The 121,303-nt window shown below is 41.1% G+C and overlaps 1 protein-coding gene across 1 annotated transcript; it reads left to right on the top strand.

Moving 5' to 3' along the window:
- The first annotated feature begins 12,121 nt into the window (after nt 1–12,121).
- On the top strand, nt 12,122–67,034 carry afap1 (actin filament associated protein 1). Its single transcript, XM_073475268.1, has 17 exons — nt 12,122–12,165; nt 27,845–27,973; nt 28,870–28,952; nt 44,229–44,337; nt 44,622–44,833; nt 44,967–45,146; nt 51,593–51,679; nt 53,568–53,640; nt 57,446–57,598; nt 58,660–58,871; nt 59,453–59,598; nt 59,759–59,873; nt 64,065–64,194; nt 65,361–65,525; nt 65,703–65,893; nt 66,061–66,228; nt 66,651–67,034. Exons 1-17 carry the CDS (start codon nt 12,129–12,131, stop codon nt 66,675–66,677), a joined length of 2,217 nt encoding a protein of 738 aa, XP_073331369.1. The 5' UTR covers nt 12,122–12,128; the 3' UTR covers nt 66,678–67,034.
- Nucleotides 67,035–121,303: the final 54,269 nt, after the last annotated feature.

The raw sequence follows: 121,303 nt of genomic DNA, 5'->3' as shown, positions 1-121,303 counted from the left end.
TTTCCTCCAGTATGAACGATGCTACAAGCCTGTCCATCTCTGTTTTTGTTACCTGCTGTTCAAAATCAATCTTTGGCTGCTTGGATGGGGTCGACAAACACACTGGGTCATCACTCTGGCTCCGGGTCGGGGGGTCTTGGCATGCTGCCTTTGCAGGTACTTGGAGAAATTTGATGTTGTGTTCCCAGTGTTGGATAGGTATTTCTGGTCTGGGCATAGTTTGCACTTTACCGTCATATTCTTGTTATTTACTGCAACAAATTCAAAATAACGTGCATATCTCCACCCCTCAAAAGTTGTTGCCCGCTCTGCCATTTTTGTCCTCTTGTCTTCAAACTTGCGAAGTCATGACGAGAAGTCGGGCGATTGCTGCGCAACGATGAACTTACGTTGAAGGGGCAAGGCACGTTTCATTATTTTTTTTCTATCAGCCCATTGTGCAGACAATTGAAGAAGAGCTTATGTAATGCAGTAACGACCCTGTTAGAATAGTAACAATTACTTTGGGATTACTGAATTTGGAACAGTAATTTGTCACACTCCTTGTTACAGACAAGTGTAATGTGATTACAGTAATTCATTACTTTACACGCTGCTCTGGCTGAGAGTACAGCTGTAGTTCCTGAAGTAACACATTTCAAACAGAAACTGAACAACAGCAAAATAGTATCATTTGTGAAGTTGTCAGTTAATATTAAGGAAGAGGATAGTGAATGGCAGACAGAAGAGGATGATGATATTACATTTCCCTCATTTCAGCAGGCTGACATTCACCTTTCCTCACATCTCTATTCCCCGCTTGATCAGATCAGTGTTTTCAATGTAATTTAACCCTCAATACTTGACAGACAGACAGACTGTAGAGAGATAGTTGGCTCCTGACAGTGTCGCTGGATTTGTTGGAGCTTGTTAGCGTCTGTCTCTGGTATGAAGAGAGAACTTCATGCTAAGCCTTATTCAGTCAGTTCTGACACAGTTTGTGATTTTGTGACAGCTGTGCTGTGAATGCTAGTGTTGTGCCTTAATAATAAAATGTCATGGTGTTGAGTTGTGTTAGTACACCACAAAAGTGAAATACATGAGTACGTCTTGGTGAAACTGGTGGTACTAAAGGTTTGGTGAAGTAGGGACTACATTGCAAGGCTTGTTGGTGACCCACTATAGCTGGAGAGCTAACCGCTAGTATGCTAGCAGGCCAGAAAAATGCTTGCACTAGTCAATAGTTAACTGAGCTTGTTCTGCTTGTTCTGCTCACCTTGGACTTTTGATTTCAGGTTTGTAAATCATTAAATTCAGTCACAACTTATTTCAGAATGGGAAAAGGTTCTCCGAGTTAGCTTGCTTGGCCTCTAATTGGTCTCTAATGGGACAATGAGCATGCCATTGACTCCTGTCTGCAAACCATGTCTCTGTTTCTACAGTTATACAGTTAATCCTCAGGCAGAGGAGGGAACAACATAACTCATGAGATTCGACCAAATGCTGATGTCCTGGTGAGGTCTTCCCAAGCAGCAAATGCTCCCTATACTACATCTTTCCAATGTAACTTCCATTTCACTGTGCCAACATCTGCATGACGTATGAGTGCTATATGGCATTCCCTGGTGATGTGATTTCAGTCGGCCGTGGTTGAATCTGAAAACTACAAGTTTAAAAGTTATTCTGTCGGTGTGGAGTTGGAAAGAAATGGCATACCAGACCTCTGTAGTTCATTCCCCATTGCTGCTGCAGGCTAGAGGCTCCAGGCTAGTGGCAACGTTAGCATAACAAACCTGAACTTGTAGTCTACTCACTGTCTTTTTCCAGAACTTTCATCCTTTGACCTGACACGCCAGATGGTTTGTGAAACAGAACCATCGAGAAAAGAGCAGGTACTTTCAAAAAATACTTGGCTGGCGATTGGCCCATCTATCGAAGTGCTAACTTCAACAAATCAGATCAACAGTAGGGAGAGCACTACCAGTAGGAGTCAGTCAAGAGAAGAGTAGACATTTTTTCCATCAGGAAAAGCCTTCAGTTATGTTTTTCTCTTCTCTCAATGAAATGATGGAGTTTGCTCATTTCTCGTTGAACTGTAGCTCAGCAGGTAGAACGGGTCAACCAGGAATCGGAAGGTCGCTGGTTCGAATCCCTGGCTCCCCTAGCTGCATGTCGAAGTATCCTTGAGCAAGATACTGATCCCCAAATTGCCCCTGATGAGAAATTTGCACCTAGCATGGCATCCTCTGCCATCAGTGTATGAATGTGTGTGTGAATGGGTGAATGTGACAAGTGTTGTAAAGAGCTTTGAGCGGTCAGTGGACTGGAAACATGCTATAGAAATGCATTTCCATTCAGCTGTACCTGTTGACATGCATTCTCAGTATCTGCTATGATTTCTTCCATAGCACTTTCAGGACTTACCATACAGTAGAGAGTACAATATAATCAGAGATAGATTGTTTCAAGGATATAAATGGGTGATGGCAAGAGGGACATGATACCCTTAACTTACCTCCTTAGACTCAGACCAAACCCAGGACATTATTCCAACTTCCAAGTATTTGAATAAATGGAGAAGATGGCAGCTACAAAGGCCAGGAACTGTCTGAATAGAAAACCAAACAAATGGGGTGTAAAACTCTTTGTTTTGGCCCACCCCATTGATGGCTGCATTTCAGATTTCTCAATTTACTGGTATAAGTCAACATTTCCAGCTGGAACTGGACCTCATGGACAAAACAACTTTGTGGACATTGATTCCATCTGTTCTGGAGATGATTTTTACACCCAGCCCATGATTCAGAGACAACAAGGGTTTGGGGCCTGTGGCAAAACCCCAACTACATTTACAAGCAGCTAGAACAAATTAATTCAGAAAACACTCTCTAAATATTTACTATTCATCAATTAAAAATGCAGGAAATTATAGCTTATGGGATAAGTGACTGAAAAGATTGATATGTTATTGAAATCTTTTAATCAATGTATTGTTCTAGCTCTAGCCTGACAATAACTGGCAAACTTTTGTTCTTGCAGATACATCACAGGCATGCAAAAACACATATCAGAGATCAACAGGTAACAACATAGGAGTGAGAAGGGTCTCAAAGCAAACACTATGAGTGACACACACTCGCCCGAACTGCTAGATTTCTTTTCTTTTGCACTGTATAATGACCTGGTTTCATTCTTGACCTAATTTCCGTCAGCGGCCTGCCAGCATCTTATTCAGTTTGGATGGAGACCATGGCTCCATATGTTGCTGTACTCCGACAGAGAAGAGGAATCAAATTATGCAAAACCCCTTTCTTTCACAGAAGAAAAACTCAGACATTAGCAGTACAATGAAGCTGTCTTTAAAATCATTGATCCTCCATCTGTCTATATTTCAGAGTAGGAAGACGTGGCTGTTTACCAGACTGGGAAAGTCTAATAATAAATACTGTTGAGCTGCATTGTGAGAAATGTAGGCTCAAATGATTTTGGAGCCTGAACCATGCTAAAAATCAGGAAGTCTCACAGCCTGAGGAAAGAAGCTGCTCTGTAGTCTGGTAGTACGGCGGTGGATACTTCTGTAGCAGATGGCAGCAGGGTGAACAGACTATGGCTGGGGTAGGTGCTGTCTCTTTGGGCTCTGTGCATCTCACTTCACTGATATCACTCTGTAGATGGGTACCAAGGATGTTCTTGGTGGTTTTAATCACCCGCTGTACAGGTTCTGGGCCATGCACGAACCATGCCAGTTTGTTATGTTCTCAGTCAGGATGCTTTCTATTGCTCCTCTGTGAAAGAGCTTCACTATGGAATTTAGCCTTCTTAAGTCTCTATAAAAAGAAGAGCCTTTTCTGTGCTGTTTTTTTTTTTTTTTTAATCCACTGTGGTGATATCCTTTTTTAGTGTTTTTTTTCTGCAATGAATCATCATAAAATTACTGGTGTTTCCAAATAAAGACTCCCCCGGAATAGTTTGAACTTGCTACATCTCTGACAGAAGTTTTACTGCAGTACACAGGACCAGGGGACACACACATTATATATGGGCATGCACAGACAAACATACAAGGCCATATGGACATATAGCCATAACTGCAGGCACAGGCTTTTCAATCCCACACACACACATGCACACACACACACACACACACACACACACACACACAAATATTTCACTGACTCTGGTGAGGATGATGATGATAATGATGATGGGACTTCCAGACCTGGACATAAGAGCTGGCTCGCTTCTCAACTGTGACGCACTGTGACTTGAGATTTATAATAGCTTGACGTCAGCATCCCTCATAGGCTTCCCATTAAGAAAGGTGAGCCTGCAGCATCAGTGTGTATGTATGTGTGTGTGTGTGTGTGTGTGTGTGTGTGTGTGTGCGTGTCTGTGTGTCTATGAAATAGTACAGTTTACACTGCTGTCCCAGCAATTCGAAGCCCAGTTGAAACTGATTTCTCTGCATATCTCTCAGCTTTGTTTAGTTTCCAAGCAGTTCTGAGCCTTACAAAAGTTTTTCTCTTTACCCTGTGCATTGTATGGCACTAATTCAATGTGAAACATCTGGACATTGTATTGGCACTCTTTTACATATACATACTAATAAATGATACATATGTATGGTCAAATGGAAGTACATACACATTCTGCAAACAAACCAGCTGCAGAAAATCTACATTTCAATGTCAGTTCCAATATTTATCCTTCAGAGAGGAGGGTCAGACAGCCAAGCCCACATATTTACAGTATACCACATGGGTGCAGAGCACAATACTATACAGCCTAATGGAGAAGTGTAGCCGGTATGTCCTTATCCTGCTATCCTGCTAACTGGTATTACTGCATTGTGTTTGCCAATCCTGTACCATATGGAAAACAGACACAAGCCAGATTTAAAAACACACACACACATTACCAAGTGATTGTTCTTGCTACTGGATGTGTTAGGGAAGCAACACAGCATGTTCGATGGTGGTGTTGATATACTGCAGCGTGTTGTAACGCAGCCAGCTGGAGGTCTGGGGGCCAGAAGAATTCCTCCAGTCCTCACCCACATATCCAGCCTGATAGTTTTGAAATGGAAGAAAGTGAAGTATTCAGTGTGTGCAAACACTTTCACTTCTTTGTGATTTCATCGGGAGATAACAAAAATAGACATTTGCAACATCTTATTGACAAACTACAGATGCCAGATGGCAGCAGGGTGAGCAGACCGTGGCTGGGGTGGGTGTTGTCTTTTAATTTCCTTTCGGGCTCTGTGCAGACATCTCACTTCACCGATATCACTGATGCTCAGGAGATGGTTTAGAATGATGTGCTTTTTGTTTTAAACAACTGTGAGGAAAAACACAAGCGCAACTCATTACGTTCAGTGGCTGTCTGGTGTTAATAGGTTGTGCTTGTGTTTTTCTCATGGTTGTTTAAAAGATACAGTCTCCGTCGGAGCTGATGCAGCGGACTATGAGCTGTAGTTGCCCCAGCTGTTGCAGCTGCAGTGTCTCTGGACTCGTCTCAGTGGAGCGGACGGGCCGAGTAACAGAGCAGCGGCAGGGCAGCCTGTCCGCTCTACCTGAGAGGGTAACCAAAGGAGGTGCGTGTTCACCTGCAAAACTACTAATAATAATACAGTATTAAGTCTGTTTCTTTCTGCTGTTGTTTATTACATAGACCTGACATTAGCTATGTTAGCTGTCATTAGCTAATGTTAGCTGCGATAACTGACATTAGCTAACGTCAGATCTTGTTCCAGCAGAGCCGCCAGACGAGAATGACGTCAAATAAAAATGAACTTTAATCCAGCTCGGTTCTGTGTGGAAAAAGAAAGTTTCAGGCAAAATCGTGTGCTAGGTGTGTGCTCATGTCAGAACTACAACTGCAGGAGTTGAAGGAGTTTCCTCATTAGTATGCAGACATGCAAACCACACTCTCCTTGCCCCTCCCCTCACACCCCTACTCTCCACACCAGAACCATGAAAATTAGTGACAATGAAAAACTTCTGACGTCATAACAAATCGTAATTGAAAAGCACATCGAAATCCAAAAACAAAATATCCAAATGAAATGATGTCATTTTAAATGTCTGTGTTTTATTTTACTTAAATACAAATATTTCAATGCCCACGTTTCCTTTGTTAGTTCAGGTTTTGTTTTCAATAACACATTTTATTTTTGATGCCAAAATTCACTGTCACTGTTCTGGCTCCATCACTCACAGATTACCAAAGTGGCTGACAAGTCATTGACATATGGAGTTAATGTGGCTGCAGATGAAAAGAGTCTTGCTCTTTAATCCAGTTCCAGTTTGTATCTCTTTCTCTGGATGATGTGTGCGTGTGTTTTCTTGCCTCAACAGTCTGCACAATGAAGGAAACAGTCAGCCGTCTTTGATAAACACCACTGGACACCGAAGCTGCTCATGAATGCGCTTTACACCTGAACTTTCTTTTAACATGTATCTGTTTTGATTATAGTTTTTGTCCTATCATGTTTATAATGTGCACTTCAGGTAAAACACATCCTTAGAGTAAAGTTGAGTTCACTTGTGATAACAGCCTGGCACATTATATTACATCTACCACATAGTTGTGTTGTTGGACCTCCTGAGGAAACTGAGCTGTCAACAGGAGTTGCTGATGGAAAACATTCTTCATTCCAGTCGGTTTAAAAAGGACACATCAATTAAAAGGCTTTTCTCTTTGGGCCTTCCTCTAATGACCTTTGCACCCTGCGAGGTTGAAGTTAAAAAAAATGACAGCTCCTGAATGTGAACCAGACGGTTGTCAAGTTGGGTGAAAATGACCCCCTTTGTACCTTTTGGAAGCAACCTTTGAGACAGCCCGTCGTTCTCTCCTTCTTAAATTTTGGGGGTTGAAAGTAATAATGTTTGCCAGGTTGGGTTAACCTCTAACCCTCTGGGAGGAGCAGGCAGCAGTTTGCGTGCACACATAAGGGGAATGAGTTATACCAAATAAATGAAGGAATCGGTTGGGTTGCCAGGTTTGGGAGCGCGTGGCAAAGTTTGACCTTGCAGCACAGTGGCTTACCTTTTCAGACAGACACACTTTGCAAGAAAGCTCTCGCTTCAAAACCTCCTAAACAAGCTAGAATAACAAGAAGTCACACACACACACACATACACATCTGTGCTGCCATATTCACAAAAAAGTACACAATCAAATCCAGAACAGCCTTCCCTCATGAGTCTCTCCGCCCTGTTTGCTTGACAGAGAAGTGTGTGTGTGTGTGTGTGTGTGTGTGTGTGTGTTTGAGTGGGGAATCTGTCTTCATGCGTGCTGAGAGGTGTGCAGGTTGGCTGCTGTTTTGACAGGCGTGCCTTGAATACCAGCCTTTTTCTGGGAAGAGGGAAACACACAGAATCAAAACAGGCTGGCCAGAGCACACAGTCATGACTTTTCATCCCCTCTCTCTGCCGCTGCACAGGCAGGCACTGATGGCCTGGTGCAGGAAAGTTAGCCCACTGACACTGCCGAGGTTTAGGTGGTAGTGCTTTTAGGATATAAGATATCTATATCGCCTGTTATCTGGCCCATTGTTAGTGACAAACGAAGAAAAGTTCACCCAAAAAAGACAATTCAGTCTTTGTCTACTCACCCCCATGCAGATGGAAGTCAGGTCATGTTTTGTAGTCCACAAAACACACAAGTATACCTTCTGGAGGAATGTACACCTGAGTCACATCAGCCTCTGCTCTGATCCAGAGCCGTTTACTTTTGGGAAACTTTTGAGACTTAACTTTTGGGATTAAAAAGTGGATCTTCACTCCTGTTTGTCAACCTGACTGCAGTCATGATCCGTTGAGGTGTCCACCATTGTCCGGTGTTTATGTACTTTAATGATGACTGACTATTTAGTGAGAGATTAACCTTATTCAAACACAAGACAAACACACACCCTTGATGCGCGCTTTTGCTCGCTAACTTGACTAACTGACTAACTAACTGACTAACTTACAGTAAGGTAATCAGGCAGTTTGGCGCAAATAAACACTCAGTTAACAGGAATGAACACAAATGATCCCTGCGGCCAACCCTGTACCAGTAAAGTGAGAGGAAAATTTGCTTAGCTGATAAACACAACATTTAACAACCACATCACTGACAAAAATATATCTGCATGATTCAGAACAGACTAAGGGATGTTTTAGTTTTATTTATTTAATGTTCAGTCTCATTCACCAACTTCCTTCCTCACTCTCTGACTCTCTCCCTCCAGCGACCAAATGAAACACACCGTTAACATGAGGAAGCTTGTGGATTTCTCTGGGTTTGAATAATGTTTGAAATATTTGAGCTCAACAAAATATTTAACAAAGGTCTAGTCTTTTTTAGACATTTTAATTATTGCTGTCAAAAAAAAATCAAATTAATTACACGCTTTGTGCTTAATGAATCCAAATCAATCAACATACCAATATTTGCCATAAGCATTTAAAAATATTGAGGGATTCAATGAATAAATGGACATTTAAGGGATAGAAAAAGTTGCACTTAACGGTGCTCCTGCCAATATTTCCATCAGGGCGTTTCTTGAAACCCCACTCCAGTGTGTTTTGGTATCTATGATCTTTCCTGACAATGTTTTTAAATTTTTGACCATTAACTTTATCTTGTGCTTAAGCTTGAAAAAAATAAATAAGCTGGCGCTAAAATTGAATGAACTACTGTCGAATGTGCAACTTTTATGTCTTCCACCAATACAATACACAAAAAAAACAACAACTCATGTTTGAGTGACAGCTATCGCTATCACGGCAAATTTTAATGCAGAATCTTACACATTTGTTTTAAGGAAATGTTTTTACGTCATTGTATATTAAATATTAACAAGGACAAGGACTGGATGTCCCCAGTGGTAGCTAAGGCCAAGACGACAATGCCCCTTTGTCACGTACAGGATATAAAATGTATTAAAGCTTGGTGGATATTTTGAAGTATAAAACATAATGTGTTAACATGGATTACTCAGAAACAGGAAAATCTCACCAGGGGAAAGGTGTTATAAATTTAAATTAAATCCATGGATGTTTCACAGCCAGCTTTCGTCGGACCTTGAAAGTATGTATGTGTGTATGACCGAATATGTGTGTGTGTGTGTGTGTGTGTGTGTGTGTGCTCAGTGGGGTGACCGAATAACATGACAGTTTGATGGCTGACTGGGGCAGGGAAGGGTCCAAGTTATTACAGTATCTCAATCTCTATTAGATTTAATCTCATTCAGGGGGCCAAACACTGATGTCACTGTTGACTTTAATACATCGGAGCCAAGCCAACATCCATCCAGTATGAGATTTCACTGGGATCACAAACACACACACTTTTCTACAGTATGCTGCAATGTGTGTGTGCGTGTGTCATACATTTACTCAACACTTGAAAGCGGACTTGAATGAACAATATACTGAGTTACAACACACACTTTTTCCCTGTAATCTATCCATCCTTTCATCGTTCATCGTTTCAACACACACATGCTCACCACACACTCCCTCTCCATCATCATATCTCACCCTGATAAGAGTCTTGCAGCTTGAGCAGAAATCCTCCCGCTGGAGTCCTCCACTGCAATTAACTGGCTTCAGGGTCATCTGGCCGGCATGCTGCCTCGTGCTGCAGCACAATGAACAGAGCCGTGAGGAATGCCACCTTTTCTGCCCATAAAAACACCTCAATCCCGACTGGCTTCTTGTTTTTTAAGGTCAGCTGTGTTTTTCTGGCCTCCTTGCTTTCGGATCGGCAAAGTGAGGTTTAAATGAGATCAAATCTGGGGGGCTTTTGGGTTCAGATTAGCTGGCTGTTTATTTTGACAGGCCTTTCTGAAGCAATTGTCGCTCACCGCAATCTTTGTGTGTCTGTGTGGCCCTTTAGTGCCTGTTGCGCTAATCTCAAGGGGCCTTGTTAGTGAGGGGTCAGCAGTCTGTCACAGTGCTATCAGAAGCAAAATGACATAACATTTGGACGCTTGTAATTTGGTTCAATATGCTATTATTCCTTTTTTTTTTTTTGGTTCCTGAATTGCTTTTTATCTAACTAGCGCTTCATCTGTTCACTCGATGATAACACATAATGGGCTAACGTGCTAACGGAGAGCATAGAGCCAGACCTTCTGGAGCAATAAACACCCCGGAGTGACATCGGATTCTGCTCTGATCCGGAGCCATTTACTGACAGGAGGAAGACCAGAGATGACTTTTTAATTGATTCAAAAGTGGATTTATCATCACTCTTGATCAACCCGTCTGCAGCAGCGATCCACAGAAGTGACCTCCATTGTAGGGGGCTCATGTACTGTAATGTTAACTGATGACTGCAGCTGGAGGGGAAATGTACTTTACTTCATGAGCCGTACGTTATAGAGAACCTCGATTCAGTTTGAACATTGTTGGAAACATTTGGGATAATGTAAGTACGCAATTAAGCCAAAATATATTACAAACTTGGTTTTACACATTTTAATGCATAATTGTTATTATATCGTCAATATCTCTTTATTTCAGGCAATTGAACACATTTTTCTACCAAGAGGATGACAATCAGAGGAAGTTGGTGTTAGATTCATACTTAAAGGTGCAATTTGTAAGACGGTTGATTATTGTGTCTCATTCCCAATTCGTCAAATACTGACACTTTGGGTTGCCAGTCGGGCCGACCAACAACCCACAGCATCAGTATATGTCAGGAGTTAGGAATGAGACTCAATAATCAACTGTTTTACAAATTGGACCTTTAATATACACTTATCAATCCTCAGTGAGACTTGTACATGAGGATGATGCAGTCTCAATGACCTGCAACACACCACAAAAAATGCATATCGAATACATTACACGGCAAGCGGAATGTCATCAACTAAAATAAAGTCGCTGTATATTATTCACTGCTGAACACGACACACACACATTCCCTAAAGGGCCTAGGTCAATTACAGCAGCATTATGGTGATTATCCTTTAGGGAGATACTCTTTAACAACCACAGCTATTCCGCGGTTCTCCCTGAACTGGTGGAACTGAAAGGTGAGCCGGGACATTATTCTTCCTCTCCACACTGTTCCCTCCCTCGGTCTCATGTTCCTCACTGAAAAAGTGCAGCCCTGAAGGAAAAAAAAAAGGAAAAAAAAAAGGAAAAACACAGCATTGGGTAGCCTCAATCTGACTCCCCGGTCTTCCTCCTCCTTCTCCTCCCCTGGTGGCAGATGGGATATTGAACTCAGACTAGCTCTTGCCCCTGGGGATGAGGGGGGGGAATCAGCAGCTTATGGTAATGGTGGTGCAATTAGGAAAGCTAGCCTCGTTCTCTCTTTTATCGTTTCCATCCTTCTCTCCTGTATGTGGCAAATTGTGACTACAGTTGGTTGAGACCAATATGAAGGAGTTTGGAGGTTACAGAGTTTGAATTCATCTTGATAGACCAAATTGAAGGGCAGGAGGTTCACAGAAAACTTTGAATGTACATGATTTTCTCCAGGAGACGAGAGGAAGATTGGGATTTATGCGTTGATAGTTGAAAAGATGAGGAAGAACAAATGCAATTCAGGCAATATCAGATTATTTTTCACAGTTCATTTTATTAATTCTAAACTATTAGGCTTACTGTAATTATTTTAATATTAATTTATATCATACTGTACACATACAGTGATGTGTTACACATGCATTACACTGTCTTTAAACGGGCGTGCATACTTTTTTGACGGAGTCGGCTTGATGTAGTTAAAGATGAGTAAAATATTAACTTTCAAAGAACATATTTTTTAACTGGAATAGTCTGACCCAAGCCAAGGTGCTCAAACTGTAATCTGGGCAAGGGGGATTGCTTTATTTCCGATGGTCTTTAAACGCAGCAGAAGTATCCATGCAGGCAGTTTGCGGGACAGAGAGGCAGCTGAAGAAGAGGGGAGGAGGAAAGGAGGGAAGGAAGGAGGAGGGGTGGAAAGATCCGGAGGAAAAAGTTTGAAAGAAGTAGAGAGACGTCTCAGTGGCATACGTACCCGCTTGGAAAAGGAATAAGTGGAGGTTGAAGGTTGCGTTTGAGTGTCATTTCGTGTGGATTTTACCGCTGCCGGGGAGCCGCCGGGCCCGCGCCTGCTCCTGTGTGTCGTTGGGCGGATTAGATGAGTTTGACTTCACGATGAGGAGCGACCCTGTTCTGTTCACTTCCAGCAGGGGTGAGTGGCTCAACCTGGGGCTTTTTTTCTCTGACTTACTGCACCGTGTCAGGGCTTTACCGTGACCGTTACCCACACAGCACCTCCCTAATATCCACGACACACATACAAAAGGCTGTTTGTCGTGAGCTGCTAGCATCTCATCCCAGAGACCACTTGTAGGCTACTTTCTTATTCCCACCTCGTTTGCTAGCATTTGGTTTGGCATTCATGTTGTCATTTATAATGTTTCTGTGCAGTACTGTAGAATAGTCTTTCCTTTAGGCTAAACGTCTTATTCAAAAGTGATGAATTGAATACAAAACTTCATTACAAAATTGCTAGTTTTTAGATGAAACATCCACTCCCAGATGATATTTTGTCAACGCTGCGTTCACTGAACACACCTTTTTTTGTTCAGAAATGTGAAGAGCCAGTGGTAAATAAATAAATGAATAAATAACCCATAAAAGCATAGTGTTTATATAAGGTAGGCTGGCTTCTCCAACAGAGGGAGGAGAAGTGGAGAGACACTTGGCTCCTGACAGTGTCATCAGGGTTGTGGTTGGTTGTCAACTGTCTCTGCAGTATGAACTTCATGCCAAACTCCATTCAATCATCTAGCAATTTAATGTGGCTTTGCTTTAGGCAGAGAAATGCATGTGAAGCGGGTTAAGACCGTAAACTATACATTCCATGCAGCATTCAATTTGATCCAATTGAAACTTTTTTGGCTCAGTTAAGGCTGCTCATTGCTGCTGCTTACCATAGTGGAATTGGTGGAATGGTCACAGGATTAACAGGAGAACTCCATAAAGTAGATGCTTTGTTGGATAGCACCCAAGACAGATTTCAGCTTGGGGTTTCACTGCAACTAAAACAACAGAAATAGCAGCATCTTATGTGTTGATGGCACATACAATAGAGCAAAATTCCCCCATACGTTCACTGACTCCTGGTGTTAAAAGTAATGTTTTCTCAAAATTTTAGCTTCTACTGTTAGGTAACTTTGTTTTCTAACATTGTGACCTTAAATCAAGTCTGTATTTCATTACCTCATCGTTGCTAGACAACGGACCTGAATACATCAACAACACATATTATCTTGTAGGTTTCAGTGGAACAAAAAATAAGGGATCAGGGAAGTTCTTGTAGCTACTGTCAATAATGCTAAGAAAGTCTGCTGTTAGCTGGAGCTACACCCCAAGACCTGTAGGGTATAAACATAGGGGTTCTGTCCTTGTCCCCACATGGCTGTAGTTCAAAATGATACAAACTTTAATTTTCTAGGCTTCCTAGTACCCACAAACAGGAGAAGGGTAGATCTACCTCAGTCAGTCTCACTCAGTCTGACCCCCTCTTTGGTTTTGGGAAACTAAAACTGCTAGTGCCCAGTCTAGTGCTCTGCACAGTTCAGGTCAACATTGGGGTAACTCCTCACTGCAGCCAGAGGTTTCCTAACATGATCCTGGAATGACACCAGTGCACCATATCTCTAATGTCTCCCTACGTGTAGCAGTGAATGGAGTGGATCATGTTTTGCATTTGGATTTGGACGAGGGTTTAACCAATATTAGTTTAAAACAACCAGTATGCAAGTATGTATTATATGGTAAATTGGCTAATTTATTGTTCTGATTCTTTGATAAATGTAAGAAAATATGTTTGCCAAAAGAGTTGGGAAACAGAGTATTTAGCTCTCTTTTAGTTTATATTGGTCATAGTTTGCCTAATAATAATAAGTAATAATAAGTAATAATTGAGGCATTAAAGTAAGCTATAGTTTAAGGCAGCCTTGTACTCAGTGAATATTATTGCTCTGGCCAATGTTTTAAAATAATTAACAGCTAATTACAACATAGTTTTACCTTTAACCATTTAATGCCCAAAAATATCCCCTGTGTGCCCATAAATGCCTTTATTACTGGCTAGAAAAAGCTTTAAAGGCCCCGACACACCAAACTGTCACCAGAGAACTAGCAGCATAAAAGCTCAACTGATGTGTGCCTCACATTGTCTGTGTCTTGGCCAAAAAGCTGCACTTGAACACATCATAAAGACTAAAGTTGATGGCCAGCTAGCTCATATGTTCTGCGCCTGCATGAGAGGAAATAACACTCAGTACCCTAGGTGGTAGTATCTATATTTGTCATTCACAAAAGGAAACCAGAAGGCTCAGGAGTGCGGATCTTCAAACCATTCTTAGGAAAACACAGCCTTTTTTGACACCACTCTTGCTAACATAGCTGCTTCTAATCAACAAGGCTAAGTGGATGAAATTGTATGCTATACTCGCATAGCTGAAAGGCGAGCTCCAAGGCCAATTCTTTATGCTTAATAGGCTGGAAAGCCACTAACACTGCTAGTGCCAATGGTGTGATATCGGTATCGATATCATACCGATATCGGGGCCCTACCAGAATTACATATGGGACACATCTGAACACAAGGAACTACTGATAATGGTTTGCCCTGAGCCAATCAGAATATCAGTACCTTGTCCATCATATATGATCAGTCAGTATGAACAGTAGGGGTGGGCGATATATATCGTTTGCTATAATATCGTCATTGTTGTTTTGACGATGTGCAAATTTCCATTATCGAGTATTTAAATTACTTTGCCAAAAATATTGAAATGCACGTGGAAACTCCTCACATCCACTTAATACACGGTGCAGCAACGCTGCACGCTCTTCTTCTCCATTTTTGGTGAATTTCAAGCGCCACCTATAGGCCTGAAATATGAACTACAGCGTTTTCAGTCGTTTTCAGTGGATCGGTCTGGACGCAAATATTCTTGAAACGATGCCGAGGAAGACGGAGGAAAAAAAGATTGTTTTCTTCAGTGTGGACGGGGCCTCAGTCACACGACTAGTGGGCCTACGTGATCACATGACGTGATCGCATGACCTCTCGCTAGCATCCTCCTTGCAACAGTTTAGCAACGCGTGGTGATGGTAGAAAGAAAATGCAGGCACCTCCAGTCCCTGAAGCTACCGGTTCTTCAGATGATTTAGAACATCTTTAGAACAACGCATGATGATTTTAAATGAGTTTTTGAGAACTCTCAGCGCTAAAAACTCGTTTGGTGGACACAAGCCCTGACTCAGACAATTCCAATCACATTTTAAAGGATATCGACTGATTATCGTTATCTCCAAAATCCCAAAAAATATCAAGATATTATTTTTTGCCCATATCGCCCACCCCTAATCAACAGTCAAAAAAGAGTCAGTCAAAAAGTGGATGGGGGTTTTACCCGTGACGCTCTTGGTGGTTCCGTTGAAATGAACTAGTTGCAGTCCAAAAGTTTGAGCTCAATTTATGGACTGGTCTAGCGGAACCCGACATGCTTCTCTCTCCATGTTGACTCAAGCTGGTGGTGGAAACACAGCAAGCTACTTTGGCGAGTCAAAAATGCCTTTCAGCAAGTCCTTGCTCAAGACCTCTCCAACTTATGGGGTGCCATGTTTTGGGGGCAAAAATGCACAAGTGTTTAAGTGTTTATTACCAGTTATTATTACAGCTTTCCTCACGGAAACCCTGAGTTGACGAGCAATTAATTGGGGTGTGTGTGATGTGGGCAGAAGGGGTACATGGTGTCACTGTTCTGGCCCACTTGGCCCATTTGGTTCTGCTTTAGAGTTGGGGGTCGCTTTCCCTCTCTGCCTCTCTCTGAAAGCCCATTTGCCCCGATGATGATTAAACTTTAAAAGCTTTCATGTGTCAGACGTGCACCCCTCCTTTTTGGTGGTGGTGGTGGTGGTGGGGGATGAAGGATCCCAGAAGTGGAGAGGAGAGATGAGGAGAAATGAGTTTGTAATCTCTCCCTCCTTCCTTCCAAAGCCAGCCTGTCAGTAAGCTGGCATGCGGGAACAGAGACTTTAATTTCGGGCCGACTAATCATAGCCCTCGCAGCCTTCCCCCTGTGTCAATATCCATCTGGAAAAACACAAGGAGAAGGATGGAGAACTCAGCCCAAGCTCGAGCACAATTCAGAAGACCCCGATGCATGCCAAGTAGGACAGTTTCATATGGTTCAAATGCAACTGGCAACTTGCCTACTGATTTAACATCATCAACCAAGCATTTACATTTGGTCTCCGGCCTCAGAATGTAAAACCAGCAGTTGAAATAGTCCAATTTAGTCTTGGCATTGATGGTAATTTGGGTCTATTAAGATAAGCTCTTTTTGAAGACCCTCACCAGGCGTCTTTAATAGTCTTATTGTTGTTATAGGATGAGCCTGTTGGCTTGTTAGGCTGTCTGTCTTGGTTTTAGGATTAAAAGACCAAAGCTGCATGGACAGAGTGAGTTGCCCTTTAGGGGGTCCCGGGGCATGCTCCCTCAGAAGACAATTTTAGCACATTTTAAAGTTAAATGTATCAATGTGGTGCAAATTAAGAGGCAATATTAATTAGTAATATGATATCAAATGTAGAAAATAATAAAAAATAATAATGAGCTTTGGTCCGTGGAAAATACACTATACTTTACAGCTTTGCAGTTCATAAACTCACAGAACAGCGCTGGAAGTGTCTGGTAAATACAAGAGACCAAGAGCAGCGTTGGCCAGCTAGGTTAGCAAGACAGACAGATAGTCCAGAGAGAAATTGACTACAAGCTAGCACATCAATTTCACGTTACTGTTATTTGAGACCACAAGCTGAAGCAACAGTGCAAAACAACGTTTGAGATCCTTAAAGGTCCTATTTATAAGAAAAGTGGATTTTTGAGTCTCATTCGCAACTCATTCCCAACTTTAGGACAGGTCAGCTACCATCCCAGTGCGTCAGTACTGAACAAGTTGGGAAAATCAAGGTGTCAGTAGGAAACAAGTTGGGAATGAGACTTGAAGGTGAAATTTTCTTACAAATAGGACCTTTGATACTTTTATGAGAAATGAACAATATTTTTTGGAGGCTGTGGCGGGGAAAATTGCACTTTTGCAAGATGCCAGAGTCTAGTTAATTTATTGGAAACACTGGCATAGGTCTGTCAGATTAAGGGCTTCCCGTAGAGACAACAACAACAAACAAAGTAAGGGATGAGGAGTATGTTTGGCCAAATGGACACACTTGTGATAATTTAACATGTTTGCATGTGTAATTTCCTTGTGTTTACGTGGTGTTCTGACTTCTGTTTGGAGCTGTCAGTCACTGTCAGGACTCTTTGAGCGTCTAAAGATAAGATGCTACTGGCAGAAGAACAGAAGAAAAAGTGTTAAGCCAGTTCTATTTGGTCTCTGCTAAGACTCACTTGTCCCTGCATATCTCAGGTTTTTCATGAGTGCAATACAGTGTGTTTGCAAAGACAGGGGAGACATGAGTTGGATTAAGATGATGATGTGGCGGAGGATAAACTCACCAAAATCCAGTTTACAATGTTTTTAATCATTTTAATTAGATAGAAAATTTGATATTTGATTTTTGTTTATATTGGTTATGTGATGCAGTGTTCCCAATGAAGCACCAGTTCTTGGTCAGACAACTTTTAATATTTGTTCGAATTCAAAATGACAAGAAGACCACAAAAGCAGTAGATTATCAAAACTTTTGATTCATTTTCCGTCGATTGACTAAGTTTTAATCGACTAACAGTGCTTCACAGAAGGGTTAAAAGAGACATAAAATAGAAGTGAAAGATCACTGTATGGGACCATGTACAATATTAAATATAAATGTTGCCATGTGATGCATTGTACCAGAGTTATTTTAGAGCTAATTTACTTCTGCAGTCCCAGATTAAGGGTTCAGTACCTTTCCCACGGATACTCCGGGGACTTAACCACCAACCTTCCGATTAGTGGATAACCCGCTACATCTCCTGAGCCTGAGCGTATTGTTTCTAGGGGATCAGATGAATGCATCCATAGTTATAATAACTCTAGTGCTGTGCTTTTTTCTGGGTTGATTTGTTATGCCTTCATTGGTTAAATGAATGATTCCATGATGGCTTTGCAACCTCCATAACTTCACTTACGAAAAAGTTGCACAGTATGACACTCGTTTCTCACACCCACGCTGCTACCATTGTCAGTCCAATCAAGGAAACCACATGTCCTCTGTTCCCACTAGAAGATAGATCCCAAAGCTTGAACACTCCCTCCCTTCTCCCTTTCCTTGGCCTGTGTTTTTTTTCAGCTGAGTAGCCTGTAATTATCATTTTAAAAGAGATACCAAAGGGAGCATCATCGCTCTCCTCAAACACTATCTGTCTTTAGCTTGCTATTGGACCTTCCCTCCTCTCTCATATCTTCAGTAAACCTCCGTCAGCACTGCCCTATCCTCCCATCTCTAACCCTTTCTTCTCCCCATGCCTTCAGATCAGGGTTTAGCAGATGTATATTTGTGGTCAGGGAAACATCTGCTCGTACGGTAAACCACCTGTACAGTTCGATAGCAATCAGCCTCGCTCTGTGATGTTCACTTGGCACGTCCAATGGAATGAAGAAAACACACAAACCTCATAATTACAGACCTGAGAAATGGGGAGAGAGCGAGACAGCTTGTCTTTCATCATAAACTAATGCAGCATCACCCGTCCTCTGATCTGTTCATAACTCTCCCTCTCTCTTGGTTCTCCACGTCAAGGCTTTACAAACCCTTCATGAGACATTTATGACTGGTAATGTTGCACAAGTTTCACAGCTTTTCACCAGGAGTGCAGACCTAATATACCAATATATAAGGCTTTTCTTTCCACTATGGCAATAGAATAACAAAAAGAAACATATATTTCTGTCTTTGTGCGAACACAGTTTTAATCAAGAATCTACACACAGTATTATGTATTTGGCCCCAGGTCTGCTCATACAACGAACATTCGGAGAACCAATGGTTAACAGCTTGGACCAGGGAATTTTCTACACCATTGGCAGATGCCAACTCTCCAGTTAGCTATGTTTGTAACTTCACTGATCTAAAAAAAAAAAAATGCATTCTTGGGTCAATGCGATTGATTCAGTGAGAGCAGCTCAGAATTCTCTAAATTGGTGCTTAGCTATAGTTACTGTAATCTTGTAAATTATACGGCTACTAACGCTAGCTAGCTAACGTCACTTACTTGTCAGATAAGTTGGGTTGCCCCTGGCAGATGCTGCAGAATGTTAACTTTACCTGTTCCTCTCCATCCTAATTGTCTCTACAGCTGTTGATGAATTTTTGTTTGCATTTTGACTCTTAAGGTGCAGTTATAGGGCTGAGAAAGCTGCTGTTCTACAGCTCTCAATCATATCTCAGTATCTTCATCATTCTGAGAGCTTTAAGGACTAGTTCTTCTTGTGGTTTATTCATCAGCAAAGATATTCAGTATATTGGTGCACAAACAGAAACCAATAAATCTTGACATTTGAGAAGCTGGAACTAATTGATGTTAGATTTTTGCTCCTGTAAACAACTTAAACAATACATTTATTACAACAATTGTTGCTGATTAATTATCTGTGGATCGACTTGTCAATTAATCGACTAATTGTTTCAGGAAAAGATATGATCTTTGCTGGAATAGTTAAAGTGGAATAGTTTAACAGCCACTGCTATGTTGTGTAGAGTGGTCATATTGGTCAGTGTTGGAATCTTAGGAATATTTTTTCACTGATAAACCTTTGTGTGTGTGTAGGTGTATGAAACCATGTGTCTGCTGTGTTTAGTCGTCTCACTTGAGGCAGTAACCATGACAGCCCCAGACCATAAACCAAAATCAATTAACAAAAACCACCATCTTACTGTAACACTCAACCCACAATGCAATTAAGTTTCCCAGAACCACAGAAAGTGCTCACTGAAGATGATTGGGTGGTTGGCTCATTAAGTGGTTAGGGCATCTCATGCATCTGTTAGCTGCGTCAGCAGTTTGTTACACCTGGGGGAAGCATCCATCATCTGAAACAGAGAAGCACACCAGGTGCCACAGCTTAGGCATGGAAAAAGTATTAGTACTGCTATTTTAGTTCCCCAAACACATTTAAGGTCAGTCTTTAATTGTATCTGGCATGGCGTGCAACACAGATGACATGCCATCTACTGATCCGTCTGTAGATGTGGATTTGAGGATGTCCTCTAATTATATTATAAAAATAGCCATCTGAACAGGTCATTTAGTGGATTCTTATTCTTGTTTGTATGAAAACAGGGAAGGAGAACTTGATAAATATAGATTATTTCTTGTATTTGTTGCCATTATCACACTGACTTAGTGTTATTGTTGCTCTTTTAACCTTTTTGGTTCACCTTGAACCTGTTATTGCACAGGTTTTACTCCCTTTCTGCTAATTAATTAAATTATTATTTGGAAGTATGCATAATCTTGTGTAGTTTGGATGGATAGAGCAGAGTGAAGCATGTTGATGGACCATTACCTTTCGTGATGTATTTTTGGGCTCTATTTTGTATGTATTGCATATAGTTTGTGCCTTTGTAACCAGGGGTCACACCATTCTTTGGGTGATTAGCACGTGTTGTCTCTGTGGAGTCAGTCAAATGTGCTGTAGGTGTGGACGACATGTGAGACATTTTTTCTCATTTATCTTTGTTTACATTTTGGATAATTTGCACCATTAAGCTAGTGCTGCTCATATCATTGTCTGTTTGCACTTGAACAATACATGAATAGACAATAATCAGTAAGATTACTTTTTTTACTGAAGAAATAGTCTAAATTGGATGATTATGAGGCAAGATCTGAATTTTAAAAAGGGCTACTTTAAGATTTGTCAGTGTATATGTAAGGGATAATGCCCAACAGGGTGTCAGTAATCAGGCATTAATAGACTCTGAGGTGCTGTGGATAGTTCTGGCCTCCACGTTGCCATTGATTCCTGATTGTGGACACCTTGAAGGGCATTATCCCACTTATACCATAGTCAATTGCCAAAAAAAGAAAATGTGACCATTAATTTGTTTTCATGCCTTTTGTGAAGTCTAAAGTTTTTCACAAGCAATAACTCAGTTTCACTGGCAACACCTGAGAATTTGAGTAATTGTTTGGAACAATCATCACCATAATGTTCTTATGCCGTGGAAACGTTGTTCACTACTCCAGTAAACAGGACAAACCTTAGGGCGCACTCACACTTGGCCCAGTTGCTGAAACATGATTGTTGATATTTTGATTGATAATTTAAAATCTTCTCAAAAGCACTTCATTAAACTGGACTTCGGGGTCAGACGTGCTTGGGCACAGTATGGATTGCCTAGTGTGAGTGCGCCCTTAGAAACAACCTTAGATTAGCGATGGTAGATTATAATTTGAAGTCATGTTTTACAATCTCGAGCATTATGAGTATAATCTCTCTATGTTCCAGCTTTGCTGAGTGATGACACTGACAAAAATTGGTACAATTTGTGATTCAAATTGCGCCAATCCAGTCCTACAAAAACATTGTTTTTTTCATTAAGAATATGAGAATTGATGCTAGTTCACTTATTGGCTTTGTGAGTATTCATTCCTAACAGAATTAATTACAGACATTCATAATGTTTGTTAACCCTCACTTATGACTGTTGTAAATTCACTAAGCGCCCATGATGATAGATGATGAGTGGCGTGGCTTTATGACGAAGATGACTCGTAATTAGCAGGACACATTTTCTCTAGGGAAAACCCAGTGTGTTAAATCATTGAGAGAAACTGGATTTACTTTAATGACGAGTGCACGGCTGTTGAACCACAGATATTTGAGTCTTCAATTATGACGCAGTCTTTTAGGCCTTGTGTTTGTGTGTGTGTGTGTTTGTGTGTGTTTGTGTGTGTGTGTGTGTGTCTGTGGAGGCAGATTCAGACCTGAAAGCTTGTCAAATGCCTAGACTAAACACATCCCAAAGTGTTAAAGATGGATGCTGTTGGTAACAAGAAACACACATACACACACACACACACACACACACACCCACACACTCACACAGTGGGATAACATCTGTCAGTGTGGTGTCAATCACAACAGCTGTATTCTGGGAAGAGAACAGAAAACCCTCCTCCCTCTATCCTGGCTAAGCACTTTTGCACCGACGACAACAACGGAGCCTCAGGGTCTCAAGTTCTCCCCGAGACCTACACATGACCCTGTTGCCTCGCACAAACACACACACACACACACACCTCACCCAGGAAAACCCCCTTTGTTCTGAGCTCCGGGAAGTGTGAATACCTCACAGTGAAAACATCTCTCTGACATGTCTAGGTGTTTTTAGTGGGTTTGTGTGTGTGTGTTTGCGTGTGTGTGTGTGTGTGGGAGGGGATTAATTGCTTTTGTTTGAAAGAGCTCCCATCATTTGCCAAGCCTAGTGTTGACACTGCAAATGTGGTCGGAGGTAGATTATACTGCAGAATGCATCTCATGCAAAATAATTGAAAGTGTGACACGTGTTTTGAAATGTCAGACAGCTGACCAAAACAAAAAGACAAAAAACTTTTGCACCGTCTAAAGTGTGTAACAAATGCACAAATACATGTACAGTAGTCAATGTGGTGGAGTGGAATTGAAGTCAGGCTTGAGTGAGGCAGTGAGGGAAAGAATAAATGTAACAGAAGTGAAGGGGGGAGTTGAAAGTCTGACAGAAAGGGAGAAAGACAGGAGTGATTTTTAGAAGAAAGGGCGTGGGTGGTTTGTTTGCATGACAAGGTTCTTTTCTGCCGCCCTCGGGCCTTGTTTGAGGGTGGTCCTCCTCGCTCCGTGCCACTTCATTTTCCCTCGCCGTCTTAGGAGATCTCGAGAGCTTGCTTTAGGTTTTAATGATACACACACACACACGCACATGTACACACTCTGACCACCCCAGTAGAGGTAAAGTACTGCACAGGTTGCACAAAGCTCTATGAAACAGTAAATGGAGCAGTAAAGATCGCTTGGCTGTTCTCAGTGTAGTATAAAAACAGGCATGGTGAAAGTGATCTAGGGTGCATGTGTGTGTGTGTGTGTGTTGCATTACAGTGTGAGTGTTAGTGTGGCTTTGTTTTGGGGAATTTTTCTCTTTTATATAGAGACGAACAGACTGGTTGCCATCATTGGTGATGCTTCCATCTGACAGTGAGGTGGAGTTTAAAGAGGCCTCCAAAGCCTTGTGAAGGTTATGCCGTGAGCGCCCCCCGCTCTTACTGCTAGTAGAGGCGGTAGAGTTCATTGGACAAAGATTACTTAATGACCTTTTAAGGTTCCAGTGTGTAAGACTGCGGATTGCAACTAACTTAAAACTCCTCATCTCACCCTCCCCACAGTGGCCGTTAAAAACACAAAAAACGTGCAAGGGGCCCTCTTAAGAGCCAGTGTTTGGTTGGTCCTTCCTGGGCTATTGGGATACTTTCAACTGTTTGAAAGGATAGGCCACACTACCTTATCTCTAGTAGGTCATTTTCTGATTCAGCATTTTATTATACTTAATTCTCCACCTTATTTTAGTGTTTACTCACAGACTGCCTTGTTTTTCCCCTCAGCTCTCTTTCCACCTCTTTAACCTCGTCTTTTTATGCGCACACCGGCCGACTTCCCCACCTTGCGTCTCTTTCATCTCTCCGTCACATTCACACACATTCAGGGTGTGTGCTCCGTGGACTTCTTTTGTCAGCAGTGTCATAAGCTTTATAAAGTTGGCCAAATAACACAACTTGTGTTTTGGATTTTTTTATCTGCAGTTCCGTTTTCACATCAGCAGGTGAGCAGCGTGTGGAGGAGGCTTGTTGTTAATGATGCACCCTATCCAAATGATCTAAACCGATGTGGTACCGAACCAGGTGCACTTACAAGCTTTTAAAAGCTTTTTTGTATCACAATCGGTGAGCATTAATAGGAGGGGCGTCGCACCAGGTCTGATAACGGAGAACGTCTCTCCCTCACTGTGTGTGCTTCTCTGTAGAGCAGGTGCAGGTACAGCAGGAGGAGATTGTCCACCGGTCAGGCGATCGCGGATGGCATCGTTCTCTCAGACTTATAAAAAAATAAATAAATCTGTTGCAGTCTGTATGTACTTTTTGTGACATAATAACAGCTATTTTGAAGTTTGCCTTTATTGATAGTCTATATTTAGCAAAAAAACAACCACAAAATATCCGAATCCCAAAATTAAAAACAGAACGAACTCAACGAACGAAAATCCGAATAGTCACATTTTGTTTTAATACTTTATCCACTCAATCATTATATCCACATTATTGATGATTATTAATCAGAAATCTCATAGGGTTCATATTTTGTGGAAGTACCAAAAATCATCCCTACAACATTGTTGCAGTATGGATATCAAGGTATTTGGCCAATTTCAAGATTGGAGATTTCAAAATATCAAGACATACATCGTCTATCGTGATATAGCCTTAACACAATCTCTGTATTATTTGAAGGCAATACCACCAAGCCCTAGCCTGATGGTATGCCTTTAATTGGTAGGTATCAGTTTGCCTTGGTCTTATTTTGTGTCTACATCTTTCACTTACTCCATCACTCTTTCTGTCTGTGTTTTTATCTCACACAGCTCAACACTACCTTCTCTCCCCTGACTGGTTTACCTCTCACACTCCCTCTCTTTTTTCCTCCTTATTGGACTCTCCCACCACTCCCTCCATACCTCCCTCTTTCTCTCCTGTAGGATAATGAGATTATGTGAGGAATGTGTGAAAGCGGCTGTGTGTCCGGCCTCAGAGCGGCTGTCCAACAGCCAAACCTCTCCTGCCGCCATGAATATGAATTATGGTTGCATTGGAAAAGTGCATATAAAATTCTCTGGGAGAATTCCTTGTCATAACACTGAGATACTCTGATGAAAAGGTTTGGGATGAATCTTCTCCATCATGTGCCAGCTAGCAGCAGTCTCACCTGTTGCTGGTTAAGCGTAGATACCTGTGTGGTAGGGGGAGTGAATTGTGATCAGATCTGGTATTTGGACATGTTTTGATGGAGAAATAAAAGCTTTGTTGCATAATCATACCTGGTACTGCCAAAAGAGACAAACTGGTGTGTTCTAATCCCCAACCTCAGTCCAGGTTAGTTTTAGGATGCTGGGACATTTAGCACTTGGGTCCACTAAGTACCTCCTGTGATTCTAGCCCAAATGTTGACTGAGCTGATTTTGTATGGTTATGCAAAGACCATGAACACATCATGGTTGACTTCGCGAGAGGTGAAGGCTTCTCTTCTCTCTTCTTCCGTGGAACTTCAGTGAGGAACGAACCTCAATTTATGACTACATATTAAAACTGCACATTCTTCCATAATAAAAAGAGCTTCATGACTATTTGACTCTGAAATAAGATCAAAGATTTTCTCTCCTAACTTAAGGTCACACAGCAGTTTACATATTAAACAAAAGGCCTCTTTGGATCATATGCCACTAGTGTGTGCTGCCTTTAAGGAACCAAGTTTTGGATTTTTGATACCATAATCGTAACCACGGGGAAAAAGTTGCCACAAAATTGCATAAAATTTCATTTTTTAATTAAAACGTGAATATAATGAAGCTTGTGTACTGTCTGTTAAGTACAGCAACATCTAAGTTCATTTTAATGTGGAGGAGGTGGAGCTATGTGGGCACTAGAGTGGTGCATGTGTCAAGTTGCTGTCAGAGAGGAGAGCGATAAAACACAGCTAGCACTGGAGCATCGATACTGCAGAAAATTAGCATCGAAACAGTTTCAAATATTCAGTATCGATATGTATTGACATTTCGATACTTTTGACAACACTACTTGACAGAATGTGACCCATTTTTCAGCTGGAGCACTGTGTTAGCCACAAAATACCACAGCAACACTAAGAAGTGTGATGCAGGTTATACCTAAAAAAGAGTTCACAGAGGATAAATAATACATAGATAGATGTCATAGATAGACATAGATAATACATCAAAATGAATGTATCATCATCATTAACTCCACCTGGCCCCTTCAATCTGCAGCTGATGTTGTCACCTTCGATACGATCACATGTTGACAGCAAGCATGAATTCCACCTAAACAGTCCAGGACCCTCAGTGTGATAGAGGTGCTTGTTATCTGAGTGCCTTTGCATTGTTGTGCAGAGCATGGCAGCTCCGTGTCACGCTCCTGAACTCAACGCAATGCCATCCATATCACAACAAGCCCTCACATATGAGTTTGTGGACATGGAATATGGAAAATACTGCACACAAATACCTCGACTTCTCGCTAGATTTGGTTTCCCCAACGATTGTTTTGCTCTGTATGGGGAGGCCAGGGTGTACTTTCCACCAGCAGCTATAATTCTGCAGCAGCGTGTCAGTCACTTGGGTTGCCAGGTCTGACAATGCCGAGCAACTATCAGCCTGCTGGGTCTCTACGCTAGAATGAGGCTCAGGTTTGCTTTATGATTGATTGACTGACTGAAAGCTCTGTTTTCCATCACTACCTGGCTGCCCACTTATCTGTTGCATAACTGTGTTTTGCTTTTGTTCCGTTTCTGTTTAATGTTGGACTACAGTCCAAAAAGGAAACTGCTTTAACTCAAACATACAGTGCATTAGGATTGATTAATGAACATTATTTCTGTGTTTTACCAGAGGATTGATGTACCTAATATACTAGCACCTTGTTCTCAGCTCTTGTTATATACTGGTTGTTAACACAGATCTAAAGAATAATTCTGGTTTATTACAACCATAAATATTAACATGGAACTTAGTATCAATATTAGATCATTATTAGATGTGAGCATGTATATCTTCTTGGATTTTGGATATGATTCTATCATGATTGAGGCTAAAGTGTGGTCTTTTCCTGGTTTTAAAGGCTGCATTACGGTAAAATGATGTCATTTTCTGAACTTACCAGACTGTTCTACTTGTTCTAATACTCGCCTTTACCCAATTAGTCATTATATCCATGATACTGATGACTGTTAATCAATTATTTCTTATCTATATGTTATCTATATCTACATCATCTATATATTATTATCGCAATATTGATAGCAAGGTATTCGGTCAAAAATATTGTGATATTTGATTTTGTCGCCCAGTCCTAACATTTATTTCATAATGTCAAGATATAGCACAAGATGTCTCACCACAGCGCAAACAATGGAACGTTTAGCTAGCTACTTAGCTACTGAGACATAAGCAAACTAGTAGCAATTGTTTTTTTCATGATTGTTATCAAGAAAAGGACTATAATACATTGTAACAACAGCCAGTTCTCATTACCCTCAGTTTAAAGTGTGCCTCTGAAATAACTCAGATCGGAGGACCATGGAACCTCACCCAGTCTCACAGTTTACAGACTGACTTCCTGGTACAACTTCAACCTAGAATACAGATGTGTTGACTCAAGGCTTTCAATTTAATAACTTTGGACTTAGTCAGGCACACAACTTGACTTTTAGTGACTTAACTCCGACTTGAGCCTCTTTACTTGGAATGACTTGATATCCTCCTCAGGGCTAACGATGAAAAGTTCTGTTCTAAAATGATGAACAGAGATTAAAATGTTCCTTTTCCTAAAACTGAAATACTGACAGCAGCCAGTCAAGTTTATTTTACTGCAATAAGGGTATGTTTGTCAGTGCCAATTGGCAGACAGAGGGATTATTATCTACCTATAATCTATGTAGCCTGTTGGTTTGTTCCCAGTCTGTCTGATCGTGCCCCGTCTCCTGCTGTTCATAAGTTCTCTGTCGCTGTTGTGTTTATGGTGACAGATGTAATAAAGTGTCTGTACTCATAATGACACGACCATGTGTGTGTTTGTGCTGCAGCCATGGAGGAGCTGGTGTGTGAGCTTCGTCTGTTCCTTGACCTGCTGGACAGGGAGTATCTGAGCGCCGGGGTTCGAGAGAGGAAGATGCACATCTCCAACATCCTTCACAGGGTCCTCTCAGATAAAGGTGAGATTAAAGTCACACTGCACCATAAACCTCTTAAGAACACTTTGGAGTTATCTGGAGCTGTGAAGTCCATGATAAGACACCTGGCATGACCTGTGTGCAGTGATATTTTGCAGCCCTTGACTGGTCGATTCAGAACTCTCACATACAGACAAAGTAGAGCAGTTTGAATAGATGAGATCTCACTGTTAGTGTAGATAATACTTACAAAACTTCAGCTAAAAAATATATAGTTCCATTATAAAAACTGAACGCAGCATTAATTGTCGACCATCTTGAGGTGGAGGTGGAGGCAAAATCTAAGAGAACATATCTCAACACCCAGGCAGTTATTACTCTAACAATTAGTTTGTTACTATTACTATTTTGATAATTGATTAATCGTTTCAGTCACTTGTTTGAGCTTGTTCAGTGTGATGATTTGCTACCCTTGATACTTTTTCATATGTGAAAGAAATAGGAATATATTTGGTTTTTGGAATGATAGTCGGCTAGAACAAGGAATATGAAGACAATGTTTTCTGACATATACAAAATGAATTAATCAAGCAAACAATCAGCATATTAATCTATAATTGTAATAGTCATGTAGGTTACAGCCCAAAAATTATTCGCATTGAAATAAATCAGTGAATTAATGAAACCGATTTGATTTGTATATTTTTTTATACACAAGAGAAAAGTCCTCATTGGGACCTCCTGATGGTGAAGATAGCAGTTCCCTTTTTAATGTCAAGAAGCCAAAGTGGAGCCAAAATTGAAGCTTTTTTTTCCAGTCATAGTCACTGAAATTTTAAATATGTAATACTTCAAAGCTCCTCCTCATCATGCCCACTGTATATGCGTAGTATAGTCAAGAACTTTCTTTCATTTTCTGTTATTGTTGTCCTTTCTAGAACCTTCATTCAAGTCAGAGATCCACAGTGGTCTGCCGGCCCCGCCTCAGATGCCCCTCCCTGAGATCCCTCACCCCTGGCTGGTAAGACTTCACAGTGACTACTACCAAAGCTGAAGAGTTACATTCAACACAGGCAACATTTTGTCCAAACAGGGAACTGTGAAAATCTGCAAAACTTTCTTTATCCCTGGACTAAGAGAAAAATACAGTTCTCAAATATAGCTTCACCAAACTGACGTTTTCTTCCCCAGTACCAATACTGGTACTTAAACTCAGTGTATCTGACAATAGTGAGTACTGATCTGATACCAGTGCCATGATCAGAACGACTCCTCAGCTGCTTGAAACCTGTAAAAGATAGGGGTATTTTACAAGAACAGTTTATCTTTATCCTGGTGACTTTTTGCAGGTTTGAATTGGAAGTATTCACCAAAGCAGTAAAAGCACCCTTCAGTGATTCAACAATAAACAGCAAAAGATAGAAATTCACTTAGTTACAAAGTTTGGTTTTTCAAACCTCTTACCAAACAAATCAATAAAGGATATCTGGCAATGTCATCAGCTCTTTTCAGTTCAGTTCTTCTGCCATGACCTTCTCCTCAAAGAAATGAATAAAGGATCTCTGAAACACCTCCGACAATGTCAGAGTTACCTCTGGTACCAGTCAACTGATCATCTTTGATACACACAGGATAGGTGTCTGGAAGTGCAGCCTCAGGCTACTGGTAAGTTAGCTGTGTGCTCTTTGATGTGTTTTCTTAGTCCTTCGGGCTCACTCTGGATGCACACAAGCCAGCGCACACTGGGGGTATCGTCAATACTGCCTTTGAGTGTGATGATTGAAACTGAATGCAATTTTTGAGCGTTTTTTTTTTTTTAATCCAAACTCTGACACCCTGTCCATGCAATGTTTAGAAATAACTGTTCAACAAAAGTGCAGTGTCCAAAAGTGAAAACAAAAAAAAAAGAGCTATTGAGTCAACTTTTAATAATGTTCCAAATTCACAGTAAAGGCCTACAACTGTCTTCCCATTTATCATGAAGGTGGTGTGATATTATGATTGGCATCAAGAAGTTAATGCATCAAAATAATCTTACTGCAGCAAATCAGTGGAGCAGAAAATACTTGATTATATATCAGTGTAGATCGGTCACTTCTAGCTGGTCCTCAGTCTGACTCATAATTTTATTCATTCATATAACATGTTGATGCGAAAAATGTATCAATCAATACCAAAACATTTGCAACACTGAGCCCTGGACTAAAGTAGTACATTTCTAAAAATGAACTACTTCAGGTTTTATAAAACAAGTTCAAATTAAAACACATCTCAGAGCTTTTTAGTTTCATGCATGTCAGATTTAGTATTGCACTGTGACACTGATGCCATGTGTGATTGGTGTGAGGGTGTTTTTACAGCCTCTTGTTAAGCAGTAGGAAGGCTCCTCATTTACAGTATGTCATATATGGTTTCAGTGTGTGTGTAAGTGATATAATGGGACTGATATGAGGAGCATGCTTGTATAAAGAGACCCAGCATGAGGAATAATGACGAGTGTGTGTGTGTGTGTGTGTGTGTGTGTGTGTGTGTGTGTGTGTGTGTGTGTGTGTGTGTGTGTGTGTGTCGTTAGTGTCGGAGCAGATGCCTGTGATGGAAAGCAGGTGGCTATGGTGGCTCGCAAAGCCCTCTCACCATAACAATAAGCCACAACACCTTGTTCTACATCCTCTCATACACACACGCACACACATGAGAACACACTGAGGCACGGGGCCTTGCAGTGCAGTTTGTAATTAGAACCAGTCCACAGCCTCAGCCTCCTCCAGTGACCCCAGTGTGTGTCTGGAAATCACAGCCGAGGTTTTCCCGGAAAACTAGAGAGAGGAGGAGTGATGCCTCTGCCTCTGTTCCTGTCTTTGTAGCAACTTTGGTAGTGTTTTGGACTTGTGGATGACATAATTGCTACTGTCACTGGTGCATTCAGATCATTTTTCACATTCTTACTTCCCACTTATATGCAGTTTAATGCCTGTCTGATATCCCTGTGTTGGTGTTGTTCCACAACCATCATTGCAATTGACCAATCATGCTGTTGTGAAGTCATACTTTGCAATGTTATTTCTGGAACATCATATTTAATGTTGCTCCAGGACCATGATTTAAAGTTACAAAACAGCAACAAATTCCACACAAGGGGCAAGCTGTCCTGACTGACTGGTTAAAGCGTAGGACTCACATTGGAGTGGATGGAGATGGGGGTTCTGATCCCGATTGGAATAAAAGTATTTTATTGTTCACTTATTATTTTTACCTTAAGTTCACTTATAATATTTACTTTTTAGTTTCTTTTTTAGTTTACTGTCGCTGTTTGATTAGGCTTAGGGAACAAAAAGACTTAGTTAGGTTAAGGCAAGAAATATTCTTGGTTAGGTTTGGGAAAACATGGTTTGGGTTTAAATAGACCTTTCATAATATCAAGGATAACTTCTCCCATGTGCATATTTTTCCGCTCTTTTTCCCTGAGTCGTAAAGCTATGGCTTTACAAAAACATGATTGGTCAGTTTCAATGATGCCAGTCAGTCAGTCATTGACTTCTGAGCCCTGTAGCACCAGTACACAGGGTAGAGAATTAGAAAAACAAAAACGATTCATTGCAGAAGACACACTCTAAACCTGTTTAGTTAGGTTTCAATGCATCAAATGCAGTTAATTTGCAGAATAGGATTTTTTTTATTAAGCATTAGTTGGGAGTGACTGTTGATGAGTGAGTGCAATAAATAGACAAGAGAGATCTGTTGGAAGAATGGAGAGTATGGAGGAGGAAGAGACGGCCTTGGCCACGGTCTGTCTGTGACCCATCAAGGCTCAGCGCCGAGCCAAACCAACACTCTGCAAGACTGAGAGCCTGCGGCTTTCGAAAGCTACATCAATGCTCTGTCAACCCCAAAGCCTTTGGCAGCCATTTTGATTACTCACTGTTATATAAGGAATAATTAGTCAGAGTAGTCTTGTGGATTTACAATGCAATTGTAATTGTTTGGTGTTGTGACAGCTGTACGGCTTGTGTATTAAACACAAAAGAGGAAGTAATCAAATCATACGGACCTCCGTGATGTGTTAATGTGGAATTATACATTTTGTCACACAAACAGAGCTTCACCTCGTGACAAACCTTTAAATGTATGGTGCACTATATTAAAAGGGCATTAGCTGTTGCAGTGAATGCTACACCTAAACTGTGAGGTGAACTTGTCTGAATGTCTGCACTGCTAAAAAATAAGCAAACACACGTGTCATACTTTACAATCTATTTAGAAAACAGCTAAAATCGTATAACTTAGTATGGATTTTGGCTAACATCACTGTTAACCAATTCAAAATTGGTGGCAATACAACAAATTCTAGTAGCCTACTGCTTAACTAACATAAACAATAATGAATAGATAATTGTAACATGGATCTGCCTGGTCCGCTTAAACAAATGGTTATACCCAGCTTCTGTTTTCATATCCAACTTTTTTGCTAAATTAATTCTTATAAATGAAAATATGTGGTTTAGTGTCATTTAATCACTAAGGTAGCTGAAAAAAAGCAATTAATGCTCTAATTAACCACTTTTGCCTTTGTGTATTAGCTCCTTTAAGCTAATACAGCTGAGCCTGTTGTTTCAGCATTTACATTATTGCAAAACATCCATTGTATTCTTTGTCAGTGTCCCTCAGAACAGTCAGTGTATCTAATAGTGCATGATAGTCACATGTGTGACACTCATTAGACTCAGCTTTAGCAAAAAATAGATAGAAAGATGATGTGTTTCAACTTTGTTGCTCAGACTTGTTTCCCAAGGGCAGACTTGTTATTGACTCTATTGATCTCTCTCTCTCTGTGTTTCTCTCTCTCTCTCACACACACACACACACACATACACACACACACTATGAAGTGGAAGGCCACAGGGTGGTTCAAAGCAGACCAGTTTGTGCTTGATAAAATAGGGCCCTTTGGCTGTCTATTTGATTAGTGGATATCCTGCTGGGTCTCCTGATCCCTAATGACATTAGTATTTTTGTGTGTGTGTGTGTTTGAGGGTCATTAAGAAGTCACTGCAAAGCAAAATTGAAGTTATGACTAAAAACAAAAAAAATGTTAACATATACTCGGTAGTAAAGATGCAATTTGCCCCGGTTAAGAAACAGCCCTTTGTTCTGTTTTTCAGTCCAGCACATTGTCCTGTAAGGTGCTTCAAGTCGTCAGTTTTTGGACCACGAAAACTCAATTTTGGGCCAGGCGTTGCGTTCTGTGACACTACCTTTCTTGGCCGCTTGAGTATTTTTATGTGTTACCATTTCTTTATAGAGAAACACTTCTATTTTGTAAGGAATGTATTTCCTTCATTGCAGAAAACACAGGACAGCAGAGTGTTGTATTATTATTTTCATTATTGATGAAGCTGTTAATTAATCGGACACTCATACTGTACACATGCACAGAGAAGCAAGATCTTTTCAAGTCAGTTTGATCCTCTCCACATCCCGCACCTCATAAATCACTTGAGTGATCTAAGGAAGAAGATCTCTGCACCATTTTACAGTTTGTTACATGCCACACACACACACACACACACACACACACACACACACACAAGGCCTGGCTCCAATTAGATCATAATTATCACTAAGTTTCACAAAATCTTACTTAAGTCTTGTTGGACTAGAAGAATTTCTTTCTCTTTCTGTCTCTTTTGATACCAGAAATTTATGCAACACTAATATTTATCTTTATCTTTGGCATGAAATACATTCCTGTCATCAACAGGCTTACTTAAATGTAAATTATGTGTGTTTCCATTAAGCTGCATTGAAGCAAAACAATCAACATCCAGATGGATAATGGAACTGCGTCACTTAAGAATTTTTTTGTTTTTTACAAATCCTTGGGTGATGCCTGCCTCTATTAAGACATGCTTTTTGAACTACCTTTGAGTGTAGAAGACCTAAAAACACTTTTGCCTTACAAAGTAATTGGACTACACTTCATAAGAAGTAGTTTACTTCAACTTTTGCCATGGTCTTAACCTGCTTTATACTTTGGTGGAAGGAAACTGGACCAAGCATTTGCCGTCCAGTTTCCTGGATTCTCGATCTCCAGTTGGTGAAAGAGCATGCAATGTTTCAGTATTATTCTTATAATTCATTAATTGTTTGGTCTTTGAAATGAAACATAGTGACAACTAGTCTATTAGACGTTCTGCCCACCTAAAGTCTTCAAATTGTTTGTTTTGTCTGGTCAATAGTCCTGAAAAGAAGCAAATCCTCGCATTTAAGAGGCTGCAACCAGCAAATGTTTGGAATTAATGCTATTTGCTTTAGCGCTAATGGTTTCCACAACAGTTGCATTTAAGTAAGTATTTAAGTCACATGATCTGTTGCATCCTATGGGCTGTGCATGGTGTAACGGCGGCTCTGCTAGAGGAGAATGTGGACAGGTCCTCTTGTTGAGACACAAATGATTTCCATCTGTGTTGATGTTGGAGAGTGTGCCACCCCCCAACCCTCTCCCCTGCCCCTCTTCCTCCCCTCCTTCCTCGTCTTTCCCCAGGCAGGCTCTCCCTCGCTATGCAAGTTTACCAGCGTTCAGAGGCATGTTCATGTGATGGATACACTGTATACACACTAGCCGGGTGCTTTATCCATAGCAGTCTGGGTCCCATTTGGAATTAATTTCCTCCCGTTCTCATTTTGAATGAGGCAACCTCCTCCTCCTCTGCATTTTGAAGATAAATATGTGTCTCAGCCCAAACTGTGAATTCAAACATAACCAGTACTGTACATTCAAAGACTAAATGCACTCCTGTGTACTGTATTACTTGTGGTTTGGAGTCATCTTTCTTCTTTGAACACACCATCTTCTTATTTCTCAGCCACGGCAAGTCATTGCCATGTTGGTGGCCGTAGACCAGCAGCTTTGTATTTGGAATAAACGTGGGCCTGCTGTATTTTGCCAAACCAAATGTTTTCTAGCCTGAAGGGGAAACACATTGTAGCAAGTAAATATGTCACTGCAATGTATCAAGCTAGGGATTACAGGCACAGCCAGAGCTGGTTCTCAATCACACAGTTTCAGTGTAATCAGCCCTGTATTTGTAGTCTTTAGAAATGACTTGCCTTTGGAAGTTCGTCGCATGACATGGTCTCCATTTGGTGCCGATGGATCTGTTTTCATATTTTACTTAATTCCTCAGTGGGGTTCCCCTACTTTGTGGCTTGGTCCACCACAGCAAAGCATTCAGTGACATCAGCTGTATTGCGTCATTGAACTGAGACAGGAAATAAAGTTGTTAAACAGATGATATTGAAAGGCGTCACACTTTGTCACTGGGGTAATCAAACAAGTGGCAAATTGGAGATTGATTAAGTTTTAACTGCAATGAGCAGTGAGCAGTAGAACTTAACTAAGTGATACATGCCCACAGCATGGTTAATCCTGAAGTCCAGAACTGTTTCAGCCTACTTATAACACTCCGGAAAAAGTCCCCGCTGAGAAACTGGGCCACGAATGGAAAACCTATTTCACAACTTTTTTCCTCCACTCAAGTGCTTTTGAAGGCGCTTTACAATGCCAGGATTTCTTTTTTTCTTGATACATCATGTGATCAAAGTGACTTAATAAAAGCACTGAGGGAAAACTCAACTGAACTGAAATACAGTTTACTGTTCAACCAAATGAAATCTAGAGGTGGTTGATAGACAAAATAAATTGACCTTTTGGTGACAGTTTGACATTCTTAGCCCATTTTAGCTCATCGCCATGTAATTAGCTAAATAATCTATACAAAAATAAGTACCGAAGACAAGACGGTCACAGTGAAACAAACCTGAATGTAATTCAAACTTTCTACTTAAGATTGGTGAGCAAGCAGTGTGTCCCTGAGAAAGCTGTGCAATGGTGGCTCAACCCTTTTCCCACTCTGTGCCCAGCACAAACTAAAGAGAACATATGTTTGGTTTTCTCTTACTGCCTGTTGGGATGATAGGATGCAAATCACCAATGATTATTCAAGCAAGAGACTGTAGAACAAAGAGATGTACCATCCATCCAAATCTGGATACACTGCTTGCTGCTTATACCGGAAACCAGAACAATCCAAACAGGGTGAAAGGGCTGGAACTGTCTGTTCATTATTGTTATAATGAATGTTAAAATGTTACAGCTTGTTAGTTAGTTGCATTGTGGGTAATGAAAGAAGATGAAGACTTCATGGAATAACTAGAATGGCACTCAGTAGAGCACATACCTCCACCAAGGACCAGCAGTCCCCTTTGATTCAATCAAATTATTGCAGTTATACAGAACTTGTTTGTATTCAATGCTGACTGGTAAAACAGCAAAGCCTGTCACCAATGTCGTCATTGGCGTAAATGTTGACCCATAAGTAACAAGTAGTATAATAGACTGGTTCTATTCCAGATATGGACCTACTTTATAACACAGGGCTTCTTTCCAGGGAAAACAGGGCCACCCCACCTTTGCAACGCTTTTCCAAAGTGGTGGACCACCAGCTTCTGCGGGCTCCCACCAACTCCTGCTGACCCACATTTACACCTCATTGTGAGGTGAGAGAAATGCAGGAAACACCCAACCCAATCTCACTCTCCAGTTATTTTTTCAGTGCAGCCGGCAAGCTGGCACATCCGCCAGTAACAGCACTCTGGTGAATGCACCTGTCCCGCAAAATTCACACTTAACACGCCAGCCTGAGGCAGGAAGGAGGCGAAGTAATTGAGGGGAAGTGAGGAATGAAGTTTAAAATGGGAGTTGTGTGAAAGTTTTTGTTTTGTCGGAGGTAACACTAGCATGGGCGTTTCATGTATAAACAGAGAGGTGGAACACTTAGATGAGTATCGCAGAGGTTGGCAAGTCTTGAGCTTGGACAAGGCCTTGAGTCCTGCAGAGACAAGATGTTTAGAGAGATTGTATGTACAGTATTTGTGTGTTAGCCTATCTTAGTCTAGCTTGTCTTTTTTTTTTTTTCGTTCCTTCCCATTCTAATACTTTCTATGTTGCCCAATGCTTTTGAATGTATACTAATGTGTCAGTGTGTGCAGTGTAAAATGAGGCTTTTATGAAAAGATAGTGTTTGTTGACTGATCAGCTGACATCAGCATGTTCCTCTCCAATACAATGAGGCTTTCAGTAGTGCTGCTGGACAGATGCCACTGTTTCAACCACTATACAATGTTTACTGCAGTTTGTTGTCACAGTATTCATACATAACCCAGATTTATGCACACAGTGTGACACAGAGTGTCCTTGTATGTCTAAATGTTTGTGTATGAATAGCCAACAACATGCAATTGATTTATCCCATTATATGCTTCATCAGAGCTTTTTACAAAGACGGTGCACCCTAACTTGGACTAACACAGTGCATCGATATTATTATAAAGTAAGACCCAAGGAAGCTCAGTGTCAAATTTAGTGTAATTTCGACATTGAGCATGTTCTATATGAATAAATATTGAATGCACAGCGAACAGCACTCTGTGCAGCAGATGTAAACAAAATGGAGATTAGTGTGGTGCAACAACTTGCTGTAGTTACGCGTTGCAGAAGGTTAAGTCTGAGTACGTGAGGGGATGTATTGAACAGACGGTGCACTACTTTAAAATTAATGAAATAAACTAAAGTGGTTACAATATACCATGAAAACATACTGTTAAGTATAAATACTGTCGCTCTAAAATTTCCCTTCTTCCATTGGAGAGCCATTAAAAGCTGAAATATGTCATTATTACTCCATGTTGTACAATCTAGCTCTCTCAAGGTTATCCCGGGACAAAGTCGGGACGCGTTGGGTCAACCCTGTGGCTGATGGGTAGCTAGCGCCACAGCATTTAGCTTTCTGTGCTTTCATCTTCTCTTGCAGTCTGGCATCAATTTATAACTCATTGCCTGAGTTTGACCTCATGCTTCGGCTTTGAAGAATGTATGGGGGAAGGTAGGGGTGTGCACATGGGTATCTGTCCACATTTCGTCCCATCTGGCTTTTTATGCCTTTCTGTGTTACTGCAGGTTTCTAAAAGTTTGACAAGGATCATACAAAATGTTTTTAAGAAGTGCACACCCAAACAAGTCAAACAATAGATGCTGGACAGAGGCAGAAGTAACGAGTACAAAAACTGAGTCTGCACACTATATAAAAAATTTCGTTAACATTTATTACCTCCATTTGGACATTTCGGGCTCGAGCCATTCTTCAGATAAGAAGGGTTAGGGTTTGAATAACCGTATGATATCTCTCATCTTAGATAGTGTGCAGATTTTTGTATGAAATACCATATGTATAATACCAAAGGTTTCACTTTGGTTAATGCTCATTGACACGAGACAAGAATGAAAACACACATGCATGAATAAATATGGGTGGCAGTAACTGGTAATGAGAGAAGCAGCCAGGACCAGCTGCAAAAATCTGTTCAAGAAAAGTGAAGGAGTAACACTCACCCCTTCCTCAAATAACTCTAGGTGACCTTGAGCATGGCACTTAACCTCCAGTTGTACAAGTAGAGTGGCGAGCAAAGGCCAACAGTAGAAGGCTGTGGTTGCACTTTGCAGCTCCCAGATGTGGACATGTATAACTTTGACGCAGGGTGGTGCTGGAAAAGAGCGTAGGCCTCAGCAAAACCCTCCTCAGGATAAAAAAGCTTTAAGCAAAGGTCTTTCACTGATGAAGATACTAGTAATACTTAAAGCTAGCGTATGATTATCAGTTTTAAATGTTGTAACTTTTGGATACAATACCCATGTGGCACAAAGCAGAGCTGTAGCAATTATAAACACCTCACCATAGTTGATGAATTATTCCAAAACTGAACAAGAATCCAAAAGTAAAGTTAGAGTTAAACAAGTGTATTGTGGAGTTTCTAATTGGGCTTCTGCTCCCAATTAGCCAAGCACACAACCTAATTTTAAACTTGTATTTGTTTTTTTTGGAGCGACTGATTTTGAAGCCATCACTTTCATCTCCATGGAGTAAAATCCCATGGGCTATGAATGCGCGTTTTCAGCGGTGCAACTGGTAAACTGAGCATGCTTGTTGTCAAAGAAATAAATCCAAAGTTTGGAATGTTCATTGCTGCTTTGGCAATATATGTTGCTTTCCCTTCAACAGATAAAATAGGCTATTACTATTACGTGTAACCAATCAGACAACATTGAGCACGACCCTGGAGACAGAGAGAGGTGGGTACATCAGAGCCAAACTCTAACCCAAACCTTTTTTTTGGCTGATCTGAATAATGATCTGATCCATGACTGAAACTGTGATACAATCTGAATGGTGAGTTTTGTGATCAGTTGCAACCCTACAGTCATCTTTTATCTTGATGATTCAAACAAGACATTTTCAGGCCTTGGAAGTGCTCAAACTACCAGTCACCTAACATTGTCTATGACCCTTAAACACCAAATAATAAAAAATGCAGCTTTAGTGAGGTGTTTGCACCCTTTTAGGTACATTCTATGTCATTTGCTGACGTCAATATAACAAATAAAACAGCATTTTAAAAAAATCTTTTCCATATGTAAAGTCCCCTTAGTGACATGATCATTCACCAGTCTGTCACCTCTTATGCTGCAGATATTCACTGTGAAATAAATTAAAGCTCTCTTGGTGCCAGCTGCAACCATATGTGCTTGTTCATAGGGTAATTTGCCAAGAATCACTGGAAATGCAGTTTTCCTTTTCCAAAGGGAGTGGCTTTCCTGTGTCCACTCAGTTTACCCATTCCAACGTCCCATTGGCACCATGGCAGAAACATTTATTCAGGTCCAGTCCTCCTACGCAGGGCAAAAACTGATACTTGGCATAAATGTTTGGATGTGAGTTTCAAGCCAGGGCCGAAGGAGCAGACAAACCTCCCACTCAAAGTATCCAAACCAAGGTCAGGACTCCTTAACCGCCACCTAATTATACATTATGACTGTGGAATTCTGACATTTCTGATATGCATCCATGCACATGACCTGTACATGCTGCTTTTCTCATGGTTGCAGCAATGTTTCCTGAAATGTATTTTTGTCAGGGAGGAACACCATTTAGACCATGACAGGACATAAAAACCTCATTGAAGCTCTGAATGTCATTGTTTCAGGAGGGTTAAGAGTTTCATAAAGTACGGAATGTAATATGGATTCACAATGTTAAGTGCATTTTTCTTACACTTTTTATTTGATGGTAAATTCTTCCTAGTCTGAATTTAAGTCAATTGGCAATATGTGAGGGAAAAACTGGTATGTGGGCCTTGAGTTCCTTTTGTATTTTTCTTTTGGGTCATAATATCCTGTTATGTTCAGGATTGTCTTCATATTTTGGCCATGGTTCCCCAGCATAATTACACTTGTATCTAATCTAATCTAATTTGAAGTGGATGAAGAAAACTGAATTAGAAGATTAACCAGTGAGCCCGGAGAGGATTCTGCCATAAGAAAATAGTGAGTTTCTGTTTTGGAGTCTGGACTGCAAAGAAATACAGCCCTCAGTGTGGTGGGGTTTATGCAGTGTGTGTTTATGGTCAGCAGTGGGTCGGTATGTATTGTGACTGTAAGTCACTCCTGTAAGTTTAAGTGTGACGCAGTGTAATTGATCTTCAGATCACTTGTGTGATATGGCCAAGCTGTTGTTTCGGGGGGAAATGAAAGCCAAGGAAAAGTTGAATTGTGTGTTGCTCAAATGCGTGTCTGTATACAAGTGTGTTTGTATGCAGTGTTTGAAAACACACTCTCCTGACCCAAGCGCCTCTAAGCTTTGAGTCACCACATAGCAGAGCAATGGGATCACAATCTCTGGAGTGTAATGTAATGTATTCTGCTGCGCTCAGGGAAAAATGCTTACCCAAACAGTCGGCCTCCGCTTGATTATTAATGATATTGTTGCCTAAAATTCCTGGAAAGGAAGTCATTGTGATGTGAGATATAAAGCTGCAGACCTCATTTCAACATTCTCTAACAATACAAACAAGTCTGTTTTCACATCCACTTCTCAACTCTGATATTTCGCCTTATTGTTTGACCATCGAGGCTGAGTGCCTTTGTTCTTTTTGCTTCCCTGCCTTTCTTTCCTTCTGTCTTCCCCTCCAGGGGATTTTTTTTTCTTTCTAGGGCTGGGGTAGGGAGGAGATCGCTGGCTGCACTGGAGTTTAGCAGGGCAGCGTATCCCTGCCAAGAAATGAGTTCACCGAACCGCTGTTTCCCCCAAAGGAGATGTGATAAGGTTTCTGCTAGAGGCTTGAAAAAAGAGAAACGGGCACGAAGAGCATGAAGAGAAGGATTACGGAGGGGAGGGGATGTATTTACTGAGAGAAAAGACAAAAGAAGAAGAAAGTTAACTTTGCATTGTGCACAGTGAACAAAGAATGCCTTGGATGACAGTTTTGTTTAGTTAATTATGCAGTCTTTAAATGCTTTCTTAAAAATCCCAAGGTGAAGGATGGGTTCTAAGTAACTCGTTCAGATGGATCTTTTTGAGCACCACTGAAACAGGCCAGATAAAGAGGGAGGAAAGGAAGACTATGACATCTGGTGTAAGAAAGAATATGAATGGGAAAGTGGAAGAGAACAGAAAGAGAAAAAAGCCAGGTCATGGAGTTTTAAACTTTTTTAATGGACTCTTGGATAGATAATGTCTTAGGTCTGGTATTTATCAGTATTTCTCTTTCATCTACAGAAAGTGTCCTTTTTAGGGCTCGACTCCAACTTCTCACTAAATGGTGAAGAATTGGCTCAAATATTAACAAATGACCCAGTACATCATGTTTTCAATGATTACCAGATCTAGGATTCGCATCAGATGGTACTCCCTAATAGATACCAGCCACCTAAATAGGCCAGCATTATTCCCTGAGAAATAAATGAAAAAACTAAACGCCCTATCTGTCACTGTTAAAAAAAGTGATAAGAACTTCCTGGATCTGTCTCTTTATCTGAATCCACAGCAAAAGTTAATGTGGTCTATTCTGGGTCGAGGCCCATTCTCTAAACCAGGTTTCATGGAAATCTGTTCAGTAGTTTTTGTGTAATCCTGCTGACAAACCAACAGACAGACATGGGCGAACACATAACCTCCTTGGCGGAGTTGAAAAATAACAACTCTAACACTCAGTAAAGCCAAAAGGTATGTACTAAGAAAGAAAATAACTGTACACGTCTACTTTGTAAAAATGAAAGTCTGATCTCATAGATTAGCCTTTCTCTCCATCCTATTTTTATTCTGTGATATGACGGTTCAAACTAAATTCAGCGGTCTTTTTTATTACAGCAGCGCCATAATTATGGCAGAATGACTGTACTGTTGGACTGTCCACTGTCACAGCACAGTGACACATACTTTCTGCACTTTGAAGAAGTTAGCCATCGAAGCTGCGTGTCAGCCAAATCGTTTTATGAATGTTCCACGTTGCTACAGCTATGGGTGCTGACACCACTGCAGAGCTGACGCCTGATTGGGTCAGCTGTAGCTAATGGCCCATAGCACATAGAGTTTCATAACAGTCATGGAGTTTCTCCCCATTATAACCAGCGGAAAATTGGTGCTGCCACCAGTAAATAAAATAGAAAGAGAAAATCAAAGGGATTTTCCGTAAGAGGAAAATATTCTGCAGCCCTCGCAGCTTGGTCATGGTCTTTGTAAAAGGGCTTTCAGTATGTGGCCTTATAAGGTTTTTACAGTTTGACAACATTTCATGCACTTTGAGGTTGTTTGGTACTGCCCTGTACTTTTAAGAACGAGGCTCCAGATGACACATTGCTTTTAACGGTCCATGCTACAGTGTTTGAATGAGATTTTAAATCACTTTTTATCGAGGAGCATACACTGCTAACTAGCTACAACTAGTCAAAATTGCGCATGTAAAGCGAGGTTAAAAATCACTCACTCGCTCATTCAATTTACATTTACTTGTTCAAGAAAAGCATGACTTAAAAACTATGTGACTCCCGGTTCTACAGTGGTGAAAGGTCGGGCTTAGCACATAGAAACACGTTTCTCATTCTCTGCCAGTTTATCAGATTTGATGTTTATAGCCACACTTGTGTTGTTTTTAAGAGCTGAACGTCAGAGTAACGGTGCACAATACTGGCCAAGATGAATCACGTCAGGCTGTGCAGTTGATCCACCCTCTAACAACTGGATTTGTTGGACTGTGTGGTGCCAGAGAGAAGGTGTCTCATTTCTTTCCATCTTCTCCCCTCCTGAGTCCTATCATGAGCTCTGCAGTATGGAATATCATAAATCCATCCATTCTAATTCATTGTGTAGTGACATCAACACCTTTGATAATCGTCTTTATGATTTTTTTTTTTTTTTTCTCAGCGTTGCTTCTTTTAAGGGTTATCAAATCACCCTTAAATTCTGTTCCATCTGTTGTTAAATGGATATAACAAGACTTCGGGTTAGGTTTCTTTAACCAACAACTCTTTTGGCCACCCACTTGTTTTCTCTGGTTCAGACTCCTTTAAAATTATTGTCTTCTCTTCCTTATAAGCATTTTTTGTTTCTCAGTCTCCTCTGTTCTCTTGTCATATTTTTTTCTGTCTTACAGTGAAAATGCTTCTAATGTCTATGCACACTTGAAAGGCTTATTATGAGTGCTGCCCTGATGAAAGTATAAATAACTTCTCTTATGTTCAAACAATGGCAGTTTGAAGCAGCTCCTGTTCAGTTATCTGAGGCGGGAGGCTTGTGGGAACATTCTGATGGATATGTTTACAAAAGGAAAAGTTCACCCAGCAGTGAAAATTCAGTCACAGCAAAACAGTTTTGCAGCATTTTCTGCATAAACAACCGAAGTAGATGGGGACTTGTTTTAAAATGTAAAAAAAAAAAAAAAAAAACTGTCATAAAATGTCTCCATACAGCTTGTCTATTGTAATCACATGCTCTGGAAGCCCTGAGATCCCAAATTGATTTGAGCAGACATTTACAGCCTCTACGAGCAGTCAAGCTTGTGCAACCACTTCAACCACTGTGTGCATGTTAACACTTTTAGCTTTTTAGCTACAGTGAAGATTCCAACCTAAAAATGGTATAAATAACGTCTTCAAGCTGTCTTAAAATACTTTGAAGGTTAAAAACACTACAACACTAAACTGAAATGGTAAAGCACACCATCACTTGGCAAAGATAGCAACAAGATAAAGGTTGGCACTAAGATGTGCCTGAATTGAAATGCAAGAATTGCAGGAAGTGAACGATAATCACTGAAAGCAGTGAAAGTGCTGTTTAAAGCTAGTGATGGAAATAGTGGTGATACTTCATAATCTAACTCCTCAATAATCAATGGAATCTTCTCTCTGCAGCCTCCAAACAGCGGTCCTCCTCCACTGCCCAGTTCCTCTCTACCAGAAGGCTACTACGAGGAAGCGGTTCCTTTAAGTCCTGGAAAGGCTCCTGAATACATCACCTCCAGTGAGTGACAGACTGATTTACAGTTCAGTGAAATAATGCACTACATACAGTACATGCAGCAGTAAAGTAGAGGAAATTGTGGCACCCCGGTAGCTCAGTTGGTAGAGCATGTGCCACAGTGGCCCAGGGTTCGAATCCAACATGTGGCCCTTTGCTGAAAGAGTAAATTATTAGCTTTTTTCAAATGTTCATGTTTACTTGTAATTTAATGACTAGGAAATAAAAGTTAGTATTGAAAAAATACAATAGACCATTTCCTTCTGCCATCTGCACCTTCCTCTCAGACTATGACTCGGATGCCATGAGCAGCTCCTATGAGTCGTATGACGAGGAAGAGGAGGATGGGAAGGGCCAGAAGATGCGTCACCAGTGGCCATCTGAAGAGGCTTCCATGGATCTGGTGAAGGACGCTCGGATCTGTGCATTCCTGCTGCGCAAGAAGCGCTTCGGCCAGTGGACCAAACTCCTCTGTGTCATCAAGGACAACAAACTGCTGGTGAGGGACACTACTGTGTATGCATTCATGTGTGCAAATACTGACATAACACTTCTTAGTCCCATGATGATTATGACAGCAGCATCATGTGTAGTACCTCCAGTTTGAACTTGCCCCTTTTCTCTCCCTCTAGTGTTACAAATCCTCCAAAGACCACACCCCCCAGATGGAACTAACCCTGTCAGGGTGCAGCATCACTCACATCCCCAAAGACGGCAAGAAGAAGAAGCACGAACTAAAGATCGTCCACCAGGGGGCGGATGCCCTGGTGCTGGCTGTGCAAAGCAAAGAACAGGCTGAGGAGTGGCTTAAGGTAACACAATGAACCCCATAGCCACTGTTACATACTTGACATATTTCCACCATGTTGCATTCATGATGAAAAGAGCAGTTTGAGCAGAGTTGTGGTTCCATGCTGCAAGATAGAAATCAAATAGTTGAGCTAGAGAGTTCCTTGTTGAACTTGGAAACAGCAATTGACAAAACTATCCAATTGCTACATGAAACTGCTCACAACAAGCTCTGATGATTATCTCGAGTGACTCGGGTCATGTTTCCTGGAAAGAGACATAGATGTTGAGCTTTTTAAATAATTTTATTGGCGCACCACAAGCAGGGTGCCATCTAGTTCCAGTATTAGAGAGAAGGCCGATATCTCCAAAACTCGACAACTCACACCAAAATAATCGAGATAGATAAGGAGAACTACTGGTAAAAGCAAAAATATGTATTTTGATTTTGGGGTGAACTGTCCTTTTAATATTTATATTATTTCTTTTCTAAAGCAGCCCTTTTTGGAAGTATGTCACAGGCACGATTGCTTAACAAGGAGGAGACTCATCTAAAATGACTTAAACCACAGCCTCAGGTGGCTCAGTGAAGGCTGCTGTACACCAGCAGTCCTCATTAAAGATCATTGTAGCACACTAAAGATTGGTTTGAAGTTGTGGGATTGGCCTGAAAGTGTTAATTCTGATGCACTGTAACTTTCGCCTCACTGCTTGTATAGTATAAAGAATACAGGGTGTAGTGCTCAGTATATGAATAATTTGGCTTTTGTTCTTCAAGATAGACCTTTTCCTGCTATTGTATGAGCGGTTTGTTATGAACAGGTGGTGGTTTCACTCCGATGTTTGGTTTGTAGTCCTCTGATCCCTCGTCTCTCTGTCTCTCACACATTCCTTCTCTGCCTCTGTCATCCCCCTGTCTTCTCTTTCACCCTCTGATCTTGCCGTCTGGCCGCTCGACAAGTCTGCAAAACAAACCCACCCTGCAGACATCAAATAGGCTCCGGTACTTTCTGCTTTTCAACCCCTGCGTACGTTTGTTGTTAGTGCGCTGCCAGCACCTCCGGGCTCTTTCTATTTCAATCACAGGAGGAAAGACGTGTCTCATCTGGTCTTTGGATTTAAAAGAAACCTCCTCACCTCTGGTCTCCTTTGCTCTCACAAGAATCTCCTGGAACCCCTTATTTGTGCTTGACGACGTATTGTGCACTATTTTAAGATCCCTCCATGTCCATTTGTGCAATGGTATTTTTGTAATCATTTTTGCCTGATAGAATCTGCCAATTGAATTCCCCGTTGCTACAGTTTTACCAACAGGCTTTTGGACCCCTTCTTTTCATTACTCACCGAAGGTCTTGTTAAAACTGGAGCTAGTTTGCCCGGCAGACCATTGATGGAAACACCAGTCTTATTATTTGCAGTGTTTCTTTTTCTATTGCATGTTTATGGCTGTCCGGAAACAAAGATCAAAACAGTTTTTGTGCTTTCCTTCTTGATTCAATTACCCGTTCTGCGTGGCAATTAATCGTTGTTTATTGATTGGCTGAGGCAGGTTACCTCGTTGGGGCTGAGGTATCTCTGCAGGCGATCGCAGCCAGACCTGTGAAAATACACAAATCTTTGCACCACTCAAACTTTGGTAAGGACTGCTCTAATTGTTGCTTGGAGAGACTGTTTCTCTCCGCATATTTAGTCAGGTGGCTGAGTATTGGAAACATATTGAGCTGATAACACTGTGGCTGCAATCAGCAGTCATTACATCGAGTTGGCTGTGGCTCTGCGTTCACACCCTTCTCTGCAAAACTGGATTTTAAGTCCATATGCTGTATTCGTGTCATCAGCAGCAGGGTTCGACTCCCTTGCCTGCTCTGTGCTCCCTCCAGCCTCAGGGTGTGTAGAAGCGGCGTCCAGCCAGAAAGATTAGCCTGTCTTTGTGTCTGTGTTTGGATATTGTGTTGCTAGGACCACTGGGTATTTAGCAGTCACTCATTTATTCATAATTCCCCCCCACTTTTTCTTGTGTCTCTTGACCTCTTTTTCTTCAGCTTTCCTATTTTTGTCCACCCCTCTGGAACTCGTCTTTTACCCAAAGACATAAAACTTCAATAACAGTCATTCTTGCATTTCAAATTACCGATTTGTATAATGGAAACAAAGATTTCTTACGACATTTCCCACCCATGTTGAACCAGCCGGCCAACAGTGTGTCCTACTGACAAAAGTGTAGGCATGTAAAATCATATTTAGCAAATGGAGATGAGGGACAGAAAGAAGAGGCAAAGAAAAGGAAGGGAAGAGGAAGCAATGTGTGATGAGGAACGAAGAGGAATAAGAAGGAGAAAGAAAGTAATAAAAGCACAAGAAGAAGAAATGGGGAAGGGATAGCGAGGAGTACCCGTGGGTTTCCAAAGTCTGCTAGTTACAGTAATGATTCTCCCAGACGTTGTCTGCTAACGATGTGTTTATGGAACACACATGTCCATATTGTGTCCTTACTTCATTCTCCTAAACCTTTCCAGTCCTTTTTTTTTTAAATAAATGCATTTCTCCCCCTTTGCCCCCTCTCTGTCTTCTTTTGCCTCACCCCCCTTTTGCCTCCTGCTACAGAATGACCTGATTTTCTCTAAGTGATGTAATATCTTACCTCCTAACTTTTCTCTAACTCTTTGTTGGTTTTCTGCACTAACTTTGGGGAAAGTAAGTTGTATGTTTACTGTATTCACAGCTTATCTGCTTAAGTGTGCTTTCAAACGCTACCTTGACAGTCCAACCCCTGGTGCATTATTGCTGCAAACTGCAAACTGTTAAACAGTGCATGGCCTTAATGTCTATGTCACCATAATCATATTTGTTTATTTAATGTTCATTGTTATCGGCAGGTACACCTGTCAGACACAACATTAAAACCACTGATAGCTGAAGTAAAAAACATTTATTTATTTCACTGCTGTTGGTATTCTTGGATCCTGGCATTTATGTGGATGCCACTTGAAATTAATCACCTACCCAAACACTGTTGCACACAAAGTGCTATCCCTTATGGCAACTGCACTCCCTGGGGAAAAGGCCCCTCCACCGAGGTGGAACATTCTTCCCCGACTAGGGCTGGGATATGGCCTATAAATAATATCGGGATATTTTAAAGCTATATCGCGATACATGAGATATATCTCGATATTTTGAAATCTCCTCTAAATCACTGTATAAATGTTAAATTCAACCCTTTGATTGGAACCCTATTGGAAAGATTTGCCTGCAAAAAGGGGAAAATCACAATCAAGTTAAAGTTAGCAAACTTTTTATTTTGAACCAGGCAGCTGCACTCATAAGCTTTTAACAAATTAAAGTAAATAATGGCGTGGTAGGCCTTCCTACTGTGGCCTAGTTCTCAAATCATGAAATTATATTATTAGTCCTGTTATCTGTGGTGATGCACACTTGACGAGTCTCTGACAAGTTTCATGACATAAGAACATCTTGTAGCCCTTATGCAATGAGCTGTCCTGTATGATCATCAGGAAAAAAGCTTGTTTGGAGGCATGAATTTTTCAACTCCCAGTTGTTGGGGGACATGTGCTGTCTGCTGTGAGAGGGCATTAGAAGAGAGTGAGATAGGCGAAACTCCAAAGCGAATAACATGCCCATGCTGCACGTCACAGTTTTTGAACTCGCGTATAGGTTAAATTTATTCCCAATTCCGCAGCACGAGTGGCGCAGCTGCACTGCTTGTCATCTTGCTCCAGTAACTTGCGCACAGAGCCCTGCTCCCCAGGCAGTCTGCTGGCATTTCTTTGCGCTGGTCAGTTCTGCTCCTCCTCGAAAACCACAGATTTTGCCCAACCCTAGTGGCAGGGCGCATTGTCCTGTTGTGGGGTCACTGCCATCAGGGAGTGCTGTTACCATGAGGGGGTGTACTTGGTCTTGGTTCCCCTTAGTGGCAACCACATGAATGCCAGGACCCAAAGTTTTCCAGTAGAACATTTGCTTGCAAAGATGATCGATGTCACCTGTAAGTGGTTTTAATGTCATGGATTATCATTGTATAAATCAATAATCAATGCCATATATCAAAGCATTTATAGCCTAAGCCAATTCACAATCGATGTCACCTGTAAGTGGTTTTAATGTCATGGATTATCGTTGTATAAATCAATAATCAATGCCATATATCAAAGCATTTATAGCCTAAGCCAATTCACAATGCCTCTCCCTTGATGGGCCTTTGAAATACACAAAAACTCAGCAAGGAAATACATAAAGCTCAGCACAAACACAAATAATGTACTAAAACCAAACAATGTCACCTTAGAATTACTAAAAAATAACTCAATGAGAAACACCAGATTAGTTGTGACCATATCTGTGGTCTCTCTTTAAATCATTTTTACTTTACCATTTAACTTTTAACATTAGAGTTACACATATTGACCCCCTGTCCAAGTGAAGATTTATAAAAGGGGATTCTCCATTACTCAGACAGAAACCCTGAGAGACATCACTGTGTCACTGAGCACTGTGGAAGCCTGATTATTCAGGTTAATTTAGGATTTTTTTATTTTTTTTGGACATGATGGACTTGGGTCACTGTCTGTTGGTAGTGCTCACTTGAAGAGGCAGTGGAATAATTGTATAATCACAGGGACAGGACACCCTGATGCCTTAGAAGTTATGTTCCAACCACAAACCATTTCAGATTTGCATCTGGCTGGGGACATATTTTACGCGGCATTCCCCATCTCAGTCCCCCCTTATTTTCATCATCCTCATCTGGACTGTTGGCTAACTAATAAAGGAATAAAATGCCCCAAAATAGAATAATAAAAATCCAACAATACCCATTCATCCCCAAAAGAAAGACAATAGCTAAAAACATTCAATCTTCAGTTTAATTTTCCTTTGAACATTATAATAAATAGTGCCGCTATTCTGCAGTTCTTTAGCATTCTGCAGCACAAACCACATAAACATGTACCCAAAATTCACGAGGAATGGAACAAATAAAGACAAAATTACAATAATTTCAAAAAGACCCTCAGCTTTCATGCATCAGTGGTGTATGCGGAGTGCAGCCAAAGGCAAATGGTTTGAGTATAGAGCATGGAGCCTGAATTTAGATCATTTCCATAAGAATGATGGTGACCTCCAGGAACAAGCCCCGTTACATGCTGTCACATGACAGAAGTTCTCAATATTGGTCGATTATAAAGACTGAATCTGAATTTTTTTGATGTTTTGCCAAACATAAGTGAATAAAGGGATAAAATGCTTTTTAAACTACACAGATTTGCTGAAAAATCAGTGTATGTTGGATTCAAGTTAATTTTATAGCATGCAAGATGAGAAATGTGCAGTCCAGGGATGTGAATATGTATAAAGACCCCTTCAGGAACTGAACCATGCAGTAGCAGCTTGTCAATCACCAGCCTGTTCCCTTATTGAAAATGTTTCATCACCCAAAACTACCGCACACAGTCCCACTTTAAGTTTGATTTGTAGTACATCATCAGACCTACGTAACACCCCAGTCTGGCAACATCGCTCACCATTGGAAGATAGACATGATGCTGCTGTCTGCCCCACTCTGCGGCCTCTGAGCTGCTCTTTGAGCCAAACCCATGGAGCCACAGTCTGTCATTTCCCCCGCAAAACCCAATTATGCTCCCTCCGAGCCAAAACCAATGACCTGAGGAGTTCTGCACGGCCAGAGATGGTTCAGAATGCTTGTGGAGAAGACGGGGGTGTGGGGTGGGGGTGGGTGGGTGCAGTCAGAGAGTGCATTATCCATCCTGCACACACAGTGGTTCGAAATGAATTCTCATTTCCAACTGCCCATCGCTCATCTACACACACCCCTGTCACCACCGCATGCCTAGGATTGCCAGATCTGACGGTAGGTTGCCAGGTCTGAAGTCCAACAAGGTCACGGTAATGCACACTGGCGCCCCGTCCAGAGCCCTGCAGATCTCATTCACCCCTTCTGGACCTTATTGCATAATGATTCCATGGACGTAGTAAAACTGTTTGGTGTCTAATGTGTGTAGCAGACACCCCACCTCTACTCCAACTCCTACCACACATGCATGCATGCTCTCTACCCCCTGTAGTTTCTCCACTGCATGGGCTGTATTGCCTTATGATCCCTTGGCTGCCTTTCAGTAGCATGATGGGATATGAGAGAGGAGGGAGTTCACTGTACATGTGGCCTGCATTACCCCAGGCATGCTTTCTAGGCTGAAAGAATGAGCTGTTTAATTATGTGGCAATGGTGTGAGGAAATATTTTTAAAAAGGGATCCACCCATGTGTTATGATCACGGTTAGGACCTAACATTCCACCGGCCCAGTCAGACACGGCAGGGTATGGATTGAACTCCCTTGGCGGTGATAGGGATGTGTGTCAGTGTGGACTTTCCATTTGTTTAATGTGAACTGCAGCCTCATTAGCTAATGCTTTACTTCCTTATGTTTTCCAGGTGATGAGAGAGGTGTGTGTGAATGGGAGTGTAGACTTCGATGGAGCCGGATCTGGATCCCCAGTGCACAAAACGGAACTGGAAAAGGTAAACACCTGCACCTCAGGTAGAATCGCAATTGTTTTTCTCCCAAATTTTGGTGCTTATTAAATTGATATTTTAAGCTCGTAAGCTTAAAAGTTCTGAATCAAAACTTTTTATTTGGAGCAATAATTTGAGCAAAAGTAATAAGTTACACCTGTTAATTTATGCTTTCTGTCTCCACCCTTTTTATGAGTATCATCTGAGTAAAATGTGTCAATATCCGTACTTGTGATGAAAGAAAATCCTCATTGGATAGCTGACTGAAGAAAGAAAAAATATTGTTCTGTAAAACTTTCTCTTGTGATCAAAAACATTGATTCTGTTGATTCTTCTGTTAACCCAAATCAACTGTTGCTCAGCTCCACCCACTTCCTTTTTAAGCACCATGTCGTCTGGTTTAAGCCCCGTCTGTTCCACAGATACAGATCATTTAGTTGATTGCTCAGATGCAGAGAATGGTGAAGTTGGTGTTTCACCATCATAAGGCCAATATTCACTCTCTTTTAGCTCTGTTTTGGCCTCCACCAACTTGAGAAACATCCGTCTCTTTAGCTGTTAAATGCTCCACTATGTCTACCAGCTAATCACTGTCTTTGTCTGCCTGCTGACTCTTGGCAAGTAGCGTACAGTGGGCTTATTAAAACTTTGCTTGCTGCTGCTGAAAAAGGGTTGATGAGAGTGAGACTGCAGCAAAAACCAAAATAATGAGCTGAAAGACACTAAAATGCTCAAAAGAGTTGTGGGGAACAACAGAGTTGGTGATATTTCTCAGTGGGTTTATCAATATGAGTGACAACTTTCACATTATACATAGCCATTTAATCAATTGTTAATATGAAAATACTACTAAGTGCAGTTTTAATCAAACCTCAACTCACAAATGTTGAAGCAAAACCCAAAATAGATCCAATAAGTGATTAAAAAGAATAGATTTGATAAGCGAAAGTGATGCTAGTTTCAGATTTAAAGTAATGCCATCATATCCCAACCCAATTTTGTACTAAAAGTAGAGAGTGGACACTCATACTCATACTCAGTTTGTATATGCAAGTGCAGTATCTGTCATTAACTATAACTGGTGTATGATATGAGTCTTCAGTGGGTTGGGAGGTACTGGGTGCTGAGGTGTTGTGCAGTCTGATGTCTAATGGTATGAACAAGCCCCCCGAGCACTTTGAGGCACGTGGCTGGATGGGTCTGTGGCTGAACGTGCTGCTGAGCCACCTCAGTTCGGCATTATTCCTCACTAGTAAAGTATTGTTAACTCTTGTGAATAGAGGCAATAGAGGGTGTTTACTTTTTGTCTCCCTCATATGCCAGTGATGGCTTGGTTGAACCTAATTGTCCTGGGTTGAACTAGCTGTAATGGACAAACACTTGCAAATATACCTCCAGTCCATAAGGGCCTCTCTTCTTGGCATAATCAGAAACAATCACACTGGGTAGTAAACGCTGTTTGCCACACTTAATTCCATTTGGCATTGAAGGTAGCATGGCAGCTGAAATGAAAAAACTCACTTACTGGTTTTCATTGGGAAAAGCAGGTATAATCGCAGTTAACGCTGCATTTTACTGAACCCAGCACATATGTGTGTGCTTGTATATATCCATGTGTGTGTGTAGTGGTGGAAAATGAGCTACATCAGAGACTCTTTAATGACAAACCGCTCCCAGCTTGGCACAGCAGACACAAGCTCAGCCTAATTATTCATCTATAACATGTTGCAGATGCTCCTTAGGGTTTTTTACAATGTACAATGCAATAAGACAGCTGTGTTTGTGCATTAATGTCTTTGTCAATCTGTCTTTTTTAAGAAAGTGCAGTTTTGTTCACATGTACCTTCCTGAGCATCCTTTCTTCCTTTTGTGTGTCTTCCTGCCTGGCCAGAAGTCTTCATGTGACAGGCCGAGCTCCGACGGTGAGGCACCTCATGAGAACGGACACAGCGACTGCAAGGACCAAGGTAAGAGTCCACAGCAGCAAACAAATCTGTTGCTTGCAGAAGTCATTTACATCGAAAATAATGAGATTTTTTCAGGTTTTAGTGTAAACACACATGTCTGGAAGGAGATTCATGGGAAAGTCCCTCACTATTGCATCGGAAATTATGGTTTAGTTAACTGGAATCAAAAGTAGACCTGGGTTAGAATGAAGATTTTTTGTGTGTGTGTGTGTGTCTGCCATGTGTGGTTTTGTTTTCTTTTGTAAAGCATTTTGTAACTCTGTTAATAAAAGTGCTATATAAATAAAGTTTCCCACAGAGGCATTCTGCCTTGCGTGAAATTAAGACTGCCTGTCATGCCACCAGGAAAGTTTTATGGGATAAATTGAGTGCAAAAACGACAGAGGCGTTAAATAAGAGACAGTAACAGCCACATTATATTTGAGTGACGTTCTGTTAACCCTTACACTTAAAAATCCAAGGAGATTTATAGTCTCAAATTAAGACAATGATATAATATCCATTTATTGCTCTCCCACGTTTTGAATAATATAAGTAATTAAAATAATGTCCTTGAGCTCAGTTCTATCTAAACACTAAATCAGAGCTTTCCCAACAATCAAGCTCATTTGTGGCCCATGTGGGGCCACTGTGGCCTGAATATTGGGCCCAATTTTAGCAGCCTATAAGCAGCCATATCTAGAACCAAACAATGGGGACATGTTTATCCTACACTATGGAACTCTATTGGGGCAGTCTGCAAAGTGCAGGTTTAATGTGGACCTACCCATAACATACAGTTTACCACTTGAGCCAAAAGCTGGGCTCACGATGAGCCTACAGCAAGCCTCCTTGGGGCCGTAACATGGAGCCCATTGGTCCAGGGTGGGTGCGCCCAGCACCTGATCTTCAACAGTGAAGTAATCCCACTCGAGGTCCACTTACCAGTTTCTTCTGCTTTCAGCGGCTTTATTGGCAAAAGGTGCTGTGAATAAAATCAGAACAGATACTTGGCATATCGTCAAATCCATCTTCGAGACAAATCACCAAACAAGTGAATGATGAAGCTGGTATAATACACTTGACAAAGCTATTAAGTGAACCTTGAGTTGAGATTGTTCTGTCAAATTTGTGTGATGTTTCAACATCTGTGAATAGTTAAGTGTTTAATTTATAATATAATTTGTTTTAATAGAGTGAAATCTCCATCATAAAACACTGACATCACTCAGTATAGCGTTTTATACCATTAATTGTAGCCCTAAAGTAATAGTTAAATTTAATGAGGGGTAGGGCATTATGAATATTGTTGTTTCTTGAAATCAACAACGACTTGTTCTCAGCTTGTCTGCCCTGTCTTTTCCCCTATTAATCCGTTTCATGATTCAGAGGGGAATCTCTGCAAGCTCTGAAAAGGTCAGCCTTTAATAATAATGCCTGAGGCATGAAGAATGAGCATTTATATTTATTTAAAATGGCTTTTACATGGGGATGGTCTTCCCCTGCTCAACTAGATGCCAAAACAAAGAGATATGGATGAAATAGTCTCTGATTATTTACCGTTTGTTTGCTCAGCAGGCAAAATTCCTTGGGGAGAGACATTTCATTTTACTTGTCAGCTCAGTTATTTGGATTGTCAACTCAAATTTAACACTTTTGTTTTTTTCCTCTCTAAGATCGGTTAATTTTTCCAACATTATGTTGGAAACAGATTTCCCATCAGCCGTTAATTTCAAATCTTCAATCCAGTTGGGTTTTTTCTGGAGTCAGCACAGAGCCGTGATTCATGGACTTGATTGTGTAAGTCATGTTTATGTTTTCATTGCTGTGAAATCATGGGGGAATGTAGAAATGGGTTCAGCAATCATCTCCCAGATGAGCTTTCTGCAGTCATATAACATTTTTGATTACTTCTCTTGGGAGGTAGGCCTTAACCCTTCTGGCCTTTTACATTGTGGAAATGTATGGAACCATCATTCAGTGTGTAGCAGTCGTCGTCCTCACCCTGCCAGCATCCCGGATGGGGACAGAAATTAAAAAGCTCCACTAGCTGAGTAGTAAACTGTGACACCAAATATGACTTTCACTATTGATCTACAGCGGTACATTTTCTGATACAGCTACACATTTTGAACACTGTTAATCTGATGTAGAAAATGCTGGCAGCATTTGGCATGGGCATCTTCAGACATGGATTTTTGGCAGATTTCACACTGAATTTTGTTCAGATCTGTGGTTGTATATCGGTGTAGCTCTATCTAAGATCTCTAATCTTTACACTTATAGTAACACTGATTAGACAACTTCACATCTGTCACATGATGTAAATCTAAATCAGAACACTTTCAGCCACATCCCAGCAAAGTCTGCTATACTTGTAACTTTTCCTATGGGAGCCCATTTTCAAATCACTTTCTTTCCAAATTAGACACCTCAGCTACTTATTTTGTTATCTAGTAAAAAACAATAGATTTATTGGTGAAATAAACATTATAGACTCCACACTGAGCTCTTGGTCTTACATCACCTCCTTGTGCTTCAGTCATTCTCTCATTTAGTCCTGAAACCCTTTTTTTTTTTTTTTTTTTTTTTAGCTTAATCAGCCACATTCTTTCCATGTCTGGTAACAAAAAGAGCTGATTTACTGGGATCAAATTTACCTGATCAGAGTTTTCCTCCTCATCGTCTCCTGAAGGGAAAAATAATAATAATTCCTCCTTTTTTAAAAGGTTTCGAATCGCTTTCACATTCGTGTGTCTGCTTTCCACCTCCGGCCTGCATTGTGTGCGACTTGTGTTTGTATTCTTTACGCATTACGGGAAAACCGTGCGACAGAAATTGTGTGCAGACGGCTTCCTATTTAATTAAGGCAGTCGCCATGGTAGTTGTCACATCATATCCGGGAGGAAAAAAGCAATGTGGAAAAAACTCTGAAACAGAAGCTTGTCAGTGCCAAAAACAGTTGAATATAAAGAGTTCCTGTCACCGTATCATTCATTAGCTTTCAACAGCTCCATGCCAGCACTGTGTGTCTGGTGATTATGTACAGTACATTACGGTGTGTGTGTGTCTAGAATAACTCCAGACTTTCTGCGTTAGTTGTCTCGCCATGATGACATCATTGAAGGGGAATTCTTTATTTTTCCTCCCCCAGCTCTTCTCCACTGTCTCCTGCCTCGATATGTGGCAGCTGAGAGAAGTCAGAGTTTTCGTCCTGTCATACTGTGTGTTTGTCATCTTTTCTCCTCTTCTTCTTTCTTTCATTTTTATTTCACTTTGATTCTCTCTCATACACATTCATTTAAATACACCACAGACCACAGCATGTAAACAAGCGGGCCAAGCAGAAGCTATTTTCCTCATTTAGACAGACAGAACAACGTAGGGACTCAGACAGAGCCTCTTAAGACCTGGCTTATTCCACTTCCAGCAGAATGTGCACAGTCATTCCTCTCTCTCTCTTTCTTTCTCTCTTTGGATAGAAACTAGGCCAGCTGAAATCGGTCCACTCAGACCAGTGGGGTTGCGGGGATTGCAAACTGAGACTAATTCACCAACAAAGAGCTTTTGAACCCACAAGGGTCTGATTAAACCCAGTGCAACTGATTCTGAACTCATGGTTGTTTACAGTAGAGTCTAAGGTTGCTCTGTCTCTTCTTTTCCCTGTCTGTGAATCAACATAACATCTCTGTTATTTCCCATGTTCCCATAGATAACGAGAGTAGATTACATTAAGTCCTCAGGAGTCTGACTTACACGGTGTTTTAGTCAGTTCTTCTCTATTTAAAGTCATGAATTAGATTCACAGTCTCTGTCTCTCTCGCAGGAAAAGGAAAGAAGAACGCAAAGTCAGAGCAGAAGACGGGGACGGTGGGGAAGGGAGCGGGGAAGAAGATCACTAAAATCATCGGGCTGGGTAAGAAGAAGCCATCGACAGATGAGCAGACCTCGTCAGCAGAAGAAGACGTACCAACATGTGGTAAGACAAAGACTTCAAAGTTAATATAGTCCACACAATGTCATCCAACCAGATCCAAAGGTGAAAGTTTGTATACATGTTCTTAATGAGTCAAAGAAAGTGGTGAATACAAGCGCCTCTGTAATCTCTTTCCAAAAGCTGTGTTTTTGGATTCATCAAAGTCTCAGTGCGGTGAATTGTATAAATGAGGATAAACTTTTGAACAGCGTCTCCTCAAAGGAATTCTTGGTGGGTGAACACAAGAAAAGCAACAGAAGGTTGTGGACCTGCACCGTGCCTCAGAATATTTGCTTCCAAGCCACGTGGAAACATTGTGTGTCAACAACAATAAAAAAAGAACACTAATTATATCATTTAGATATTTAGATTGTACAGTTTTTATTATCTATTATTATATTTTATTAGTAATTATCTTGGACTCTTATTTAATCCTGTCAAAATTCGTCAATACATGAAATTCTTTGGGATGACCCTACCTGCTGTGTGAGCACCCTATTTTAACTTCACCACATTGAAATACAGGTCTAACATAAAGTTAGGTTAGGGTATCTCTTGAGTTTTTATACTTGCCAGGGCTTTGTCTTCCAGTCTAGCTACAGATGTCCACAATGAATTGGTACAAGAAAGTTCTGGAACAGCCTGTCTAAAGCATACTGAGGGCTTTACTTTGAGAACCTGGTTCATTCATTCCTCTATCATGGTGGTTAACGGTGATAACAGCAAGTGTGTGTCACGATCGGTTCAAATTGACACAAGTATTGACTGCTCAGGGCAGCAAACACACCTTGAGATGCTCCTCAGTCAGAAATGCAAAAGAAGAAGAGCAGAGCTACACAAACACCACATTTAAAAAAAGAAAAAGAAAAAAGGAGACTAAAGAAGACAGTCAAAGCACCGGCTTTTGTCATCACTCCTAATATGTGCATGCATAATTTGCCAGTAAGGTGCAGCTCCCCTGTTTTTTCATAAAAATGAAATTATACTACTTAAACCTGTAAATTAAAAGTCAGTTCAGCTTTTTCTAACTTTCATTTCCTGACTGCTTTTGCTTTGATCAACAGGCTACCTGAATGTGTTGTCCAACAACCGCTGGCGGGAGCGCTGGTGCCGCCTGAAAGACAACCAGCTGCTCCTCCATAAGGACCGGGATGACCTGAAGAGCCACATTGCCTCGCTGCCCCTTCGAGGCTGCGAGGTCAGCCCCGGCCTCGATAACAAACACCCCTTTGCTTTCCGCCTGCTTCGTAACGGCCAGGAGGTCGCTGTCCTGGAGGTGAGCTGTGCCTTCAAATGGTCTATTTGATTCTGTGTATGAGGATATTTGTATTTCTTGTTAAAGTCAGCCATTAAAAACTCTCCCATTAGTGCCAGAGAAAATATGTTAAAGCTCAGTCACACCAGTAGAGGAAAACACAGCTTGTCATGTTTTCCTTTTTTTTTTAACATCTCCTCCACCCAACACTGACTTGTGTCTGTGTGTTTGATGTTGTTGGTGTATATGAACTTCCTCCATTTGCCCTTGTGTTGGTTTTGATTCTATTTCCTCACACAGTCTGCACGCTATCCTCTGCTAGACATTTGCTTCCAATTCTTCTCCCTGTAAAACCATATCATTACTACGCCTTTGATGGATGGCAACATGCAAAACATATCCAGTTCCTACAAGAAGCTGAAAGCGCTCTTAATTTGAAGAAATTATATTAATGTAGGGGAAAAAAGTCCTGGAATCGTTCAAGAAAGCATCAACAAAACGATGCAAGAGATGGTGCAATGGGTGTCCATACGCAGTGCAGCTCACTTGAATATCACATAAACTGATTTGTAACTTCATGTAACTCTGTCCTTTTCCCCAAGGCCTCCTCCTCTGAGGTGATGGGTCGCTGGTTGGGGGTTTTATTGGCTGAGACCGGCTCCACCACCGACCCAGCCACCCTGCATTACGACTACATCGATGTCGAGACCACTGCCAATGTCATCCAGCTGGCCAAGCAGTCCTTCTGGTGAGGGACGCACATCTTTGCTAGTGATTATGCAAGATAATGACTGAATTGTCGTTTTACGTGAACCTCTCCAAGCACATGAATCTCTGAGGTTACAGTAGTACTTTATTAAAAAGACGTGGATCCTTTACGATGAATCCTGATTTTTTTATTCTTACAGTTTCACCAGTAAGCGTGCTGTCTCTCCTAACCCTTACCTGGACAACCCAGTCAATGGCTACGCCTGTCCCACTGGAATGGCTCTACACTATGATGACGTGCCCATCAACGGAATAGTAAGGACACACCTGCAGTGATACGCAGCAGCTACACCCTCCTAGTTGTTCATCTCTTTTTTGGGCTGAACTCCACTTTGCTGTTTGCTAACTGCTTTTCACTTTTCTGTACGGCATTGAAGGTGCTACATGTATGATTTTAACATCATATCATGGTTAGACTAACTGAAAGAGAGAGTTGTTTTAAATAACAGAGCAGAGTCACAGCTCTGTCTCTGTATGCTCCTCCAAAACCTCCAGTGATTTCAACCAGACTGACTGTATGAAACTGATCACACTAGTTGAATTTATGTTATTACAATTATATAATTATTGGAAACATACCTTGCAATATCATAAAATGATTTCATTTTAAGTCCCCCTCCAGTCAACACTGTGTTCTTCTTCTTGCTCCTACAGTTAAATGTTTAAGCTTGTAGAATGATGAGTTTGATGGAGTGTGATGATTATGACAATATTTAATAGATGTCAAAATGCCACATGTAGCACCTTTAGATTATGTCATTTATTACAATAACACTTGCTATGGTAATGTAGTATAACCTCTCCTCTCCTCTCCTCTCCTCTCCTCTCCTCTCCTCTCCTCTCCTCTCCTCTCCTCTCCTCTCCTCTCTCCTCCTGCTTGCATGCTTGCTGGGTCTAACTGAAGGACCCAGAGGCGCAGTACTCCAGTCCCAGCACAGGGGGGCGCCAGCTGAAAGAGGAGGCGCACTATGAGAATACTGACCTCTATGAGAACATGCCCTCACCCAAGCTGACCACTCGCTATCCTCCCAAGTCTTCCTCTTCTTCTACTTCCTCCTCCTCCACCTCTAACAAGCACTACAAAAGCCCTGTTTCTAAAGTCTCTTCTAAGTTCCTTGCTGCTGATACTAAAACTAAAGACACGGCTCAGGTGACTAACACTCAATGCTGCTTAACCATCACTGTTTTCCACATTCACACTGTTCTAAGTCTTTGATTCTTTTTGTGTGTGTACTTGTGATGACATGTTCTCAACATGGGGTTGTTAAGTTTTGATTAATCCCAGAAAACTGATGTGAATTTGGTTTTGTTTGTTGAAACAGATGTCCTCTTAGTAACAATATTTCCCTGTATGACTCTAAAAATGCTGGCTTTAAAAGTAAACCCATGTGATTTGGTCATGATGGACACACTAAAACATTATGACCTGCTGGGAATTAATGATATATTATTAATAGAATATTATTAAAGAATGATATATCACTCTGGGGTCTGCTTTGCTGTTTTGAATATCAGTTTTATGCCTCTGTCTCAGTGTCAGGGAAAACAGAAAATGATGTGAGTGTTTTTGAAAGGTGGAGGCGAAGTCAGTCTGCCACAAATATGCGGCAAGTATTTTAAATACGCATCCAATATTTTTTGTCAACTTAGGGCAAGCTGGAAAGTAAGAACAGAGAACATCTGATATTTTAAAGTTGTTATGGCTAACATGTTGGCGAACAGTTGCCTGTTCAGACATGGAGCAACAATATCAAGTTGTGTTTCTTGAAAACTCGTCTAAAATTTGATGAGACTAATCTCAAATGCAGAAAAAAGCTACAAATGTATTTCTTCACGCTCTTTTAAATGTAAGATAATTGCTTAAAGCTGCACGAGGTGACTTTTTTCCAGGCTAGTGGGGGAAGCAGGGGAAAAGCTGTTGAATACAACCTCGACATAATGTCACCTTATAGTTATAAAAGCTTTATAACATGCAATATTTGCCTACGGAGCAACATTTGCATTAATTTGGGGTCATGTTTGTCTCCACATGATTCAATATAGTCGAATATTCTCTCTCTTTTCACTCTGTTTTGATCTACACCAACTCCTGAGGCAAATGTCTGACACTTTAGCTGCTAAACGCTCCACTATGTTCACCAGCTAGTCAGCTATCTGCTTTTCGGTTCTGGGCATGTAGTGTAAACAGGCAGCTCGTTTGCCTAAAACAGCTGTCTGCTGCAGCTGGAGTTTGTGTGCCAGGACACCAAAACATTGAGCTAAAAGAGGCAAAAATGAGCATCACCTTTGACATGTAGACACAAAGACATTGGATCCACTGTTGACATGTGACGTATTGATTCTGCTGACAAATCCGCAAACACTTTATAATAGACATCATTAAGTAATAGTAGTAGTAGTAGTAGTAGTAGTAGTAGTAAGTATATAACTAGGAGAGCATGACCGATATATCGGTTGGCTGATGTTATTGGCCAATCACAAATATATCCATATCTGCGTATATATTGCCCGATATGTGCCAATATGTAAACAGTTTTTTAGCGATTATAATACAGGATAAGACCATTTATTAATGCTTTTTCACAAATTCTTTTAAAACCCTGAAACTGATATATTTGTGTATCTCAAATGATGAGTTCCCATCCCATCACTAAAGTGGTGAATCTTCTGATTGTCATGCACTGTGAACAAGTGAAAGTAAGAGGTGCTTGGCTGAAGGATAGAGGAAATTCTCTTTATTATTCCTAAAGAAGCATGTTTTGACTCACCAGACGAGGTGTTGATGTTGGCCACCCACAAGCCAGCCTCTCTTTCCAGTCAGCCTGTGAATATTGTTGGCCCTCTGGTGTAGTTCTTAGTATTTCAATTATCACCATGACGGGGCCTGAAGTCATTCCTGTGTCCTGTCTTTGGAAACACACGGCATGTGCTGCACCTCCAATAACACATCCTCCGATCAGGCTTTTCAGAGTAGATAGTGACCACCGACTTAAAGGAGCAATTCACCCAAAAATGAAAATTCACAGCCACAAAACATTTCTGGAACTTGGCTGCTTGACAGCTTTGAAGCATTCTCGGCAACAATTGAAGTAGATGGGGACAGAAAAAAAATAAAATGACCCCATGCAGGGTGAACTGTTCCTTTAATATCAATAATATTTTACTAGATTTTTTTTTCATGTGTTTTGTGTGTAGTACAGTATATTTACAGTATGACTATGGAATATATATGGACTGTGTGTGTGTGCGTGTGCGTGCGTGTGTGTGGTTGACCCACATAGTGTATTTCCTTCCTCTCCTTTACAGTGAGCATCAGCTGTGTGTGTAATTTACATTTTTATAGCCCTGCTCTAAGTGCCACCCTGCTTCCACCACCACATAAGTTACCACATGGTGTTGTATGGAGCTCCGCCTCCTCCCCGCCACCCCTTTGATGTGTGTGCTGTGTGGCGTGGCCAAGGGGTGTTAACATCGCCTCCGAGACCACAAAGTACCGCTCCACTATAACAAGTAGACTTTCATCCAGCGAGGTGTGCAGCAGACTGCAGGTGGCACTGCCTGCCTGATAACCAAGTGTCAAGTTTGATATGAGGAGCTCCTTATCAGTCATTTTTTTAGTCTGGGTCTCTGCTGCTTGGATAAGGCTATTTAAAATGTATGACTTAATTCATATTTACAGTATAACATCCACCCCTCATAGAGTATAAGGCTATTAAAAGTTGTTAATATTATTCCACCATTGTTATTATGGGACAAATGACACGATGGTGTGTAGTTCCACCCTAATAAAAGCAAAAGCAAATTAATAAATACAGGAAAGAATGTGTTTCATGGCACCTAAATAATCAATTTATCATAAATTATCATTATACCATTTTTAAAAATACATTATTACATAAATACAGTATACTGGCAGCTGTTTTTTGCCAATTAGCAGACAGTTAGCTCGGGAACATAGTGGAGCAGTATTTAGCAGATAGTGAGCCACATATGTTCTCAGGAGTTGGTTGAGACCAAAACAGAGGTAAAAGGAGAGTGAATATTGGACTACCATTCTTCAGGTTGCTGTTTTGGCCATAAGAACTTTTTGTAAGGTGGCGTTTGGTCAAGGTTTTGTTTTCAGCTTGTTGCCATCAAACCGTAATAAATAATACATTTCTTGAAGAATTTACAATCCATTTTCAACTTCTAAGAAAAGTAAACTAATTGAAATCAAATGTCATCATACAAGTTAATAATTCAACTTTTGTTTATAACACAAGTTCTATTTTTTTTGTATCCTCGATGTTTTCCTTATTCTAATACAAAACTATAGTCATTTAAACTGAACCATCTCCAGCCCTTCAAGGTTTGTCTTTCTGGGACAAATAGGTCACATATGTGCAGTATTCATTTTTCTGAAATATTATTTAAAAGTCTCCCTCCTCCTTGTTCTCCTCCTATCAGCTGAAAGGAAAGAAGGGAGCAGCGACCAATGGTGTGGCATCAAAACAGAAGGCAGAGCCAAAGAACCAGTCCAAGAAGAACGGAGTCAATGGGACGAATGGGACAGCTTCTCTGAAACGCAACAACTCCGGTAAGAAGCAACAAAACATATAGTTACAGGTTTACTTTATTTTCATTAGTGAACTGAAGTGTTTCTATCAGAAGTGCTTGTCATACTTGTGATGTTAAACTGGTATAGAAAGTCAACTTTTAAGATATTTTTCATTAAATCGAAATTGACATATCGTTAGAATACCAGCCTCCGACAGTGGACCACCTTTTCCAGTCAGTTCTTGTGCTGTGAGTGAGCGATCAGACAGTGTGTCTGCCCCCCCCCAGTCCCAGCCTCACCACCACTTATTGCTTTCTAGCAAAACTCGACTCCACAGCAATTTGGAAAATGCAGGATGTCCTAATTACAGTTGGTTTAAGCAGGGGGGAGTAAATAACTCAAAAACCTAAAACCTATCATAACCTCGAGACGATCCGCGTGGCGCAAGTCAGCCAGACTTGGAACCTCCTGCCAACGTTGGGGTAACACTCAAGCAGATGCGATAGCAGAGGTGGAGGCCAGATTGTCGGGAGGGTGGAATGTGGTTCTGTTAATCCTTGTGGTTCAGAACAGGGTTTTTTCTTTTTGCCTAATGTGCGAACGAGGAGGGTTGTCGTCGGAATGGACTCGCCAGTTATGTGTCATGTTGGATTTACAGTATGCCACACTATTCTCATATTTCCAGTGTCAAATACGTAAGTATATTGAATTTGAAAAAAAATGTTAGCGGTGGTTTGATCGATTCCTCAGAAGTTCACATTAGACACACAGATGTTGGATGGTTACCCTCAGTGTATTTTCCAGTAAGAGAGAGCATGGTGTAATTAATAACTGCTTAAGGCTGTGGCTGTGACTTCAGTCGGTGTCTGGGCAGTCCATGTGCCCTGGGAATAAAGGCTATGCTCTCCTTTTCCCACGTGTTGGTTTGGGTTCTTGTTGACCTGGAAAATCTCTTATTTTCAGATTTCAAGGGCAGTGCAGCATCACATACATGTATATGTATAAGTCTGCATTACTTTAATTTAATCAGACTAAGTTATTTCATTTATTCACGTTGACTCAATTGATGATTATTATCTAATCCAGGGCAAAGTGAGTGATCCTCATCTGAATTGGACACACATCCATCGCATGATGTAGCCATTTCATCCATCTTTCAACTATCTTTGTATCCAGCCGCTTCACACCCGATCTTTCCCTCGCAGACGCAGAGCAGTGTAAGTACGGCAAGAACCGAGTGGAGGCCGACGCCAAGCGGCTGCAGTCCAAGGAGGAAGAGCTGATGAAGAAGAAGCAGGAGATAAGGAACCATCTGACCCAGCTGAAGAAGGAGAGGAGAGACCTGCGCACTGCTGTGGAAGCTGCTGCTGGTGAGAGAGAGCGAGAAAGTCTATCTTTGAGTGTTGGAGTGCTTATCATTCAATTAAATGTCTGACATTTAAAGGAGCAGGAGGGTAAAGTGTTGGAAAAGCTCTCCAGCCCCTCGAATTAACATCCTGCCAGGTAAAAGTTTACTAAAGTGAAATCCCCGTCTCTTCCTCCTGTAGGCAAACGTTCACACGGCTCACTGTCGGAGCGGCTTAAGAAGGTGGAGGAGGACTGCAGGAAGAAGGAGGAGGAGCGGGTGAACCTGGAACTTGAGATGACGGAGGTGAAAGAGAGCCTGAAGAAAGCCCTGAGCGGCGGGGTCACCCTCGGCCTCACCATCGAACCAAAAGCTGGCTCCTCTAGACTTCAGGTCAGAACACCTTGGACTAACATAGTGTCTGTGGCTCAGAAAAGTAAATGCTGCTGGCTTGAAATTGCCACCGACCGTCAACTAACTGCAAGCCACCAATGTCTTTACCCTCTGTGTGTGTGTGTGTGTGTGTGTGTGTGTGTGTGTGTGTGTGTGTGTGTGTGTAGTCACCGGCAATGTCACGACGGACCCAGGAGTCTTCTCCCTTCTCCAGCTGTGACACCAGTGACACCGAGTCCTGCTCCCTGCCGGTCAACAGCGCCTCACTGCTCCGCCGGCAGCAGGGCGGCCAGAAGCCCTCGCCAGTCCGGGGACACGTCCTCAGGAAGGCCAAGGTCAGAGCTCAGAAAGCAGGCCGGGGCTATAAACATTGCAAATCGTTTGCTTATACATCGGGCTAGTCACCCTCTCACACTGTATGTTGCATGAATAACACAGCAGGGCACACCGCACCATTGAAACACAACGTTTAGGACTTGGACTTGGACTCGAAGAGAAGAAGAGCAACACATAGTCATCACCACAACAAGTTTTATTTTTAGGATAGTTTCATACCTTCTGCTTATTTATTTCACTTGATTAACAGTGATTACACACGTTCTGATACGACTTAACAAGGCTATTATATACAGTGATCTTGAAAAGTGACACTGCTGATGAACTGACAGATAAAATGTCAACGCTGATGTCAAATGTAAATACACACAAAATGTGTTGGCTCATGCAAACTAAGTGTGTTTTTGTGTCTTTTCCGCAGGAATGGGAGCAGAAGAACGGCACATAAACCACTCCACCCCTCACTTTCTCTTACTTTCATTTCTCTTTTTTCTATTGAAGAAATTGTGTATATATTTATTTAAAACTGTTCATGCTGTCCAAGTGCGTTGAGGAGGACACAAGCATAGCATTCACATGAACCAAAACACGTTGCTGGTTTTAGTATCCTGTCAGTACCACAACATAAAACCTTTTTAAACTTTTTTACTATTGAGCATGCTCAGTGTACTAAGTTGTTCAACTTGTGTTGTCCGCTGTACTCCTTTTCAAGCAACCACCTTTTGATTGTTTCTCTTTTCGTTCGAATCTGTTCCAGCAGATTGGGGTTCAAAAAAAGGTCAAAACCAAGTATTTATTTGTAAATGTTTAAAGGAAATACTAGCTTCCCTTTGTTTATTTATGTTGAAATATTTAAAGTTTTTTTTTTTTGTAGAATTTGTGGCGCTCCACAGTTTCCCATTTGCTACACAATTAATGGTTCTCACTCATGGGTGTCAGCATCAGAAAACAAATGTGCGTCTTTAAAGGTCACAGCTATCGTAACACACACCGGCTGAGTAACAGTGCTGCTTCGCTCTAAGGGGGTATGTCAAGAAGCAGAATTATTCCAAGTGTGCTCTGTGAAACACTATAAATCAAAGAGAGGTCTGGGAAGGTGCCTCTAGAAACTGTTTAGAAATCATTTATAATAAAAACTTGGCAGGTGAATGAACGGAACCACCCGTCTATTTCCGTCTATCATGGACTAACTTCAGCCAATCACATCAACAATAGGAGAACGCGACCACCAACGGAGCCAGTTGGTAAATTAAACTTTAGCGAAGCCATTCGGGAGAAGACCAAAACCAACTTTTCTACTAATAAAAGCCTCAACTTCTGTTCTTTGCTCTTCTCTCAATGAGAAATACTCTCCAGTTCTGATATAAGTCATGCTTTAGCAGCTAGGGTTGGGTACCGTTCATACTGGTTCCGATACTAACAGTACCTTTTCTCCGGTGCTTAACTCTTTCCGTAATAACAAACATGTTATTTCAGTTCTAACCAGTTAAATCGTTCACTTCTAGAGATAATATATCAGTCATATTTCTAGTGCACATGGCGTGAGTCAGTCTCTTTAAGTTTTATATCTGTAGCATCTTGCTATACTGCATATAAAACTGGTAAATAAAATACTTTTGGAAGTAAACCTACATTTAGCTGTTCCTTCTGCATTAGGCCGACATAAATAGAGCCCCTTAAAATGTACACTAGAATGAATAAAATATATACTTATGAAGTAAACTGCTACATGTAGCCATTTCTGCTCATCAAGCTAGTGCTATAAGAATGAATATGATAAAAACATAACCTCTCCTGGCACGCAACATCTCCTCTGGTTATAGGTTTGTGTACAGAGCATATTAAATGTTGTGTATGCCTGAGAATATGAGCACACATGTCGATTTATGTTAATTATGTGAACTAAAACAGATCATTTGTAAATATACTTTTATCGAGATCGCAGTGCTAACCTCCGTCGTTAACTTAGTTGATGCACTTAAAAGTACCGAGTTTGGTTGTTATCGCACCTAAACCACGCCTCTCCCACTGGCTCTTGTGGTCCGGCTTGCACCGATATAATCATCCAGATGTTAAATCTTAAATATCAAACATGTTTGATATTACCAGGTCGCCTCAGATGTGTCTGTAAAACCCCTCACATTACCCAGATCCTAACCAGGTTACTCCTCTGATTGTTTGGAGGGGCGCATCAGGATTAAATCTGCCCTGAACACCTGCAATTTGAGACCAGCTTGACTCAAGTCTTCTCTGACATCCGCAGCGCAGCTTTGCCACGTGGCAGATGTATTGCTCAGTACCCAAGGAAGCACAGTGTCAGGTGTGATTTAGTTTGATTGAGCTTTTCTCAAAAGCTGAAAGCAGCAATACCACAGACCAACTGGTCAACCCCTTTTGAACAGGCACTGTGCTAGTTTTAAAAGTTGAACAGCACTGTGTCTCTCCAGAAACAGTATTAAAGTTTCTTAGGGGCTAGTGGAAGTGTTTGGTCAGAATAATCCCTAATAAAACCACTAGACCACTTGGGGTAATTAAGAAAATGTGTGTACCTGTTGTTACTGTCAATGGAATAATTGTGCTTCTTTAAATGGTCCCTTACTGTGATGATGGGTGGCTATCATGAGGCTGCAGCAGGACTCTAGCTGGGTGTGTGTTAGCACTTGGAAAGCAGGGCAGGTCAGGCTGAGGCGTGGCCGCCCTTAGATTTGGCGCTTGTCATTGGAAAACTCAGAAACCTCAACTGACGTGGCTGACGTTAGTCCTTCATCCAAGAGCCTCGGTCCAGATCCTCTAATCACACCACTGGTTTACTGTAGCCCTGTGATCTGACTCTGTGTGTGTGCATGTGTGTGCGCATTTAAACGTCTTCAAGGCACATTCCAAACCCATCGACAATACACTGACTAAAATAGAGGCACTTGCTGTAAACTCAAAAAATTGCTGTGTTCCGCTAAATCAGAGACTGTGATCTTCAGACTGCTTCACACACACACACACACACACACACACACACACACACACACACACACACACACACAGACAGAATAATATCACATTTTTATGCTGCTTTTTTAATAGCTTTATGTTCCACTGATTGCGCTTTGCTGCCATGTTGATACTGCTAAGTATACAAGGTGCTTTATTGGGATCGGTGACAGAAGTAGCGTTAGCCTGCACCACAGCTAGAGTTTTGAAATCAATACCACGCAGCACATTGGTGCCAAACTGCTCCTTGGCCTTGTGTATGTATTTTCTGTCCCTTTTCTGTACCCATTTAAAAGCAGCAGTCTGTTCCTGCTGCTTTCAAACGGATACCCCTCAAGTCTGTGAGCTAGTAGTCAGCATGTTAGCATGAAGACGGGGTGCATGGGGAGTTATATCTACACGTATTTAGTTCAATTTGATTCCCTGTCGGCTCAGCGTGGCTTCTACCTGAGCGAGATGTCTGATGTCAGTAAATGTGAACCTGCTGTACATAGCTTAGATCTGTGGGAGGGGGGTGGGGGATGCACGGGGGAGTACAGACTCATACATCAGTGTTTGTTTTTTGCACCTTATACATTTTCTATTCTACTGTTGTATTCTCAGACGGTCTCCGGCTCGGTGACAGACATGCTGTACATAAATGAATAAACCTCTTGACAAACAGTCCTCGTTGTCTTTGTGCTTTGTTGGTGGCCTTGTTATGAAGATTCATGACAACGTGTGCTCTTCCAGCTCCGTCTGATGACGATCATGTGATGTTACTGTACTAAATGGATCTTGGACACTTTTTTTTTTCCAAATGCATATTTCTGACATTAGATGGAAAATGACAGTTTGAAATGCACTGCACCAGTGCAGCCACCTTGTGGCAGAAAACGGTATAGCAGTGATTGGCAATGTAATGTGTAATCAGCTGTTGGTTATACTGCACACCACGGGAAGATTTGGGTACGGTTTAGCAATGTAGAAATACTTGATTACAAGTAAAAAAAATCTGTAAACAGGGGCGTCATGCAAGCTAAAAGTTTTATTTTGAAAAGAGCTAAATCTTGTCCCCTTCACCTAAAAAAAAAAAAAGAGGAGTATAAAGACAATATCCTCAATGCAGATTCATTTATAGAACATGGATAATAAAAATACCGATCAAGGGAAAGTCCCGACACAGTAATAGCTGTATTTTCAAACACAATACATAAAGCAGCAGATGAGACGTGACGTAGCCTCGACTATAAGACACGGACCTGCACTGGACTCATTCATTCACATGAGTCTGCCTACACTCTGTGTGTTATAGAGAATCTGTTGTGCAGTTCAAACACTTCACTGATAACTGAACTGTAAAACACCACAAATTATGGATCTGTAGAGGAGTTATTCCTCCTTTCCCCTGAGAACCAATATCCCCTGACCTGGGGATGCTTGATGTAGTACTAAACTGTATGTTGATATGCAACGTTCCTGACCTAAAAATAGTTTATATGTCTTTATCTAGTGGTGCTGCTGCCTTAAAAAAAAAATCATTACAGTACTAAAAAAGCACAACTACTATTTTCCTTTAAAATAACACAGAAGAAGAAAAAGAAGTTTGCATTTCTTTATGTGGCCTGCTCTGTGTTTTGCCTATGGAAAAACAATGCCTTCGACAACAATGCAAAGCAGGCACGACAGCAGTCACAGGAGAGTTATAATGATGATTAAGACGACACACTGGCTGGTTTAGTTGTTTTTCACATTAATATGACAAATTTCACTCCAGGCATGGACATGATCCTGTGATCCCACTGTGATCACACAATGATTTCTATGACAGGAGCTAAAGCCAGGTGTACAGATGTTGTATGAGACGGTGGCTTTAGCTTTAAGTTTGTCCACCAGTCTGATAAAAGCATATTGAAACATTTACATGCAACAAAGCAAACCTTGGAAAGAAGATGTGCAAGAGGTGGGATCACGGTTCATAAGAAATGGTGTGAACACATACTGCACTTCAGCCTGTACATAACAACATATTCTCTCTTATTTCACACAACAGTGTTGGTGCTAATTGTTTTCTTTCAGCTCGGTAGCTCAGTTCCACTGAGATTAGACAACAGTCACACACAAGCTGCAGAAGGCAGAGACATCAAATAGCCGAATTCTGATCTTATATGAACATTCCTTGGATTTTCTGCATGTTTGGCTGAATAGTTTCCAATTCAACTCATGTAAATAACTTTGTTAATTTCATTTTGAATGTATTTAGCATTTACACAATTATTGCACTGGTAAGTTGTGTAGTAGATGTATAAACATATCTAGAACAACAAAAAACAATGAAATGAGTGCACCAGTAGCTCAGCTGGTAGAGCATGTGACCCGTGTACAGAGGCCTCGTCCTCACTGCAGCGGTCCAGGGCTCCAGTCTGAACTATGTCAGCCCCCCTCCCCCTGTCTCTTCCCATTTCATTTCATCTCTCAAAGCTGTCCTGTCAATAAAGCCACAAAAAGGCCAAAAAAATACTTTAAAAGCAAAACAGGATGTCAAACAGACCTATAATCAGAGCTGACCTCTCTGGGGCCATTAGCAAGATTCTGATTAGGGGCCCTCCTACATGATATGTGGGCCACATTAAACCTTTGCCATTGCTGCACAGTGACGACTATGAAAGACACACAAACCTGTGGCTCAACACGACCATTGATATTTGTATTGACCCTGTGGGTTAATGAACCCTGATACACTTTGCTGCAGTATTAAAGCATGCCTCGCTGCAGTGAGGGAGAGCTCATCAACATTTAATGAATAACATTTGTCAAGTGTTTTAAACTGTTGTGTCTCGTCTGAGTGTCTTGCCCATTTTGAAGTACACAGATGAGAAAAAAATAGCTATACAGCAAACAACAATTTCTTGTAAACCTTCTGATTGTCATGTAATCTTCATTTAAATATATATGATTGCCAAAGAAATAAAAAGAGTGCCCAAACACCTGGTTTGAGTAATCAAGAGGGAAGGTTTGAACCTAATGACTCTGCTGTGAAAGCAGGCGTGAGACAATAAGGCATACATGCACCCAGGAAAGATGAGAAGTATATATAAAGAAGTTTGCATTTCTTTATGTGGCCTGCTCTGTGTTTTGCCTATGGAAAAACAATGCCTTCGACAACAATGCAAAGCAGGCACGACAATGGTCACAGCAGAGTTAAAATGACTGTGATGGCCACTCTAGTATCTTCCAGGACTCCTTCTGAAACCAAGCCTTGGTGGACTTTGAGGTATGCTTGGGATCATTGTCCTGTTGGAAGGTCCAATGACGCCCAAGCTTCAGCTTCCTCACAGACGGCATGACATTTTCTCCCAGGATTTCCTGATACTTGATTGAACCCATCTTGCCCTCCACACGCTGCAGGTTTCCAGCGCCAGAGGAAGCGAAGCAGCCCCAGAGCATCACTGAGCCACCGCCATGCGTCACTGTAGGCAGGGTGTTCTTTTCAGCGTATGCTTCATTCTTCCTCCTCCAGACATACCACCATATTTCTAACATGCAATGAAACGTCACCGTCAACAGTCCAGGTATTTGAGGTGTTCTATCTCAAGCACACCTGATGCAACTAATGAAGCCCTTGATTGGTTGCATCAGGTGTGCTTGAGACCACACCTGATTTGCAAATGTGTCTCTTATGAGGAATTCTATTCAAGGGGTAGAAGGTAGAGACTGCAGTAATCATTGAAAGTAGGATTTCGTGTTGAATTTGGATAAAATCCTTGTAATATTAGTTTTATGTAACTATTTAAACTGTTCTTGTGTCATCTGTTTATTGCAAACACCTGAAAAAATTAAAATTTTGCCAATAAACCTAAAATGCAATGAGGGTTGAATAATTTTGATTGCAACTGTATATATTTTTTTTATTGGGCTAAACTGACCCCCGTAAAAACAAACATGCCCATGGCAAAAGTCTGTCATCACAATGCTTTTTGCATAAATGACAGAACGGAGAACAGATAAATAGGTGGTGTTTCCTCTCAGTGGTGTACATCACCACACACAGTCCACAGAGCAGCATCGTGATGGAGAGGATCTTGCTGGGTGTCCTCTGTCTGTCAGGTCAGTCGATTCTTTGACTAACAGTGTTTATTAATTGTTTAATACTGAAGAAAAAAAAATGTTTTTGATCCACTTTCTATTTCTAAAAAATGATGTCGTCCTCAGGGTGGCACATCTTCTCCTCATGCCTCCTCCATCAGTACCACTATGTTGCTGATCCTATGACTTGGACTGAAGCTCAGACCTACTGCAGAGAGACATACACTGACCTGGCCACCATTGAAAACACTGAAGAAATGAACCAACTCATCAACACTGTTTCATCTTTTGGCTACAACTCTGAGGTTTGGATCGGCCTGTACATTGAAATTCACTGGAGGTGGTCAGATGGCTACAATGAGACTGGAGCTGAATATAGGAACTGGGAAACCAGAAGTAACCAACCAGACTTTGTTAATGTTGGTCAGCTCTGTGTTGACATTGGCAGGAATAGTGGAGGGTGGTGGGATGACAGGTGCCCTTTGAAATATGCATTTATCTGTTACAGAGGTAAGAACGTAGCAAGTTATCTTTTAATCTTGAAAAAAGGATTATTTTGAAATTCAGTATGTGAACTCAACGATCTCCTGTTCTTACAATCTCAAACAGCAGGAACACCGCTGGATTCTAGATTTGTTGTTGTGAATGACACAATGAATTGGCCCAATGCTCAGAGGTACTGCAGGGAGCACTACACTGACCTGGCCACTGTGAGGGACGACACTGAGAACCAGAAGATCCAGATGTTGGTCCCGAGTGGAGACTGGGCATGGATTGGTTTGTCCAGAGATCCAAACAGTTACTGGTCTGATGGGAGTGGCTCCTCATTCAGATACTGGGATGGCGGTTCAAAGAATATTGGCTCGAGTGTCGTATGCGCCGTTGCAGCTTTGCAGAGTTCAGGAACATGGTGGACAGAATCCTGTGAAAGGAGACTCCCTTTTGTCTGCTACAGTGTGCCGCCTGGTGAGTAGTTTACTGTCCTTCAGTAGAAGAGAGTGAGTATGTGAGTATTTTTAATTGTAGGCTCAGTCATATGAAACACAGCAGATCTATACCTTCTATAATGTAGCCTATAATGATATGACAAGAAAAAAAAAAAAAATTTCCGTGCCTTTTTATTAGGCTTCATCATTAGGCTCAGCCCACCACACAGGACAACGTTACTATGTTTATAACTAAACTGTCATCAGACACCACAAAGTATGAAACCTCATGCCAGAATAGCTTATATAACGTGCACAAAACACACTTGCTTCAGGTGTCACTGAGTGCTGGAGGGTGCTGCATGTAATGTAAGCTATTGAATATTTTCCCCTTAAAGATGTAGTATTTCACTCACTTCTCATTGTGGCTGCACTTTGGATATTACTTATTATCTTTGTGAATTCATGAAAATCTATTTCTTAGCCCACATATACTGATCAAGCTGCACCTCAGCACTGGCAGAGAAACATCCTGGCGCATGAGCTCCAGAAGTGTTTTGTGAAACACAAAACATCAGCTGCATTTCTACCACCATGGGAGTGATTAGATAAAGACTGCATTTTGATCTTTGGGTGAAATTGTACCATAACGTGTATGAATCCAGTGTTGATTTACATGTATGAGTTTGGTGTAACAAAGGTAATACCACAGCATGTTTTTCCCTCTCTTTTCTCTGTGTCTAAGCACCAGTGATGAGGCAGGTAGTGAAGCTGAGAATAAAGCGGGGAGACTCCTCCTTGGATCTCAATGACCCTGCTGTGAAAGCCGACATCCTGAAACAGGTGAGGGTCCAAAATCCACCTTGACACACCAACATATTCATACACAGATGAGAAATACTGAAGAACTTTGTATTTCTTTGTTTATCTGTCTTGTTTTGCCTTTTTGTGTAACTATCAAAACCACATTTCTGCAATGAAACAGTGGATACGGGAGAGTTATTTTCATGAATGTTATGTCCTATCAAACTGTCTGGGGGACAGCGTAGGTATCTCAGGTTTTCCCCCGAAAGAAGTGATTCACTGCTGGGAAGATGGCCCTTGCGTAAAAGTAGACCATCTATGCAGCAGAAAGACAGAAATTCCCCTTTGCTCAAAATGTAGAAAACCTACAACAACCAGAATGCACTGCCCCAGTCACTCCTTGGAACTTGGAATTGATTTTAGAATACTTTGAATAACATTTAAGTTACACAGTCTGAAATGGCACCTCCTCATATCTTGGAGTTACTCTACCTCTATGACCAAATGTGCTGCTTGAGATCATCAGGCAAAACTCTACTATCAGTTACAAAGTCACAGCAGATGACTTTTTTGAGAATTTGAGCCTTTTTTCGGTCATGTGTGCACAGCATTTTGTAAATGTGAATTTACAGGTGCTATATAAAATAAAGTTGTTATAAAGGTTATTTAATTATTAAGATATCATACATATGTCAAGATCAAAAAATAATTAAAATAGCAACTGTAGGAATGGGAGGGGTCGATGCATATTAAAGCTGCCTGGTTGAAGGTGTGCTTCATATACAGAGAGTTGACTGGGGGAAGGTCACAACCTGACCCTGAAAGCTGACCTCTTTCAGTGCGCGTGTGCAGGAAGCACAGCACCGCCCTCTGGTGTTTCCATGTGTACATTAAGTTTGAAGAGAAAGCAACATGGCTGTCTGCTCCGACATCAGAATGACATTTACTTTAGATTTCATATCTGTGCCAAAGCAGACAAGGAACACAGCTATTTACTACATCCATCTTTTATACAGCGTATGTGTGAACTGATTAAATATAGTGTATTATATTCACACATCAAAAATAATATATTGAGCCCAGTGGAACTTGTTATCTAAGTGAATTATTTTAATGAAACTGAAAAAATTCATATATCTCAAACCTGAAATATAAAAGGCTTCCACACACACACACACACACACACACACACACACACACACACACACACACACACACACACACACACACACAATACCCCATAATGACAACGTAAAAGAAGTTTGCTAGTAATTTTTGCAACTTTATTAAAAATAAAGAAGGAAAATATACCATGTACATAAGTATTCACAGCCTTTGCTCAATACTTTGTTGAAGCACATTTGGCACCAATTACAGCCTCAAGTCTTTTTGAGTATGATGCTACAAGCTTGGCACACCTGTCTTTGGGCAGTTTCTCCCATTCTTCTCTGCAGAACCTCTCAAGCTCCATCAGGTTGGATGGGGAGCGTTGGTGCACAGCCATTTTCAGATCTCTCCAGAGATGTTCAATCGGGTTCAAGTCTGGGCTCTGGCTGGGCCACTCAAGGACATTCACAGAGTTGTCCTGTAGCCACTTCTTTGTTATCTTGGCTGTGTGCTTTGGGTCGTTTTCCTGTTGGAAGATGAACCTTTGCCCCAGTCTGAGGTCCAGAGCGCTCTGGAGCAGGTTTTCATCAAGGATGTCTCTGTACATTGCTGCATTCATCTTTCCCTCGATCCTGACTAGTCTCCCAGTTCCTGCCGCTGAAAAAAACATCCCCTACAGGCCTGATTTGTGGAGTGCTGCAGAGATGGTTGTCCTTCTGGAAGGTTCTCCTCTCTCCACAGAGAAACGCTGGAGCTCTGTCAGAGTGACCATCGGGTTCTTGGTCACCTCTCTTACTAAGGCCCTTCTCCCCCGATTACTCAGTTTGGCCGGGCGGCCAGCTCTAGTAAGAGTCCTGGTGGTTCCAAACTTCTTCCATTTACGGATGATGGAGGCCACTGTGCTCATTGAGACCTTCAATGCTGCAGAAATGTTTCTGTACCCTTCCCCAGATCTGTGCCTCGATACAATCCTGTCTCGGAGGTCTACAGACAAATCCTTGGACTTCATGGCTTGGTTTGTGCTCTGACATGCACTGTCAACTGTGGGACCTTATATACACAGGTGTGTGCCTCTCCAAATCATGTCCAATCAACTGAATTTACCACAGGTGGACTCCAATCAAGTTGTAGAAACATCTCAAGGATGATCAGTGGAAACAGGATGCACCTGAGCTCAATTTTGAGTGTCATGGCAAAGGCTGTGAATACTTATGTACATGGTATATTTTCGTTCTTTATTTTTAATAAAGTTGCAAAAATTTCAAGCAAACTTCTTTCACATTGTCATTATGGGGTATTGTGTGTAGAATTTTGTGGATAAAAATGAATTTAATCCATTTTGGAATAAGGCTGTAACATAACAACATGTGGAAAAAGTGAAGCGCTGTGAATACTTTCCGCATGCACTGTATGTATGCACTTTCACTTTACATTAATAAGATAAATATTTTTGTTATCTGCCTTTAAAAGCTGTCCTGTGTCTTCATAATAAAAAGGATCAGTACAACAAACCCATCTGTATTTGTAGTCATTCTGTGGGTTAATTAACTCTAACATAAGTGTTTTAAACTGTTGTGTCTTGTCTAAGTGCCTTGCCAATTTTGAAGGAAGAAAATAGCCACACATCAAAGAATGAGTTCATGTAAAAGTTGAAATAGTTAAGAATGCATTTCATGTTCCAGGTTAAATAGATAAAGAGTCTCAGGAGAAGGAGTAAAACTAAAGTTCTGATTGTCATGTGAAGCTTTTTTTAAGTGTTATTACCATGTTAAGTATAACACACAGTGGCTGCTTTAGATGTCTTGTCACATCAACATTAACAACTTTACTCCAGGCATGGATATGATCCTGTGATCCTGTGATCACACAATGGTTTCTATGTCAGGAGCACTAAACAATGAGACTGAAGTTTGTCTGGTGATCACAAACCAGTTAGTGTGTAAGCTTAAGCTAAGTGTACAGTGTTTCAAAATGGCTGCCATCTGTGTTTCCCAGCTCCAGGACAGGCTGAAGGAGAAAGGAGTGAGTGGAGTCACCTTAAAGTGGAGAGAGCAGCCTGATGGGAGAGTCTTCCACAAGGAGGGAGAAAGTTCTCAGAGGAAAAAAAGAGAAAAGACTGAGCTCTGAAATACATATCCAACTGTTAGTGTGTTTCTCTGTAATGTATGGTGAATGTTGATGCTATCTGCTCATACATACACTGCACTATTATCACTGTACAGAGTGCTGGACCATAACCCTGAATACATCCTGTAGACTGTCACACAAGAGTTTGTCCCCCATCTTCAATATTACTGTGTGAAGTGTGCTTCTTCAAAATAAAACATATGTATGAGCTGTGGCTTTGCCTTCAAGTTCACAGTTTGTCAATTATTTCGGTCCAGCATGGCAGCTCACTTCTACTGCAAAAAGAGAGAGAGAAACAAGCAAACAGGCACTGTCAACCATTGCAACATACACACAGAGGGAACACATGAATGTGAGAATATGTGTAAACAAGTGAATATTCAGTATGTCACATGTACAGTTCAATTCTCCAGCATATCAAGTAGCCCATCAGGCAGAAAGTACAATGATAGATGTGATAGTGCATCCAGAGCACTCAGGTCACTATATGGGAGCTTGTGACAGGACGTGTGTTGTTGTTATGTACGTATTGCATAATAATACATCTCCAGTCTAATATAAGTAATTTAATTTTCAGTGTGTTCAGCATGTACGCAATAAATGCATTTGTAAGTCACATCAAAAACAACCGAATGCAGAGAGAGAGAGACCTATGGTTGGTGTATTGAGCACACAAACTTTTTTTCACTTTCATTTCAATCATTCATTTCCAGAAAAAAAACAAATTAGCAAGGTGCAGTCTGTTTCAGTGGTGTTTCACACTCCATCAAAAACTGTCTTCTCTTATAGCCAAATGTCCACTAGATCCATCACACAGTAACATATTCCAGACATGAATGGTGACAAAATGGAGAAAATATGGCTCTTCAAAAGCCAAAACCATGCCTGTTCTCCAAATGGTTCAACAACAGCTTTTACTCTGGGTGAGACTCAGGCGTTTTAGTAATACATTTTGGGGAACTTGGCTACAATGAGACTGGAGCTGATTATAGTAACTGGGCAACCATCTATCCAGGTTATGATTTCTGTGTTCTGCTTGATGGTCATGGTGAACTATGGTGGGATCATCACTGCTCAAAGGAAGCTACATTCATTTGTAAAAATGGTAAGTAGCCAGCAAAAAATATTTCCCCTTTAAATTGTTGTTTTGAAGTTCAGTGTTTCAATTATTTATTTATTCTTTTTTTTTTCTCAAACAGCAGGAACACCGCAGGGTCGTAAATTTCTTTATGTGGCAATAAAAATGAATTGGTCCAGTGCTCAGACATACTGCAGGGAGAACTACAGAGACCTGGCCACTGCGAGGAATGACACTGAGATGCAGGAGATCACGAGCTTGGTGATGGAAGGATACTTTGTGTGGACTGGTTTTCTAAAGAGAGGGTTTCTTGATCACATTTAAACTTAGTTTGTCATTTCTGCGCTGACATTTCCCATCACTAATTGACCATCATGTACACCATCATGAAGTAGGCAGTAATTACATTTACTCAAGTACTGTACTTAGGTATAAATAACAAATTGTGTACTTTTCAGATCCAAATTAATAAAAGAATATGAAATCAACCAATGAATTTGGATGTATTAGCATAGGTTAAGATAATAATGATAATTATCATCTAACAATGTTATAAACATTGATGGATAATGGGCCATTCTGCACCATGAGTCGTTCTGGTCGTTTATTTTGCTCATACTTCTGTACTTACACTTAAAGTAACATTTTGAATGAGTCATTTGTAGCAGAGTATTTCTACACTTTTACACTGAAAAAACTTAACCTGAAACAGGTGGGGCTCCGAAATCCACCCTGATGCACAAACACATTCTTACACACCCAGAACAGATGAAAAGGGTAACCAAATTTCTGCAGCTAGAGAAACAGAATGCAAAGCAGGCCCATCAATGGATACATATGGAAACCCATTTCTGCCAATGTAATGGAAAAAAAGATCCTGTAAGTCATTATAATAAGATAGTGTCTCAAAAAAAAGATCCTGTAAGTCATTATAATAAGGTAGTATCTCAAAATAATGACATAGCATCTCAAAATAATGACTTAGTATGTCAAAATAATGACTTAGTATGTCAAAATAATGAGATAGTATCTCAAAATAATGACATAGCATCTCAAAATAATGACTTAGTATGTCAAAATAATGAGATAGTGTCTCAAAATAATGAGATAGTATCTCAAAATAATGAGGTAGTGTCTCAAAATAATGACTTAGTATGTCAAAATAATGACATAGTATCTCAAAATAATGAGATAGTGTCTCAAAATAATGAGGTAGTGTCTCAAAATAATGACTTAGTATGTCAAAATAATGAGATAGTGTCTCAAAATAATGAGATAGTATCTCAAAATAATGAGGTAGTCTCTCAAAATAATGACTTAGTATGTCAAAATAATGAGATAGTGTCTCAAAATAATGAGATAGTATCTCAAAATAATGAGATAGTATCTCAAAATAATGACTTAGGCCTACGTCTTGTACTGTTTAGGCTAGAAAAATGTACTAAATAATGTCATTTCGAGAAAACTCTGGATGTCGCCACTTCAGGACACTTGGATTGCAGTGGACGAGCAGTATGGAGGAATATTACAAAGTTTTTGTGTAGTTTTATGGACCTTTTCCTCTCGGGCACAATTGACGCTCCTTATATGGATTATTGCTGCCGGAGGGTACCCCCGCGGGTCTCCAGCTGCATTTTGAGGAATAAGAAATTACACCGGACTTCTCATCAGCATGTGGGTGAGTCGATAATGACTGAATTTTGTTTTAGAGTGAACTATTTAAAGTGGAGAGAGCAGCCTGATGGGAGAGTCTTCCAAAAGGAGGGAGAAAGTTCCACGCATTCCCACGCCTGTGCACCATGAATGGAAGGAGCACTGTCGATTTAAAATCACTGTTGTAAGAACTGTTTGACACACTCTTGATGAAGTTTTATGTATGAATAAATGGTGATGCTGAGCAAGAGCAGTGCCTTCTTTTCACAAGACTAAAGTGACTCTTCCCAATGCACTGGCATCTGAGTTGCACACGGGAATGTCTCTCTTGATAAATAAAAAGAAGAAAACACGGTTGTGAAAGTCCTATATTCTAATATTGGACAGTTATGCGACTGAGTTGTTTGGGCAGCTACACACAGTGTTTTTTATGTTGAACATAAAAAACACTGTAAATGTAACAGAACAGCTGGTGACATTCACACTAAATGCTGTTTTGTGTGACACATTTGGGAGGTTGGAGCTCATGGATACATCAAACTGAACAGGGATGCAGAGTTTGATGAGCTGCTAATCCCAGAAGTGTTCTCCACCATTCCACATTCACATTTCAGTCGTTCCTTTTCTACATTACTGTATCTTGTGTTTGAAAGCCCCGCCTCCTGAAAACAGGCTCAACAAAGGACCATCACAGACGGCGCCATTTCTCTCTTGTGTCAGAGGATTTGTTGTGGACCTCCAGGACTTTCTACACCGTGAAGGAAATCAACACTTATCAAATCAGTCAAAGTTAGAGATGGTCTATTAATAGGCATTATTTTTACCCAGTTTATCTGCCAGTAAGCAACTTGAGTTGCTAGTGAGCCAGTTAATGTTAATGCAAGTGTTAGCTAGCTACTATTCACTAGTCAAGCTAACATAAGCCCTTCATTTAAAACCTTATGTGTAACGTGTGTTTCATTAAATGTGTGCAATAGATGTGCTGTTGGACTTTATGTAACAGTCTCACACTACTTGTTTTCTCTTCATTTGATTTATGACTGCATTTTAAGGCAGTGGATAATTACTTACAGCTATATAAAAATTCATATTTGCTAGAAGTAGCACCCTGACATATTGTTTGTTTGTGTTGTTTTGTTTGTTTACCTTGTATATGGAACATTTTAACACACTGATGAACCACTGCAGTCATTGCCTTCAAAGCCTGCTGTGGTTTCTGATACTTAATGTGTACTGAGCTTTGGCTCTTGTCTCTGTCTCATGTATCAAGTTATTGATTACAGCAATTATGTTAAACGCAGCTTTATGTATTCTGTAGTTACCAATTAGTAAAACTGAAAAAAACAAGATCATTTTGAAAAAACTACAAAATAAGTCAGTGTGATGCAACAAAGGTTTTGGTGTATTTAAAATGTGATTGCAGAAAATGAATCATATTGAGCTGATTAAATATAGTTTAAAATGATTTACTGAAATGAACAAACATATACCTATACATATATCTTAACATCTATCTATAGGGGAGACCGGTAACACTTTTTGCCTCAGCTCCTATAACTTGCAGAATGTTTATGGTAGGACACTCAAATTTTGACACAAAGTACCCTCACGTGTCTACTACAAATAGCAACGTTTTTAACTTCTCCAACTATATCACAGAATTCATTATTTGATGTCAAATGCAAGGAGTACCATTGTTACAACCTACCCCACTACCAGGGTATGTTGTAACACAACCTGGGGTCAATTGTAACAGTAAAATTGAAGAACTAAAAACTGAGACCACACCACAAAATATGCATCTATATAGGTTTATTGTGCATGTGCCAACACTAAAGCATCTTCCTGTGCTTCACTAAGAACAAAAATAACTCATCACTGATGGCTAAATGAAGAACAGTGTCAGTGGTGTGGATCCTAACGTTTGAAGAGCTTTCTTAACCTATGAATGTTATACACATAAAAATGGAAACCTTCAGCAGGAGGTCAGAAGTAGCTCACAATCCACGTAAAATTACAGGAAGATGTTTGACAATTAGTAAAACAACAAACGTGCACACTGTGTCTGTCTTAAATGACAAAACATGAACTTGAGTGTGTGTATCTGTGTGTGTTATCCATCTAATCAGAGTGATCAGAGTCACAGTGGTGACAGATGTATGTAGGTTTTTGAAGGGGTGTTTGATGCTGTACTCCACCGCAAGTTGATATGCAAACTTCCTGACCTAAAAGAAAGTAAGACTAGTTAGTCAGTTAGCTGTACCCCATGGTACCTAAATACATATACATAAAGAACTGATGCATACAGTAGTAACTAATTCCTACTTATGGCACACTAATCTGCACCTGTAAAATGCTCAGTAGGCCTACCTCCAGTCAACTCCAGTCAACACCTCCTCTTGCCTCCTCTGTGCATCGAAGACTTTTTGACTGCTGTGATAGCCCACACTGGGCAGCTTTCTTGAACTTTGTTCTCTGAGGTTTTGCAATTTCTTGCAGTACCTGCTCAGTGTCACATGGCAGATGGAGTAGTCTTTGGCGACTGACCTCACTGTTTTTCCCTGCCTCACTTCATCTGATGCAACTTTAAGTACATGTGCAGACACACCCCTATTCGTTTTCCTCAGCCACTGTCTTGGCATACTGAAAAAAAAAGGAGTAGGATAGAGAAAGTATGTGAATTGTGATTACGGGGATGGTTGTAACATTTTCTTATATGGTGTTACAACCATCCCCACCCCTGTCAGCCATTGTTTAGCTAGCTGTATCAGCATGGTGGTTTGAAATTAGCATAGATGAAATGACTCACATTTTATGTATGAACCTACCCTTTAAACTAATACAAGCTACTATCTATACATATATCTATACATCTAACTTAAAAACTATCTACACATCTATCATGCATGACATCAATGAAGTCCACAGGGAGGGGAGGAGGGCAGCTGATGCTCTGATTGGCTGGACTCTGCAGAGGAGGACAGAGATGTGACTGCTGTTTCTAGAACATGCAGCCAGGAGGCGGGGCTTACATTGTACTCCTTTGGCAGGTGATATATGTCACTCACATGGACGGTCACTGGAGTCCTTGTTTGGCAGCTGCACCACGGCCATCCGCTGATGCGGCTCCACCACATCTGTCTGTGACAGGACCAGTCCGGGACTGTCTGCGGGAGACGTGGCTCCACCACATCTGTCTGTGACAGGACTGGGACTGTCTGCGGGGGACGTGGCTCCACCACATCTGTCTGTGACAGGGCCTGGACTGTCTGTATGTACACAGTGGCTCCCAAAGAAAGAAAGATTGATTAGAAAGATCCATTATGTCTCCACTGAAACCTGTTAAATGGCACAATTGGAACAATAATGACTTGTTGTATAAAAAAGTTGCATAAAATATTGTTCTCTGATGCTCATTATTAAATTACTGCACATTGATTTTGTTCTTACTCTCAGATTCTGTAACGGTTGTACATAACACTGCCAGACAAGTTCATTAGTGCTGCACAGACATGCACAATTCTGTCAATCATGGCCTCTTCTCTCTTCTGTCTTTCATCCTGCAGTCTCTTCACCAGGCGCAGAGGAAGTGGGCCATCCAGAATGTGGTACCGGCTCTTCAGGGCACCAGTTACTCTCTCTGCAGACCACATATCACATATTTGTTGTTAAAATGCTGTTTATCTACATTGTTATGTTTGAGTTTCACAGGAGTAGCACAGTTGACCGTTATATCATATCATCAGTGCATTGTGTCCTATAATTAGTGTTTCTTTTTCATGTTAAAGTGAAGAAAGATCCCTGTTAACTTCCTCTTATCCTGTTCTCTTGATATTGTACTAAATGTGAACAACAGTTCAATGTATTTAAACATAGAATAACATGTTTTTAAGATAAAATGTTATCTTAAGACACCCTACAAAGTAGGAATTACACATGTACTCGTTGATGTGATTAATTGAATAACGTCTCAGCACTTGCACTGTTAACCTGGATCTGTACTGTTACAGTCATTAATTTAGTTAGGGAAATGTGAACCACGTCAGCGGCAAGTAACAACAGTGATTTGATGATGCAGCACATTCTGAATACCAAAAACATGCAAATGTACATACTGTATGAATCTGACTGCTGACTCTATACTTACCAATGTGAATTCTGATGTTCGAAGTCACACGAGAATTTGCAACATCTTCGGCTGACAGTTGTTTTCGGCCCCTCGTGAAAGACGGTGTGATGAGCTGTGCACCCAGAACAGCAAAGTCATCCTTCAAAGTGAAGCCCCTGTCAGCTAAAATCTGAAATAAACATAACAAATACTTAAAAACACTACTTTACTTCACCAGCAACTCAAAAATGGTAACTATGGGTAAATAATAAATTCACAAATAAGACTTAAATTAGAAAAAAAAACAGTTCATAAAGCATACACACACTTCATTTTGGATTGAAACTTGTGTTTTATAACAGTAATATGGAATCTGCTGTGTATTTATTTGCATGTTTTTGAAAGACTTGTTTTCAATTCCCCCCAAAATTTAAATTTGGATTTATAGTAACTTGAAGCATAAGAATGCAGGATTTATTTTTTGTTCAGCTTTCTTATTAATCTCTCCAATAGATAATGAATATATACTAACATAATACATAACATAACTTCCCTGGCAGAGGTAATGAGTGCTGTTGATATTCAAGCTTTATGATCTAATCAAATACATGTTATTTATATAGCCCAAGACACGAGAGGTAAGAATAGCTAGTGTGCTGCCCTCTCTGGCATGCACGTCTTTGCCACAAGGTGGCAGTACTGCTACAGAGGTGGAAAGAGTTAGCCTAAATGTCAGGAGAAGCAGTCAGTTTGCAGTCAGTTTGCAGCCCGAACTTCAGCAGTGCCAATTCAAGAGTTAAGAGAACATATGCCTGTGAGTATTGTATGTAGTTGAATGTACAGTTGAATAGTAGTTACTGTAACCGCTACTGGTGTAAGATGGCGTTCTGTTAATGTTTTTACCGCTGTGACGATGCTAGTTTCGTTAGCCTGTATATGGCGTTTTCCATTGTATGTTAGCATTGAGCTAGCGGACTTTATTTTCATCTGTTATAATTGAAAAGGTTAATGGCTTTTCTGTAAATATGAATGCTGTTAAAACTGTGTTGGTTGAACATCTTTATTACGTAAAAACAATACATTAATCCCGTGTTTGTATGTATTTCAGTTTTACAGTGATCTTCCATTGAGAGTAACAATAAATCCTTGAAGAGAGAAAACTTGCCTTTAGTGCAGCGGATAACTGTAAAAATCGTTCACATGGTGATGCAAGCATGAAATTTGGCACAGATACTCTCTAAGGGCCATTCTTTTGAAAAACAGTGCGTGCCACGCAAAAATTCAAGATGGCGGCCATTTTTCAAGATGGCTGCCACCTTGTTCGAACAATTAAGTGATGTAATTCTTTAGTTGGTGATATAGGCATGAAAATTGGCATAACCAATCTCCATGAGTCACTTAACAAGAAAATGTTCCCAGCCACAGGAAATTTCAAGATGGCGGCCATTTTTCAAGACGTTGGCCATTTTTCAAGATGGCCGCCACCTTAGTGGAGCAGTTAATTGATGTTTAGTGAGTGATACAAGCACAAAAATTGGCATTAGCATTCTCCATGGGTCACTTGACAACAAACTGTACATAGCCAATTCAAATTTCAAGATGACAAACATTCTTTCAATAATAATAAATCTTTAAATAATATCTTTATAATATATTTTACCATGTTAGTTTGAGTTCCTAAAAAAGGGTGTTTTTTGACTGTGTTCTGTATGATAAGTGCCTCTGAGTATTCAGAGGCTTGAGAGAGAGCCAAGCCAACATCTACCTGGAAAGCCAGGAGTACATCTCTGCCCTGTTTGTGAGCTGTGAGTTCAGGGATCTCTGCCAACAGTTTTTCCTTTAGTCTAGTAGAGTTTACTGTAGGTGAGTTTACACCCAGTTGCTCCAGACGCTGCTGGTACAGGTTGCTCATATCTGCAAGACGGAAGGCGGTAGGACCATCAGAACTGAGACTGGTTTCTACAATGTAGTTGACCAGCTCTGAGAGAACCAGAGGAAATATATCAGGTTCTGTTTCACTCTGAGACAACTCTTTCTCAAGCATTCTGAGGTGGGATCTCTCCCTGTTGTAGAGAACAGCGAGACATGCACGATGGTATTTCAGCTCTTGTGCTATGGCATCAGCACCACTCAGTCTAGCCAATAATTTACCATCATTTAGTGTTTGTGCACATTCATGAAGTCTGTCGTTCATGTGCATTGTCATTACCTGTCTTAGGTCAGATGCAGGGGATATCTTATCACAAAAAATGCAAGCTTGATTATCATGACTTCTCTGCATCGTGGTTCTACGTTGCTTTGTGTGGCATTCATCTGTTTCACTACAATGAGCTACATTGGATTGTCGCTTCCTTGCACGAAGTAATTTGGTGTTGTTGAACAGAACTCGACAACTTAAATGATACTTTGCCTGGTTCCTTCTCAATGTAGCTGCTATACCACCACCTTCATCCAGCCTTTCCAGGTCCAGGATCATTGGCATTCCATTGATCTCATTAAAGAGTGGAAGATTGGTGGCAAGCATGGTGTAGCCGTCATTCTGGGGAACATGATATGTTGATGATTTGAGGTCTTCATCTTTGTCTGTCTGACAAAAACAACATTTCTCCCAATTGGTTTTCTTCTTGGCTAACATGGGTTGGTGATTTTCATTTTCCATTTTTTGGTTTTGATGTCGAAGGCCGAGGGGTTATCCTTTTACCACCTTAATCAAAGTAATACCACACATTCAGGTATGGGATACAACTAGGTTCGAGTCACCTACACCTAGCCCGATCATTCATCCAGTGCCATTTAAGTCCCATGTGATCTGTACACCTTCCGGGTAAGTATACATGAACAAGTCATGTATTGCCCCGCTTACCCTTGGCTCGGCTCTCCCGCGCTGGCACAACCTGTCAATTCAGGTGCGGCTATCTAACTACATCTAACTGTTATTACTAGCTAATTGATGAGGGGCTGTTAGACAGCATTTGGGACACTAAACTAAGTTATACTACATTATTAATAAAACTAGATTAGCTGACACTGAACCCCATGCTGAGTTCCACAGCAGCGATTTCACCATTGTGCCCTGGTTGTGTAGTGACAATCACTCTATTAAACAAATCTTAAACCCACTAAATTGTGTTGTGATAACAAACCAATAGGTTTATTGGAATTTACAAACTCCCAAAACCTAGGTAAGTGTAGACCAAAAAATGTGATTCCGCATTTTATACATACATATAGATCATTTAACAGAAATGGCGTCCATCTTGGAAAATGGTCAGCATCTTTAATTTTTCAGAGGCCATTGCCTTTTTCCAGATGAGTGGCCCCTGAATGGCATGTTCACTGCTCATGCCAATTTGCATGTGTGTATCACCAAATGAATGATTACATCACTTAACTGCTCTAGTAAGGTGGCGGCCATCTTGAAAAATGGCCGCCACCTTACTAGATTAAGTGATGTAATCTTGAAATTTGAATTGGCTATGTACAGTTTGTTGTCAAGTGACCCATGGAGAATGCTAATGCCAATTTTTGTGCTTGTATCACTCACTAAACATCAATTAACTGCTCCACTAAGGTGGCGGCCATCTTGAAAAATGGCCGACGTCTTGAAAAATGGCCGCCATCTTGAAATTTCCTGTGGCTGGGAACATTTTCTTGTTAAGTGACTCATGGAGATTGGTTATGCCAATTTTCATGCCTATATCACCAACTAAAGAATTACATCACTTAATTGTTCGAACAAGGTGGCAGCCATCTTGAAAAATGGCCGCCATCTTGAATTTTTGCGTGGCACGCACTGTTTTTCAAAAGAGTGGCCCTTAGAGAGTATCTGTGCCAAATTTCATGCTTGCATCACCATTTGAACGATTCTCTTGAAATTTGCAATTATCTGCTGCACTACTTTCATTGAAGAACTGTTAGCTATCTGCCAAACGAAACACACCACGTTCAGGGAGGGCAGAATAGTAAAAAGGCATATTCTCATCACACTCTACTGGGAAACGGACTGCTCCACAGTTGCAAGTGTAAAGTATCAGAGAAGACTTGTCAATCATGGCAACTCCGGCAGATGAAACCAAAAGAGATAAAACACTGGAGACAAGATCAAGAGCAGCCAGTTCACAACTCTCCAGTCAAAACACCTCATCATCTGTTGCTGTGGCCAGGGCACGAGCAAAGGCTGAAGCTGCTCGAGTGAAGCTTTCCTTTGCACACAAGGAAGCAGACATCTTGAAGAAACAAGCTGACCAGCTTAAACAGAAAGCTGACTTAGACGCAGATCTGCATGTACTCAAATCAGAAAAGGAAGCGGCGGCAGCACAAGCTGAGGCTCAAGCTTGGGAAGAGTCCGCACAGGAAGTCGGAGACCCACAACAGCCCGAGCTGGACGAGATGCCACTCATCAATCCAACCCAGCGCACTCAAGAGTATGTGCAGCAACATGCAGGATTCATTACTGGTCCACAAACGTTTCCCGACTACCCTCCTGATCCTCCATCTCCATCCGTGCATCAGCCAGCCACAGGCTACCTTAAAGGGACAGAGGACTACAAAGACCTGGATGGCTACAAGGGCAGCCGGCACAGCAAGGAAGAGTTTAAACCTTTACCATTCCTCTCGTCCGACCAACGACAGAAGTTTGGGGTGAGCATGTCACAACACAACTATGCTGTAAGTCCCAAGAGAGAGCCTGTCAGTGGGAATTATGGTCCTTATGTAAAAAAGCCTATCAATGACAGCCAGCTTTATCATCCTGAGCCCCACCTATCTACACCAAGACCTCCTCATGTCCAACCTACAGACACCTCCGACCTTGCAAAATACTTGATGCGTCGAGAGATGGTTAGTTCGGGGTTACTGAGATTTGATGATCAACCCGAAAATTACTGGGCGTGGAAGACATCGTTTCAGACTGCAGTTTGGGATCTGAACCTGCTACCACGAGAAGAGTTGGACCTGCTCGCAAAATGGCTCGGGCCACAATCAGCTGCTCAAGCAAGAAGGATCAGAGCAGCTTACATTCACAACCCTGGGGCTGGTCTCGACATGGTGTGGCAGCGACTGGAAGAATGCTTCGGTGCACCAGAGATCATAGAGCATGCACTGTTAAAGAAAGTGGAGGACTTTCCAAAAGTGTCGAACAGAGAGAACCAGCGTTTAAGAGAGCTAGGAGATCTTCTTCTGGAGCTACAAGCGGCAAAACAGAACGGCCATCTTCCTGGCCTTTCTCATCTGGATACAGCACATGGAGTCAACCCTATTCTGACAAAACTCCCATACAACTTGCAGGAGAAGTGGGTTACCGTTGCTTCAAAATATAAGAGAGACTGTGATGTGTCCTATCCTCCATTTTCGTTCTTTGTCAGATTCATCAGTGAGGAAGCCAAGGTTCGCAATGACCCCAGCTTTGCCTGTGTCACGACCTTCAGCCTGAGAACCGAAAAAACAGCAGGTCTAAAGCAGAAACACCAGCTTCCAATCTCTGTCAGGAAAACGGAAGTGTCACCAGTAGGTGGAGCTACTCAACCTACTACCACTGACAAGAGCATCATGGACCCTGATAAACAGTGTCCTCTGCATGGTAAACCGCACCCACTGAGGAAGTGTCGCCTGTTCAGAAGTAAGAGTCTAGATGAAAGAAAATCTCTCCTGAAGGACAAGTATGTGTGTTTTAGATGCTGTTCTTCCATTAACCACATGGCTAAAGACTGCAATGTGCCAATAAGATGCAGAGAATGTGGAAGTGAAACACATACCACAGCACTTCATCCAGAACCTCTCCCTTTAAAGTGGAAAAGCTCTGCTGCTTCTGAAAGCCATGGCGGGGAGCAAAAGGAGCTAACAGACATGGAGGTGACATCCAAGTGCACTGAAATATGTGGAAACTTAGCCGGCTCCAGATCGTGTTCTAAAATATGTCCGGTGAGAGTGTATCCTGTGGGACAGCCAGAAAGAGCAATCAAAATGTACGCTGTTCTTGATGAACAAAGCAACCGCTCACTTGCAAAGACAGACTTTTTTGACCTCTTCAATATCGATGGACACCTAGAACCATATATCTTGAAGACATGTTCAGGAGTCATGGATGTCACAGGAAGACGAGCAAACAACTTCATCATCGAGTCACTGGATGGTACGACACAGCTCTCTCTTCCTACTCTCATCGAGTGCGACATGATACCTGATGATAGAGCTGAAATCCCAGCTCCAGAAGTTGCTCTTCACTATCCTCACCTGAAGCCAGTAGCAGGCAAAATCCCAGAAGTCGATCCACATGCGGAAATCCTCATCCTCCTTGGTAGAGACATTCTCTGTGTGCACAAGGTTAGAGAGCAGCACAATGGACTCCACAATGAACCATACGCTCAACGTCTGGACCTTGGGTGGGTCATAGTTGGAGAGGCGTGTCTCGGAGCCACACATATGTCATTTCAAACCAGTGTCTACAAAACCAACATTCTACACAATGGTCGAGCTTCACTTTTGAGTCCATGCACCAACAACCTTCAGGTGAAAGAGAAGTTCAGTTGTCACACTCCAAGCTTGAATCTTCAAAGCTCCATGTCTGACCAAGCGAGGGAGACTGATAATCTTGGTTACCAAGTATTTCAGAGGACAGAACATGACGACAACCTTGATCTGTCAATTGAAGACAGAGTTTTTCTGGAAACACTGGATCAACAAACTTATAAGGATGAAGCAAACACATGGGTTGCCCCCTTACCGTTTCGATCACCACGGAACCGTCTTCCAGACAACCGACTTCAAGCTGTGAAACGTCTCTCATCTGTAAGGCGCAATCTAGACAAGAAACCACAGATGAAAAAAGATTTCATCAACTTCATGCAAAAAATATTCGATGCCAAGCAAGCAGAGCCAGCTCCACCACTAACAGAAGGCCAGGAATGTTGGTACCTACCCTTATTCGGCGTTTACCACCCACGCAAGCCAGATCAGATAAGAGTAGTGTTCGATTCCAGTGCTAAACATGAAGGAGTTTCTCTTAACGACGTGCTCCTTTGTGGTCCTGATCTGAACAACACCCTTATGGGGGTCCTGATCCGTTTCCGCAAAGAACCAGTTGCAGTTACTGCAGATGTGCAGCAGATGTTTTATTGTTTCACAGTCTGCAAGGAACATCGAGATTTTTTAAGGTTCTTCTGGTATGAAGACAATGACCTGAAGAAACCAGTGAAAGAGTTTCGCATGACAGTCCATGTATTTGGCAACAGTCCGTCACCAGCTGTTGCTATTTACTGCCTACGACGAGCCGCCTCAGAGGCAACAGAGTCCACTCCTGAAGCAAAAGAGTTTGTCATGCGCAACTTTTACGTGGATGATGGACTTGCATCATTCCCCACTGAAACAGACGCTATCAAGATCTTGCAGACGTCTCAAGAAATGCTGGCTGAGTCAAACATCAGACTACACAAGATAGCATCCAACAGCAGCAGCGTCATGAAAGCCTTCCCCACAGAAGACTGGGCCAAAGGTGTTAAAGACTTTGATTTTGGAGGAGAATCACCGCCCCTACAGAGAAGCCTAGGTCTCGGCTGGGACCTAGTGACAGACAGTTTCACCTTCTGTGTTTCTTCAGAGGAGAAACCCTTGACTAAAAGAGGTATTCTCTCCACAGTGAACAGTCTATTTGATCCCTTAGGCTTTGTGGCACCAGTTACTGTGGGGGGAAGGAACATAATGAGGGAGCTTTCTGTTGAACAGTACGATTGGGATGCTCCACTTCCAACAGCAAAACAAGAACAATGGAAGCTCTGGAGAGACTCCATGAAAGAGCTGGAGCAGCTTGAGATCCCAAGACCTTACGTTCCTGTTTCATTGGCTACACAGACTCAGTACAGACAACTTTGTGTTTTTTCAGATGCTTCTGACATTGCCATAGCAGCTGTTGCTTACTTGAGAACTGTCTCCATGACAGGAGAGTATCATGTGGGCTTCGTCATGGGAAAATCCAAACTGACGCCGCGTCCAGCACATACAGTCCCTCGTCTGGAACTCTGCGCTGCCGTTTTGGCAGTCGAGATGGCAGACTTCATTAAAGGGGAAATGGACATTGACATTCACTCAGTGCAATTCTACACAGATAGTAGAATTGTGCTTGGTTACATTAACAACATGTCACGCCGATTCTACGTCTACGTCTCCAACAGAATCACACGAATCAGGAAGTCTTCTCATCCACACCAGTGGCATTACATCAACACTGAACAAAACCCCGCTGACCACGGGACTCGGCCACAAGCTGCTGCAGACCTCAAGAGCACCAACTGGTTTTCTGGGCCATCGTTTCTGTCAAGGCCACAGCAAGAGAACACTGCTCCTGTCGACAACTTCGAGCTGATACATCCAGACCAGGATCAAGAAATCCGTCCTGAGGTCACAGCCATCAACACAAAGGTGTCAGTGGCATCAAAATATCTGCTTGGGGCACAGAGGTTTGAAAGATTTTCCTCGTGGAAGTCACTGGTGCGGGCTATCTCCAGATTAATCAAGAGAGTCAGGAGCGAGGTGAAGGCTCCTGACAGCGAAAGCAGTAAAGGAGAAGAAAATGCTCAAGCAACAGCTGTGATCATCAGAGCAACGCAGCAAGAGATTTTCTGTAAAGAGATAGAACATCTTACCAAAGGGGATCAAATCCAAAGGCAAAGCCCTCTCGTGAAGTTGTCACCATTTCTGGATCAAGATGGACTACTGAGAGTCGGTGGTCGCACATCCTCAGCAGACATGTGCTTTGATGATAAACATCCTGTGATCATTCCAAAGACGCACACAGCCACACTATTGGTGAGACATTATCATGATCAAGTTGCACATCAGGGACGTCATTTTACAGAAGGTGCCTTGAGATCAGCCGGACTGTGGCTAATTGGGGGAAAGAAACTTGTTTCTACTGTTATACATAAATGTGTCACTTGCAAAAAACTCAGAGGTAAACTACAGGAACAGAAGATGTCGGAGTTACCAGCAGACAGACTGTCATCGTCGCCACCATTCACTCATGTTGGAGTGGATGTCTTTGGCCCATGGACCGTGACGGCTCGAAGAACAAGAGGAGGCCATGCAGAGAGCAAGCGGTGGGCAGCCATGTTTACCTGTTTGAGCACCAGGGCGGTGCATATTGAAGTCCTGGAAACTATGACTACTGCAAGTTTCATAAATGGTCTCAGGCGGTTCACAGCAATCAGAGGACCCATTAAAACACTCAGATCGGATCGAGGAACAAATTTTATTGGAGCGTGTAAGGAACTCAACCTTGACACAGAGGATCCTGATCTGCAGACACACCTCCATGATAGCAAATGCACCTGGATCTTTAATCCTCCTCACTCCTCTCATATGGGTGGAGTGTGGGAGAGGATGATAGGCATCGCTCGACGCATCCTGGATGCTCTTCTCCTCAAAACAAGCACATCCCACCTGACACATGAGGTGCTCACTACCTTGATGGCAGAAGTCACCGCCATCATGAACTCAAGACCATTGGTTCCAGTATCTGCTGATCCTGATGCTCCTGCAGTTCTTACTCCATCAATGTTGTTGACACAAAAGGCAGACATTCTGTCTGCACCTGAAGGTGACTTTGATGTAAAAGACTTCTCTATTAAGCACTGGAAAAAGGTTCAAGGCCTCGCCGACGCCTTTTGGAGGAGGTGGAGGCAAGAATATGTGTCAACGCTCCAACCCAGAAAAAAGTGGCACACTGACAGACGCAACCTGCAAGTAGGAGACGTTGGTTTACTGAAAGATTCACAGGCCAGAAGATCTGAGTGGCCTACGGGACTCATTGTTAAGACTGTACCCAGCCAAGATAACAGGGTACGCAAGGTGGAAGTTAGGGTGGTTAAACAAGGTACTCCTAAAGTGTATTTGCGACCTATCTCAGAGGTCATCTTACTTTTCCCTAAAGACAACGTGTAGTGGTATAAAGCATTATACCAGGCGGGGAGTGTGCTGCCCTCTCTGGCATGCACGTCTTTGCCACAAGGTGGCAGTACTGCTACAGAGGTGGAAAGAGTTAGCCTAAATGTCAGGAGAAGCAGTCAGTTTGCAGTCAGTTTGCAGCCCGAACTTCAGCAGTGCCAATTCAAGAGTTAAGAGAACATATGCCTGTGAGTATTGTATGTAGTTGAATGTACAGTTGAATAGTAGTTACTGTAACCGCTACTGGTGTAAGATGGCGTTCTGTTAATGTTTTTACCGCTGTGACGATGCTAGTTTCGTTAGCCTGTATATGGCGTTTTCCATTGTATGTTAGCATTGAGCTAGCGGACTTTATTTTCATCTGTTATAATTGAAAAGGTTAATGGCTTTTCTGTAAATATGAATGCTGTTAAAACTGTGTTGGTTGAACATCTTTATTACGTAAAAACAATACATTAATCCCGTGTTTGTATGTATTTCAGTTTTACAGTGATCTTCCATTGAGAGTAACAATAAATCCTTGAAGAGAGAAAACTTGCCTTTCATTGAAGAACTGTTAGCTATCTGCCAAACGAAACACACCACGTTCAGGGAGGGCAGAATAGCTAGGCTTTATTTAAAACTAGATTAGGGCTCCCAGTAGAGTGCATATAACGATATTCTATATTCTATATCTTAGTGCAGATCTCCACCAGGCATGTGAAGTTAGAGCGGAACAATTCCGAAACATTAGTGCAATAAATGCACCTGCTCTGTTCAGGCTCATGTCTTGGGCGACCTGAAGCGCTTAAAAATTAAACGCTTCAGGTCGTCAGTGTAAATTTACACTTTTAGTCTATTTCCCCATAATAATCCTGTAAACGCGAGGTTGATGCCCAATAAAAAAGACACATTAAACAAAATATATTTAACAACATTTTGCAACAGGCAGAGAGTAGTGTGTGTGTGTGTGTGTTGATTTGTGGACAGAGAAGTGAGAAAAGAAGCTATGATAAGCCCTGGTAACATGGCGTCTCCTTCATAAGAAAGCAGACCTATTGACAGAACACTCTGTTGTGTGTAGAGGTCCGTACTTAGGTCTGTATGGTTATACAATAGCAACTTGGTATCATTTTCAGTTAGGTCACATAGAGTATATGAGTGAATACATAAAGTATATGATTGAAGTTTATAGTTTTACACAACACTAGTCTATGGCATTATGAGCTATCCTTTCAAATTACTGTGTCATTTCAAAAATAAAAACTAATGCCTAATGCTGGTTTAGGGGAATTTAACTACTCACCTCTCTTACAACACTTTGCATCACTTCAGTGGTATAATACTTTGTGACTTTGTGAATATGCTGTTAGATGTAGTCATCATTTAATTGTGTTACTCTCTTTTTATATCCTACAGTTGAAAACGATGTATCTCTGGGGGATATTCTTGTTTTCTTCACTGGATGTGACAGTGTTCCAGCACTGGGCTTAAAGTAGCCTAGTTGCTGATGAGTTGGTAGGCTGTTATTGTTTACCTGTACTGACTTTCAGCACGGTGGACAGTTCCATTCACACTTATACTCCTCGTATGCATCACCAGTCTGTGTGTTTGTGTGTTTGTGAAAGAGTGCGTGTGCGTGTGTGCGCGCGCGCGTAGGAAAGCGCACACATGTGTGTTCATTGCGGCCGCTGCTGTTACTTGATCTAATGTGTGTTTTACTGTGAGACGAATGTGCGCGCGTGTCAAAATAGCAACGAGTCATGCAAGCACTGTGAGCACCCACCGGCACAAACATAAACAGGGTATATACAGGAATCCTGAAGCTAATTTTAATACCTTTTTAAGACTTTTTCAAGACCATCCCAATATTTTTTAATACCTCACCGCCACTTCAATATGTAACCATTTACATCAGTGACACTTTTAACTTAACTGTTTTAGTTTGTGATAGACTACAGACCACTAAGACCGCTTTGATACAACAGAATTCAAAATGGGCTGGGATGATAACTCAAGGGCAAAGTTTATTAAAAACAAAAACATTGCTCCATTATCAAAAAACAAAACACTTAGCTCTCCAGTGGCTAAGCTAATGAGTTGACAAGCCGTTACCGTGTCAATACACAGACAACAAGGATCAATAACCGAGCTCCGAGCCGGTTAAACAACAGGTAAGTTACAGCTGCAGGTGATCATGTGTTGTGTGTGTATGGTGCTAAACCGAATCGTATAATGTAACCAGATTTGTCCTTACCACAAGCAAAAGTCTTGGCAATGTCTGAATCGGGAAACATGGCCCTGAAAACGTCAGCCAAGTTTTCGTTACTGTTCAGCGAGTGGTGTTTCTCCGCTGTGTGAAGACACCACAACACCTCCGCACGCAGCGTTGCCGTGCCGCCCAGCGCCACCCTGATGTCGGCAGAAAACGAGGAGGCGGAGTGAGCCGAGGTCGTAGCCGTATCTCTCGGTTCAGGTGCGGCTGCCGGTGGTAGTGCGACGGCACTAGGTTGTGGTGGTGCACAGAAAGCAGCAATGGAGAGCTCTCGGCGGCTAGCAGCAGCTTTGTGGCTAGCACAACACATGTGGGACCTTAATGCCTGAATTCCCATAGACACGATGTTAATCCTCTCCTTGCACATTCTACAATATGCCTCCTTGGTATTCCCTTCCACTGGCTGCAGCCATTCTTTAAAGTCCGGCATGTCAAGCCAGGACTCCGCAAACTTGCACTTCCCCATGACCGTTCACCAAGCCTTCTCTTTCGTTTTTTCGCGCCGAGAGCGTCATGTAACAATAGGTGCATTCCTAATATGCACTGGGAGTGCCAGAGCGTACTTTGTGAATTACCGAGTGCACTCTGGCGCTCTCGGAGACAATTTACGAACGCACCCAATAGCGTAGTTTTTTTATGTACCGGTTCATCTTTGTTTTTTAAGGAAACGAATACATTTTTTACACGTTTACGATGTTTTTAGGACCCAAACTCTTGGACAGTGAATTCAGAAAAAATACCTTAAAAATTTAAGACTTCGTAAAGTCGTGAAAAGACTTTTTTAATACTTTTTAAGGGTCTTAATTTTCCCAAAATTGATTTATCACCTTTTAATACTTTTTAAGACACCGCGGATACCCTGATAAATGATTGTAATGTATTCCCATAAATGCTGCTCAGAGTAATCACAGTCCACGGCTCTCCTGCCAACAGAGCCGGGGTCTCTCTCTCTCTTGCGCCGTGCATACAGTCAGTAGCAGCCTCTCTCGGTTAGCATCACATTAGATACCACGGGCACTCCAGATAGCTTTAGCCACAGGCGTGTTAGTTGTTAGCATGCCTGCTAGCAACTGCTAGTAGTAGCATAGTCCCATCGGCAGCTGCTGCGGAGTTCGTCTCTGTCCCGCTCCGCGGCATGGGAAGCATCATAAGGGCAGGCTACGTACCGGTTGTGAAGCGGGTTTCAACCCTTGCTAGCCCCGCTGTTAGTGATGCTAGCCCGCGAGCCTCCCCCACCCCCGCCGACAGGATTAAACAACACACGTTAGTGATAGGGGACTCCATTACCCGTAAATTCAGGTTAGTGCCGCCGGCCACTGTTTACTTCCTGGGGCCAGAGCCTCCGACAGAGGCTAATCTGAGGGTGCTAGCATCAAGCAGGGAGAAACTGATCCCAGGCAGGCACACACGACTTTCCGAAGCGCGAGAAAGTGGTGCACAATAATAAAGCATCAATCAATCAATCAATCAAGATTTATTTTTATAGCGCTGTTTACAAAACTGCGTTGTCACAGATTACAAAGAAACCTACATTTTGCCCCAAATTTCCCATCCTCCTTTCACATCTACCACCACCCACATACCGGTTGGCTATCTGAACGAGAGAGCTGCACGACCATGAGCCGCACTGCAGGGTGTCAGACATAGAAATGAGCTGCGCATGCGTGCCAGACACGCCCAACTACCAATCACTGACCACCATTTCTTTCCCGCCCTGCATTGTTCTTTTTCCCTTTGTTTTAAACTTACTACTATAAATTTTGTAGAAAATATGTTAGTAGACTGACATCAAGAATTTGTTGGCCACAGAATGTGTTTTCTTCGTCAATCCAGAAAAAGAATTCCCATTAGAGCTTTGCCGATGGAACCACGGCAATCGGCAATGCTTACGTCTAAGTCAGCATCATAGACTGGTAGGAATACAAAAAAACGTCATGGCACTCAACCATGGATCTATTATATTACCTGGATATGGCGCCGCCTCTCAGCAGACACGCCGATTTTTCCCAGTGGCCACTCGTGGTATTGCAACAAAAAATCCCATGGGGCCCAGAAAGCATTTTTCCCATAGACTGCAATAGTAAAAGAGAAGCCTGTAAAACTGTTCTCAGGACACCTCCAGCTGTAACCACTGTTAATTGCTATTCTTTGTATTCCATATTTTTAAGTCATGGGCTGTGTCCGAAATCACCCCCTACTCACTATATAGTGCACTATATAGTGACTACGCCATTTTGTAGTGGTGTCCGAATGTTTATTGTTCAATATATAGTGCACTCATTGTGTCCCATAATGCAGCATGAAATGTAGTGAACATTCGATGGTCACTAACCGAAGCAAGATATCCCATCATGCATTGCCAGAAATTCTCTTCGCGCTGGTGGGAGAATGGCGGACAGACGGGAGGAAAATGTTATGTATAAATGTAAGTATTTTTCCGTTTAACGTTTGATTCCGAAGTTCCGAACAGTTTCTTAATATGCAATACTCTTAAATATTTAAAAATTTACTGGCGGGTGCGCATTAAGCCATTACGGCACCAATCATGGCTAGCGACCGAGCATAGTACTACAGGTAATGCTATTTTTCATGTTAAGCTAGAGTAAAAATGGACTACAGCCTATTATAATTACTAAGTAACGTAAGCGAAATTACATTCAAGTGTCAAATAAGCATGGGAGAAGCTCGTCAATTTATTTTAATCTCACAGGGACCGACGACGATGTGGCAGCCTTGATCCGGCTGAGGAAGGACAACGATCGCCTTTTTTCAGGCAAGCGTTTCGCCTCCGCAGCCAGTTGGGAGTGAGTTATGTCATATTCTTGTGAAGCAGTAACGTTATCTTATTAAGATGAAAACTGAGAACAACTGTAAAATGAACCGGACTTTTGACTAAATTACTGTTTATCATCAGCATTTGATACTGACAGCATTAATGATAGGTTAATTGTTGTTGTTTTTATCATCCTGTACTTGTTATTGCATTTTGTAGAGCTGTACTGAAAGAGATGGGGCTGACTGGGGTGGTGACTCCTGCCCGGGCGGCCAAAAAGTGGGAGAATCTCAAGAAAACATACAAGGTTAGGATGCATCATAATTAACTACAGCTCCATTTTGTGAAAGCATAGACCAGGCATGTCCAAACTATTCCACAAAGGGCCGTGTGGCTGCAGGTTTTCATTCCAACCATCCAAGAGCACACACTTTGACCGATCAGCTGTCTGAAGACTGAGATCAGCTGATTAAATGAGTCAGGTCTGGTGTGCTGCTGCTTGGTTGGAAAGAAAATCTGCAGCCACTCGGCCCTCTGTGGAATAGATTGGACATGCCCGACATAGATGAAAGTACAGTGACTTTTACCTTTTGTATATTTTCTTTGCTGTGTTTAGCATTATAAACAAACACTACATTAATTGCACACATCAAATGTGAGTATATTGCAATGTGTGCAGGAGCTGAGGAAGCCACCAACTGGGAGTGGCACTGAATCAGGGGAGTCCACTGCCGGGACTTGGAAGTGGTTCTCCCTCATGGATGAGGCAATAGGTGGGAGGCCTTCTATTCAGCCTCCTTGCCTCATTGCCTCAGCCTGGGGGGAGAACCCTTCAGTCTCAGCATCAGCCTCCCCTGATTCAGTGCCACCAGAGCCAGAGGGTCAGGGTGCAGAGCAGGACTCGGAGTCTGAGGAGCCAGCAGCTCCACCTAAGAGACAGCGGCGTGACCCTGTCTTAGAGCTTTTGGAGAGGCAGGAGAAGAGGGCAGAGGAGAGGGAGAAAAGGGAGGAGGCCAGGGAGGAGAGGCTATTGAACCTCCTCGAAAAAATAGTTGAAAAAATATAATTAAATGAATAAATAACAAGTAATACATGTCTCACAAATTTGTTTTCAATTGAAATACAATTCTTTATCAAACATGGGTGAACACTGACTGGATGGAACTACTTGTAAATTATAACATATGAACATTTCTTTCCACTGGGTTAAACAAAATTACAGAGAGCATATAAAACAGAGAGCATAGAAAACAGATCAAAGGCTACGTTATTAACTATCAACAGCTACTGAAACTATTTACATGAATTGCAAGTTGAACCAAGAGAGGAGAAGAGGGCAGAGGAGAGTGACAGGTGAAATTAGGTTAGAGAGAAGAGACTTAAATTTGTGAGAAGAGAGAGAGAGAACATCTAATCTATTCTAAGCTTAAACTATTAACACTTGTGATTTGATTTCTTTATCTTGATCTCTCTTCAATAATCATGATCCTGCAGAGCTGGAGGATTGTTGTTTGGCGCTGAAACTGCAGCAGCAATGCGACCACGCAGCCGTTCGCCACATGCCAAATCTGGCTGGACCTGATCGCCGCCATCATCTGGCCCCAGTGCCTCCTCCACAGGCTCCAGAACATCACCATCTTTGAGGCAGAGATTGTGTAATATGGCACAACAAGCGATGACTTTGACAGCAAAGTGCGGCTTCACTTCCAAGGCCTTGAAAAAAACTGAGCGCCACCTGGCTTTCATGATACCAAATGCCCTCTCGATTACAGAACGGGCCTTGGCATGGTGCCTGTTAAACCTGGCCTCAACAGGATTCCTCACTGGCTCCCTGTACGGGGTGATGAGAGCGATGGGTTGGGACGTACAGGGATAACCACCATCCCCCAGAATCTGGAAGCCTTCAGGTGGGTATAACTGCTGGACATAAAGGGGGCTGTTTTTTAAAACTCTGTCGTCATGGACAGAGCCAGGGTAGCCAACAAATATGTCCAGAAACTGGCACTGGTGGTCACACACCGCCTGAAGTTGAATGGAGTGGAATAACTTTCTGTTAAAATAGCACTGGGCATCTGCACTTGGTGGCTTAATCCGGATATGGCAGCCGTCAATACTGCCCACAACCCTGGCAAACGCTGCAGATCCAGCCAAACGCTCGAAGCCAGCACCGGTTGTCTCAAGCTGATCAGGTGAGGGGAAACAGATGAGCCTGTTTTTCAGCCTGAGTACTTGTTTGGTGACCCTGTGAATTATGTCATGCACCGTGGATCGTGGGATGGCAAATGCTCGTGACACAACACGGTAAGATGTTGCGCTTGCTATCCAGAAGAGGAAGACCAGAACCTCCAGGTCATGACCCCAGCCATGGTCCAGTGGAGAGCGAAGGAGCCGGATGAGATGGGTGACAGTTGGTCTGGAAAGGCGGAAGTCTGGGCGCAGATCACTTTCACCATCAAAGTAAATGACCAAGACAGGCACGTGGCGGTTCAGTCGACAATACCGAGATGGGTGACCACGCTGTAAAGAATAATTTAAACTGATAACATGGTTTCATGAAATTAAGTGTATTAAAGCTATATCACAATACAATCACACTCTGTTGGGTAACTGTTTATAATAACCATCATTAAAAATTATATTGATAAAAGTGATGTTTATCAGTGATAATTGTTTTGTAAATCATCTATAAACATTATTTGGCTGCTTGTAGAAAGATGCAACTATAATTGATAAATGGTAAATTAATATTTAAACTTAAGTAATATAGATGGTTGCAGCTTTATCTAGAAAATGTACATAGATCGTTTAATAAGTAAAGCTTAATTCGCCATTTAGTAATGATGGCTAGTACAGTGTGTGACTAAAAGCTGAGTGAAAAGTGACAATACCACTGTTTTTGACAAAAGCACTGTGGCAGGCTATGAAAACCAATTATGCTGTGTGTAAAAGTTTTCGGCAGCAGGGGGTGTAATTTGACGGAGGATAGTTTATTGTTCTGAGAATTCAAAAATGAATGAATGAATGAATAAAAAGGCGCTAAAAAGTAGGCTATCACTTACAATTTGACGACGTCTTGCAAGAGCAGCATGTCTTCTTTCTCTCGCAATTCTAATTCTCCTCTGTATCATCAATAATTGAATTATCGTTAAAAGAAACACGGACAGATTGATATTAGACGGCATATTGACGGGAGCTGTTTTCTAAATAACGGTAAGTTGTTGTTTTTTTCCGGTGAGTTAGCCATAGTTAGCCGTAGGATGACACGCGCGAGACAAAATGCAGTATTAAACGGAAAAGTATTGTGTGAGATGACATTAATGTGGTACGTTTTAATTGTGCGACAGCGATGACGTAATTAACGGCGCCAAGAGTAGTGTCCGAAAGATACTTTCAGTTGAGCTCACTATATAGTCCACTACATTTATCTCCCCATGTAGGGAGTAGGGAGTAGTGAATGAGTGAGTGGTTTCGGACACAGCCATGGACTTTTAAACAGTCAAAAAGTTTTCTAAAGGCCAGAAAAGCCCCCCCAAAGTCTCATTTTCCATGGTGACGTCACAGTTGTGTGCGTGAACTCCCAAGCGCGGTCGTGCTGTGTCTCGGGAGCGAGGATGCCTGTTGGCTTAATGACAGCTCTGAACAGGGCTAAACGTGGTCAGAAAAGTGAATTAAACGACTCCAGGATGAGTTTTTTTCGAGACAGAGTTGTGATACAAGTTTCATATTTTAATGGCATGTATTTTTAAATGCAATTCTAAAGGTATTTTGGCGTTAAATTACCCGCTTAATGACCGCATTTTCACTTACTGCCAGTGCCACTGCTGTGTAAAAGTCGAAAAGTTATTTACCATGCATGTGATAGTTTCAGTGATGTGTCACCAGGGTCTCGGTCTCACTTTGACTGATGTTCAATATCCTTTTCATCCTATCATAACGACCTTTTATTATGGTTTGAACCGTCTCATGCCTGGACTACACGAATACGATATATTCCTAAACGCACATTTTTCTGTCCAATTGGGCCTCTCAACCACACGAACACAGCGATTTCACCCACATAAACAGAGATATTTTTAAACGGATAAAAAAGTGGAGAAATAAAACCGGGCTATCTATGGGTGCTTTGCACTTTTAGGTCTCATCTCAGCTCTACACATGAACGTAACGTTGTTGCATCAACTGCACTCCACCGGTACGCAAAGGCGTCTGCTGCGCCCAATATTACTGGATAGCCCCAAGCGTCCATGGTTAAAAATCCGCCAGAAACGCCGGTTTTGGGTCAGACTGGGTCGGACCAGCAAATGGTGGGACAATTTCGTGGCAGGGGGTGTGGTTGATGAGGAGTGGAAATTAAACTTTCGCATGTCCAGGGCATCACTCATTTCTTCGCCATAACTTCTTACCCGAACTGCCACCGTTTGACTGCTTCTTCTGGACCATTTGACTGTGCATGCTCATAACGTTGTTCTTCTGTGGTATATTACATTTTGCTAATCGCCACCTATCGGCCAGGCATGGCATTGCAGGCTTCAGAGGCGATCGTTTTCAGTTTTGCCTCTTCGTATGGACAGAGATATTTCTGTGGTGTGGGCAGAGATTTTTTTTTAAACGAGGACGAAAATATCTGCTTAAAAAAATATCCATATACGTGTAGTCCAGGCCTCAGTCTGATGGCCTGGAATTATGCAATCTGCAGCAGAGCATACTGATGATGATGCAAGTATAAACTACAACGCAATAAATAATAAAGATGAATAATAAAACAGAAAAATACAAGATTTAATTAATTAATTAAGAAGTGCACATTTTACTTACGTAATGTCAAAGCATTCTCTATTTAAAGAAAGTAAGAAACAACAGTCAACATGCAGTTACATATGTTATACTCTCACTTGGCTCTTACAAACTATTTTGACTGTAATCACAAATAAAACAATTTTTACTTGGGACAGATTTGTTTGAGCCTTGGAAATATTTTACAATTATTTTGTATACATATATGCACAATCAACTTAACAATGCACATGAATAATGGCACTTGCACTTCGGTAGAGATATTTGCACTTTATTGGATTAGCACACAACATTGTTTACACATCACACCAGCTCCGCCTGAAAGGGAGATAGTCAGGATCCTGAATAGAGGGAGATTGGACATGGTGTATCACTTTGTTAGTATTTGGTGGAACATGTGCCATAATTACTGTGGCTTACATGTGTAGAATATAGTGCCATAAGTGTGTGCATTTAGTTGAGTCATTGTGTACAGTATGAAACACTAAACTGTCCGGGCGGTGTCACAGACAGTTGCTCTGGCCACAGGCTCAGCTCTCTCGTCTCTTTCAGGGCTCATCAATGGAATAACATCTTGTAATCCATCCATCAATCCTGTGTGGCATGTAGCTGTGGAGGATGGAGAAAACAGAAGTTTAATTAATGATAGAACAGTAAAATGTAATTTCAAATGAATTATTCAGTATAATTTAGTGAGTCATCATTTGCATACTACCAATGCCTTTAGTGCCCACACACTCACACACAACATAAACAGCCTGTCTTAGTTAAAAAGCCCACTCACCACGGCAAGGTGCAGGCCAAGAGTGGGAACACAAGACCAAAGACAGACAAGACAAACCCTGACAAGACCACAAAAAGAATAAAGACACCGACCCTCAGTTTGATTAGACTTTATTTATTTATTTATTATTATTATTATTATTATTATTATTATTATTATTATGTCATAAAAGAAAACAACATGAACTTCGATAATTAATCAAATAAAGAACCACTTTTTTTTGTTCTGCCTAAACTATTGGCAGTTTTACTAATGAGAATAGTGAAAAAAACAATTTGAAAAATAGTTTATTACACAGTAATATTTCCATAGCTCTAACAACATCTTACAGTACATTTTTAATTAACAATCAAAAACACAACCATTTGTATAAACATTTTATTTATTTATTTGTTATTATTATTATTATTATTATTATTTTTTACAATTGTATTACATTTTTTTATGACAAGACAAATTTCAAAGCATCTAAGCCGTGGAACATTTTTTTGCCTGTTTGAACAGATTTCCTTTTGGGAAATTACTTAAGCTATTTAACAGTGAACATGTTAACTGAACTGTTTATGTAACAAATGAAACAAAACAAATCCCCTTTGTGTGAGTGTGTGTGGCCTAGAGGTCTTGGAAATGTATATTATTTATGCCCTATATGTCCAAGTAAAGACTTGTGCTCCGTAATGCAAGCTCCAAGTTTTACCATGAACATAGCATTTTTTGTTTTCGATACAACTCGAAGACTACTTTGTCCAAGTAAAGACTTGTGCTCCGTAATGCAAGCTCCAAGTTTTACTATGAACATTGCGTTTCTATTTCTATAGAGCAGAAAGCTTAATCACATCAGAATTGGAAATTATACATTTGGTGGAGCCATGTCGAAGTTGTTTTACACCACTGAGGACAAATGATTGCTCAAACAAAACACACACATGCACAAATAACATATATATATATAAAAAAATATATACACACACATATATATACATACATAAATACACACACACACACACACACACACACACATATATATATATATATATATATATACACACACACACACACACAAATGGACCCACATACATACACAGAGCACATAGACAGCTATTTACACTGCAGTCCTGATTCATGTACACTACTGATGGTGAAAATGGACCAGTTTGGTGAATTTATGTCTAACAAAATCTTTTTTTAATTTTTCAGTCTCTCGCTTCGCCAAATGGTGCATTCTAATGGTGCAGTAAATGGAGGATGCCATTTTCACCAAGTAGTGCACATGATTGTCATCAACAGTGGTTTCAAACATGTGGTTATGCAGCCCTGGAAACAGAGTTTTGTCAGCACTGGAGCTTAGCACTTCCTTCGTAACAGCTGATGCTAAGCCACGTCCCTGGGGAAGCTTGCCAGAAGTTGTTCTCAAAATTCTCTGAAAACAACGCTCTGATTCTGTGCAGACAGCAATAATGCCTGTCGATGGCTTCTGCAAACCTCCTCGATTCTTCAAGAGAAGGAAGTGATGGACGGCGGAGTCAGTGGTTAGGGCATCGTTGCAAGGAATGCAGTGGTGTTTTTCCTTGATCTTTTTCACCACATAGCCCGCAATGTAACTGATAGCAGCGTCTTTGTATTCAGAGACTGCTTCAACATTTGGGCAGAGTGGGTAATCGTGGTCAGACTGGGGTGGTTCAACAGGTTTCAGGTCAAACCTACGCATGGTGTACTGATGCAGGTGTTGCCCCCAAGTTGTTAGTGTCATCCATAAGGAGACAGTTTCCTGTTCCAGTTTTGACTTGATGCTTGACCAGAAGACGCTTGTAAGCAGAAGTGAATTGTGTGGAAGTGGGATTGTTGTTGAATCCACCACGTGCTCTGACAGCGGAAAAGAAAAGCTCGAGGTGATCTTGGCTGAACTTGTATGTAAGGAGATATCGACATGGGGCACCTGGCTTTTCCACCAGGTCTTGGAAAATGTTTCGCACACTTCTTGAACTGGCGATAAAGCCAATGATGCATGTCCGTCGCTTCCCAGCATGTAAAGGCAGTCCTTTGGCATCTTTGAGATCCAGAAGCAGTTTTTCTGCTTTCAGCAGGATTTTTTCTGTACGCTCTTTGTTTGTTGTCCTCATTGGGGCTTTGTATCCCTTACCCAGAGGGTTCCTGGTGTTGAGAACATCAAAAGCAGCATCAATGGTTCTCAAGAAGTCCACTGTTTCTTCACATCCTCTGAACTGTGGCAAATCCAGGTGTTTGTTGCAGTACTCCAGAGCATCAGCTACACTGCTGCTGAAAACTTGAGTTGCAAGTTTTACCTTCATCTTCTGTCTCTCCCACCGTATATGTGCCATCTTCAGCTTGTTACCTAATCTCAGTCCTTCTGCCTCTTGAAGTTTGTTTAGCTCCACAATGTCCTGCCACTTGATTTTATCTGATGGCATTTGTAGTGAAGCTGCATCAGCCAGTGTGTTCCTGAGCAGCTTCATCATGTGGCACACATCCAAAACCACATGGACAACTTGCGAGGTATCAGCAGGATTAGGAAAGGAGGGCCTCATTGAATTAACATCTAAATTAGCACCTAGTGCTCTCAACATGGCAAAATGGCAAGATGGTCCATCGCATGTCAAAGACACTGTACGAACCCCAGCAATGTGAAGTCGTTGGAGGCATTCGCTGGTGATGTTTGCACGCTCCTCCCCAGTCAGTGCATCGACAAGGAAATATGCCACAGGGATTTTCCAAGATTGATCAACAGCAACTGCCATGAGAACCAATGCATCTCTTGCTGGTGGTAAGCTGTCATCAACTGTGCCACAGCCAAGATCTACATATCTGTGAAATTTCCCTGCAGAATATTCCACATGCTTTCTGATGGCCATTTCATCCATCATCAAGGCACAAATTGTTTCTTTGCCCTCTTTTTTCCTGTCCTGTACATGCGCCTGTAATGCACAAAACGATGCTTTGGTAAATCCTGGGTCTGCAGAGATGTTGCTGTACCAGGTCTGTATGGTATCTGGATGGGGCAAAGCGAGGTCAAAACATTCACGCACATAAGCATAAGCTTTGGCAGAATAGAAGTGCAGAGTCATTGCAAATGATCGCAATTATTCTGACACTTTGGACCTCTTTCCATGCTCTACTCTGGTGAGGATTTCCTTAGGAACTCCAATAAAGGAATTCTCTAACATCTCTGCACATCCAGAAGAAATCAGGCTTTTCTGCTTCAGGACGCTGATGACCTCTGCCAGGGAATCTACTCTTTGCTTGAGTCTTTTGGTTTTTTCTCTTTCCAATTTCAATTTTTTTCAACAACTTTCTAATTTTTCCTCCATTGAAAACAATTGAGTCTCTAATTGACGTTTTAGTGATTTTGGGGATTCCTCACACTATAGTTGTGCTCTGTGGTTGTTGTTTCCACTGACACACTTGTGTCTTGAATTTGTTCTTCTATTTTCTCTGTGATACTTTCTACTGGTTTTGCAGTGTAATTGTGATGCAGAACATCAGACACAATATGGCTTTCAGATGAATCCTGTATCACAATGACACTGTCTTTATCCAAGACCTCTGCCACATTTTGTGTGTGTTTTTTTGCGTAACAGTGATCAGTGACGTGTGTCTGTGTTAAAGTGTCTGTGTGATAACACTTACCTTGTGGGGGGCTGACAATCTCTTACCTTCCAGGGAGTAGTCAAAGATTGTGGGGACAGCTGTTGAAGTGAGGCACTTTCCTCCACCGCTCAAAATGAAGCACTCCTCTTCAAAGTGCAGAGCACACAGCCTGGAGTTTTCATTGGGCGTCCAAGACTTCCGCCTCACGTTGTCCACCCAGTGTCGCAGCCTCTTAACGTCACCCAAAGGAAATCTGTAAAACCAGAAAATGCTATTAAGTGTGTGTAAATGTCATGGTTTGTCTCTAGTTACTTTTTTTATTTTGAAGTTCCTGTGTCTTGTCTTCCTATGCATTCCCTCCTGTGATTACCTCATGTGTCTCACTTTTGTCTTCATTGTTTTCCCCAAGCCCTTTGTTGGTTTGTCAGCATTCATCCCCTGTGTTCCCGTGCTTGTGTTGTTGATTGATTTGTTGATTGGTTTCATGCATGTATGTATATATCTTTATTTACAGACTCCAGGTTCAATGATAAAAAAAAAAAAAAACAGACAACAGGTTACTAACAGACAAACAAAAAAACAGACAATGTGTGTGTGTATATATAGCTATATATATGTGTGTGTGTGTGTGTGTGTATATAGCTATATATGTGTGTGTGTGTGTGTGTGTGATATGCTGTAGTTATACAGTTAATATTTTTGTTTTCAAGTTGTTTTTAAAAGGAATTCTGTGTATAAGCATAAAAGTGATATTCTCACGTTACCAGTTGAAAAAAATAAAAGGATAAAAACTAATTAAATGGCATTCATCATGTGTTCTATTGAACTTTATTTACTGTATCTAGGTTTCTTTTATAAAATAAGATATTACTTTAGAGCTGTTATAGATAGGCTTTGTGTGTGATTCCTTTTGTCAGCCCTGTGATAACCTGGTCACCTAAGTGGACCCAGCCTGGGCATTGCTTTGCCCACAGAGCCGCAGCGGGGCTGACTCACACGCAGACAGGGGGAGAGCATGCAGGCTCCACCCAGGAAGGTCGCAGGCCCGGGGAACGAACCCCCATTTCACGGTTAAACCACCACTTCACCCTGCTGGTCACCACTTCATCAAATGTATAAATGAATCAAAATGACTGACTCCAGATAGGCCTATTGTAGAACACCCCGTATGTGCTAGCTAGCGTTCGTCTGATGGCTACCAGGGATATGTTATATGGACAGATATTTAATTATACGGACTGAAAAAAATGTTTGTTTGAAAGTATCATACCTAAACAACTGTTGTCCTTTGCAATCTGATCGATTGATGCAGTTGATGGCAGCACAGGATGGCATTTTGTCGTTGTTCAGGTCGGTCACACGTTCACCGGTCCAGATGTATGGGGAAAAAGGAATGTGTCATGTTTGTGCATCTTTTCAAATTTGATTCGGCTGTCAATCAAGTGCCCCTCCCCCACACTGTCCAAAACTGTCATACACAGTACTGTACAGTGACAGAAGCGCAGGATTTTTTGAGAGGTAGGCTATGCTTTTCATCTTTAATTTGATCGATTTTCGATATCATTATCATTTATATAAACATCTGTATCAGCACAAACTATGCAATGGATAAAATATATAACAAATGATCTTTCAGTGTCTTTTAAACGAATATTGGAGCCAGTGAAAATATGGAGCCACAAGAAGAACAGTCCAGTAAGAGAGCAACAATCTGTGATTAAAGCATTAAACTTTTTTATTTGGTCAATTTGTTTATAAATCCTCCATATGGGTCTAACACAAGAAAACGATCCTTTGTTCCACAGAGAAAACCGTGTGGATAATCGGGGACAGCTACGTCCGGAGAGCGGAGGGAAGAGCCAGGGAGACAGTGGGCTCCAACCTCGGCCTGGACAAAGCCTGTGTCCTCTGGTTTGGGTCGGGTGGCCTGAGGTGGCACAGTCTGCGCAAGATGTTTATGACATGCTTGAGGGGCAGGGCGGCCCCTGATGTCCTGGTCGTTGCTTGCGGCAGCAACGACCTGGGGAAGGCCAAGGGAGTCCAACTGGTGGGGGACATGAAGAGGGACCTGGAGGACCTCCACCACAATTTCCCTCGGGTGACCGTGGTCTGGTCCGAGATTGTCGAGAGGCGCCGGTGGAGATGCGCCAAACCGGCCAGACTGAACAAGGCCAGGAAGTGGGTGAACCGTGTGGTAAAGTCTTTTGTAAAAGACTTGGGTGGGTTTTCTGTGTGCCACCCTCACATAAAATTTAACAGCCCTGGTCTGTTTTTGCGTGATGGAGTTCATTTTTCCACTTTGACTGATATTTTTAAAAAAAACATTTTTGAAGCCCTTAAAACCCACTATCAGGTACGGTAAAACATTTAAAATGGGTCAGGTTTTTTTTGTTCGTTTCCTTTCCCCCCCCCCCCCCCCCCTTTTTTTTTGAGCAAGCAGTTTTCCTAACCTGATAGTGGGTTTTATTGTTTTTTTCTAAATATATTGAAGCCCATGAATAGACCAGGGAAAGTGAGGGTGGCCTGTTTTTTTTTTACTTGTTGCTTTTTGGTTGCCTGTTTTTCATCACACTGTTCACCCACTCTATCACAAGTCTGTTGTTTTCGTTTTGTTATGTTCGTTATATTGTAAATAGTTCATGTTCAGTAAAATCATATAATTATTTTGAAAAGTGTTGAACTGTTTCATTATAAAGCCTTGCATAGGAACACCAAATTATGTTAAATACACCACACAACGGAAATTTGTAATTATAAGAATGATAATAGTTTGTGAAAAAATGAAATGAAAAAAAGTTTTTTCTTTTTTTTAAAAATTCAGTAGCATGTGGCAAAGTATAGGTTCTGACATCTCACTACAGGAGAAAACAGTGTTTTAATGTCGACTATAAAAAGATATCAGGCTATGAATAACACTTAATGTCCAGGAGCTCCTTCCATGACTCAGGTAATATCCAAACTATATCACGTAGCTGTAAAAGAAACAGAGAAAATGCAAAGTTAATTAGGCCTAAAATTGGGACTGCACAACGCTTAATAACGAAAGACTTGCCTGTTTGAATGTGCCGATATAGCCTATAAAACGATAAGAACTTTAAACTTAATCTGACAAGAAGTCGTAGGCTATATCACATACGGGATCATTAATAGACAAAACAGATTTACCTACCGACATTTGGTTGATAAATATGACAGCTTGTACTATTGTGGGGAATCCCATATTTTTTTATTATAGATTAACCTTAATAAAAATGACTCGTTTTATCCTTACTTAAAAAAAAAATAAAACAACACAAATTAACCACGTATAGTCTATTACCATGACTTTGAGAACATCATCGGTTGGTGTGCCCTATAAATCCATCATTTGATTGTGTAGATCTGTCATTACCGGTCAAACTCATCCACAAGCACTCATGAGCGCGCAGCGCTTGTCCAGAACGCGATTTGCTCGTTTGCCCCAGGGCATGATGGGAGGCCCCAGGGCATCATGGGGGGGTGACTCAACTGCGCATGCTCTATGGGCCCCATAACGCGGAAGTAAACCCGGAAGTCAGAAACTTTTTCGGCGCACCCCCAATCAAGGCAGTCTAGAACCGGGCCTGGTCGCTGATCATCAAACACGTTCAATACTAAACTAAATATTCAGCCTTTATTGGTCTATGAATGTGGGTGATTCTTATTGCATCTAAACAATATAATATAATTTATAAGGAAAGATCCAAGGCACTCAAGAGGGTAGCTAATGATTAAAACGCCTTTATTAGTACATAGCTAGTCTAATAAAAACATGCCAACGCATTTCAGCCTAAAAGGCCTTCGTCAGGGCAAGGGCAAAGTGTTTGTCAGTCAGCTCTGCTCATTGTTAAATAGGTAATCAGAGACAGCTGCTCAGTGTGAGCAGGTAGGCGGTCACATGATCAGCATGACCTGCTAATGACAGAAAAAAAGGTCAAGGATATGGCAGACTCTGTACAACCAAAGGGAAATCTGCACCACACAATTTGACATCATTAATTTAATAAATAATCAACATGTCTACTTCAGAAGTCAAAATCAGAGATGTCCTAAAATGGAAAACGCTAATGGAGTTACAGTACAAAGACTGCAAAGTGAAGCAGCCCACAGCCCTCTGGACCTTGGCCAGGTCTCCACCAGGAACTATAGTGTAGTACACTGTAGAGCAGTTTTATGAGATTTATTTTACACAAAATATTTAAAAATAACAAGAACAAGAACAATAATAATAACAATAATAAAAACATAACAGTAATAAGAACAATAAGAATAAGAACAAGAACAATAATAATAACAATAATAATAATAAGAACAACAACAATAATAACAAGAACAATAAGAATAATAAGAACAAGAACAATAACAATAATAAGAACAATAATAATAATAATAAGAGAAATAATAATAATAAGAAGAACAATAATAATAATACCAATAACAAGAACATAATAATATAACAATAATAAGAACAATAACAATAATAATAATAACAATAACATTTCATCGTTTTTACTAAAGCTAATGGAGTTGGTAGTTGTCAGAGAACTCACCCTCCTCCATACCCTCACCCACATACAAGTGAACAAATGCATGCTTAGCGTACATCAGATCAAATTTATGGTTTAGCCGATCCAGGGCCTCTGCAATAGCAGTGGTGTTGCTCAGCATGCACACAGCCCTCTGGACCTTGGCTAGGTCTCCACCAGGAACTACAGTGTAGTACACTGTACAGCAGTTTTATGAGATTTATTTAACACAAAATATTTAAAAATAACAAGAACAAGAATAAAAACATAACAATAATAAGAACAATAACAATAATAAGAACAACAATAATAACAAGAACAATAATAATAATAATAATAATAAGAACAATAACAATAATAAGAACAATAATAAGAATAATACGAATAATAATAATAATAATAATAACAAGAATACCAATAATACCAATAATAAGAACAATAACATAATAATATAACAATAATAATAACAATATCAATAATAATAACACTAACATTTCATCGTTTTTACTAAAGCTAATGGAGTTGGTAGTTGTCAGAGAACTCACCCTCCTCCATACCCTCACCCACATACAAGTGAACAAATGCACGCTTAGCGTACATCAGATCAAATTTATGGTTTAGCCGATCCAGGGCCTCTGCAATAGCAGTGGTGTTGCTCAGCATGCACACAGCCCTCTGGACCTTGGCTAGGTCTCCACCAGGAACTACAGTGTAGTACACTGTACAGCAGTTTTATGAGATTTATTGTACACAAAAATATTTAAAAATAACAAGAACAAGAACAATAATAAAAACATAATAATAAGAACAAGAACATTAATATGAGTAACAATAATAAGAACAATAACAATAACAACAACAATAATAATAATAATAAGAAGAAGAACAACAACAATAATAACAATAATTATAATAGTAATAACAATAATAATTAAAGCTGCAAGCAGCGATGAACGGGCCCTCGCAGTCCACGCGGGTCGGAGCGTGCTGCTGTCGGGGCGTGCTGGTGTTGCGGCGTGCTGCTGTCGGGGCGCGCACATCCTTTCTTTAGAAAATTTAAGACAAATATCATTACAGCTGTGAATAGATGTTTGGCAAAATGTTTGAGCAGAGCTTGAAATGTGTTGAAAGTAGTATTGTCAGATTCCTCCACAGTTAGTGAATAGTTTTACTGCTTTCTTTCCACAGCACCACCAGGACCACATTGTCTATGAAACACCAACTTGCTGTCCCTTCTAGCAGAAAGAGAGTGTTGCAAAGATGAGAGGAGAGTGACATGTCATTGCAAGTGATTATGACAACAAGCACCGTGCCTTTCTCCTTCCAAGCATTGGGTTATATTTCAGATGTTTAGTAGTTTACCACAACTACGTACAATAAGTCTAGTGTGTGACTATTTTATTGTACTGTAATTCGTCTACATTGAAGAGCTGTTTTTGGAGTCATGCAAGTTAATAAAGGTTGAAAAGATTTTGCAGATGAGCGTGTTTCATACGGTCAGGACTTGTATTTCCTTTGCATTAGTTTTGCATTTAGAGTTGCTGTGAAAAGGCTTTGACATGTGCAGTTTGCTTGTAACAAGATATAATGAGTTTAAATTGAGAACTGGGAGGAATCCAATGTCATCACTGTTAATCTTGGCTGGGAGTGTCCTTAGCTTTTTATTGATTGTGATTGTAAATTGTATTGGTCACGAAGAACAAGTTTATTGTGTTATCATAGAAATGTAAAGATATTCAGTGTTTTGTGTTTTATGTAGTGCCAGATTAAAGAATGTACATAATTTCCTTTTTAAAGACAGCTCCAAATGATTATGTTTGTTATCAGAAGAAGCTGTAAATAAGTTTTTGCCCTGTTTATCAGTAAGTTGTTATCTGCGTCGCCTTGGTCTTAACAGTGGTGGTTGTGCTAGCATTTGAACATATAGTTTTGCAGCTACATGTTATTTGTTTGAAATGTTCTATATAAATAAAGTGTGATTGATGGATATGAGGCTGACTTCTTATTTGCAGTGGGTGGTGCCATAGAAAGGTGTTTACTTAAATATGATACATGTTATCCAAACACAACAGTGACACTTTTCATCTGCAATGTGTAGGAGGAGGTACTTACATTTCAACGTGTGTTATGTGTGAGAGAAAGTGTGTGTGTGTGTGTGTGTGTGTGGTGTGTGTGTGTGTGTGTGTTTGTCTGTCTTTGCTTTTGTGTGTCTGGCTTTTGTTGCATTGTTTTGACACTTTGAAGAAAAATCACTGGACTACACAACACACTAAGGACACTGCACTACACACTGACCGTTTTTATATGGAGACTCAGCTGCGTTTCGCCAATTGTCCGATGTTGTTTGTACACACATGGCCAGCACCTCCAGCGTAAAGGACTAACCAGACTGTAATTCACACAGCAAGCCGACACTCCTCCTGCAAAAGGTGCGTCACGGTGCACGTCATAATGATGACGTGTGTGTTTTTCTCAAGGTGGTTCCCCGGTGTCCTCCTGGTAATTTGAAAGTATACTCGCTGACTGTTTTAAATCATAGAGATGTCTTTTAATGTGTTGTCATTGACGTCCTCACCCACCAACCGTCATGGAAAGTGACAAAGTGACGATTTGCGTTTTAAATTACATAATAACATAATCGCCATCAGTGAACATGACGCTGTCTGACTCATTCTGTCGCGGGGAGGGAGGCTGTTTTCTGGGGGAAACTTCACTGAAGTGAAGGAAGGGATAATCGTCGCGGTACCGCGACAAAGACTTTGTGAGTTAGAGTGTTATGGCGGGGATTGACGTTGTTTTTCTGGCAGACATGTCACTAAGAGTGTGTCGAACCGACAGGCTGAAAGACACTTCTCGACGTATAACTGCGGTATTTTTTACTCGCATAAGTTGCCAAAGACGGTATGAATTACTACGTCACTGGTGTTTTGTCCTGTAAAGTTGCTTTGTGGGAAATTTGTCTGTATTTTGTTGAGTGAACGACATGTTTACTTATCGGACTGTCAGATCGACTACGCCTCTGATAGGCTACCACCTCCGGAGGCGCATCAGAGTTGGATGCGGATGCAGAGAATTAGCTCAGCGTTCCCGCATGTAAATGACAGTGTGAATGTGGTAACTGTACACTCTTAACAGGGTAAATTTCCCAAATCTCAGAAATTACTTAGCTAGTTATCGCTATCTCGTCGCTATTGTTTTCACTCTTTCGCTGACGTCACTTTGACAACTTTCCGCTGTTGCTGAGCAACCAAATACCGTGCGCTGCCATGTCATTTGTAGATTGATTAATGTGTTGCATTTCTCCATCAATAATCACAGGGTGTGGTCATTTTCATGTCCTCACAATCAATTTCGTTTGCGAGCACTGTCCTGAGAATATTTATCGTTTTTCCTTCAGCAAACGCACATCAAACGTTTTTCATAAGTGTGGTTTTACTTTGCTTAGCAGCAAATGCAAGAAGTGGTATATAGTCAGAAGTAGGCACTTTCGATACAAGTTTTGGAAGACGACTCGGCTGCGTGTGGTTGCGTATGGTTGTTACGTCAAGTGCGACGTGATTGTCAGTCAACGTTGTCTCCATGGATTCCAGAGATTTCTGATAGGTTGTTTGAAAAACGTCTACTCCCATGTTCTAGCAGGCTATAAATTTCGCGGTACCTCTGCTTTGCCGGTCTTTTTCTCTGCGGAATAAAAGGTAAGTACCTCACCTCTCATTCACCTGTAAGACAACAGCTAATATGACAATATTAAAGGTTAACAACGACACATACCTATTAGTAACACTGATAGTTGTTAAGTTAGGTTGTTTTATCTTTTGGAAATTGTGTTGAAAGTGTCTACTCATGTTGCAAGTTATTGCTGGTTAGCTAGTTATCTGATTAACGTCAGCTATGAAGTGGCAACGTTTGCGTTGGGTGAACACAAATTAAAAAGTGCATTTTACAAGTAATATTAATATTGGTGTTGTTAGTGCTGTGATTGAGTGATATGCAATAATTGTGGATGGGTTGTATTTTTCTACAGAAAATGGCTTGTCTGCAATCACCAACTAAGCTCCCCAAGAGTGAGGACCCTGAAATCAGGCAGCTCAGGGACAAATTCAGTCTTTTTGCTGTAAGTGTGCCTATTTATGTTGCTTTGAGTGAGAGTGGTGTAATGTAATGCATGGATTAAAGTTTTCGGTCGCTACGACGGATTTACGTCGTTCAAACTTCACAGAGGCGACTTGTGAGATCAATGTAGATTAGAGTAGAACTGTTGGCTGATATTTATTGACAGAGTTTCGAACTGTACAGCCAATTGTATCGTTAACAGCGTGTTTGCGCCTGACCAATGACAGTGCAGTTACCCACACAGAGCGGGATGTCAGCACGGAGCGGCGCTACAGTGTAGATGCTTAGCTAGCAAGGATTCGTCTCGCTGCTACGTTATCAATTGAGTTCAGTCAGCACGTGAGAACTCGTGTGACACGGAGATTCTCATGTTGTGTGCTACATGTGTGAATTAACAACTGTCGTCTGGACTTTGTGTGCAGTGTATGTGTGTAAATGGCTTCATTCAGCATCTCTCCCTTACCTGTGGCACTGTGCGTTATCATGGTTAGAGGAACGTCCTGAAACTTTATAATTATCAATAAGAAGTTTCTGGTTAGTTTGACTGTACAAAATCATGAATGTTGCCTGTTTGTAGCTCAATGCTTAAATCTTGTATTATAACATATACAACAAAGCCTCAGAGCTTCCTTGAGTACTAACAGTATGTTAGTGATGACAGAAACGTCATAACTCGCCATCACACTGACAGGGCTGCTAAAGTTGTTGTTTGTTTGATGTATTTTTATGTGAAACGATGAGAGGTTCACGTTAAACAATATTATTAATAATAATAATTAATAGTGATGCGAAGAAGTAGAAAAATAGCTTTCTGAAAATTTGTGTAGATTGTTGATTATGTAAAAGAGTAGAACTTGAGAGAAGCTTGGCAAGAAAAGGCACAAATTGATTTCATAGATAGAAAATGACGTTGAAAAGACAAAAAACATTTTAACTGTGAATAGAATAGTTTTTTAGATCATCTTACGACAAAACAGTGTTGGTCAAATATTCAACTGTCATTTTTGCACTACACAACATGGTGTAGGGTGAGGTTGTAAATGTTTTTAATTTTTTTTAGCACCTATCTAGTAAAATGGTGTGTAACATGTATGAGAACTTACAAATTGGGAATATGATTTGGCTACAGCTTGACGAACCATTTCAGTCAACATATTTTTCTTTTTCTTTAATACATGTGTAATGTGTGTTAGTGTGCGAGTTGTTTTACTTGTGTGTGTTGTTAGGTAAATTTGTGTACGTTGTGTATGTTGCAGTATGGTTGTCTCGACCCGGCTATAAGACTGGATGACCGCTATCGCCAAGTACTTGTACTTGGCGAAGAAAGCATCTGTCTTGCCATGAGGCACAAAAGGAGGGCCAGCGCTGCTTCCCAGCAGGTGGCGCTTCTGAGAAGGGAGTGCCAGAAGAAGGACACAGCACTTCTTCAGCTGCAGGCACAGCTGGAGGAGTGCAAGCAAAAGCTGCAGCCTGTTACAACTGGTAAGTATGGTCATTGTGTAAGCCAACAGGATATGTATATGGAACGTAAGTGTGTGAAAGACTTAATGTAATTGTGGCTATTATTACACTGCAGATATCAGTGATGCCGACATGATGGAGGCATGTGGAGATGGTAATGTTTTAATGTGTTAGTTTGTTATATTGAGTCCCTTTTCATATGAGCGTGTAATTGAAGTGTATTAACTTGTTTTACTGTGTTGTTTATGTTGTTTGTTGTAGGAGCAGAAGGTGGCAGTCCTGGGACATTTTAAATGGTTTTGTTGTTTTTTTGTTCATGTTTAGTTCAAGTTTTACATTATTAATAAATTTATATTTCAGAACTTGGATGTGTGTTTGTTTCCTTTTGTGTACATTTTGTATGGTGTTTAGGGTGTTTGAAATTGTCATAAGTTTTGACATAGAAAATAATCATAAAGTTACAGTATTGGAAAAAGGACAAAAAGGTCTTCCACATGTGTTACTGTTAGTTAGTACTAACAGATAGTCAGACAGTTATCTTTGTGTTTGTAAAAGATGATCACGTCTGTGATGAAAAATTTATGATTATTGATGGAGGCAAGTAAGCATTATTTGAAGCATAAGTTCATTTTATATTTCTCCTTAAAAGCAGTTTACCTTGACTTGTTTGGTGTTATTGTTTTCAGCGAACTTTCAATTGTGTGATTTGAGACTTTGGACTTATATTTCTCCCACATTGGGTAAATGTAGTTGTTACAACAGCAGGTAGACAGACAGCAAATATGTACAGTGGACAAGAAAAAGTACACTTAAAAACTACTGCAAAAAGACTTAAATAACATTTGCAAAAATATAAATATGTAGAGTAAAAATGATATTATTGCACTGGTTCATTGCAGAAGATGGCAGAAGTAGAAATGTTAAGTAGTGAAAGGTAAGAAATGTGCTTATGGTGCTACATTAGTTTTCCTGTAAAATGTGCATTTTGACAGGTTGTATGAATATATTTAACTAAAAATCACACACAAAAATTACAATGTTAGTAGGAATAAGTGTGATTTATGACTTTGAACACATTGTCTTTTCCACCAATAGGAACAGGGGGTTATTTTTCTTGCATACACTGAGGCAAAATACGTGATGAAAGAGCTGTTATCTGCCACGTTTTTCTACTTGTTGGTGTGTGACTTACAGTCGCCAGTTTATCTTACGGATGAATTTTGTTGACATAAGTATTGTGGTGTTGACACAGTGCCAAAAGTTTCATATATCAGAGTGAAGAATTAGGTGGCATTTATGGTGATCTGTGTCTTTCTTGCGGTAATATGCTTACCTGGCAGCCATAGTCTACTAACAATGTATCATATCTGTTGATAATGGAAAACGCTGCGAAATAGCAGCGGAGTTTGATGTTACTTAGCTTTTGAAATGGATCTGAACGCATCAACCAATCACGTCGTGAGAAGAATGTGACGTCACAGCTGCAACGTTTGAATCTCTTTGTCTGTATTCTGGATCTCGTCCTGTGCAGACTCATCTACCCCGGCTCTACTGATTTTTCAACACATACACAGAGATTTACAAAGATACATTTCCAAAACCTTTCGGATTAAGACAGCAGCATTCTTTCAAGGAAACCTCAACTTGCTCAACACGGTGAGTTAATTTTGATTAAGTCCGGTGTTTGCCGTCGCTGCAGAAAGAGGGCTTCTCTGCCGCGATACGAGCTAACATCCATGCTAGCTGCCTCATCGACCTGTAATTTTGACTGTCTAGTTCTGAATTTATCTAAAATACTGCTAACTTCAGTAAGGTAAATTGCGTGTATATGGTTTGGAAATGAGTATTATCATTGCTGTTATTAACACTTTTGGCTGGTTTGCTGTAATGACACAGCTAGTTAGCAAAATTTATTAGCATTGCTCGGCAGCAGAAACCTTTGGGTGCTTTGTTCTA

This window comes from Pagrus major, chromosome 10 (genome assembly GCF_040436345.1).
Source record: "Pagrus major chromosome 10, Pma_NU_1.0".
NCBI classification, from domain to species: Eukaryota; Metazoa; Chordata; class Actinopteri; order Spariformes; family Sparidae; genus Pagrus; species Pagrus major.
This window is presented reverse-complemented; position numbering and strand designations above follow the sequence as displayed.

Coding starts and splice junctions, on each gene's coding strand:
- afap1 (XM_073475268.1), top strand. CDS start 12,129: ATGAGGAGCGACCCTGTTCTGTTCACTTCCAGCAGGG. Junction 51,680..53,567: donor ACAAAACGGAACTGGAAAAG/GTAAACACCTGC, acceptor CCTGGCCAGAAG/TCTTCATGTGACAGGCCGAG. Junction 59,599..59,758: donor CTGGCCAAGCAGTCCTTCTG/GTGAGGGACGCA, acceptor TTATTCTTACAG/TTTCACCAGTAAGCGTGCTG.